Raw genomic sequence first — 144,179 nt, 5'->3', positions numbered from 1 at the left:
GGGGTGCGTCTCACGGGCACTCTTGTGGCGTAGCACAGCAGCTTCCAATCTTATAAACTATTCGCAATAACTGTTTCAAAGAACAAACGGACGAGTTTGTTGTTGAGCTGGTATCACGAATGGAGGATTTATTCCAATGTCCCACAGCTGTGATGTTCTTAGACATTATGTTGCGACTTGTCACAAACAACAGCCCTAACTATACAAGCTACAGGCCTGATTTCAGTCCCAGAAAGTTTGGTGTGTATCATGGGTTTAATATGGATTCAGGTTACCAGGAGAATAAATTGGGCTAGTTTAGAATTTGTTAGAATTAGTCAAATTAAGCAGATTATTATCTAGCAAGTATAATACAGGTATCTTTGGACATGGGGCACCTGTTATTTCAGAGATAAGAGTAATTATACAAATCGTATTAAATACATCTCATGTGCCGGGGCCTGAGACATCGCTACGCTCCTCTGCCCTGCATGAAGCCAGTGGCGGGGGGACGGAGGAGCGGAATAGCATCACTCCTGCTGCTGCTGGCTTCATGCAGGGCAGAGGAGCGCAGCATTGTCTCAGGCCCCGGCACCTGTACCGGCGTCTATCCCTTGCCGGCATCCGCCTCTCTAGTACAGTGGATGCCGGGTGGCCACATTCAGACTATAAGACGCACCCTTCTTTTCCCCAAAAATTTTTTGGGAAAAAAGTGCGTCTTATAGTCTGGAAAATACGGTAGTTACCTGTGTTTGACCAACTTATAAAACTGATCTTATTTGTGTACTATTAGCTGCATCGGAAGCATGCACGCAAGGTCAGCAGCATAGAAGCGCCGTCATCTCGCCGTTGGCTTTGCATATGAAACCCCGCCCACCAATTCACGCAAGAAAACCAGAAAGAAAGAAGAGTTTACAGCAGCAAAGGCTGGTGAGTAAGGGACATGGGAATACCCCTTTAAGGGCCTCGCGTTTCTAACCCATACCTCCCAACTTTTGAAGATTAGAAAGAGGGACAAAATGTGTGGTGTGCGCAGCGAAGGCAAATTTGGCTCTGCCCACTTATGTTGACTCCACCCATTCTCATTCATTTTTCATGTGTGCCCACACAGTACAGTCACCCATAAATTATATGTCCCCCCTCCATCTCTCCCCCAGTTTCATATACACCCTTCATCTGCCCCTAGTTTCATGTCCCCCCCTCCATCTCTGTCCCGTTTCATGTCCCCGTCTCTGCCCCAGTGTCATGCCGTTCTCCCTCCTTCATCTGCCCCAGTGTCATGCCGTTCTCCCCCCATTCATCTGCCCCAGTGTAATGCCATTCTCTCCCGCCTTCATCTGACCCAGTGTCATGCCGTTCTCCCCCCCTTCATCTGACCCAATGTCATGCCGTTCTCCCCCCCTTCATCTTCCCCAGTGTCATGCCGTTCTCCCCCCTCTTCATTTGCCCACAGTTTCATGGGCCCCCTTCATTATGTTCCACCTTAATGTTTAACACAAAACAAACACTTACACTCACCTTCCAACGCTCCCCCGCCGCTCCTTCTCCACTCACATAGTTGTAGGCCCGATATGACATCATCACATCGCACCTACAAATGTAGAAGCTGGACTGCAGTGTTAAAGCAGGAGCTGATCTATGACAGCTCCTGCTTTAATCGCCTATGTATTCAGGCTCTGTGGGCCCCGGCACTTGCCCGACTATGCCGTGCGCTGACGCCGGCACTGAGTTGGATAATACTGGGACTTGCACGTGTTAGATGCCCCCAGGCATGCTTCCCCTGCTGTCCCAGTTGCATTCCAGAGGTGTTGGCATCATTTCCTGGGGTGTCATATTGGACTTAATGACTCTCCTTAGTCGAATTGTGATTTCCCCTGAAACGAGCATTTTTTCCCCATAAACTATAACGGGATTTAATATTCGGTCGAATAGTGAGGGGCTGCTCAAAACGAATATCGAATATTTCACTACTCGCTCATCTCTAATAATTTGTTATGGTTTATCCTCAGGATAGGCCAGAGATACCTGATCTATATAGGGCCCAGCCCTTGGACTGATCAGCTGTACAGAGCCACTTCTTGCAATAGTCCTGTACACAAGACGGGGTCAGAAGCAGAAATCTCTGTCCAATGTACAGTATATCAGCCAACACTTTCACTGCATCTCGACACTTATTGAAGTCAGTGGGAGCTGAGCTGCAGTGAAGGTGCCAGGTGACTAAACAACGGATGGAGCTTTGTGCTTTCAGGTCTGCATTGTGTACAGAACAGTGGCCAAAAGTGGCTCCATAGAGCTACATGTATCAGCCCTCTACTGATCAGGCATTTATGGCCTATCCTGAGCATAGGCCGTGTAAAAGATTAATCCTGAACAACCCCTTTAATTTGCATCGCACAGTTTAATGCCCCACACACACACAGAATGTCAGCACCCACCACTGCTCCCACACAATATAATGGCCCCATCACTGTTCCCCTTACAAGTATGGAGGACCAGTGGAAAGGTCACTGTATGGGAGACCAGTGAAGTGGTCATAAAAAATTTGGCCCAGACATTCCCTTAAAAGAGGTTGTCCATAAACTGGAGTGATAACTGTGGCAGCCACTATGGTGGTGTTACAAAAAAAAAAAGTATACTCTCCTGTCCCCAGCACCCGTTGTCCTCCGCCTGTGTCTGTTCGGTCTCATGGTGGCACCTCATTTCTGGAAATCCTATACCTAATTGGTCTTTGCAGTCACATGAGGTGCAGGACTCCTAGCAAGAAGGCGCTGGCATAAGACTGAAAGGACACTGGCAGCGGGCAACAGTGTGCCGGGGACAGATGAGTATGCTTTTTTTATTTTTTTTTTATTTTACATCTCATGCCCACCACATGGGTTGTTCCTCTGCAGATCAGCTTTTCCAGGACAGAGCAGCTACAGGTAATGGGTAACAATACTAGTAGCCACGCTGTCACTTACCATCCAGGGTGTAGCAGTAGGTTTAGGTAGTGCGTTGGTGCACTACCAAATGAATGGGTGAGAAAGAGTCCTGCAGGTTTCTGTCTCCTGCCTCTGTTTTGTGCAGAAAAAGGAAACCTGCAGAACGGAGACCGGGCGCAGATGTGAACGAGCCCTTAGATTTCGCTTCTAGTGAGGAAGTGCTGTCCTGGGTTCAAATCCTGCCAACATCTACAAGGAGTTTGTATGTTCTCTCCGAGTACGTCAGTTTCCTCCCACACTCCAAAAAGACATACTGATAGGGAATGTACAGTGGGGCAAAAAAGTATTTAGTCAGTCACCAATAGTGCAAGTTCCACCACTTAAAAAGATGAGACATGTCTGTAATTTACATCATAGGTAGACCTCAACTATGAAAGACAAAATGAGAAAACAAATCCAGAAAATCACATTGTCTGATTTTGTAAGAATTTATTTGCAAATTATGGTGGAAAATAAGTATTTGGTCACCTACAAACAATCAAGATTTCTGGCGCTCTCAGACCTGTAACTTCTTCTTTAAGAGTCTCCTCTTTCCTCCACTCATTACCTGTAGTAATGGCACCTGTTTAAACTTGTTATCAGTATAAAAAAGACACCTGTGCACACCCTCAAACAGTCAGACTCCAAACTCCACTATGGTGAAGACCAAAGAGCTGTCAAAGGACCTCCAATGACCTCCTACTCCGCTCTGCTCTCATCAGCTCCTCACACAACCGTCTCCAAGATTTCTCTCGTGCATCCCCCATACTCTGGAACTCCTTACCAAGACACATAAGACTGACCCCCACAATCACAGGCTTCAAGAAGGCCCTGAAGACTCACCTATTCAGGAAGGCCTACAACCTCCAATAACACTATCACCGCACCACCATCTGTACAGTCTCCCCCTCTGCTTCTGTCTCTACCCCCCTTCCCTCATAGATTGTAAGCCCTCGCCGGCAGGGCCCTCTACCCCACTGTGCCAGTCGGTCATTGTTAGCATTATATCTACCTGTATATTCTGTGTATTGTATGTAACCCCCAAATGTAAAGCACCATGGAATTAATGGTGCTATATAAATAAATAATAATAATGATAAAGGACACCAGAAACAAAATTGTAGCCCTGCACCAGGCTGGGAAGACTGAATCTGCAATAGGCAACTAGCTTGGATTGAAGAAATCAACTGTAGGAGCAATAATTAGAAAATGGAAGACATACAAGACCACTGATAATCTCCCTCGATCTGATCACAAGAACGGTGAGCAAAAATCCCAGAACCACGCGGGGGGACCTAGTGAACTGCAGAGAGCTGGGACCAATGTAACAAAGCCTACCATCAGTAACACACTACGCCGCCAGGGACTCAGATCCTGCAGTGCCAGACGTGTCCCTCTGCTTAAGCCAGTACATGTCCGGGCCCGTCTGAAGTTTGCTAGAGAGCATTTGGATGATCCAGAAGAGTATTGGGAGAATGTCCTATGGTCTGATGAAACCAAACTGGAACTGTTTGGTAGAAACACAACTTTTCGTGTTTGGAGGAAAAAGAATACTAAGTTGCATCCATCAAACACTATACTTACTGTAAAGCATGGGGGTGGAAACATCATGCTTTGGGGCTGTTTCTCTGCAAAGGGGCCAGGACGACTGATCCGGGTACATGAAAGAATGAATGGGGCCCATGTATCGTGAGATTTTGAGTGCAAACCTCCTTCCATCAGCAAGGGCATTGAAGATGAAACGTGGCTGGGTCTTTCAACATGACAATGATCCAAAGCACACCGCCAGGGCAACGAAGGAGTGGCTTTGTAAGAAGCATTTCAAGGTCCTGGAGTGGCCTAACCAGTCTCCAGATCTCAACCCTATAGAAAACCTTTGGAGGAAGTTGAAAGTCCGTGTTGCCAAGCGACAGCCCCAAAACATCACTGCTCTAGAGGAGATCTGCATGGAGGAATGGGCCAACATACCAACAACAGTGTGTGCCAACCTTGTGAAGACTTACAGAAAACGTTTGACCTCTGTCATTGCCAACAAAGGATATATAACAAAGTATTGAGATGAAATTTTGTTACTGACCAAATACTTATTTTCCACCATAATTTGCAAATAAATTCTTACAAAATCAGACAATGTGATTTTCTGGATTTGTTTTCTCATTTTGTCTCTCATAGTTGAGGTCTACCTATGATGTAAATTACAGACGCCTCTCATCTTTTTAGGTGGTGGAACTTGCACTATTGGTGACTGACTAAATACTTTTTTGCCCCACTGTAGATGCTGAGCCTTATATGGGACAGTGACTGTCAATGTCTGTAAAGCGCTGTGGCATATGATGGAGCTATACAAGTAAGCATAAAATAAATATCTATGCCAGGGTTCAAAGTAAAATTTAAGTTCCTGTACCAAATCAACTTATGGTAGGACAGCTGCTGCAGCTTGCAGCAGACAGCACAGAATGTCTGTAATTGTAAGGTAGGGAGGGCATAGTTATTGACAATGCACAACAATTGTTTCTGTACAGTCCAACAATTATGACAAGACGACCCTCAGGATCTGTAATAAGTGTGGACAAGGTAAACGCATTCCTAAGTAGGATCACCCCCATATGGAATGCAAGATAGGCCCTAGAATACTGAGCATGAAAATAAGCTGGGTGCGAGTACTGCAAGAAAAGAGTCTCTTGAAGACAAATAACATCAGGGTTATGTTTCATATATTCAATAAAGACACGTCAGCGCTTACAGGGAGAATTAAACCCCCTCACATTGTGGGATAAGACACTAGCCATAGTTAAAGGTTATAGACAACTGTAGCAGTTCTCCAGAGCATTGCAAAATAGCATGTAAATGGCTATCGGTACAGGAAAAAAAATAGTAGTGTGTCATGGAATTTCGCTTGGAGGAGTAGCAGTGAGCAAAGGGGAACATAAAACAGAAAAATAAATCTGAAAGAAAACCAAAGCTTTAAGCCCAAGGAATACATAGATAGGGAAGGCAGTCATATTAAACACAAAAACACTCAGAGGGCAAACTAAATCCTCGGTTATTGTACTATAGTTAACGAAAAGTAAGACGCAGATGAACCACCTGTAAAACCAGCAAACCATAAATCAACTTGGTCCAAAGTTCACAAAGACTCCTGGTACAAAGATAGGAAAAAGTTTGCAAGTCCACTGTACCAGTGAAAATCCTCTTGACACACTGGACAGGTTGAAGAGGTTCTGCAGCATCTCACTATCTGCCATTCTCTGGACGGTCAAATAGGATGTTGAGGTAAGGCCAGGTCACTGTACGGGATTTCAGCCCTTCTGAGTGCTTTCTTGTCTTCTTTAACTGACTTCACTAAGAAGGATGAATTGTTATGGCCAGCACCGCACCTCTAATGAGGCGAGGTGAGGCAATAGCCTCAGGCGGCGTTATGCCGGGGGGCGGCATTTTGAGTAACCTAAGCGAGTCCAGGACAGGCCGCTCTAAAAAAAAAAAACAAGATGCATGCGGCTTGTCCTGGGATGGCTTAGTGTTTTCAGCGGGGGAGGAGAGAGATGGCTTGGGGCAGCCGTGTGGAGACAGCCAGGGCCGGGAAGGGGGGGGGGGGGTGCAGCTGCTTAACCCTCCGGACACTATACAGCAGCACTTACACCTACCAGTTTATTAGCTCCTGTCCGTGCAGCCCAGATTTCTCCCTCCCTCTCCCCACTCACAGCAGTGTCTGATCATAGCAATCATAGCATGTGGAGACAGGCAGAAGTCTGCAGCGATGGGACAGCTTCACTCCAGACAAATGAGTGTGGATTTGTTTGCAAAATATAATATTTAATATGTATATATGTATACACTTGCTTATAGTTTGTGTCTTGTATACTGTGTGAATTCTATATGTTTATTATGTGTGAGTATATGTGCTGTAATAATGTATATGTGCTAGGATAATGTATATGTGTGAGTATATATAGTATGTGGATGACTGTGTAGGTATATATGCTATAATCCTATTAATATTATAAAAGGTGAAAGTTTGTGAGTTTGTGTGTTTGGATGTTTGTTCCTTAATCACAGCCAAACAGCTGAATGGATTTTGGGGAAATTTCACACACACACACACACACACACACACACAAACACTTGCCAGGAAAAGGTAGTAGGCTACTTAAAATGTGGGTCACTCAGCCCAATTCGCCACTGTGACCCTCCAAAGACACCTCCGGGCTCGGCTGTAGAACCTGGCATTCTGCCAGCGCTGGTCTGTCCACGCACCTCCTATTGGTGCATGGCAGGCTGTGGGCGGGCTATAGAGCCAGGGCTGCGGTACCATAGGTTGGGGGCTAAATGTGGGCATGTCGATTGAGCAGGGACACAGTGAAAAAGATGGCGGCAGCCCACATCGTCCCGGAGCCGCAGCTATACTATGCCACCTGCACACATCGCAGACAGAGGAGACTGCTGCACCCGACACTCCACATACAAGTCAGTGGAGCAGGGGGGAGAGGGTGTCCCGGGGGTAGGGGGGTGTCCCCAGGGATCAACCACATTCCCCAGCTTCATGTCCCCCTCCTACATCGGACCCAGTGTAGTAGCACTCACCTTGGCCACGCTCCCCCACCGCTCTCTCCGCCCGCTCAGTGCACATAGCTCGCGCGCTGCTGCCTGTGTTTGTGTCCTATATGCAGCAGAGCGTGGCCCGACGTCATAACAACCTGATGCCGGGGCCTCGCTAGGACACACACAGGCAGCAGCCCGCGAACTATATTGCACTGTGCGAGTGGAGAAAGCAGCGGCAAGGGAGTGTGGGCAAGGTAAGTGCTAATACACTGGGGCCGATGTAGGAGGGGGACATGAAGCTGGGGGCAGAGATGGAGGGGACATGAAGCTGGGGGCAGAGATGGGGGGGACAAGAAACCAGGGCCAGAGATGGGGGGGACAAGAAACCAGGGCCAGAGATGGGGGGGACAAGAAACTGGCGGCAGAGATGGGGGGACACAAAACTAGGGGGAAGAGATGGGGGGACAAGAAACTGGGGACAGAGATGGGGGGGACAAGAAACTGGGGGCAGAGATGGGGGGTACAAGGAACTGGCGGCAGAGATGGGGGGACAACACATAAGCGGTTCAATGCCACCGCCAACACGCAGACGAAGTCGCGGGTAACTGCTAGTAATGTATATGTGTGAGTATATACAGTGTTGGCCAAAAGTATTGGCACCCCTGCAATTCTGTCAGATAATACTAATTTTCTTCCAGAAAATGATTGCAAGCACAAAATTCTTTGGTATTAATATCTTTATTTATTTTGCTTGCAATGAAAAAAACACATTTTACACAAAACTCCAAAAATGGGCCGGACAAAAGTATTGGCACCCTCAGCCTAATACTTGGTAGCACAACCTTTAGACAAAATAACTGCGAATAACCGCTTCCGGTAACCATCAATGAGTTTCTTACAATGCTCTGCTGGAATTTTAGACCATTCTTCTTTGACAGACTGCTCCAGGTCCCTGAGATTTGAAGGGTGCCTTCTCCAAACTGCCATTTTGAGATCTCTCCACAGGTGTTCTATGGGATTCAGGTCTGGACTCATTGCTGGCCACTTTAGAAGTCTCCAGTGCTTTCTCTCAAACCATTTTCTAGTGCTTTTTGAAGTGTGTTTTGGGTCATTGTCCTGCTGGAAAACCCATGGCCTCTGGAGGGAGACCCAGCTTTCTCACACTGGGCCCTACATTATGCTGCAAAATTTGTCCCTTGACAAACCCCTGGTCGGGCGAAACGCATGTCGGGTTGGGGTACGGTCCTGTATGGTGGTATAGGTAATGCTTTTATGGGTCTCTGTGAGTTATTCACATGCTGTTCCTTACATGGGGGGCCTCCATTGGAGTCTGTAGGTTGTCTGCATTACTTATATGCTTGTTATCCTGACATAACCCCTGCATGTATATGATATATATGTGTTATACAGCACATGTGACCCTATTAACATGTAATACATATTGATATACATATACCACCTCTTCACCGTATCTCTGGGGTTTATCTGTTCCCCTATATATACTGTTTGTCATTTTGTTAATCTATATATGTAATTTTATATTAATAAAAATTCATATTTTGTTATATTTTCCTGGTGTTTTTTGTCTGTTTATATCTTACTAGCTGGTACCCGCGACTTCGTCTGCGGTGATTGTAGAAGTGGGTAAATACAGGCGCGGGTAAGGTTTTAGTAGTGTGTAAAAGGTATGGGATATGAAATGTAACTTTGTATCTTGTTTTTGCTGTACTCTAAGAATACGTGAGACTTTTGTGTTGAGGTTAATTTGTATTTGAGCTGCTATACGGTGTTCTGAGAAACTGTACATAGTGTGTTTGGGACAGAGGTATTTGAAGTTAATATACCTCGATATACGACATTGTATGATTTGTTATTTTCTGCCAGTAGTGTGTTGACTTTTTTTTTTGTTTTTAAAAGTTGCCATATTCTGACAGCAGTCACTTTTTTATTTGTCTGTGTCGGAGGATGTCTTTTTGCAGGGCCGGGTGTAGTTTTTAGTTGTAGCATTTTCGGGAAATGCCATTGGTTTGATCACTTTTGATTGATATTTGTATGATAATGAAAATAGTGAAAAAACGGCAGTTTTGGACTTTTCAGTATCTTTGCTGCTACGGCGTTAAGCGTCCAGGCAAAATATTTTTATAGCTTTGTAGAGCGGGCGATTTCGGATACAGGGATACCTAACATGTATGTGTTTCACAGTATTTAGCTACTTTTATATGTGTTCTAGGGAAAGGGGGGGTGATTTGAATTTGTAATACTTTTTATTATTTTATTTTTTTCTTTTTTTTTTTTGTTTTGGTTTTTGCATTTATTAGACCGCCTAGGGGTATTGACATGGGTGGGCGATGTTGCAGATTGTCAGAGCAGTGGAGCTGGGCAAACATGGCTGCTCCGGAGCGTTAAAGAGAGCCTCCTGAAGTATCGCTAAGGTGAGGGGCAAAGTGGTAAAGTATATGTATATGTGATTGTGTGGGGTTAGGGGCTAAGCTGTAGAGGGCAATATGAATTTTGTGGCTTGCTATGGTCCAAAGTGTGTGAGATTGCAGAGATGGTGGTGTGAGTTTGGGTTTTGTGGGGGTCCTGGCACAAACTTATGTGTGCTATTGTGACGAAAAGTAGCCTATTGCGCAATCGGGTGTATTAACTATGTTTGTGGAAACTTTCTGCCAAATTGGTCGAGCGGGTTTTGCGTGATTGAGGAACAAACATCCAAACATCCAAACACACAAACCCACAATACACTGGGATATAATTTATTGTTTTGGTTGTTTATTCTTAGTTGCGTACATCTGTTTAGCATCCCCAGACAGACAGGTTAGTAGAACGGTTTAACAAAACCTTAAAAAATATGCTGAAAAAGGTGGTGAGCAAGGATGGAAAAGATTGGGATGTTTTGTTACCGTATTTGATGTTTGCCATCCGTGAGTAAGGCTTCCACTGGGTTTTCCCTTTCAAGTTGGTTTACGGCAGACATCCTAGGGGTCTCTTGGACATCGCCAAAGAGACATGGGAGCAAGAACCTACCCCCCACAAAAGTGTTATTGAAGATATTTCTGGTATGTAGGACAGGATAGCGGTAGTCATGCCCATGGTTAGAGAGCATCTGCAGGAGGCCCAAAAGGCTTAGAGCTGTGTTTATAATAGGTCGGCGAGGGTAAGGACCTTTAAACCCGGTGACAGAGTACTTGTACTCATTCCCACAGTGGAGAGTAAGTTTCTTTCCAAATGGCAAGGGCCCTATGAGGTAATGGAAAAGATAGGGGAAGTGAACTACAAGGTTCGTCAGCCAGGTAGGAGAAAACCTGAACAGGTTTATCATGTAAACCTGCTAAAGGTGTAGAAAGACAGAGAAAGTCTGCTTACAGAAAGGTCTCCAGCTAAACTGTCTCCCGAGAAATCCCCACAGTCTGTAGTTGGTTCTACAGAAGTAGCAGCAGGGGTAGGAATATCAGAGACCCTCACAAAAAGCCAGCAACAAGAATGCAAAGAGTCTGAAGCTAGGAATACAGATGTGTTCTCTGAGCAACCCGGGCGTACATCTCTAATCAAACATGATATTGTTACTGAGCCCCATGTGAAAGTATGGATGAGGCCGTACCGGGTCCTCGAGGCTCGCCGACAAGCCATTTCAGGGGAGGTGCAGAAAATGCTGAAATTGAGAGTCATTGAGGAGTCCAAAATTGAATGGGTCAGGCCCATTGTTCTAGTTCCCTAACCAGATAGGACACTGCGTTTCTGCAATGACTACAGGAAGCTGAACGAGGTTTCTAAGTTTGACGTCAATAAAGCATATTCCACAGCCTATACGAGTAATCGGTGGATACAGTGTGAAGAAAAGGCTTTATATCTCAGGTGCACGAAAAGACATAAACCTCCCGGTATAGGTCATTGTTAGCTTGAAACCAAATTATATTTTTATATTTGTTGTTCATAAAATATATAATCATTTTATTTATTTACGGAGGTTTGTAAGAGTCACTATATACATTACATAGTCCATCACATAGAGGTCTGCAAAGTTTTTTCACTATATGTATAACTATTTTCTTCTAATATACAATCAGCCTTTGCAGCGAGGAGCGATCACGTGTATATGCACACAGCACATGACACGAATCAGGTGACTTTCCATAGCAACATCATATCACACATTCCCGTACTACATGCAGGGTTTATTTATCATGCAGTATTTAAAAGCCATTTTTTGTTTTGTGGATCCAGCATCAACATAGTAAGTGTTCTTTCATTTCTCCCGTATCTTTATTGAAGAGTTTGTGTTCCATCATCTTTAGTTGTAGTTTGTCGTGGTTTAAACATTAGCATCATTATATATCCTTTCCTCAGACCATGGTATGTTAAAATGCAAGAAATATGTAATGCTTGTAACATTTATTGTATAAAAGTATGCACTACAACATACGAAATATGTGTGGGTGTTGTTGTCACTATGTCGGTCTTGTTAAAGTTTTTTGTATGCACACGAGTATTAACGGGTGATGCAGATTAAGACTAATTACAAACAGGCTAGGGGAATGCATTTATACCCTATGCTTCAGTTGAGTTTTACTTCGCCATGAGTAAGGGGCTTAGACCATGAAACGCATAGGCGGCTTTTTGTCTGTCCATCGTCCATCGTTTTTTGTCGCATCATGTTGCGTTTTATTTTTTTGTTATTTTTTCACTGGTTTCTTGTTGTCATAATGGTTTTTAATCATTTTTCATTAAAAGACATGTTTTAACAATCAATTACTATTTTGTGTGCTGAAAAATTCAATTCAACTTTTTTTGGTTTCATTCCAAGTTTGACGCCTACCCCATGCCTCGGGTAGACAAACTTATTGAGAGCCTGGGAGGGGCCCGGTACTTCTCTACGCTTGATCTCACCAAGGGATATTGGCAGGTACCCCTGACAGATAAAGCAGTCATTTCTTTGGCACTATCACCCATGAGGGACTTTCTCACTATGTCGTGTTAACGTTCGGGCTCCATGGGGCCCCAGCTACTTTCCAATGGTTAATGGACATAGTGTTGAAACCTCATAGAAAATACGCCTCAGCATACCTGGATGAAATCATTATTGACTGGGAGAGTCATTTGGCCAAGGTACAAGTGGTAGTGGATTCTTTGAGAGCAGCCGGCCTGACTGCCAACCCCAAAAAGTGTGCTTTGGGGATGGAGGAGATACGCTATTTGGGGTATGTGATCAGCCGTGGTATAATCAAACCCCAGGTCAACAAGGTCGACGCTATCCGCGAATGGCCTCGACCTGTGAGCACCAAACAAGTTAGGTCATTCCTGGGCATAGTTGGGTATTACAGGCGGTTTACACCCAACTTTGCCACGGTATCTGCTCCCCTGATGGACCTTTTAAAGGGTAAAAAGTCTGTTACTTTTCAGGCGCTAAAGGTGGCCTTGTGTGGATCTCCTGTTCTAATTAAGCCCAACTTTAGGAGGGAGTTTGTGGTCCAGACGGACGCATCAGATGTAGGGCTTGAAGCTGTCCTGTCTCAGGAGGTGAATGGAGAAGAACATCCTACCTGAGCAGGAAACTCACGCCAGCAGAAATGAACTACAGCGTAGTCGAGAAAGAGTGCCTGGCCATAAAATTGGGCATTAGAGGCCCTAAGGTACTACTTGTTGGGGAGGCAGTTCCGCCTGGCGATCGACCACTCACCCCTTACTTGGATGAGCAGGACCAAGGACAAGAATGCCAGGGTGACTAGGTGGTTCTTGTCACTTCAGAACTTTAAGTTCACAGTGGAGCACAGAGCCGGGAAACTGCAAGGCAATGTGGAAGCCTTGTCCCGGGCTTGTTGTTTGGTGTCTGGAGTTCGCCCTGAGGGGTCAGAACTGAGGAGGGGGGGGAGGTATGTGAGAGAGTGAAAGGTGTAGTCTGGGAAGACAGGTATGTCCCAGCCAGGCACCTAAAGGGTGTATGGTGAGACCCACACCAGGGAGGTCAGCTGACTAATCTGGCCCTAATAACTGTCTGTGTGAAGACTAGCAGTGTGACGCCACACTGACAGAGTTGAAGTGTCCAGACCGGCTCTCCATAGCAGGTACTGTGCCACCCGTTGTTATTGCCAAGGTGGGAGACTGGTAGCTAGTCTCCTGTATAGTCAGGGAAAAGTTTCCTTACATTTAAGTTAGTTTCTCAGCCGAGAAGGTGTTTGTTTTGTTTATCCTGTGGCTTTGCAAAAGAAGTATGCGTTACATGTGAATAAAGCCTGAACCTGTGTGCAATCCAGTGTCTGTGTCCCTGTTTCCTGCACTGCTACAAGCATCTACCTGAGCGATTCCCCACAACCTGCAGATTTCCTCCACTTCAAATTTATGCTTAAAACATAGTTCTGCCCTTAACCTTGCCAAACAAGCCTATTATTGCCATGAGTAAGGGACGGATGTCCTGAAACGCGTAGGCTTGTCTGTCTTTAACCATACATGCATACTTGGAATTGACCATGTGAGTTTTTTCTACATCTTTTTTGATTCCTATGTCTGGTACCCATCTTTTATATTTTCTCAATAAAAGCTAAGTTTTATTATAGACCTCTCGTGCTGAAGAAATATTTTCTACTGAGTTCTTGCATTGTTCCACCCCAGTCGGGGGTGTATTTTTTCATGCACTCTTGGTCTAGCGGATTCTCTTTGATATCGATGGTGAGCTGTGGACTGTTTTCTCTTGTGCAAACAAGCCTATTACGCTACTCTCTTCTCTCTCCAGCAACCCTAAAAGGCTTTTTGAAACTTTTCACTCCTTACTCACACCCAAGGTACAGACCCCATTCACAGACCTTAGTGCTGATGACCTGGCCACTTATTTCCATGATATAATTGATAATATCTGTCAGGAAATAACTGCCCAAGCCCCAGGTATTGACTCCCACACCTACCATAGTACGTACCCCCTCACCAACTGCACTTCAGACTGACCAGTCTCATCTTTTGAACCTGTTACAGAAGAGGAAGTCTCCCAGCTACTTTCATCATCTCCTCCTACAACCTGCAGTAGTGACCATTTCCCCCTCACACCTTCTCCAATCTCTGTCGCCTGCTGTCACGACTTACCTTACTAAAATATTTAGCCTCTCTCTCTTCAGGAATCTTCCCATCCTCCTTCAAGCATGCTGTTATAACCCCGCTATTGAAAAAAACCTCCATGGACCCATTCTGTGCTGCTAACTATCAACCCGTCTCTAAACTTAATGAACGTCTGGTCTATTCTCATTTAATCCGCTATCTCTCTGCTTGACCCCTTACAATCTGGTTTCCGTGCTCTGCACTCTACTGAAACGGCCCTCACAAAAGTCTCCAATTATCTCCTAATGGCTAAATCCAATGGTGACTTCTCTCTTATTCTTCTGGACCTCTCTGCAGCTTTTGACACTGTTGACCATCAACTTCTCCTCACTATGCTCCGCTTTGTCGGCCTCAACGACACTGCGCTCTCCTGGTTCTCCTCTTATCTCTCAGACCGCGCTTTCAGTGTATCATTTGCGGGCTCTGTTTCTTCCCCTCTTTACCTTGCTGTTGGGGTTCCTCAGGCCTAGGCCCCCTGCTCTTTTCTCTCTACACAGCCCCCATTGGACAAACCATCGCCAGATTTGGCTTCCGGTACCATCTTTATGCTGATGACACCCAGTAATACACATCTTTCCGTGACATCACCCCTGCACTAAAACAGAACACGAGTGACTGTCTTTCTACTGTCTCTAATATCATGCCCTCGCTCTATCTGAAACTAAATCTCTCTAAGACTGGACGACTACTGTTTCCACAATCTAATAGATCTGTCCCTGATATATCCAGCATGCCCACTACCTCGGGGTTATGTTTGACTCAGACCTTTCCTTCACCCCTCATATTGAATCACTCGCACGCTCATGTCACCTCCACCTCAAAAACATCTCCAGAATATGACCTTTCCTTACCAGAGATATATTAAAGACACTTATTGTCTCTCTGATTCATTCTCGCCTTGACTACTGTAACTCCTTACTAATCGGTCTTCCCCTTACTAAACTCTCCCCTCTACTATCTATTCTGAAAGCAGCGGCCAGGCTCATCTATCAGTCTAGACGCTACAGCGATGCCTCTGGTCTGTGCCTGTTGCTACACTGGCTGCCTATTCATTATAGAATAAAATATAAAGTTATCACCCTCATCCACAAGGCTTTCCATAATGCTGCACCTCCCTACATTTCCTCCCTCATCTCTGTCTACCGCCCAACCCGTGCTCTCCGCTCACTCAATGACCTAACACTTACATCCTCTATTATCAGAACCTCCCACACTTGTATACAAGACTTCTCCCAAGTTGCACCACTTCTCTGGAATGCTCTACTCTGGACAATCAGATTAACTCCCAATTTCTACAGTTTGAAACACAAACTAAAGACACATCTTTTCAGACAGGCCTATCACAATTTCTAATGTAAACCCTTCCATACTATAATTAGAATCCCCAAAATTTAACTCTCCTCTGTCCCTGCTCCCACATTACCCCACATGATATGATGCCATTTCAGACTAACTTTATATGTCCAAGCTCCATCCACATGTTAAAGGACACGACTAGTGAAGTTTTATGTTTGTGTAATGACAGTAACCTCTATTACAACATTGTCTGACCTCTGTATAAGCAATGCCGCCCCTGCTACCTCTTGTGTCACCCCCTCTACCTCATAGCTTGTAAGGTCTTGCGTGCAGGGCCCTCAGTCCCAGTGTGTGAAATGACTTTCTTTGTAATGTATCTTTCTGTCTGTATTTGAACCCTACAAATTGTATAGTGCTGAGGAACAGGGGCGTAACTACCGTGGTAGCAGTGGTGGCGGCTGCCACAGGGCCTGGGACATTAGGGGGCCTGGCGACAGCCGCTACCGCTGGGTTTTTTTCTTTTTTCTTAATAGGCCGTTACCGGCTGGAGTTACTCCAGCCGGTAATGGGCCCTATTTACTTACCGATCCTGGCTGGGCCGGGATCGGTAAGTGACACCGCGGGCCCCACAAAGACTATCATTATACTCGGGGGTCTTTGCAGATCCCCGAGTATAATGATCGGAGGCCGGAGATTTAAGAAACATAAAAAAACACTGTTACTTACCTCTCCACGATCCAGGCAGGCTTCAGACCTAGTTGTCCGACGTCTCTGATGTCACATGAACCCGGCCTGCATCCCGGGTCATGTGACGTCTGATGTCATTGAAGAAGGACGACAGCGGAGGACTGCAGCGGAGACAGGAGACAGGTAAATAACAGTGGTTTTTTTTAATGTTTTTATTCCCCCTGGATCTTTGATTATTATACTCTGGGGTCTGAAAAGACACCAGAGTATAATGATTGTTTATGGGTGTCCACAGTGGAGGATAATACTGAGTGCAGGGGCCACTAAGGGACATAATACTGTGTGCAGGGGCCACTAGGGGCATAATAGAGCGTGCAGAATTACAGAGGAGGGGGTCGGTTGAGGTCGCTCGGGGGGGCCCCACGTCAAAAGTTTGCCACGGGGACCCCCATTCCTAGTTACGCCACTGCTGCAGAATATGTTGGCGCTATATAAATAAAAATTTATAATTATTATTAATTTTTTGTTGTATTTTCTCCTTTTTCACAGAGCACTAATTTATATTTATTACAGAATGGTATTAGTGAATATTGTAGGATACATACACAATACATAAATCCTTCAGGTTGTTACCTATTATATAACATTACCTATATATAAGACCTTTCTGATATCAATTTTATTTTTTCCTACCTATGACAGGTTATATGTTTTAAATGTTTTTACTTTTTTCTGTGCCTAATAAAGATTTTTTTTACATATTTTTGTGATAATAAGAGTTGAACATCCTTATTGGCCTGCACCTTTTTCTGCTATGGTATTTTTCTAGATGTTTAGTATGGCCATGATGCACTCCATTTAAACTCATATTTGGAGGTGCCCACTATATTAAATTTATAGTGCAACTGTCAGTTTGTTGGAATAATAAAAACATCTGTTCCAAAAAGAAATCATTTTTGGAGTTTTTTTAAGCCATTTCTTCCTTTTTCAACTGGGCACACAAATTTTAAAAATACATTCCTTCATATATAATACCAGCAAGATGTTAGTATTGCATTCAACTCCCATAAAGGGATAATTTCATGGGATAAAATCACTGACAGGTACACTGCCACAAATTATCTTAAAAGAAAAAAAAAAAAAAAAACACCTGTTGTGTCCACTGGCTACGATCCTTTTTCCCCATAGACGTACATGTTAAAAAAGCCAGCATTTTGACAGCAGTGGAAACACCACTGTAAAAAAAAATGCATTTTACATTACCTGCAAAGTGGATGGGATTTTGGCTAATCCCGTTTACACATTGCAAACAAAAAAAAAAAAAAAAAACTGCAGAAAAACACAGTATGTCAATTATGGAAATGCTGAGGTATCACATATAAGTATAATGGGGGAAGAGATCCAGGAAAACTGAGGGCTTTTTTGTTTAAAACACTGCAGAAAAAAAACGCAATGCTATCTTAGTGGTCCACCTCTCCCCCGACAAACTAGATCAACAGAGAGTCAGGACTAGTGTGAATCTAGCGTACGCAGGAGCATATTGGCTATTGGCACTGCTTTGGCTGCATCCCAAGGCAAAACTTAAGGTAGTGCAGAGGACGCGGTCACACCGGGGCCCAGGAGCCGTAAGGGCCCATAAGCATTGGCATCAGTATTGAAATTGCAGCTTCCATCTGGCCCATAAACCAAGGGGCCCACACATTACCCTAACCACACTAAGGTTGATGAAACACCTTAGAATCTGTAACCATCACTATCAAGAATTCGCTGTAGGTTAATACCTAGGCTTTGGCTCAAGAAACTGCAACAAAATCTGCCAAAAAAAAAAAAAAAGCTGTATTTTCTTAATGTGGGTCCTTAACCTTAAAGGGGTTGTCCACTTTCAGACCAATATTGAGAGACAATTGTTATGGTTTGTATAATAAAAAGTTAAACAATTTTCCAATATACTTTCTGTATCTTTTTCTCAGTGTTTTCTAAATCTCTGCTTGCTGTCATTCATTCTGTTTCCTCTAGTGGATAAAACTCTGACCATGGTCATGTGATTAACGGTCCATGTCATGTGATGAGTACTCAGGTGCTGCTCATTGTAGTCACAGCACAGTAATCAGCCATCTGCCTGGTAATCAGCTGTTCACCTGTGTGCTCATCACATGACCATGGACCGTAAATCACATGACCATGGTCAGACTTTTATCCACTAGAAATGACAGAATAAATGACAAAAAGCAGTGATCTAGAAAACAGTGAGGATTTGATACAAAGTATAGTGCAAAATGGTGCATGCTTTTATTGTACAAACAATAACATTTGGGTACTATTCCGTTATCGGGCCAGCAGCAGCGCATTTCAGCACCAGCTTTCGGGACAGCAGTTCAGTTCAGCAGCGGGAATTACAATGACATCCGAGGACTGCTGGCCCGATGCTTGTGCCCAGTAGCCAGTACATCAATGACCCCCCCTCCATCTCCTCCTCCTTCCAGTGCTGCCCCCCAGCTCTCCTTACATCTACCCCGTACCCTCTCCCCGCCACATGACTAAGCCGATGCTGGCCCGATGATAGAGGCCGTGCTTGTGTGTAGTAGGCAGTACATCGATCGATGCCCTCATCCTCCTCTTCCTTCCAGTGCTGCCCCCCAGCTCTTCTTACATCTGCCCCGTACCCTCTCCCTGTAATAGGCCTCACCGTAAATCTTGAGCAATGAATGCTACTAGATAGCCGCCGGACGCTGCAGAAAGTTTGTCCCTCCGGCTCGCTGTAGCTCACCGTTCCTATAGTCGGCGTGTTTCTTGTCAGGGCCTGGATTGAGCCCCGGTGTCTTTCCTTTCGGTCTCGGTACTAGCGCTGAGGTGAGGCCTAGTCGTGTGGCGGGGAGAGGGTACGGGGAAGATGTAAGGAGAGCTGGGGGGCAGCACTGGCAGGAGGAGAAGGATGGGGGAGGGGGGTCATCGATGTACTGGTTACTGGGCACAAGCATCGGGCCAGCAGTCCTCGGATGTCATTGTAATTCCCGCTGCTGAACTGCTGTCCCGAAAGCTGCTGCTGAACTGCGCTGCTGCTGGCCCGATAACGGAATAGTACCAACATTTGTTTCTCAGTATTGGTCTGAAAGTGGCCAACCCCTTTAAGGCTTAGGTCCCTCTTTGCGGAAATGCAGTGGTTTTTGTTGCAGATTTTGCTGCATTTTTTGAGTCAGAGACAGGAATGGCTGGAAAAGGATTGGAAAATACAAGACAGTTTTTCAAACTATATGATCCCCTGGAAATTTGTATATAAATTAGGTCTTATTCTCTGACAAAATAAAAGATTACTGCCAAGGTAATTTACATATAACATTCCAGGGGTCATATCTTTTGAACGGGTGCACTTTGAATTGGTACTGAGCTGCAATACCCATGACAGCCATTATGTAAAAGTACTGCACTTCATTTGATATACAGTACAATGAATACAGTGGGGTGGATTATTTTCAGGCGTACAAAGCATAAGATTCTGACTTTTTAATTTCTGCACCAGGGGCGTAACTTGGGGTGTGCAGACGGCAATGCAGTCGCATTAGGGCCAAGAAGCCTTAGGAGGGTCCATAAACACGGGCATTGAGATTTGCAGCTTCTATCTGGTCTATAAACCAAGGAAATCCACAGGTTACCCTAACCATGCTAAACTTAATTAAACTTCTTAAAACCCATAACCATCACTATCAAGAAATCGCTGTAGGGATGAGGTAGGGGGCCCCGGACAAAAGATTGCACTGGGGCTCACAAAGGTTTAGTTATGCCACTGTTCTGCACCCTTCTCGCAGGGGCAGAACATGGGCATGTGGGAAGAGGGGTTGTGCAGAATTTTGTCATAAATGATGGAGGAATTTGTTTTTTGTTTTTTTCACACAGCTGAGCAAGTTATCATTTGATTATTTAATATCTCTGTATATTACAATGGCAGAAATTCCCTGACACCCTACACATCCGTGTACGTGTACTATATATACACACAGATACATGAAGAAGAGTTTTTATCTGGTTGCCAGATGTGAACCTGGTCAGGACTGGTAACTGTTACTCACTCTGATCACAGACTGTAGTGCGAGCTATCAATATGCAGAAAGGAATGCGCGCTGTCAGTGATGAGTCTGCAGCGCCGCCCCTCTTGTCTTTCTTCCATATAAGGTTATAGTGTAAAGCAGGAAGACTTTGTGTCATTACTTGCCTTCCCTGCGGGCTGTCGTCTCTCACATTCTTACTGAAAAGGAAACAGATTTCTAGGTTAACCCCTCTGTGCGCAGTTATTTCGCCCCCCACTCGCAGCTGATTTCCAGGTTCTTTGTTATTATCCTTTTGCAGTGCTCATGAGGCGCTGCACAGCCGGATCCTTCACTAGCTTGCGCCTTTTGTTACATTGTCATACTACTGTAGTGATGCATAGAATACATTCTTTGGCATTTCTCCACATTCGGCATGGACTTTAAGTTTAGGTTTGTTTGTAGTCTCTAACCCCTGTCCCTCCCTGTGCCGGCACAACTGATACAATAGAAGATGGAATCCATTCACATCCAGTAGTCTATATTTCTACTGTATATTTGACAGTAATGTTGCAGCTGGCTGCTCAGTATTGTTCTTCAGTGATGTCTCCTAAAGCTGTAACATTTCCATCCTCACTTTCAGTAATACATAGTGAATTCCATATTGCCATTGCTGGTTGTCCCTTGTAGGACTCACAATTTTGGCTGCCTTCACACGATGTAAACGCGAGCTGATTTTGTCAAAATGCACGTGTAAAAAAATACACGTGTAAAAATCAGCCTCCCATTGACTTCAATACCATTTTTTACACGTAAAAAACTTGCAGAATTTTTTTGCACGTGTAAAAAATGGCATTGAAGTCAATGGGAGGCAGATTTTTACATGTGTATTTTTTTACACATGTATTTTGACAAAATCAGCTCACGTTTACATTGTGAAGGCGAACGAGTTTTACGTTCAGAATGAGCGAGCGTAAACTCCGTGTGAAGGATCCCTTAGGCTCCATTGCCACAGAGAAACGGGCCACGCATTCAGACACGTATAAACGTGTCAAGAGTGAGCGCTCAAAACAGATCCCATTCACTTAAATGTGTTCCGGTTTACATGCGCTACACATTGAAATCAATGGGTTAAAAAGCCTCTTATTGATTTCAATGTGCAGCGCCCATAAGCCGACACACATTGAAGTGAATGGGATCTGTTTTGTGCGCTCACACTCTGACACGTGTATACTTGCCTGAATGCGCGGCGCGTTACTTCGTGGGAATGGAGCCTTAGGCCGGGGCTTCATATGGTGTATGCGCTGCAGTTTGCTGGCAGTGACAACTTTCCGTGGCATTTTACATTCCCAGTACAGTGGATGAGATTCTACTGAATCTCATCCCCACTTTGCGGAAAAATACACAGAGTGGATATGCTGCAATTTCCAAAACCGTTGCAGTTTTGGAAATTGCAGCATGTCAATTATACTTAGTGAAACGTGAGCAGTTTCCTTATGGGTATAATGGAAGCAGAAAGTCCACCGAGAAAACCTCTGTGGGCTTTCTGTGCAGCAGGGAAAACTGAGATGTGTTGCCACTGTGGATTTTCCTGCAGCACTTATTTTTTGCTGCACGCCACTATATGGGTCCTTAGCCTAAATTCTCTTTTTATTCAACCTACATTGCCTATAAGCTAGATGGGTAACTACGCTCATTCCCTACAAAGAGCAAAATGTAAGCCTACATGGAACGAAAGAATCCCAAAATCAACACCAAATCTCAATTGCCAAAAAAAATACAAAAAAATCTTTATTAATAAATAATTCACAAGACAAGGACACACAAATTAAAAAGTTAAAAAAACAAACAAAAAGGCAGGGTCACAGTGCTCCAGTTAGAAAAATGTCAAAAACGGACAAAATTCTATTTCAGATGTAATTAAAAAAAAATACCTCTATTGTACTACTTGGAACAGACAAGAAAATAAGTCTAAAAATAGCACAGTATAACTACTATATAAGCATATGTCTGAATACAGTGGTCCCTTGACGTTCGCGGGTCTGACCTTCGCGGAAGGTCTATACCACGGGTATTAATATTAATGGAAGGATACTCCGTTGTTTTGGGGTTTTTTTTAACACCACGGGTTTTCCTGCGGCCGCTCAGCAATATCATCAGAAAAGTGTATCTTCTTCAATGGTGAGTACCCATATCATTTCATATACTGTACGTAGACTATTTTGGATATGAACAGTATTGCAGGACATCCCCTAACATGAGATTAAACACCGCATCTCTACTTCGCGGAAATTTGACTTTCGTGGGCGGCCTTGGAACGTATCCCCCGTGACAGTCAAGGGACCACTGTATACAGTATATTACACATAGATTTATGAAAATTCATGAAACAGATTCCAATACACTAACATAAGTGAGACTAAAAGCATCACTATTATACAATCACATCTAGACATATATAAATATATACGTATACTTTAGCAACTAACCATGCATTAAAAGTGCAGGACCACAAAGTACAGCATGCATATGGCAAAAACATTTAAGCAATGATGTATTAGATCATACACCACTACCAACATGCCCAGTGGCGTAACTACTAGGGTAGCTGCAGTAGCATCTGCCACAGGGCCCGGGAAGTTAAAGGGGTTGTCCCATCACAAGGATCCTATCTATACTGCTTGTTAATGTGAATTTAAGACTTTTCCTAAATACATTGCTTCAGCAAAACTGCTGTGTTTGTCCACTATCTTACTTTATTAATTTCTTTGTTGACACATCACTTGACTTTTGACCAGATAAGTCAAGGGATGTATCTGCCTGCTGCCAGGGGGAGGGAGGAGGGGCTACGTGCATGGAAAGAGCCAGGGGGGGGGGGGGGTAGTTTACACTTTGAGGGAAGGGGCCGCCAATACAGACCCAGCATCTGCTGTAATAGAGAGGCGGATGCCGGGGAGGGTAAGACGCCAGCACAGGTGTCTGCGACATCGCTACGTTCCTGCCCTGCATGCAGCCAGCAGCAGCAGTAGCGATGCTGCTATTCCGCAGGGGGGTGGGGGCGGAGGAGCCGAATAGCAGCAGGGCAGGAGTGTAGCGATGTTGCAGGCACCTGTGCTGGCGTCTAACCCTCCCCGGCATCCGCCTTTCTATTACAGCGGATGCTGGGTCTGTATTGGCATTGTGAAAGCTGGAGAACTGACTGGTCTCACCATCTATGAGCTCGCACGTAGGGCCAGCGGCATAGAAGCGACGTCATCTCGCCGCTGGCTTTGCATATGTAACCCCGCCCACCAATGACGCAACAAAGCAGGAAGAAAGAAGATTTTAAAGCAGCGCAACGTGGGAATACCCCTTTAAGGGCCTGATGACAACCACTACCACTGCGGGGGGGGGGGGGGTTTGTTTGTTTTTTTTTGTTATAGGCACTCTTTTCCTTCAAACATCATCAACTCATCTAGGTACACATACACACAGTTTTTGAAGGACCTTGGCAAGGATAATATTGCAAACACATTGAACCATAGATCTTATGTAGATGTAGACTTGTTCAAATCCTTCCCGTTTCTACATATAATCAGGGCTCTTTGGCAGCCACACCTCTTCCAAGACCCTCCTCCTTCATAGGATGATCAAATATTGATTTTAGATTTTTTTCTTTTATTTCCTTGACTTGGGTAATTGACAAAAATCAACTAATATAATTCTATTTTATTTTTTGCAGTGGGTGGTCCACAAATGCCAGTTTCAACCATGACATGGTTCCTGAAACTGATCACAGCCAGATCTGCCCTCTAAAAGCTCCTTAGCGCGCCTTCCCTTCTGCGTCTCACTGCGAGTCCATATATTAGTTTACACCCACAAGTGGTGTACTATGGTAGTCTGGAGAACTTGCATAACAAATTGTGGGATGCGTTTTCTCCTTTAGCCCTAGAATTTGCACATTCACAAGGGGTTAAACGAAAATATTAGTAAAATAAAATTTGAAAATTTCACCTCCATTTTGTCTTAATGCCTGTTAAGCACTCATAGGGTTGAAATACTTGGTATATGTTGTTTTGGCTTATTTAAGGGGTGCAGTTTTGAAAATGGGGTGATTTATGGGGGGGGGTTTTAATACAAGGGTCTTTCAAAACCCCTTCATAACTGGATTAGTCCCTTAAAAAATGGGTTTTAGAAATTTCTTGAACATTTTGAATATTGTTGTTTCACTTGTAAATCTTATAATGTCCGTAAAAAATAAAAGGGTGACTAAAGTTTGATGCCGACATAGAGCAGAGATCTGGGACATGAGATTTATGATATAATTTTGGCGGTCTGACTATCTGTATGCAATGCACATCATTTCAAACTTTATAAAATGCATATATTCCAAAATCTCCACCAAACTGCTTTGTTTGTCCACTATCTTACTTTATTCAATTCATTGTTGACACAGCCCTTGACTTATCTGCTCAAAAGTCAAGTGATGTATCTGCCTGCTCTCAGGGGGGAGGGAGGAGGGGCTAAGTGCAGGGCAGTGAGCCTGTGTTTCTAGCTATTCCTGTGTCTACACCACGTAACCTAGCTTCCTGCTCTCAGATAGGGGAGAGGAGCTGCTTTCATTTCTGAACTCGTCTTCTGTTCTCCCAGTTATCAGGCTAGCTAATTAAATTGTGTTCATTATGGCAGAGACAGGCAGTCTCTATATGTAACATTGAAGTACTGGCAGGAGCAACTCCATTCTTAGCCCAATATTGTGCATATAGTGTTTGAGGACCTTTGATGACATCACAGGCCCTTCAGCCACCCCATAGGATCCCGCTATGCGGTGGGCGGAGCTACACGCTAATTTGGGGGTGGAGCTAAATAGCAGGTTGTATGTGAAACCCTGCCCACCAAATAACACAAGAAACCAGGAAGAAAAGATTTTACAGCAGTGAAGACTGGTGAGTATGTGATGTGGGAATACCTCTTTAAATGTGCTCTCTTTTTAAGAAAATGCTATAAAGTCTATTCTTAGCAATGCTCTAACTGATTAATTGTAGATAAGGAGACTCCATACTCAGTGTATATCATGTCCTACACACAATAAGTACAGGTTACAGTTACATGCAGAGGCAAAGTCTTTTTTCTGCCATTACAGCTTTGTATAGTGACTTAGGCCTGGTTCACATCTGCATTTGGTATTATATAATATGCCCCTTCCTAACAACCCATTATCAGTTGGCATAACTAGCAAAGACTGGGCCCCCCAGGAAACTTTTGACTCGGGGGCCCCCTCACAGCATAGCACCCCCTTTCCAGGCCCTCACAAACTGTAAACACAAAATGCCTCATTTACACACACTATAATGTTCCACAGCATCCCCTGCAAACAGTATTATGCCCCACAGTAGCCCCTGCATACTATATTATGCCCTACAGTGGCCCCTGTACACTATTATACCCCACAGTGGCCCACCCTTTTCAGACCCTAGAGTATAACGATCGGAGATTCAGGGAGGTGACAAACATAAAAACCACTGTTAACTTATCTATCCCGGGCTCCAGCACACACCCTGATGCTTTTGCCGATCTTCAATGTCGGCCCTGACGTCATATGGGCCAGACCAGCATCACGACGCATAACAACGTCGGCCTGGCCTAAGTGATGTCTCGGATGTTACCATAAAGGCCTGAAGCCTGTTGGGAGTAACACCAGATTTAGGAAAGGTGACTAACACTGTTCCCCTCCCGAGTCTCCTATTATTATACTCCGGGGTCTGAAAAGACCTCAGAGTATAGTAAGCTAATAAGAGTGGTATTATAGTAGTGGTTACACTGGTAGGCCCAAAGCCTGCCCAGAGCCAGTAGAGGCAAGTAAATGGGGCCTGTTACCGTCTGGAGTTACTCCAGCTGGTAACAGCCTATAAAAAAAAGAAAAAAAAAAAAAAAAAACACACACACAAAGAGGTAGTGGCTGTCACTGGGCCCACTAATGTCCCGGGCCTTGTGGCACCCGCTATGGCTGCTACCCTGGTAGTTATGCCACGGCTGATGGCTTATCCACGAGATAGGACATCAGTATGTAATCTGTCGGGGGCTGACTGTTCTAGCGGCCTCCATGTGCTGAAAATTGTTGGTGGACAGGATCCAGCACCGCTACTATTCAACCAATAGGAGAAGCACGGCAGCCCCATCTAATGTATAGTGGTGGTACTTGCATCGCCACTACTATAACTTGAATAGGAGCGGTGCGGCATCCTGTCCACAAGCAAGATCTGGCACCCGGAATATTCTAGAACCCTGACAGATCACATACTGACATACTAATTGGCCAGAGAAACCCCTTTACTTGATCTCATGCTTTTTAGGATAGAAGTATGTGTAGTGGAGGTAGGCACCGTGTCGAGGTAGTGTGCTAGCTATGCCTATTATAGAGGTATTATTGGTCTTTATATGATGTGTTTTGTAATGGTCTGTATAGTGGTAATAGTTTTCTCCAGTATAGCGGTACACCACATCATGGTTGCACTAATTATATATACACACACCGGGGTGTATATATATATATATATATATATATATATATATATATATATATATATATATATATATATATATATTTAATTTTTTTTACAAATGTTTTATTTTTCCCAATAAGACTATATCAATGCCGCTGGAAGTACATCACTAAATACTGTAATGACTAAATATAGCGGCATAACATTGAAACCAATAGGTAAAAAAGCAGCCCATTCATTTCAATAGGGTGCGCACATATGCCGGCTCCCATTGAAATGAATGGGATCTGCTTTGTACGCGCTGATTCTGAATGTGTTTTAACTTTCAGAATCAGTCAGCGTATACTCAGTGTGAATGCACCATTAAAATCGGGTCCGTTCACACAGTTTTGGGGTCCGTTCACACAGTTTTTTGGCGAGGAAAAATCTGCTTCAGGAATTAGGAAATTTGCCAATTCCATGTGGATTTTTGCCAATTCCACGTGGATTTTCTGCCTCCCATTGACTGCATTGGTTTTTGCAGGCAGAATCCGCCTGAAGGAAGCTTTTTTTCTGCTAGCAGGAAAAATCCGCTAGCAGAAAAAAAAAGCAAACAAAACCCATAGAACTCTATGGGGAGGCTCTTTTTCACGTGGATTCTGACACTGATCAGCGCCAAAATCCTGACCAAAAAACTTTGTGTGAATGGATCCTAAAGCAACTACCAAAATCTCTCCCTGCTACCAGTGTACCCACCATAGTTACCACTCAGCAATACTGGGGGAAGAGAACACCCCATCAGAGACAGTCTTGAAGTGTACGAAATTCAAACTTTCAATTGAAGATTTAGCAAATGAAATTCAGCAGTAACAAAAAAAACGAAAAACAAACAAAACACAAAGGAGACGTTCACACTTGCGCCACTGTCCACCTGCAGTGATTCCACCGAATTTGCAGGAAAAACAGCTTGGGGACGGCTTGCTGGCAGTCAATTTAAAAAACAAGTCATTTCAATAGGTCAATGCAAACTGCTGGTGTCCATATACAGCCTCTCCGCTGTGAAACAGTTTTGTTTTTTTGTTTTTTTTTGCATGGACACAAAGTCCTCCATATCTGACTGTGTGTGAGAAAACCAGTTTCACGGTTGGAGAGGCTGCATACGGACACCGGCGGTTTGCTTTATTTTTATTTTATTTTTTTTATTTATTTTTTTTTATGGTAGAGTTGGAAGGGACCTCAAGGGCCATCGGGTCCAACCCCCTGCGAGTGCAGGTTTTCCTAAATCATCCCAGCTATATGTTTATCCAGATTCCGCTTGAAGATTTCCATTGATGGAGCACCCACTACCTCCCGTGGCAGCCTATTCCACTCTCTCACTACCCTCACTGTCAGAAAGTTTTTCCTAATGTCTAATCTGTATCTCTTTCCCTTTAGTTTCATCCCATTGCTTCTTGTACTTCCTTGTGCTAATGAGAATAGGGTAGATCCCTCTGCACTGTGACTACCTTTCAGATATTTGTAGACTGCTATTAAATCTCCCCTCAGCCTTCTCTTCTGCAAACTAAACTATCCCAGTTCTTTTAGCCGCTCCTCATAGGACATGGTTTGCAGACCTTCCACCATTTTGGTTGCTCTTCTCTGGACTTGCTCCAATATATCGATGTCTTTCTTGAATTGAGGCGCCCAGAACTGTACACAGTATTCCAGGTGTGGTCTGACCAGGGAAGAGTACAGCGGAATAATGACCTCTCTTGATCTAGATTCAATGCTTGTCTTAATACATCCCAGAATTTTATTAGCCTTTTTTACAGCAGCACCGCACTGTTGGCTCATGTTGAATTTGTGATCTACTATTATGCCCAAGTCCTTTTCCCCTATGCTATCACTTAGTTCTATTCCTCCCATACTATATATGTTTTTTACATTTCTCTTACCCAGATGTAGAACTTTGCATTTGTCCCTGTTAAATACCATTTTGTTCGCCTCAGCCCATTGTTCCAGTGTGTCTAAGTCCTTTTGAATACACTCTCTCTCCTCTCTAGTGTTGGCTATTCCTCCTATCTTCGTATCATCTGCAAATTTTATGAGATCCCCAATAATTCCATCGTCCAGATCATTTATAAAGATATTAAAAAGTACTGGGCCCAGAACAGAGCCCTGTGGCACCCCGCTTTTGACTTTCTTCCAGTTCGATGTGTAGCCATTTAGTATTACTCGTTGTGCCCGATCATTAAGCCAGTTGTGAATCCACCTAACTGATTTTTTGTCAAAGCCATACTTAATCATTTTTTTCAATAAGAAGGTTATGTGATACTTTATCAAATGCCTTACTGAAGTCAAGATATACTATGTCCACGGCATTCCCTTGGTCCAACCATTCAGTGATTTTGTTGTAGAAGGAAATCAGGTTAGTCTGACAAGATTTATTGGTCATAAAGCCGTGCTGGCTCTGGTTAATTAATGCCCATCGAAATAAATGCTAGCCGTTTTTCCTGCAATTTCGGTGGAATCACAGCAGGCAGACAGTGGCACAACTGTGAACGACCTCTAAGCGATAAGGTAAAGAATTATTTGTTTTATTAATAGATACAGTGCGTATATTAAAAATATAACCTTTTGTTATTAGAACTACAAATATCACAAAGTGATGCATTTTTCTAGAAGTGACACCAACTCATGCTCTTTTTTTTTCCCCTCTTTTTAAGAATTTTGAAACACAGTGTAAAAGGTTGGGCATCACTGATCTAAGATATGTTATATTATTATGTGATATTATAGGAGGATTGTCATGCATCTTTTGATGCTTGGCTTGTTAGTAAAATTTTCTAGAATATGCCCTGGCTCAGACCTAGGTTTACATCTTACCAGCATGCTCTAGTCTTGTTGCCATCCTTCAATTACCTATTCACACCTGTAAAATGGTGGTTACAGTGTGGAAACCCCAAAACTCTGCACCCAGTCTAGCCAGTGCAAAACTATTTGCAGCAACAACGATCTACTATCCACATTACAAGTTCTGTAACACAAGGGAGATGCCAAAGATCTCAGAAACAAACTCTGCAGTGGTCAAGACAAGTTTTGATGGTAATCTGAGCTGGATGGAGAAAACATCTCATGTGAGTCACTGGATTTATAGAAGACATGTAATCTCTCCTTGTCAATACTTGTATTTTGCAAAAATTACACAAGGCAGATGCCAGTTGCCCCATGTCAGGCTTGCTCGGGTTACTCTGTGTCTTTGTGTTCTCAGTCAGACTCAATGGAGAACATTTATTAAGCTACTTGAGTTTTTTAATTTGGGCTTTTTTTGTGGTATGTGTAACGGGATTAGCTCAGGGATCATAGTCTCCTCAGTAAGGGCTAGTTCACATGGGCACAGAGGGGGCGGATTATGGCGCGGAATCCACATCATAATTCGCCCCCTCACAATGGTGGTCTATGGAGACCATTAGCAGAAAAAAAAGCAGCGAGCTGCCCTTTCTTCAGACTGATTCCATGGCTCGTTGAGCCACGGCGTCTGCCTCGTGACAGTAACCTCTGGAGTTGGCCCATTCATTTGAGCCTACTCCAGAGGGGGGAAGCCACGACAGTCGTATTTTGGCCCAAGAGTGACATGTCTCCCCGCATCACTCTCGGTGCTAAAATCCGCCCTTCTACTGCCTGTGTGAAAGGGTGCCTTAGGCTGGTCTTACACTACCGTAATGATTTTACAGTCCGCAAGTTGCTGATGAGCAACACTAGTTGACACCACAGATGCCCGTAAACTGCCGTACTCGCCCATAGAGTTCTATGGGCGAGTCCGTGCAGTGCCGTAATTCACGGCCATGTTCTATACATTGCGGACCACAGTTTCAGCCCAGCCCAGCATGGATAAAATATCCAGTGGTGTAAGAGGCCACATTGATTATAAAACCCTCAATTGTGGACTTACATTACGGTAGTGTAAGACCAGCCTTAGACTAGCACTTTTGGTACAGCAAAGAAAGTCCAGTTAAGTGTGGTGCAACTGGGCCAGTTTTATTAGCACTCTTGCAGTCAAACAAAACAAATACAACACAAAATAAAATCCTAGCTATCCAGCTACTATACAACCAACAAGAACCTAACTAAAGAGAGCTGAGCCTACTGCACAGCTCCCTAGACACACTATACAGACATTCAACTCACAAAGCTTTTCCCAGGAGCAGAGAGAGCCATATAGCCGTCTGCTGTCTGCCCTTTTATACACACATTTCAGGATACAAGAATTTAACCCCACACATCTCAAAACCTGGAGTGGCTGAATTGAGTAGAGACACACCCAATTCCCCATACTCCAGTGGTTAAGACCTTTTTACAGGGTTTTGGGAAAACCCTCCAGCAAGGAACACAGCTTTTCTCAGCTGCATCTCGATTGTTTATGCATACCTCCCAACCGTCCCAATTTCCGCGAGACATTCACGAATTCGGTGTCCTGTCCCGCGGTCCCGGTCGGTATGACCCGATTTCAACTTATCAGCGTCACTGATGAGTTGAACACATATACGAGTAAAGCAGGAGCTGTTTCAGCTCAGCTCCTGCCTTACTGCTGTGCTCCGGCTTCCGGCATGTGTAGGCGTGATGTGATGACGTCACATCGGGCCTACAACTATGTGAGTGGAGTGAGAGAGCGGTGGAGGAGCGTTGGAAGGTGAATATAAGTATTTGTGTTAAACATTGAGGGGAACATAATGTAGGGGGCCTATGAAACTGGGGGCATATAGGGGGGAGAACGGCATCTCATTGGGGCAGATGAAGGGGGGGACGGCATGACACTGGGGCAGATGAAGGGGGGAGAACGGCATGACACTGGGTCAGATGAAGGCGGGAGAGAACGGCATTACACTGGGGCAGATGAAGGGGGGGACATGAATCTGGGGGCAGAGATGGAGGGGGGACAAGAAACTGGGGGCAGATAAAGGGGTTATATGAAACTGTGGGAGAGATGGAGGGGGAATACAATTTACAGGTGACTATAGGAGGATTACAATGTGTGGGGGCACACAAAAAATGAATGGGAATGGGTGGAGTCAACATAAAAGTGGGTGGAGCTAAGTTTGCCACGGCACGCATGCGCGCCACATATTTTGTCCCTCTTTTGGCTCTTCAAAAGTTGGGAGGTATGTTTATGACAGGAACCTGGAAGAAATGTACACTCCTACCACTTTAACCCTGGTCCTGTCACATATGCTTCATTTATGAAGAATTTGCATATATATATATATATATATATATATATATATATATATATATATTTATTTTTTTATTTTTTTATTTTTTTCACACTGTAATGCTGCTCTCGCCACTTTTGCTTTTTGTTGAGGAAAGGTGGTGTGGCCTAAATGAATATCCTTTACACTCCAGACCATGGGTAACATAAAAAAGTCCATCAGGTTGGAATATATTAGAAAAAGGCAATTGTGACCTTTTTGACCAAAAAAGGGGAAAGTGCACATTGCCAAAAAAGGCTCATCTAAACTAACATCTGCACAGCATTTAATAAAGAGGTGCGGCTACATTATCAATAAGCACCACAGTAAAACTAGTGTTAAAAAAAAAAAAAAAAAAACGCACCAAAAAGCATGGCCAAAAGGGGCAGATAAATAACCCCCAATGATGTTGAGATCAGGGCAATGTGGAAGCCATATCATCATTTCCAGGAATCCTCTTCCAAAGACATTCTTTTTACTGGAAAATGAACTATTAGTTTCAGTTCAGTTTTGGTTTGCCAATTTTGCTAATTACTTCAATGAAAAAAAAAATGTGCTCGTACAAGCAAGCACTTCCCATTCACTTCAATGGGAGTGCTCGTAGTGAAAAAAGCAGCCCATTCATTTCTATGGGGAGCGCTCGTATGCCGGCTCCCATAGAAATGAATGGGAACTGCTTTATACGCTGCTGATTCTGAACGTGTTTTACGTTCAGAATAAGCTGGCGTATACTCAGTGTGAACTCACCCTAAGGGTCCATTTACACAAAGGAAAAAGGTGCTGTATTTTTGTCAAAACCACGTCAAAAGACGCGTCCAAAACCGCGACTCAGTTTTCACGCCTCCCATTGAGTCCTGTTGGTTTCTTCAGGCGGATTCCGCCTGAAGAAAGGTCATGTCGCTTCTTTTTTACACTAGCGGAACAAAAAAACGCTAGCTGTCTACATAGGACTCTATTGTTTTGAGGCGGATTTTGATGCAGATTCCGCAGCAAAATCTGCCACATTTCGCTACTGTGTGAACTAGCCCTTAGGTTGATTAACTCTTTAGCACTGGTAACCATCACTATTGAGATTTCGCTGTAGGGATGAGTTAGGAAGCCCTGGACAAAATATAGCACCCGGGGCCCACTGGGTGTAAAAAAAAAAAAAAAATCAAAAGAGCAAACAAAGTAAGACATTCTCCAAAATGTTATGTACAAAAAAGTACATTTGGCCCTGAGGAGAAAAAATTCCTTATGCTTTCCTGAACATGGAAATATAGAAAAGTTATAAATGGGCCTAGTCCGGAGGAGGAAGTGTCTTCAGGCTGATACACAAGGCGAATCAGCCTGAAGAAAAAGAGCATGCTCCTATTGATTTCAATTGGAGCTGTCTTTTTGGTCTGGATTTTGAGGCGAATCCGGCCTCAAAATCCTGACCAAAAAACTCTGTGAACTCAGCCTAAGGTTGATTGAACTCCTTAACATCCTCAACCATCACTATTGAGATTTTGCTGTAGGGGGGCCCTGGACAAAATATTGCACCAGGCCCCACGAGACTTTAGTTATGCCACTGCATAAAACTCTGTTAAAATGAAAAGTTTGACTAGGGTATTCAAAATTTAGATGATAACACATCAACATGTAAACTTTTGTAACCAGTTATTATATGATCACTTTAATGCAGCAGTAAATTTTGGTTGGCTATTTTCATCAATATTGGTAGTATGAACTGAGCAGTAGAACTAAACACATAGAAAATTAAACTGGAAAAAAATTGCACATCAAAAACAAGTACATAGACTAAATGCAACAGTTTTAAAAGCATCTTGTATGCCACATAGGAATACGTTAGGGACAAAAGAAAAGTTTTGTAGATAAACAAAACTGTGAAGGATGCAATAAATTATATATATTAAAAAAAAAAAAAAAAAAAAAAAAAAATGTTTAAACTAGTGATGGCGAACCTTTTTGAGACAGAGTGCCCAAACTGCAACCCAAACCCAATAAACTATCGTGGAGTGGCAACACGGAAATTTAACCTTACAGCTCTCTGGATCCACAGTTGCAAACCCACAAATTACAGTCGTGTGAATGGGGCTTTACAGAGTTTCCGTGCTGGCTTTACTGAAAGGTAAAGGTCTGTGCATTGGGTACTTTTGAACAATTAATGTGCAATATTTACATCACACGGAATCTGTTTCATAGTGACCAGGAATGTTATTACAGCCTGTACTAATATCAGGTCTACTATAAAACAGATACTGTGTGATATAAATAGTGAAGGGCGTCCACACAGTACAATCTTCCCTGGAGTTGTCTGCTAAGAACAAACATTCCTTCTGGAGTTTTCTCATCTCACCCACCTGAGTAGTCTGAGTGAGATGTACACATCCTCCATTACCTGACCAGCCATCGGCTTACACAGGTAAGTACTGTATGATGTGATGGGGTGGGCTGAGTTAGTTAGGTAGCTAGGTAGGGCTAGTAGTCCGTGGGCTTGCTATGGAAACGGAGGGGGTGTGAGAGAGGAAGGGGGAGGAAGACTAAACAGGAAGCTAGCTACTCAAGTAAACAAATGCTGAAGATGTCAGGAGCTCCCAGGGAAACTCAGAAATCACTCAAAACACTGCTAAAGGTATTTTGGTGCACTTATTAACCCATTAATAGCACCAAAGTGCTTTTTTACCCAGAGAACCAGTCAAAAGCCATCTTAGGAAATGTAGTAAAAATAAATAATAAAAATAAAAATGCAGTTTTCAAACTTTGAAATTACATTCCTTTTAAATAGATAGTCATATTACCCAAATTACTTTATAAATATAATTTAACGTACCTCTGCTTTATGTTGACATCAAATTTTAATCACCCTTTCTTTTTTTTCATGGAAACATAAAAACAGCACCGAGCTGTACATGATGAAGTACCGTATGGTAAGGGTAATTAAATTAAGGCAAAAAGCCTGTCACCTTTGGTGGATGTAAAGAGTTCACAACTACCACACTAGCATCAGAACCATTTAACAGGGGGTTCTTCCCTGGGTGATATACAGCTGCAGGATCTGTGTCACCGTCAGTGTCAATTGAAGTTCCAGTAGGACCAAGGATATTCTGAGATCACCGCGCTTCACCCAATAGATGTGTAAACCAAATCTTCTTTATTGTTGTCCAAAAAACATACACAATGCGTTTCGGAGTTCTAAACCACAAATTGGTACTACCTACCACAGACCTTACACACATATAGGTGTAATCAATTCAAACAGACAACAATGCAAAAGGGGAGAACAGAGCACCTCAAATATAGCAAGAAAGGCCGCGCAGGGCCACAAAACAGGCGAGCAACCAAAGGAGGCATGGAGCTCGAGTGGGGTGTGGCAAGAACTGAGACAGAAAAATTAAGGAGGAACACGGGGGCACAGCCCCCAACAGAGGGAGACAGACAAGATAATACACACCAGAGAGACAAGAGGAAGGAAAGAGAGAAATGACGTAAGCCGAGAACAGGACAGGGGAAGGGAGACAGGGAAGTTGCCAGAGGAGGCAAGAGGGGCCCAGACCGACAGAGAGAGGGAGATCAGCAGAGAAGGGTGGAAAACTCAGACGAGTCCTGGAACATTACCCACGGCCGCCAGAGGGTCTCGAATTTGGAGGAGTCAGGAGTGTCCCCGGCAACCAGGAACTCCATTCTGTGAATGAGAAGAAACTCCTGCAGCCATTCCAGAAGGGAGGGGTGGGACTATGCTAGTGGCAAGGGATGACCGTCCTGGCAGCCGTGAGGAAGTGGCACAAAAGGTCGCCCTTAACAGAGGAAAGTGTACCAGGTATAAGGGAAAGGAGGGCTACTTGCGGGGTTGGAGTAAGAGAGCAGCCAGTAACCTTACTACAGAAGGAGAACACAGCTTGCCAGAAAGGTTGAAGCTCCCTGCAATCCCACCATACATGTAGAAAATTACCTTCCGCGGAACCACAGCACCAACACAGGTCGGAGACCGAGGGATAAAACTTATGGAGGAGAGTGGGGCATCGGTACCATCGGGAGAGTATCTTAAAGTTATTCTCCTGCCCACTACACGGTAAGGGCAGCTTACGCGAGAGGAGGAAGCAGCGGTCCCAATCAGCAGCAGAGAGGTGAGTTCCCAGGTCAGTCTCCCAGGATCTGATGAGGGGGGGGGCCCTGGGTAACCACCTGCAATAAAACGTAGTAGAGGAAGGGGAGGGCACAAGGAGGGGCTTCAGACCGGCCCAGCGCGACCTCCAACATTGTGGGGGCAGGGGAAAGCAGAGACTGCATGGAAAACTTACGCCAAAAGGCAGACAATTGATGATATTCCAACCAGGATAGGGAGGAATATGGAAAGGCAGCCTGCAACTCATTGAAGGAATGGAGGGAAGAAGAGGGGCCGGGGATGGAGCCCAGTCGGACATCGTCAACAGCGAACCAACTCAGGAAGCGATGCGCGGAAACCCCAGAAGGGAACATGGAATTTCCAAACAGGGGGCTGGGGACCCTAGCTAGAGCAGCCAACCTGCAAAGACTGTCCCAAACCAATAAGAAGTGGGAAGCCAACTAGGAACAGCGGACCGAAGCAGGGCGGTGGTGCAAGGGCAACCAAGGGAGAGAGGGGAGGTGAGTATCAGTGAGCTAGGACTCCAACAGAACCCACTGTTTGTCGCAGCGTTGATAACACCAATCCAGAAGACAGAGGAGGACCGAAGCACGATAATAAAGGAGGCGGTCCGGAAGACCGACTCCCCCCTATCCCTACGCCTGTTGAGGGTGCGGAAGCGGATCCTACTACAGGAAGATCCCCAAACAAAAGCACCCAAAGAGTAATTTGAGGGAGGAGAAAAAACGCCCAGGGACAGGAATCGGGAGTGCTTAGAAAAGGTAGAGAAATCTGGGCAGGATGTTCATCTTTAGGACGTTAATGCATCCAAACCATGAGAGTCCAAGGGACCCGTAGGAGCCCAGGTCAGCAATCGTCCTCTCCATAAGGGCAAAATAATTCAAATCCACAAGGCCCTTAGGGTTAGTGGAAACTTGGATCCCCAGATATTTAATAGACTGGGGTTGCCAACGGAAGGGGAAGCGAGCGGACAGGGTGGCGACTTCCGAGGGAGATAGGGAAACGTTAAGTGCCTCACTCTTGGTCAGATTAACTTTGGACCTTACACACATATAGATAAAAGATGGGTTAACAAGGTACTACCACTCCTGAGTAAATGGGAGTGTTCAACACACCCCAAACAACAAAGTAATCATCATAATAATCCAATAGAACCGCCTTGCCAATATATTATATGCATAGGTTTTAGTAAAAAAAAAAAAAAAAAAAAAAGAAACTCATAAAATGACACAAGGAGAGAGGATTACCTTGGATGCTAATTTCCAGGGAATCCCCTCATAGCTTACGTTGTTTAGAACGCCAAAAGGCATTGTGTATGTTTTTTGGACAGCAATAAAGAAGACTTGGTTTACAAATCTATTGGGTGAAGCAACGTGATCTCAGAATAACCTTGGTCCTCCTGGTCTTTCTTTTTTTCAGATATTTTAAGGCCTACAAATCAAACAGCAATTTTCCAAATTTTCAAAATAATTTCCAAAAGTCATTGTTTAAGGAACCAGTTCCATTCTAAAGGGATTTTAAAAGGCCTCTGTAATAGAAACCCCAATAAATCAACCAATTCTCAAAACTGCACTCCTGAAATAATTCAAAATGATAAAGCATTTATAAAATTTCTTAACGCCTTCAGTGTTTCGTAGGAATTAAAAGAAAATGGAGATGAAATTTACACATTTCAATTTCTTTCACTAATATATTCATTTATTCATAATGTTGAATCCTTCACTGAGTCCCTGGGAGCTGGAGCCTGATGACTCACATCGTTAACGGAAAGGGGCCCGGCGTCATGTTCCTCAGGGCCCTTTTCCAGTAGAAGCCTGTCCAGGGTAGGTCTGTGAAAATAAACATATTTACTCATCTCTCCTGGGCATCTGGCGTCATCTTCAGAAAATTTATGGCCTGTAGTTGACACCTTGTATTCCGGACATCACCGCTTAAGTCCAGTGTTAGGACAGGCCGGGGTCTCCACTGTACCGCACAGAGGCTGCCAGCCCGCTCCATCTCCAGTGCCAAAATGGTGATCCGATCCCTTGTGGAGTGAGGCCAGAACCTCTGCTTGAGTGTGCAGAGGATCCGGTCTCCCTCTAGTGCCGGGACCGGCAGTTCTGGGGTCAGGGGGGTTAGCAGCTGGCCAGAGGCTATTAAGGCCTCATTCTGACTCCCACCCGCTGCTGGTTATTTGGTTAATACTGGTATCAGCTTCTCCTGCAGTTTTCCTGCCTCCTTTCCTGATCCCTATACCTCATGTCTGCCTCCTGTTCTGTGTTGACCTTGACTTGCTTTCCAGACGACCTCTTCTTGACCTCCTGATATAGCTACCTCCTGACCACTTGTGTATGGCCTCGGTTTTTCTTGACTACTCCTGCTTGACTACTCTGTGACCTCCTGTGCATGACCCAGCGCTCCTGACTACGCAGCTGCTTCTCCCTCCTTTTACCACGTGACCTCTTGTATACCGACTTGGCTTGAATGACTAAGTTTTTGGTTATTCCTTTGAACCTGCATCGACCACTGGTGTACTGACTTGGCCTATACGACTTCCCTACGGTGTTTCTGCTACCACCTGGCAAACCTCAGGCTTCAACTCTCCATGCTGACCAGCTGTCCTGATTTTCATCCGCTGAGGTTAGTGTTTCTGGGTTTTCTGGGTCCTCTATTACTTGGGGTTCACTGAGTGTGTGGCGCTCTCTGGGCGGTCACGGTTCTGGAATTTACCAAGTCCAACTCCACCATCAGGAGCTCTGACGAAGAACTCCAGGGCCTGGTTCTGCTCCGGTTAGGAGGGCGTTGTACACTCAGGGCTGTTTTTACCTCGGTGTTTGGAGATTCTGGTTGTCCAGGGCTTACTGTCTATTATTGTTGCATCAGGTTCCTAACATCCGAAACATGTGACATCAGACACAGACCTGAAGAAGAAGTTGGCGGGACCAGGAGCAATGCGATGATGCTCAGGAGAGGAAAGGCAAGGTGATTATAAATCAGTTGAACAACTCATCGCCAGCATAGAAATCTATGGCAGATCTGGTGTCAACACCCAGCATACCCAAACTCCTCGGTTGTCGGGTGCTGGTTGCAACTGTTTTTTTTTTTTTTTTTTTTTTTTTTTTTAAATAGTTACCTGTTACTTACAGATCCTCACTTCAGCCATGGCCGGCCGCTTCCTATTCAGTCCTGTGCATCACATATCACTTTGCTGACAGTGACATGATTTGCAGTGTAAAGGGCCCCCTGCAGGTTCTGAAGTAGAAGAGGAGACAGCAGGGATGAGCAGGAGTGGGGATCAATAAATAAGATTTGGAACACCTGGCAGTTTGATTCGGACCAAATACTTCCAAAACGAAACTGTTATTATTATACTCGGAGGGTATAATCAGTAAAATGATAGGAGACCCAGGGAAAATGACAAATATAAGAACTAATGTTACTCACTTCTCCAGGATTCCAAAGAAACTCCCTGCTGTCTTTAGCCCTCTTAAATGATGTCTTATGAGTAATTGTTTGTGGGTCATGAACCCACAATATTTCAGGGCAAACCTGAAATATTGGGACATCATACTGTGTGCAGAGACCGCTATGGGACATCATACTATGTGCAGGGGCCACTATGGGACATCATACTGTGTGCAGGGGCTGCTATGTGACATTATACTGTGTGCGCATGGCCCTTGTGGGACATTATACTGTTTGCACTGGGGCCACTATTTTATATATATATATATATACACACATATAAAATGTACCTGTGGGGGCCCACTCAGTTTCCACATTGAGTACTCCCATTAGTAAAGATAAAAGCGTTCATTACATACATTCCCAGTCTATTTGACAGTATATGCATTGCTTCACGTTCATGTTTTTTATGTTTTCAACTCTTCTGTTGTATTGTATTTTACAAAAATCCTTTCAATAAAAATAACAGTTAAAAAAAAAAAAAAAAAAAAAAAAAAAAAAGCGGTCATTACACTGTGAACAGTATCTGTCTATTCACACAATAGAATGTCACGCTGATTTTGTGGCTGATCTTGCCCCTAAACAACGGCAGATTCTTCCCTCTTTTTGCATCCCATTGAAAACAATTGGAGCTGGATGTTGGAAAAAATAGTGTCCTGCTCAATCTTGCCGCAGATTCTGCATGTGATTTGGTGGCTGCTGCTTGAAATTCCCCACTATTAGACTCATTCATTTGGGCCTAATCAGTAGTGGAAAGCTGCAATGAAATGCTGATGCTCTGCATCCACCATTGTGGATGGGTGGCAAAACAAAGAGGAATCCAAGGCAGATGTCCGTTGTCAAATTCCTCTTTACTTTCCAATAAGTTCTATCTATTTGTATGGAATGATGGACTGTATTACAGTCCACTCCAGGAGAATTGCCTCAGCAAAACACCCAATCTTGGTTGCTTTTTTTACTGCGGTGTGCATGAGTTGCTCCTAAAGGGGCCCACTGATGCTCGGTTGCCCAAGGGCCTACACAAACCTGCAGCTGGCCCTCATCTACGATAGTTAGAAATTTGCATTAATTTCCATTATAACTCATGCTAAAAAAAACTAGTGTGAGTTGTGAGTTATTATGAATATATAGAAAAAGAGAAAAAGAAAAGTTGACACTACTGAGACCTAATATAGGAAAAAAACTGCTGTTATTATGAATATGTTAAGCCAACCCCGGCACATTATCATCTCTCTTTACCTGAAAACTGAGGGATTGATAAATCTGGATCCAAGGATTACCAATAACTAAATGTAGTCACAAAAAGGGTATCCCGAACCAAATCAACAAATATTAAAATCTAACTTTTATTCTGAACCATTTAAAATGTATACAAAAGAAGCTGTTTGAGCCCCTCTGTGTTCAAAGTATAAACTAATACCCAACCAACTGAGTTATTAAATAACTGGGTTTATAGCAGGTGTACCTAATCCGTGATCGGGTGTCCCCTGAACAATTAGTAGACCACCCATAGATCTAGGCACCCATTGATGTATTTGTTCAATGCCTCTGAACTCCTTCCAAATGTCTAGGGACCAGTTACAATTGTAGCAGCTTCGGCTTCTGCTAGCGGCTGATGATGGATATAACTCATACAGTTCAGATAATAGCTGGTGCGTCCGCTCTACACTTGTATGGTTATCCTATAAGGCAGCATATATATTATGTCAGATAGAAGCTAACCTCATTGTACCACCTCTATCTCCGGGACAATTATTCATCTGCAAATATATAGCCACTAGGTTTAGTTCCTGACGGGATCATATGAGTTGTGGGCAATAAAAATTCTAATTACGCTGAACAACCTGATGCTCTGTTCACACTAATAAAATTAGTCTCAACGCGTTTCTTTTCTCATTTATCAGGAGACTATTAGAGTATCCTACATGCACTCCTGATGTTCAGTGCATATTGACTAGCCTATTTCATGTAGCAAGAAAATAAATAAAGTTGTGCGGTGAAAACCGCAGTTGGCTGGGACCCTGATGGTGGATCCCGGGAATTCAGAGAGGCCAACCATAAATCTGCCCTATTGTCTCCACTGTACCCTCTGAATTAATGCATGTCTAATGCTGTGTCCCTGATTAAAGTAACTCCATAATTTGCCCCCTTGATTACAAAAAGAATGCCCACACTGTACCTTGAATTTAAAAAAAATTCTTACCACCTCTGTATAAATGACTCCCCTCCTGATCTGCCATCCATCCATGTGGTTTCCAAAATGGAGTCACATGCCTGGAAATTCCACTTTACTTGCATTTCATGGGCTCTATAAAAGTGGCATGGCAGCCAAAAAACCAAACTGTCTAAATCCATGCTTGAAAAACCAAATACAGCTTCTTTACTTCTGTACCTACCTGTGTGCCCAATAAGCAGTTTATATCTACTTACAGTGGCGTAACTAGGAATGGTGGGGGCCCATGGCGAACTTTTGACATGGGGCCCCCCCCCCCCTGACATGAAGATCTCGACTGAGCCCCTCCTACACATTACTGCTCGCTGTATTATGCCCCATAGTGGCCCCTGCACACAGTATTCCTGGAGCTTCTTCTGCTCTCTCGTGTGTAGGACGGCAGGAGCTCGGGAGGGATCCATTTTCTGTATAGGGATAAGCCCCACCTCCTGGGCTCTCCTCGGCCCTCTCATTGGTGGGCAGAGGACAGCCAGAGAAGGGGAGGGGGGGGGGGGGAAGAAAGTGTCCTGAGAGCGCTGAGTGGAGCCAGACCTGCAGGTCCTGCATCGGCTCCTGTGTGTCAGCCGTTGCAGCAGCTTCGGACATATGCTTTCCCTATATTAATAGGGAAAGTATTCCACCAACAGGAGGCCCCTGCAAGTGCTGGGGTCTTGGGCAATAGCCAAGTTTGCCCCACCCCGTAACGCCGGCCCTGCTTACCTCTCCCGGGCCGCCGATCATTATACTCAAGGGTCCGAAAAGACACCCCCCCCCCCACCCCCAAGTATAATTATAACAGCGGTAGCGGCTGTCACCGGGCCCCTAATGTCCCAGGCCCTGTGGAAGCTGCTACCACTGCTACCACGGTATTTACGCCACTGTCTACTTAGTACATTGTTAAGTATGTTATCCTAGGTAAAAAACAGTGTGGGCATTATGCTATTTGATTACACAGTAGTTCGCAGATGTGAATGAGTGCGATTAATCAGACAAAGTGAGAATTCCACGAGAGGTGAGGCAAGGTGAGTATAAGTATTTTTTATTTCTAATCACTTCTCTTGAGCATCTATTTATTATAATCTGAGGTCTGAAGAGACCTCAGAGTATAATAATAGCACTCAAGCGGAGGGCCAATCCTCACAAATGTTTGTTGATTATTATGGAGTTCACCTGAAGCAGCTCTAAAGGGCTCTTGGGCAGGGTTGGCATTAGGGGATGTAAACTGGGCAATTGCCCTGGGTCCCCTTACCCATAGGGGCCCCATACTTTGCTTACTATTAGGACTAATACTCTCGAGTAGATAAAAGCATCGGCAGATTCAAGGTGTGCTGATTGATACTTCTACAGTTTGTAGTCATTTAGCAGCAGCCCTGACTCCCCCCCTCCCCCTCACAAGCAGTGAGTCATGCAGCACATCTTAGGGTAAGTTGACACTGAGATTTTTGGTAAGGGTTTTGGCATTATCAAAACTGGACCAGAAAACACGTGAGGAGTTTCCTGAGGTGTTTTTTGCCATTTGAAGCTTTTCCTGAAGCGTTTTTCGAGGAGTTTCCTGATCCGTTTCGTCTTGGGATGTGGTCATGAATTATATTTTTAAAAAACTGCCTGAGGTTCCGCTTCAGGTTTCTGACCAAAAAACATGAGCAGGAAAAACCGGCTGACATTGACTTGCATTGAAGTCGTGAGCTGGAAAACGCTCAGGCTTCAAAAAAGAATGAACATCTCACTTTTTTTTTTGCCGCTAGCGGAAAAAAACACTAGCAGAAAAGACTCAGTAGCCTTTTGTATACTTTGAATGGTGAGGCGTTTTTTTTGGTCCAGGGTTTGGAGGTGGATTTCTGCCAAAACTCTGACTAAAAAACTGTGTGAACGTAGTCTTAATGTGAAGAAGGAAGTCTGCCCAATGTAAGAGCTTTCAGTATTGCCAGACAGAGCTTGGCATGAGCTTCATCCCTGTCCAATGCACCCAGTAATTCAGCCAAATGTGAGTGTATTTTTGAGGTAAAATATGTATATTTCATATGTATATGTACCCATAACTATTAATATCAAGAATTTGCTGTAGGGAGGGGATTGGGGACCCCAGAAAAGAGTTTGCACTAGATCCCACTAGACTTTAGTTATGCCAATGGCCATATGTATGGAACCTGCTGCTGCAAGTGAATGTGTCTCCATGTTGCCTTGTAACTGGATGAACCTTCCCAAGTGAACTGTTCGATGAGCATCATCTGTTACAACTTTCAGATTGTCTCCTGTATTGCACCTAACATCAAGGGCACCCCAAAAACACCACAACACAGGATAAATGTAGCAGAGATTGCCTCAGGGGATTCTTCACCATCACATCAGTAAACCTGAGAGTCTTCAGTAGTTGATACCTTTTTTAACGGATAACTAATAATGATAGTAGATTACAACGTTTCGAAGCTCTCGGTTTCTTCTTCAGGTATATCTAAAAACAATTTCTGAAGGCTGCATATTTATGTACCAGAGGGACACATAGGAATATAATTCTAGGAGGGAGGGTACAAGAAGGTTATTGGTTATACAACTAAACAATTCATCAGTTTGTAATGTTCTTATCAGTTCACAGAGTGTCTTTATGGCTGGCTGCCTCAGTTCAGTGATTTCTGTAGGATGCCATGAACCCATGTGAGAGAGTCATCCCTTTCTCATAAATTTGTACTCATAAATCCGTCTCTTTCCTGGATTTAAAATTCCCTCTTAAATCCAAAATTTTCATGTCATTGGTGATATTATGATCTTCATTGCAGAAATGTTTTGACACGGGAAGATCCAGTGTCAGGTTGATGGTGGGATGGAACTGGGTCTGAAGAACAGCTGAAAACCTTCCTTGAACAATTCAACCAGTTCCATCCCACCATCAACCTTATGCTCAATTCTTCCTTCACTGAAATAAACTATAACTATAACCAATAACCTTCTTCTACCCTCCCTCCTAGAATTCTATTCCTACAGTGTTGGCCAAAAGTATTGGCACCTCTGCAATTCTGTCAGATAATACTCATTTTCTTCCAGAAAATGATTGCAAGCACAAACTCTTTGGTATTAATATCTTCATTTATTTTGCTTGCAATGAAAAAACACAAAAGAGAATGAAAAAAAAAAAAAAAAAGTCAAATCATTGAAAATTTTACACAAAACTCCAAAAATGGGCCGGACAAAAGCATTGGCACCCTCAGCCTAATACTTGGTAGCACAACCTTTAGACAAAATAACTGCAAACAACCGCTTCCGGTAACCATCAATGAGTTTCTTACAATGCTCTGCTAGAATTTTAGACCATTCTTCTTTGGCAAGCACTCTTTGGATCAAGGGTTACCTATTATATACTGTAAACAACGAAAAGGGGCACCCCCACTAGAAAATATTAAAACTTAACCTTTATTGGTGGTTCATTAAAAATAGGTGCACAAACACAGAATACGGCCCCCATGTATAAAGCAGCGGGTATGTGTGTAAAATTGCCCAGTCCCTAGTAGTGTTAGGTATTTACTTACTCCCCTCCCTATTCCACAACAAGGAGATTACTATAGGTAGTAAACAGAGTGATTTTAGCCAAGATGTTTAAGTTAATTACCGAAGTATCCCTAGTACTGATACATGTATCACATAGGTGTTAGTGATTGGTACATTTCAGCAGGTTCTAGTATCTGCCATGTAGCTACTACCTTCAGGCTAAGCGGTTACTTTCTGCCAAAATCTCAAAGGGAGCTACACAAACAATTGCATTAAAAATAAAACTGTTTGAAACTTGTTTCTGTCTCACTTGTCTCTGTCTCTACGCGTTTTGTTTATTTAAACTCATCAGGAGACATAAAATATCCTGCCTATGATTCCAGGCTAAGATTACAATACACCCTAATCAATCTAGTGGTGTGCGGTCAAAACCACAGTTCTCAGGACCCAGATGGTGGGTCCCAATTAGAGATGAGCAAACACTGTTCAGAACAGCCGATCCAAACAGCACGGTCACAGCACGCTCCCATAGAAATGAATAGAAGTGGCCGGCACGCGGGGGGTTAAGCGGCCGGTCGCCGGCAAAGTCTGCCAGGTGCTTCCATTCATTTCTATGGGAGCGTGCTGTTCGGATCGGCTTATCCGAACAGTGTTCGCTCATCTCTAGTCCCGATACTTTCATAGAGGCTGGCCTGAATAGTAGGTGTTAGGTTCATAACTGAGTCTAATGTGACACCCTCCTTTATTCTCTGATAAATCCAAGTTGGCACGGTTGTCACTAACACCTATGTAATACATGTATCAGTGCTAGGGATACTTAGGTAATTAACTTAAACATCTTGGCTAAAAACACTCTGTTTACTACCTATAGTAATCTCCTTGTTGTGGAATAGGGAGGGAAGCAAGTAAATACCTAGCACTACTAGGGACTGGGCAATTTTACACACATATATACCCGCTGCTTTATACATGGGGGCGTATTGTGTTTGTGCACCTATTTTTAATGAACCACCAATAAAGGTTAAGTTTTAATATTTTCTAGTGGGGGTGCCCCTTTTCATTGTTTACATTCTTCTTTGGCAAACTGCTCCAGGTTCCTGAGATTTGAAGGGTGCCTTCTCCAAACTGCCATTTTGAGATCTCTCCATTGGTGTTCTATGGGATTCAGGTCTGGACTCCTTGCTGGCCACTTTAGAAGTACCCAGTGCTTTCTCTCAAACCATTTTCTAGTGCTTTTTGAAGTGTGTTTTGGGTCATTGTCCTGCTGGTAGACTTTCTCACACTGGGCCCTACATTATGCTGCAAAATTTGTTGGTAGTCTTGAGACAGTTCTTTGGTCTTCTTTCTTTTCTCCATGTTCAATGTGGTACACACAAGGACACAGGACAGAGGTTGAGTCAACTTTAATCCATTTCAACTGGCTGCAAGTGTGATTTAGTTATTGCCACCACCTATTAGGTGCCTCAGGTAAGTAAAGCTTCACATGACTTTTCAAACAGTGCCAATACTTTTGTCCACCCCCTTTTTATGTTTGCTGTGGAATTATATGCAATTTGGCTTTTTGACAAATTAAATGAAGATAATAATCCCAAAGAATTTGTGATTGCAATCATTTTCTGGAAGAAAATAAGTATTATCTGACAGAATTGCAGGGGTGCCAATACTTTTGGCCAACACTGTATGTGTCCCTCTTGTACATAAATATGCAGCCTTCAGAAATTGCTTTTAGATATACCATTATATATGCCACCTCAGGGCCTGTAAGAAGATTTGGCGCCAATAACCACCATGACCAAAATAACTGTCATCTCGGGCCTTTGTCAATAACATCATTTCCACACTGCTGAGTCCTGGGATGTTGCACGTATCATGGACCACGATTTTTTAGTAATCACAAAAAAAGATCGTGCTCCAGTAGGTGTGGCTAGTGGATTTTTTTCCGCTAACAGAAAAAAAGCTTCAGACACAAAAAAGAATAAAACAACAGTGGCACTATTGCATAGGGCATTCAATTCCTTATTATCAGAGAAGATCTTATGGATGTGACCAGGGGTGAATATGATGGTGAATGCTGCTCTATTCAGAGTAAGGTGGTGCTCTCTGCAAAACAGCTCAAGTCACAGGACAAAAACAAAACAAAAATAGTAGAGCACTCACCACAGCGTTGTAAAATCCACAAAAGACTTTATTACATCTCCTTTTAAAAATCAGCATACATGAAGGAGGTGCAAAGACATTCAGAGCAGAGCGACGATCGCTTTGTGTCAAAAACACTTCATCAAGCTTGCTTCCTATCGCTGTTAAAAAAACCAACGCAGTCAATGGGAGGTGTAAAATCCACGTTGGCAAAAAACGCATGGAAAAAACGCTAGTGGTTTTTTCAAGGTCCGTACATAGTGCTGGAGGAAAAATCCATCTCCTAATTCCTGAAGTGGATTTTTTCCTCTCCAATATCCTCGCCAAAAACTCTGTGTGTATTGACCCTAAAGCTCAACATTGCATAAAAGCTGGGGGGGGGGGGGGGGCGTTGTGCCACATTTTACTTGTGGAAAAGTATAAATTCTTCCTTTGTATTTCACAGTGCTTTTCATGCCAGTATTGACTTTGGCTCATAAAACTACTGCATAATCTGCAACACATTGTGGAAATGCAGTGGGGAAAAAACCAAACACTGTGTTTTATATTTACCAGCCAAGTGAATGAAATTTTGGTTAACCTCATCCACACATATATAAGAGCTGGGACTAAGATGCAAAGAAAAATGCTGTGGAAATAAAACAATACTAGGATATATAAAATATCTTAGAGAGGATTATTGCTTTGAGTTGGTTAACCATAACTGCCTCTGAAAGTGACAACATTTGGCACGTGTTGACTATATCTCTTAAGTAAGATAACAGAGGACACACTTTTAATAACAGGACTCAAAGCCATTTCTGACAATAGTAAAGCCAGGATTTCTGAAAATGATGAACTATGGAACTGATCCACAGTTGTTTTTATTAAAGGGGTTGTCAAGTTTCAGACAAATATTGAGACACCAATGTTATTGTTTGTATAATGATAAGTTGTACAATTTTCCAATATACTTTCTGTATCAATTGCTCATGGTTTTCTAGATCTCCGCTTACTGTCATTCATTCTGCTTAAGAAGCCCCCAAAGCAGTCAATGAAGATTATTTCCCAGTGTTGCTATATGATTAACCTTAAATGAGTAAATATCATATAATTACATTTATTTACTGGGTAACTCATGCAAGGCCAAGGCCAGTCCTGTTTTTTTTAGTTTATTTTTTATATAAACTTTTAGATCAAGGCCTCACGCTGCAAAACACAGCATTTTGGCCACAGTGGAACCCGCATAGTGGATGGGTTTCTGACTAATCCACAGCAGAAAAGTTTTTGGAAATCGCACCATCTCAATTATACCTACTGAAATGCTGATGTTTTCTGTATAGGTATAATAGAAACAGAAAATCCACTGAGGAAAACTGCGTTTCCATGTTTTTTCCCACAGCTCTTTTGCGTCTGTGGCTTACTATGTGGGGCCTTAGCCTTATTGAGTGTTCAGAATGAAACTAAGACATTACAACAACATATATGGTGTAAGGGGTTCAGCTCACACGGTTGGGAACGGCAATGACACCATGCAGACAGGTAGTAGAATAAACAAGTCCAGTGTTTTATTTGGGCATTCGGCATAAAACACTGTGCCAGCAAAGAAACAAAACAACAAACAAAACCTAAGCCTTGTCCGGCTCTAGCTATACAGTAGGTTACCTCTCTGACCTACAGCAGGTTGAGTCACCATATTAGCAGGTCCAAGTCCACAAGGTACCTGTTTTTCCTCAGGAGTGTTTTCCTCACACACTCCTTGTGTGTATCAGGCTCCTAACTGAGCTTCCTTCCCCAGTAAATAGTCCTAAGGAAGCCTCACCTGTGAATGCCCCGACTCAGGGCAAAACCCGTGGTGGAGTAAGGGTGTGGACTGGAAGGCTCCCACTACCAACCAGTCCAGAAAAGCCAGCCCATGTAAGGAACAAGAGCTCCAGCAGACTATGCTCTGCTAGAACATGATTGCTCTGTCTTTCCTTTATCTCGCCTGGCTGAGGAAACAAGGAGAGATACACTCCATCCACCACCTTCCCGTACACTTTACCACAATGGCTATTCAGACTCACAAATATACCTAAGGGCTCGTTCACACGGTGGCAAAGGGGCGGATTTTGCTTCAAAATCCGCCCCTTTACAACGGTGGTCTATGCAGACCGCCGGGCTTCTTTTTTCTGCTAGCGGTGGGCTGCTGCTAGCGGAGAAAAGAAGCGACACGTCCTATCTTCTGGCGGAAGCCGCGGCGCGCTGGGCCGCGGCTTCCACCTAGTGGCAGCACCCTCCTGTGTCGGCTCATTCATTTGAGCTGACATAGGAGGGGAAAGCCGCGACCGCGATGGTCGTGGTAGGCGGATTTTGACTAGAGTGAGACGCGTCTCGCCGTGTCAAAACCCGCGCAGTCGGTTCACGTGTGAACTGACCCTAACAACAACCTAAATGGTTATCTTGTAACAAAGATGATCCAGAAAAGATAATACATCTGAATACAGCTGTTATTTATTTACCAGTAACCACAAACAAACTTTTACAGTGGATTTAATCAACAATTTTTATTTGTAGTATGCAGATAAGAGTTAATGGGGTTGTCCAGGCAAAAATAGACAACCCTTTTAACGTTTAAATAAGCTTGGGGCAGCGAAAATAAAAGTAAAAAAAGTGCAGACTTATGTGCCATATGTGCATAATCACACAAATAGGGTGAACTTGGGGATGGCTAGGGTGCCAATTACAGTGGATAAAAAAAAATGGGCACTCTGGCAATAATCATAGGCAGCAGTCAATAAGAAAATATTTATCTTGAAGACTACAGATAGGGAGAAAGGGGAGGACCTGATATGTGTGTGGCTCCACCAGGTCTACCAGCTGGAAGAGGCCAGCTCAAGACCACAGTTGAGCCATTCCCACTTTCAAAATAAGGAGTAAAAAGAGAAATCAGAGTCATAGAGAAGTGTAAGGTAGCTAATTGAAATTTCAGCCAACATCTAAGCCTGGTGAAGGCCATTGACCTCAGTAAACATTGAGACGTAGCGTCCAGATTTGGCACCCATAAAAGTGTGCTCAGGTGATATGGTGCTAACCAGAGTTTCTACACCTCTGTCCAATGGCTTTAAGCATGCAAGGTTGACCAAGGGATCACATGGTGTAGGTGATAGGCATAGTAATATAAGTTAAAGTAAGGAAAGGACATTCCTCCTACTAGACCACAGACTAGGATCAAAGGAGGAATGTGGTGATTTTTAGATCTCCAGACACAGTTTGGAAGGGAACTGTAATGGAATTGCCTGTTGAGCAATTCCCATGCGCTGCTGCTGAAACTAGGAAGGGAGAGAATGATAGCGACAGTGAGTTCTAAACCTGACCGAGCCCCTGTCCCTGACTATTTTCCTTAACTACCCTAGGCAGTAGCAGGGCACAATAGCCAGCAAACCTGTGTTTGATGATGACCTGTTTATAGGAAGTCCAGAACTTACCCCAGACTTAATTGGCAGAAAGGCTGTCAATCACATAGGTAAGACTAAGCCCTCGTTCACATCAGCGTTTGGATTCCGTCCGGGGGAGTTCACATGGGGACTCCCCCGAACTGAATACCAAACGCAAGTGCAAAGTGGTGTGTTATAAAAGTGCATGGACCCCATAGACTAAAATGGGGTCTGTATGCTTACCGCCAGATCTCCGCAGGGATTGTGAGGACAGGAAAGTAGTTCACAATCTACTTTCCTGTCCGCATGATTTGAGCGGGCAGCGTGCGGCAAGCACACGGGCCCCATTATAGTCTATGGAGTCCGTGTGCTTTTACAGCACAGCACAGCGCTTGCAATTGCAAATGTGGATTCTCCCCGGACGGAATACAAAAGCAGATGTGAACAGGGCATAAGTTTAACTATTAGGCTGAGTTAACACAGGGTATTTTGGTCAGGATTTTGAGGTGGAATCCCTTTGAAACGGCTCCCTTTGAAATCAATATCAGTTCTTTTTTCCGGGAGCAGTTTGTTCCGGCTCCTAGAAAACAGAAGTGACATGCTCATTCTTCAGGCTGATACCGCGGCCGGTTGAACCGCAGACGTCCCATTTATTTGGGCCTAATCCGAATCAGAGTGCCACGACTGGATGCCGATGCACTGCACCAGCATCCAGTCGCGGCTACCCGCCTTTTGGACCGGAATCTGAGACGGCCTCCACGTCAAATTCTGGTCCAAAATACCCCGTGTGAACCCGGCCATAGGGAGCCTGCACACAGAGTTATGCTCTGCTCAGAGTTATGCTCTGAACATAAAACTCGTTCAGAATGAGCACGTAAAAACCAGATCCCATTGATTTCTATGGGTGTCGGCATACGTGTGCTACCCATTCAAATCAATGGGAGGCTTTTTTCCCTATTGCTTTCAATGTGATATGCGAGTATCACATTGAAAGCAACAGGGAAAAAGCCTCCCATTGATTTCAATGGGTAGCGCACGTATGCGGACACCCATAGGAATCAATGGGTTCTGGTGTTTATGTGCTCATTCTGAACGAGTTTTACGTTCAGAATGAGCGGAGTGTAACTCCGTGTGCAGGCTCCCCTAGAGGAGTAGAGGGAAACCAAAGTGAATGAGATGGGTGTGGTGGAAAATCAATTAGAGAGATGGGAGAATAGAGCAGTGTTTAAATAGAGCAACAAGAGGCTCAAGCAAGGAATCATAACTGAACACGCCTCCTTTGCCGCAGCATGTGAGTGGAGGGTGGCGCAGAAACCCAAACAGGCAAAGACGTTACAGGAACTCTGTAGAGACCAGAGGGTTATAAAAAGCAAAAGGGAGAATTTCAAATAAATAAAGAAACATGGGCAAGGTGGACATTTTGACAGTGGCAATGTGACCCAGGAAAGACATATACATAAGTTTCCATTTAGTTAAGAAGAACTGAACTTCACAGATCAGTGGAGGAAAATATTCTTTATGCAGAGACACATAGGGGGTCAGCTGAATGCCAGAATACTTTATTGTTGCCTCTATCCAGGTATAAAAAGACATATTAATACTAATAACGTTAACCCAACAGGCAACAATATTTCGTTATAGTGTCATTAAGATTCGGGAAAGAGACCAGGGAATGTTTCAGTGAAAGAATAACGTCATCCACAAACAATGCTATTTAAAGTCATTTATAATGTACTTCATGCTGGATATATCTGGGTTCAAAAGGATTTGTGCTGCCATAGGTTCAATATTGAGTGCAGAGAGCTAGTGGAGGATGCATTTGGATGCAGGTAGTACATGTATAGGAGGCAAACAGTGGAGATCAGGAGGGATAGAGATCCCCTACAGCTTGCAAAAAAATGCCCAGTATATCCGAAAAATGCTGGACCATGCCATGAATGGCCAAACCAGGCAGTCAAAGCACTTTTCAGTACCCATACTAAAAAGAAAGTCTTCCACACCTGTCCGATTAACCACATCAATGAGATGTATTATTCACCTAGAACTGTCACCTGCCTGATGAAACCGAATGAAACCCACGAGGTTTAAGGAGGTCAATGCATTCCTATGGCGAGATGAAGCAGAGCTAGCCGTGCGGCTAGTTCGGCTACTCCGGACACCGGAGATGAAACAGAGCTCAGCTCTGCTACACCCACCCATCCCTCCAACTACTCCTCCTGTCACACACAGCTCTGCACTACTGCCAACCATCCCTCCAGCTACTCCTCCTGTCACACACATCTCTGGTGTAACAGAGCTCAGCACACACTCAGCTCTGCTACATCTCTACACTCTGTTGTAGAGATGTAGTAGAGCTGAGTGTGCGCTGAGCTCTGCTACACACGAGATGTGTGTGACAGGAGGAGTAGTATCCGATACTGCACACTCAGCTCAACTACTCTGAAGTTGAGCTGAGCACACGGCCCGATGTAGGAGAGCTGGTAGTGAATAGGATCGTTTTTAAAATCTAATCTCCGAATGATCGGAAATTGGATTTTAAAAACGATCCTGAAATGTCAAGATCGGCTCAAACCTAAGTGCTGGTGAATGTAGCAGTGTCCAGTGTAGCATCGGTAGAGCTGAGTGTGTAGCAGGTTCAGCTCCGCTTCATCTCGGCATAGGAATGCATTGACCAGCGTTGATTGGTCGAATGCCGTACTTCTGTATGGCATTCGGCCAATTAATGCTGGTCAATGCATTCCTATGGGAAAAAGTCAGCTCACGCATATCGCAAGCTGACAGGGATCCTGACGAGATGGAGCCCCAAAGAGCTGGGTGAGTAACATTCCTCCCTAAATAAAGGTAATCCCTAGCTAACTCTGCCTGTAGATCTTTACCTGTCTCACAGTCACATAGTTGAGAGTCCCAAATTAGTCGAATGTTAAATCCACCATTCGTCTAAATTGGAGGTCACCTGATTCCGGTCGCCAATTCCTTTTTCCGATTTTTTTTTCACTGCCTCAGTTGTCGTAGTTCCTGTCCCACCTCCCCTGCGCCGTTATTGGTGCAAAAAACGCGCCAGGGAAGGTGGGAGGTGATACGAATTTTTACTGCGTTTACGGCCTTGTATTCGATTGGAATCGAATATCCCGAACGGCCTGATATTCGATCGAACGGTGTTCGCTCATCTCTATTTATTAACCAATGGAGGCCTGGATTTGGAGTCACCTCCAAAATTAAAGTGGAAAAACACACTACATGCTGATCCAGCTTTGATGTAATGTCCTTAAAATGAGGCTCAGTAGTGTGTGGCCTCCAAGTGCCTGTATGACCTCCCTACAATGCCTGGGCATGCTCCTGATGAGGTTTTAGATGGTCTCCTGAGGGATCTCTTCCCAGACCTGAACTAAAGCATCTGCCAACTCCTGGACAGTCTGTGGTGTATGGAGCGAGACATGATGTCCCAGATGTGCTCAATTGGATTCAGGTCTGGGGAACGGGCGGGCCAGTCCATAGCTTCAATACCTTCATCTTGCAGGAACTGCTGACACACTCCAGCCACATGAGGTCTGGCATTGTCCTGCATTAGGAGGAACCCAGGGCAAACCGCAACAGCATATGGTCTCACAAGGGGTCTGAGGCTCTCATCTTGGTACCTAAAGGCAGTCAGGCTACCTCTGGCAAGCACATGGAGGGCTGTGTGGCCCTCCAAAGAAATGTCACCCCTGTAAGGGAAGTTACAGACAGCAGTTCCCCAGTGCTGTAGATGAACCCTGGAGCAAAGGGCACAAGAGACAGTGAGCCCTGGTCTGAAACCCCCCACTGTCCCTTCCTGCTTGCCGGTCCTATCCTAGGTAATTGGTGACAACTGGACAACAAAACCCTTCCTAAATACGTGACACACTAGACGTGGAAAAGACAAACAACAACAAGGGAGGTCAGTAGCCAGGGGTCAGTAACAGTCGAGCAATGCAGTGTCAAAATCAATATCCAAAAGACTAGTCTATAGGGAAAGCCAGAGGTCAAGAATCAGAATACAAGAATAAACAGCAAGAGAAAAGCCAGCACACACACAAGGCAATAGCAAGCACCAATGTGAATGTAAGCCAAGAATAAATAGGGAGGAAGAACCCGCCCTGAAGTTGATAGGTGGATAGGCTGTCCATCACAGGGCAAGGCTAAACTTAACTATTAGAGGAGCAGAGAGAAATGAAAGTGAAGGCAGACAGGTGTGGTGGAAAAATCAATTCAAAGATAGCACAGTGTGAACACTGCTCAACGAAAAACACTAAGTAAAGAATCAAACTGGATACGCCTCCTGTGCCGCAGCATGAGAGCAGAGGGTGGCCAGAACAGGCAGAGACGTTACAACCCCACACCATTACTGACCCACTGCCAAACCAGTCATGCTGTTGCAGGCAGCAGATCACTCTCCACAGCAAATCCAGACTCTGTCACATGTGCTCAATGTGAACCTGCCTTCATTTGTGAAGAGCACAGGGCACCACTAGCGAAGTTGCCAATCCTGTTGTTCTGTGGCAAATGCCAAGCATCCTGCACAGTGTTGGGCTGTGAGCACAACGCCCATCTGTGGCCCTTATACCATCCTCATGGAGTCGGTTTCTAACAGTTTGTGCAGACACATGCACATTTGTGGCCTGCTGGAGGTAATTTTGAAGGGCACTGGCAGTGCTCCTCCTGTTCCTCCTTGCACAAAGGCGGAGGTGGCAGTCCTGCTGCTGGGTTGTTGCCCTCCTATGGCCCCCTCCATGTCTCCTGGCCTATCTCCTGGTAGCACCTCCAGCCTCTGGATGATACGCTGACAGACACAGCACAGCTTCTTGCCACAGCTTGCATTGATGTGCCATCCTGGATGAGCTGCACTACCTGAGTCACTTGTGTGGGTTGTAGAGTCCATCTCATGCTACCAGGAGTGTGAAAACACAACCAACGTTCAAAAGTGACCAAAACATCAGCCAGAAAGCATTGGTACTGAGATATGGTCTGTGGTCCCCACCTGCAGAACCACTCCTTTATTGAGTATGTCTTGATAATTGCTAATAATTTCCTTCTGTTGTCTATTTCATTTACACAACAGCATGTGAAATTGATTGTCAATCAATGTTGCTTGGAGTTACATTCTGTTGCTTAAGTGTTCCCTTTATTTTTTGAGCAGTATATACAGTATTAATATCAAACCCAAAGCAATCTCAATACTAGATAAAAAAACAAAGATACCCGCAAAAACTCAAAGCACCAACTAAGTATCAATGTATAAACACAAAAAATTCTTTTGATTTTAAGTCTAAATTTATTGTTACAAAAATGTTTTTAATTGTAAAAAATATTGGTATCAGGAAAACACAAACACATAAAAAAAAAGAGTGGAGGTCGCACTGGACTGAGCAGCTCCAGCAGGTGTATAATCTGCTAGTGGTGTAGGGGATGAGAACAGCCACAATAAATGTGTGTATAGAGAGGCCCAGTATTTTGTATATATAATTGTAAATAGGCTCCTATTGCCCACAATATCACAAGATCAGGGCACTTAATTGAAAAAATATATCTGTAGCATTGCAAAGATCTTACCCACATCACCACTATATAGTAAGAGCATATAAGGTAACAGAACCAATGTAAAGTTACACACACATGCCAGTATTACTTAAACCAACCTACATAGGACAAAATGTAAAGCATTTACATAAACCACTGCTCACCAGCTGCGACCTCCACTCTGAGCCCTGACGGACCGTTTCGCCCCTGCTTCTTCTTAGCCCCCTGAAAAAACTAGTGAAAAGCTCCCGAGGAACAGAAATGAACAGCTGAAAAGGAGAAAACTACTAAAAACTAAGTAGTTAACCCTCAGAATATTTTTAGGACAAAATGGGAGGAGAAAAGAGCCTCCATCCACCTGTCGCACCACACAAGTCAAAAAAAAAAAAAAAAAAAAAAAAATCAAGGGGGAGGTCTCTTTTGTCCTTTTATAAGGGTGTTATCCTGCAATTATGCTAATTAAAAATTCAGCCTGTCCTAGCAGTACACAGAGACAGAAATGCCCCTTATTGTGCTGCTGGTAGGATGTGGAGGAAGTTACATTTTAAAACAATTGTTTTATTCTTTACTGCTTTAAGAATAAATCATTTTAAAAAATTCAAAACAATTTGATTTGTAATCACCCCTTTCTGAAAATAGGGTACTGTTTTGGGGCTTTTTTTTTTTTATAAATTCTTTATTTATAGAAAAACAAAAACGAAAAACAAAGGGGGTAGCTAGGCGGGACCACGAAATACGGCCCGGCCCAAAAATTGAGCCAATAACATTCAAAATGGTTGTATGGAAAGACAGGAAAGGGGAGGGGGGAGTGAAGAAAGAGGGGGACAAGGAGAAAATATAGAAAGAAATAAAAAAAAAAAAAAAAAAAAAAAAAAAACACAGAGCTCCATCACCCATACTAGACCCCTTGACCGGATGCAGGCCTCAGCCAAACAGGTTACAGTGTGTCTGGGCAACCTGAGAGAGAAGCCAGGGCACGATGTCTGCAGAGGCTGCGGAAGCGATTCTAAGAAAATGAGAGGCAACGAGATCCCCTAATCCCTCCACGCAACTGAACTGTCGACTAAAGGAGGGGGAAATTAGTAGAACACCCCAGAGCAGGAATACAGGCCCTGGCCGCAAAAAGCACATGCCGCAAAGAGGAAATATGGTAGGTCCGACGAGGGAAGTCTAGATGGGACTTCAAGCAACAACTATGGTATGTGTTAGGGGACCCCAAAGTAGACAGATCAAGAGGAGCACCATCCAGAAGCGTAGGGGCTGGAAACTTAGGCAAAGAAAAAGATGCGGGAGTCCAAGGCGGGCGGCCGGCCGGAACCCAGAGGGGGAAGGAAAAGATGTAGGGAATACAAAAAGAGGGGTTGGAGGAAGAGAAAGAAGCACCCAAAATCAAAGAAAGCAAGCAATCTTAATTATCCCGAACCAGGCTAGCCCCAGAATGGGTAACCCATTAGAACCGGGCCCAGCTAGTCCGGGCACGGGAAACACCAAACAGTGGGAAAGCCCACTAATGCAGGTCTCAGAGGCATACTGCAGTATACACTCGGAGAGCTGGCAAATCTATCTAACCAATTGGGGGCGAGGTAGTCAAGAAAAGCCAGAGCTACCAGGTCCCAGAGCAGCAAACACCCAAAAAAGGACAAAAAAAAAAAAAAAAAATAGAAAGTGAGGGATTGAGGCCCAAAACAAGTACCAAGGCCAGAGAGACTTTCGAAACCATAGACTCTCACACCCGGGACAGATCAGGGCACACCGCAGCCAACTAAAACCGAAGCAGACCACTTGTCTGCGTACCCAACCGAGGCACCACAAAATAAAAGGGCACGACAGCGGGAGGCAGAGAGGGGCGAACCACGGGGGCGCCAACCCGCCCCGGAGGAGAGGGGCGAAACTCACCTCTGGCGAGCGGCACGAGCCAAAGCCACTCCGGTCACCCGAGGGGCACAAAGTTTAGCTGAAACAAAGAAAAGGGGAGAAAACAGAGCATTAAGAGCGAAAAACAAGGCATCACAAAGTCATCAAAAAAACAAGAGTCCCAACAATGTTCAGTCAGCTGATAAGGATACAGGTCCTCTGGAGGAAGGCAAGGTAGAGTCCACCGTGCGACATGCTGACGCGGCAGAGGAGGGGAGGAAGACCGATCAGCAGGCGGGGCAGTAGGAAGCGGGTATTCCAACCAGTCTGGGACATCCAGGAATTGAGACAAAGCAGCAGCCTGATCCGGGGAGTGGAGGGTGAAAACCGCTCCATTGCGGAGGATTTGGAGGTGGAAGGGATGACCCCACCTGTACGTGGCCCCCGAGTCTAGGATCAAACGAAGAGTGGGCTTGAGGAGACGCCGCATTTCCAGGGTGTGACGCGAGACATTCGGGAGGAGGGAGAGCGAGCCATCCAGGAAGGGGACTGGACCGTGACGTCAAGCAGCTTGTAAAATGTCCTCCTTTTCCTTATAAAAGTGGACCCGGCAAAGGACATCTCTCAGGTCGCTGGAGGACACCTTCCTGGGCCCCAGCACTCAGTGAATCCTATCAATATGTATCTCCATGTCCATTGGCCTGGAGAGAACGGTATTAAAAACAGATATGGCAACAGAGCGAAGCTCCCCAGTCGGAACATCTGGGATTCCACGGAGTTTGATATTATTCCGCTGGCCTCGATTTTCCTGGTCGTCAACTTGCAGCAGCAAATGGCGGTTAAACAAGAGTTGAGTAGAGAGAGTTTGCTCCAGGGACCCAAGACGCTGGTCAATAGAGTCCATGTGTTGTTGCTGGGCTGATACCTTGGTTTCCAGGGAGTGGAAGTCAGACTTGAAGCCAGCCAAAATCTTATCCTGCCTCTCCTCCACCCTACGAACCAGAGTCTCTAGGTTCGACTTAGTAGGCATGGAACGGAGCAAGTCCCAGATGTCCGACAACTTTGGGCGTTTGGGACAGTGGGAGGAAGGAGAGGCCAGTGAAGAATCAGAGGAGTCCGAAGCGGGTGGGGCACGGAGGGCCGCGAGGGACCCAGAAAAGTCAGAATGCAGCTCCGCATGACAGGCAGCCAAGAGGGGGGTCACAGCGCTGAGGTGGGGGTGACAGTAACCCAGAGGTGCGGGCTGGCACCAGCTCCCCAGGGGAGGGCCCCTAAGGGAAGGCAGGGAGAGTCCACGGGAGGAAGCTCTGCATGCTGGGGTAAGGAGCACTCTGGCAAGGGGCCTGTAGCCTGCTGGAGGGGAAGCAGGGATGCAACAGGAGGGCTGGCAACAGCAGGGAAGTGTGGGCAACTGTGGAGCACCGCTCACCTTGCCAGGAAGCTGAATGTCCGTCACGGCAGTCCTAGGAGCAGAGTCCATCATGGAGGAATGGGGGAGCCGCCATGGGGCTGGCACCGCCATAATCCTTATGCCCTGGAGGGGTCTGCACCATCCTGTCAGCAGCCGGCCATGGAGTCCCCACGCCGGAGGAGAGAGAAGCCGGGGGTCGGAGGAGCAGCTGCAGCCAGCGGAGGGGTAAGCAGCGCTGCCGGAGTTGTCTGCTGCTGCGTAGGGTCCTGCTTGTTGACCAGGGAAGCGTCTGCCGGCGCCATTTTGGAGCCGCCGGCCAGCTATGCAGGAGAGGCCGTGGTGAGAAGAAATCGCGCCAGCTGTGTTTCTACCCGGGCCGAAGAGGCAGATTTGCGGCCTAGGCGACGGACCATGTCGGGGCCGAAGAGACTTTGACCGGCCAAAGTCGAGTTAAACACCGCAAGGGACCAGGAGCTCTGAATCGGTGAGTCTGTACAGCTCCAGTACTTAGGCCACAACCCCTGGGGCACTTTTTTTTTTTATAATTACATTTGATTAGTTTTTATTATGTTGTTCTGTTATTTATTGTGCAAGTTCTAAACTTTTTTTTTATGCAATTGCTTATACAATTCTGTGAAATACTTTAGTGTTACAATGTGGTGTTTTTTTGTTAAAGCGGTTGGACCTCAGGATAGGTGATAATAATTAATAACACTAACTTCATTTGTATAGCGCCAACATATTCCACAGCTCTTAACATGAATAGACAGTAACATTATAACAAATAATTAACATATCAAACAATAGGAGGGAGGGTCTGCTCACAGGAGCTTACATTCTATGAACTTGCAGAGTAGTGGGTTCTGCACTGTTCCTGGGAACAGTTTCATTTTCCTTGCATGAACCCTTATGTGACTCAGACATTTTTCATTTTTGTGTTTTCGATTTTACTCCCTGCATTCCAAAAGCCATAACTTAAAAATTTGTTAATAAAAATTATCTGATTAAAAAAAAAAAAAAAACTTTCTAATGTCTTAATCTACATAGTCATATGGGGCTCGATATTTGCATGGCAAGTTCTTCAAAATGGTACCATTTATTATTCTGTACAATGTACTGGGTAGCAGGAAAAAAAAAAAAAAAAAAAATCAGACTGAGGTAGAATTGAGAAAAAAATTAAGTACTTCCTTTTTCTTGTGGATTTTGTTTTTATGGCTTCCAATCTGCTCTGCTCTAAAAATGTTGTTTCAGAGCAGCCACCATATTTACTCACGTGCACCAGGACATACATTTCCACAACATGGGGCCTCAGCCTTGTACCACCTTTTAGTTGGCTTACTTTGCTACAGAATTATTTGACAATATTTTGATGCATTTTTGGTGCATTGTGGCACATTTAGGCCACACCCCCTTTTCTAACAATTCACACCCACATATTGAAAAATTTAAGCCCAAACTATATGCACCAAGATGCGCCATATGTCTAAACATATCCACAATAGTATATCTAGGCCTATATGATTAAGAACATAACTCCCACCCATTAAGAAAATTATGACTTTAATTTTTATCAAGCCAATGGCTACCTACCAATATAAAAGACTCTTCACTAACGCTAAGTTCACGCAAAAGGACCAGAAAGACATAGATCCCGGAAACCTGCAGACCCCATAAACTATAAGGGTAAATTCACATGGGGATTTTGACAGCGGATTTTGACGCGGAATCCGCCTCAAAATCTGCTGCCAAAACCGGCTCCCATTGACCTAGTAGCGGAAAAAAGAAGCGACATGACCTTTCTTGATGTGGATTCCGTGGTTGAATCCACTGTGGCGTCTGCGGTGCGGCACTCCCCTCCCGACTAGGCCCATTCATTTGGGCCTAATCTGGAGCAGAATGCCGCGACAGAGTGTGCACATGCGGAATCCCCATGTGAACTAGCCCAACGCTATTGTGAATCCAGTCTTAGATGGTATAATGTACGGGGGATTCAGAAGCTCTGGATTCTTGTCCAAAAGCAGTCTTTATTGCAGCAGACAAGCTCACAGGTACAGGTAGTGCTGCTCAGCAGCCCAGCATGTCAAAACAAACAAATGAAAATAAAGACCTATGCCTGTCCGGCAGCTCACTAACCAGGGGGTCAGCCTACTGCTGACCTCCTAACAAAACAGGGTTTACAAGTAAACAAGGGGTACACATACCACTTTAACAGCATCCTTTTTGGCAGAGCTTTTCTCAGGCTGGTTGACTGTGTCAGTCTTTCAGTTTCTCTCCTCTCTCTCACTAACCAGCACACCTGTGCTACTTACAGAGCTCTGCTGGTCTGTTTCCAAGCCTGGAATGGATTGCCCTGCAGGACTGGCCCGAACTTCACTCCAGTCCGGGACCTACAAGCTAAATGCCTGTGCATACTGCAACAGTCTTGGGGAAAAATAGCGGTTCTCCCACACTATACCCCTCTCCACTTCACAATGGTTACAGGAAATCTTTGAAACACTGCAAGATTTTTCACTATTTTTTCACTATCACTATTCACATAAATGTATAAACCCCTTAAGGGAGTCTGCACACGGAATTACGCTCCGTTCATTATGAATGTAAAACTTGTTCAGAATGAGCACGTAAAAACCATCTCCCATTGATTTATATGGGTGCCGGCACACATGCCCTACCCATACAATGTGATACGTGCGTATCACATTGAAAGCAATAGGAAAAAAAGCCTCCCATTGATTTCAATGGATAGCGCACGTATGCCGGCACCCATAGTAATCAATGAGAGCTGGTTTTTACGCGCTCATTCTGAACTAATTTTACGTTCAGAATGAGCGGAAAGTAACTCAGTGTGCAGGGTCCCTAAGGCTGCGGCCCCACGTTGCTAAAATGCTGTGTTTGGGCCATGGCAAAAAACTCTGACTTTTACAGTACCTGAAAAGTGCATGGGAATCTGGCTAATCCCATCCACGCAGAGCAAAAAAAAGTTTGCAGTGGAAATGATGCGATTATACCTGGTGTTTTCCATATAGGTGTAATAGGGCCAGAAAGTCCACAGAGAATAACTCTGCGAACTTTCTGTGAAAAGCGCTGCGGAAAAATCGTGATGCATTTCCGCCACGGTTTATTTTGCAAGGCTTTTTGGCTGTGACTTGCTATGTGGGCTCCTAGCCTAAGTTTGTCCTGAAAATGTTGGGATACAGTTGTCTCAACTGTATTAAAAAAAACACAGTTGACTTCACTTATCAAACTATAAGCCAGAAAGTATGGCGTTAATGACACATACATGTTAGGGAGCGTTCACACTACCGTCAGCGTCCGACAGGTAGTGTCCGCTCCTAGTGTCCGTTCAAAATCTGGCACGGACATTAGGAGCGGACACTAGCTGTGCCCGTGACACCTGTCATTCATTTAAATGGCGACCGGGTGCGTTCTTTTGCACTCCGTGCCCTTCCTTCACTGTCCGCATGTAAAGATGTCCGACTTTTCAAGCGGACAGAAAAACCCGACATGTAGGTTTTTTCTCTCCGCTTGAAAAGTCGGACATCTTTACATGCGGACAGTGAAGGAAGGGCACGCAGTGCAAAAGAACGCACCCGGTCGCCATTTAAATGAATGACAGGTGTCACGGACAGCTAGTGTCCGCTCCTAATGTCCGTGCGAGATTTTGAGCAGACACTAGGAGCGGACACTACCTGTCGGACACTGACAGTAGTGTGAACGCCCCCTAAGTTCTTACATATGGCGTGTACTGCGAACAACCTAAGGCTGGGTTCACATCACATTGGCTCTCTGTGCGAAATCAGTTTTTGAAACCATTTCAAAATCCTCAAAAACTCATTTCAAATGTTTCGTTTTAAGCCCATTGATTTATTTTGAGCATTTCCGATTGATATTCGCTTTTTTGGCGGAGAAAAAAGCTTATAGGACTTTTTCTCCATCTACAAATAAGGATACCAGTCGAACAGCAACAAATCTGTTTTTTTTTTTTGTTTTTTTTTAACATTGAGGGTGCCCTCACACGGAGTATACACTCACTGATTCTGAACGTGTAAACTCGTTCCGAATCAAAACAGTAGAATCACATGACATATATGAGAGACAATTACATAACACAATTCTGTTACTATAAGCAAGTGGGGGTAGACAAAACTACATAGTACCAACTAGCCAGTAATAGGTAGAAAACAGATGGCCAATAACAGTTACATGAAGTAGGAATGGTCCTGGATAAGAACAACAATATATAATAATATATGGTGCAAGATGCACCTAACCATTAACAGCAGTGTGACAAAGCCAGGAACCCAGTATCTCTCCTAGGTGGTATAACAATACAGTGTTGCCATCTTACCTACCAACAAGAAAGGAAACGCCCCCTGACGAAGCCTGCCTGTGTGCAGGTGAAACGCGCGTTGGGGCTTAGGGCTGTGTTCACACAGAGTTTTTTGGTCAGGAAACTGACTCAAATTCCTCCTCCTAAAAACGCCTCACCATAGGACTGTATGGTGAGGCGTTTTTTGGAGGAGGAATTTGAGTCAGTTTCCTGACCAAAAAACTCTGTGTGAACATGCCAAGGTTCCCCCGACCTGTCTGCAGTGATTTTCTTTTGCAGGCTGCTCTATGCAACCTGCAAAAGAAATGACGATTTTTTGCAATGTATTGCAATGCATTAGCATTGTAATGCACTGCATTAGTGATCAGACTCCCTGGAGTTCAAGACCCCTAGGGGGTCTAATAAATGCAAAAAAAAAAAAAAAAAAAAGTAAAATTTTTTTAAAAGTATTAAATATTCAAGTCACCCCCTTTCCCTAGAACACATATATAAGTAGTTAAATACTGTGAAACACATACACATTAAGTATCCCTGTGCCCGAAAACGCCCGCTCTACAAATCTATAAAATATTTTTCCTGTACAGTAAACGCAGTAGTGGGGAAAAAAAGTCAAAAGTGCCAAACTGCTATTTTTCACTGTTTTGAATATTTGAATAAAAAATTATCAAAGCAATAGCAATTCCCCAAAATGTTTCCGCCATGGGCAAATCACTGTGTTTCCGTCCCGTGGAGCCCCGGCCTTAAAGGGGTATTCCCACGTCGCATACTCAGCACTCTTCGCTGCTGGAAAATCTTCTTTTTTCCTGCTTTGTTGCGTCATTGGTGGGCGGGGTTACATATGCAAAGCCAGCGGCTTTTTATGCCGCTGGCTCTGCGTGCGCGCTCCCGATGCAGCATTGTGAAGACCAGTCAGTTCCCCAGCCTTCACAATGCCAATACAGACCCGGCATCTGCTGTAATAGAAAGGTGGATGCCGAGGGGTTAGACGCCGGCACATCGTTACGCTCCTGCCCTGCATGAAGCCAGCAGCGGCAGGAGCGATGCTGCTATTCCGCTCCTCCGGCGTCTGTGCCGGCGTCTAACCCTCCCCATCATCCGCCTTTCTATTACAGCGGATGCCGGGTCTGTATTGGCGGCCCCTTCCCCCCAAGGTGTATAATACCCCACCCCCACCCCAGGGCCAGTCCCCACCAACCCCATACCATAAATAATAATTGAATAAAGTAAGATAGTGGACAAACAAAGCAGTTTTGCTGAAGCAGTGCATTTAGAAAAAGTCTTAGGGGGCGTTCACACTACCGTCGGTGGGTGCAGGGTTTTTCTGTCCGCTTGAGAAGTCGGACATCTTCACTTGCGGACAGGGAAGGACGGGCACGGAGTGCAAAAGAACGCACCTGATGCCCATTGAAATGAATGACAAGTGTCACGGACACAGCTAGTGTCCGCTCCTAATGTCCGTGACAGATTTTGAGCGGACACTAGGAGCAGATACTACCTGTCGGGCACAGACGGTAGTGTGAACGCCCCCTTACATTCACATTATTAAGCAGTATAGATAGGATCCTTGTGATGGGACAACCCCTTTAAAGACAGATTTAGGTATCCACTGTGTAACCGTTTGGAATACTTTTCGGGCCAGTGCATTTTTTTTTTTTAAACGGTTTGTCAGATTCAAGTGTGAACCTAGAGTAGGATGAAAGGAAAAAAATCTCTCAAGTAAATTTATTACAGTTTTGCTAACACTTCAGATTTTTAAGCTGCTGATTAGAACGTTTTCTTGCAGTCAGAGATTTCCTCATTGTAGTCCATACTTTTCTACCTTCGCTCCACTTATCACAGCCTTCACTAAATAAATCATCTCACTGCAAGTCAGAAACGCGCAAAAGTATCTTATCTCTGACGAGCGATTGGACGGCTAAGGTGAACTGACCACGCCCTTTCCCGCCTGCTCATGAGCCACACCCATGTGGTAGGCGTGATCTACCGGCCACCTCCCTGGTTCAAACCTCCGCTGCCGGTGGGTGTTAGTTGGTCCCCGGCTCCTCTAGAGGTGGCCGTAAGATACGGAACGCGTTGGAAAGTTCAGCGTTAACTATTCTGAATTCCATTGTTCGTTCGTTTTTTCTCTGTTGCCGGACGACTTGCCCTCAGGTACGGTAAGCAGCTGTCTGCACACTGTTGTGTGAGTGATGAGCGCCTTTCCTGCCGCATTTATAAGTTGGGGTACAGTTTGCGGAGACCTCTTTGGACTTTCGTGTGCTGTGGTTGTCATACTTGTGTCGCTGTGACCCGTTACAGGCTCTACCTTGCTGTTGTGTGTGCAAGGTCCCGTTGTAAGTAAAGCACGCTGCAGTCTGTTGGCGATGACGAGTGGAAGTGACCACTCCTAGATGGGGCTGTCTGCGTGTCCTTTGCTGACAGCCGGAGCGCTGCAGAGCTGTGTGCAAGATACAAAGGAACCTGGTTCCTGATTCAGTCAGCTCACTTGATATCAGGGTAGAACTTTATTTCCGGGTTGCAGGCGGGTGCACAGTGGAGTCTTTCTGCTTCTGGAAGTCTCTGCTGAGTTCGGCAACTACATATTACCTGCGCGTAGTAATAAAGCGCGATCTGTGCACTGCTCTTATTACACTGCAGTTAGACGCTCGATGTCGCCAGACCCCTGTTCACATCCGCCCTTGGCTTTTACCCTAGTAAGGTCATATAATAGTATTGTCTCCCGCATAAAAACATAAACTTCATCCTGTGACGCACGTTCGTGTGCAAAAGCCACTTCCTTTAGGGTCAGTTCACACGTGAAAACCGCCTAGCTTATTTGTGCGAGGTAAAAAACCTCGAGGAGTTTTTTTGACGCTGTTTTTTGCATTCCGCGCGGTTTTTGACGAGGTTTTTGACGCGGTTTTCGCTAGCGGTTTTCGCTAGGGTTTTTTTTCCTATATGTGCTATAGAAACTGCAGGCGAAAACCGCGCGGTTTTTTGCAAAAAACCGCGCGGTTTTTGTGTGCAAAAAACCGCGCGGTTTTTTACCGCGCGGTTTTCGCCTCCCATTCACTTCTATGCAATTCTTCAGGCGTTTTCCGCCTGAAGAAAGGTCATGTCGCTTCTTCAGGCGGAAAACGCTAGGAGGAAAAAAAAAGCTAGTGGTCTACATAGACCACCATGTTAAAGGAGAGGTTTTTGAAGCGAATTCCGCTGTCAAAAACCTCCCCTTTGCCCACGTGTGAACTAGCCCTTATTGTTGAGCTTTCAAGATCGGATCTCCTCGGGACTTGTTCTGTTTTCTCACACACCTTAGGTAACTCAGAAGTGGGACGAATCCTCAAGTATCCCACACCCCCTTAGTTAGGAGAAAGGGCGTTGGTGTTAGTGCGAATGATCCGTCTTCCCAGTCACCTTTAGTGAGTGATCTTACGGAGGGCGCGTTAGAAGGCTCAGGTTTGTGGGACTGTTATCTAATAGGCTTGTACTTTCTGTGACTTCCCAAGGCAAGAAGTGATTCTGCTGAAATGTATTCTTACCTGTCTGCCCACTAATCTGTTTGAGCAGTACTGGCGTTATACAATGTTGTCTTGGTCGTTTAGTGACTGTATAATGTTACTTTATAGCCATTCTGTTTCTGGTCATAGTTGTTTCTTAGGACTATTCTTGCTCCGTTTAGTGACTTCCTCTGAGTAACTTTCATACAGAGTAAGTTGCCACACCCAACTTAGAAGTGCAGATGCCTCCAGTTACATGTATGTCTTCTCAGGCTGCATTTGTTTTTGTTACCACAAAGTAATTCTATATAATAGTTTTAATTTTGGAATCAAGTAATATATAATATTTCAGATATCTTTAGCTTTACATTTATTCAAGGAAACCAGATTTTTATTTATTGATTTTCAGGGGGGAGGGGTGGTCTTAGATATTTGTATCTAAAGTCCTTCATGCATAGTTTCCAGTCCTGTATGAGTCTTACTCTTATACACCCTGTACACATTTTACTGTCTGTAGGGTGAATCTACATAGAAAGTTTTTGTACTCTTGAATTGCAGCCTGTATACAACTCTAAAACTGCATTCCCAGTTTTGTGGGCAACTGATCTTAAACGTGATTGTGTTGATTAGTAAAAGCACTAGTATCCCCATTTGCAGTGTTCTGATGCAATCAGTGTTGGTAATGCATCAGTTCATGGGAAAGTCCCTTTAATTGCAACTTTCTTGCTTCGTTAGTGTGACTGGTCTGTTTTTCTGTCTGTAAAATAGATTTTTATATATAATTTTTTTTTGTAAGGCGTTTTATGCCTCTAACTTTTTATTTTCTGATTAACACTCCCTTGTTTTTTTTCCCAAAGTTTGTACTTTTATACTAAATTGTAATAAAAACTTGGTTGACAAACTCTCCTGTCCCCTGGTGCTCCAGTGTCTCCCATTCCTGCTGCTCCAGGGTTTTGTTTTGGTGGAAGTGACTGCTGTGGCCAAAAGGAAAGGACACAGGACCTCACAAGTGACGCCCCCCCTTAGTCTGAGTTTCCACAGAGATTTTTTGGTTAGGATTTTGAGGCGGAATCCGCCTGAAAATCCTCATCCAAAAAAACCCCCCTCACCATACAGTCCTATGGAATCCGCTTCTAATTTATTTCCGCTAACGGAAGAAAGAGACATGTCCATTCTTCAGGTGTTTTCCGCCTGAAAAAAAATCAATGCAAGTCCATGGGAGGTGGAAAATCAGCCTTGCGGACATCTGCCTGAAGACACTCCCTCCCGACTAGGCCCATTCATTTGGGCCTAATCTGGAGCGGAGTGCCGTGACTGGATGCCAGTGCACGGCATTGGCATCCAGTCGTGGCTGGTTTTTTTTGGACTGGAATCTGAGGTGGCCCCCATGTCAATTTCTGGTCCAAAATACCCCGTCAACCCGGCCTTAGACTGCTGATTGAGCTCTAGTCACGTGTGTAATTCCAGACTCTGTATTCAAAAATTGATGATTGGCTATTAAAGCATAACTTTTAATAAAATGTTAAAATTCATAAACGTTGGTAGGATGTCCATACATCCACGTGACAAAAAGGTGAGTGACACATTTCTAAAGGCAAAATAATAACCCCCAATTAAATGAGGTCTATATCTCCTAGAGAGAGTAAATAGGTGTCTTCCTCTCCTCTAGGTGTATCATTGCACTATAGTTCACATAACATCCACTATATTGACCATCACTCCCTCCATCTGAAAAGAGGGGCGAGTAAGCTATGAGCATTACATATATCAATGAAGGTTTCACATAAATAAGGCGATATAAATACATCTGGTCTCACTGCCCCAATATGGATAAATTACTGCTGACTGTAGCCAAGGCTCAATATGCTGTTGATATTCTATACCACAGATATAGATAAAACTATCCTAGATAATTTGTATGATTGTGCTGATGAAAAGGAACCAGATACCAGCACAGATGTATTGCCCTGCCACGGTATTATTATGGGTCAGCTAATGACCCTAGGTTCTGATAAACCTCAGATAATTTAAAATGCCTCACATGCAATATAATCAATGAGATAGCTAGGTAGGTATTCTGAACAAAACAATGTATTTGATGAAAAAAAATAAAGTTCAACGCGTTTCCCCTGAATAATCAGCTTCGTCAGGAGTCCTATTCTGCCTACCACAGTATATGGATAGTGGTATATGGATAGTCAAAACAAAAAAGTGCAGTAATAACTGCAGCTCCCAGTCTGGCTATGATGGTGAGCTGCTGGTACTCGTTGATGTAAAACGCCGCAACTGAACGAGTCCGATCTAATTTAGACCCAGAACTCTGATGCATGGCGCTACTGTGAGGAAGGGTGTTCCTGACTGGCTGTCAGAAATTCTCTTCTGACGGTGAAAAGCTACGGGACCGGCACAGATATCTCTTCACCCGGGGCACAGAACATGAAAGCCGAAGTGCGCTGTACTCTGCTTTCTAGCGGTATATAAAACCGCATGTGGTGAAAGGTCCTCTTTAATGGCCTGTAGCATACTTGTGTACAGTATAGTAACTTGCTATTCATTGATGCATTTAACATTACAATTTATTTTTCTTTAATGCATAGCACAAGTTACTATGTAGCTAAAGCTGTACATAATGGTTGTTAAAGATGACATTTCACTACTTCCATCAACTCTTAAGGTCTCATTCACATGACCAAGTTTCAGTTTTGAAACTTGCCAGTGTTTTGGCTGGATTTACAGGCCTCCTGGTGGGAGAGGAACTCCTAGCTTAATGGTTTTCTGCTGCTAGGAGTAAATGCCTCCTAGTGACTTACTGTTTCATAGTGATTATAGTCGATAACTATTATACTAGGAGTTCCAGTTCTAGCATAAGGGGCAGGCCATTAAATTCAGCCAATATATGGAATGAGTTTCATGGCTGAAACTGTTGTGTGAATAACTCTTTGCCTGCTTCAGTAGGCACAGCCGGGTAAGTGCAATTAAGTCCTTATTGGTGAAAGGGAAACTTGCTCCTAGCACCACCTTTGGAAGGTAACTCCCAGTGCCTGGGTTTCAGGAAAGCCCGAAGGGTATAATTTGGGAATAGCCAAGCCAGTACAACCCCTCAATAAGTAATAGGTTCCCGTTCACAGACAGCTATTCTGAGGCTTTTTCTCCTCATCAGTGCAGAGCAGGGTGCTGGCTGTGAGAGGTTTCTGCATGCATCAGAAGAGGTAATGTCCCTGTACACTCTCTCCCTAATGAGGCCTTCTGGCACTCCCCCCTCTGTAGCCCTTACCATTCCAAATCAATCATTCATGTTCCTTTAGGCTCTAAACTGTTTGTTCAGGACTACCTACATGACGGTACAGAGCCTAATGAAAATGACTACTGACTAAGGGAAAGTTCACATGGCGGAAACCTTTTCCGCTGTGTGGCTTTTTGGCGCGGCTACCCGTAACAGGATGCCCTGCATTGGCATCCCACTCCTGATTAGACCTAGGATGCCATGGCTGACTCAGCCATGGAATCTGCATGAAAAAAGGCATACTGCTTTTTTCTGAAAAAAAAAAAAAAAAATCGTGTGCAAAAAAAAAAAAAAAAGCAGCGAATGACTCCCATTGAAATGAACATACCCTAACAGCATCATTTGCTCGGGGAGGGAGGGGGAAACCCCATGAACTACGTCAGTGTGGCACTTATTTACTAATACAAAAAGGAGTTGGTGGAGGTAGTGAAAGGATCACTTTAAAGGGATTCTACCCTTAAAAAACTTTTTTTTTTTTTTTTTTTTCTAAGTAACATGTCGGAATAGCATTTAGAAAGGCTATTTGGAAGTGATTTCCGCCGCGCCGTTCGTTTGGACCGGTATGCTAATTAGTTCTCTCGCAGCGATGGGGGCATCCCCCAGCACAGGAGATGCAATGGGGGCGTCCCCATTTCTGCTCAAAAACCAACTCCAGCGCTGCCTGTCTTCTTCTGCATCCTCCCTTCCTTCTTCAGCTGGACGTCTGACACCTGCGCAGTAGGGCTTTGTTCGGCGAACTTCGCCGGCGTCCGATGTCAAGCCAAAGAAGGAAGGGGAGGATGCAGAAGAAGACAGGCGGCGCTGGAGTCGGTTTTCGAGCAGCAATGGGAACGCCCCCATCGCATCTACTGTGCTGGGGGATGCCCCCATCGCTGCGAGAGAACTAATTAGCATACCGGTACAAACCGGTATTTCAAACGAACGGCGCAGCGGAGATCACTTCCAAAGGTAGGAGACGAATAGCCTTTCTAAAGGCTATTCTGATGTCTTACCTAGGAAAAAAGTTTTTTTTTTTTTTTTTTTTTTTTTTTTTTTTTTTTTTTAATGGTAGAATCCCTTTAAATTGAAAACCTCTGATTTGGGGTGACCTATCTTATGCTGCTGCTATCGATCCTTGGGCTGCTGTTGCTTTCACTTATTAGTAAAATGAAACCCAAATGTGTGACTTCTGGCTGCATGGTTTTGCTGTTACCACATGGTCAGTAATGATACAGCTGAAATGCATCTTTCATGGATCCTGGATTGTGTGTTTTTTTGTTTTTGTTTTTTTTTTTGTTTTCTCACCCCCCCCCCCCCCTTCCTTCTCATGGTATCCTTAGTTGGATACATGTCCAATCTGTTTGAAAAGTGACTAGAGGTTTTAAACTTAAAAGGGTTTTCTGGGTGAAAAATATTGAAGGATGGGCCATTAGTATCAGGTGTGAGGGAGTTTGACTTCTGGCACCTCCATCAATTAGCTGTTTTCAGCATCTGATATACAAAGAATGGAGCAGGTACCTGCTCTTTTCTGTGTAGTGGTGAAACTGATGGATTTATGTACAGAAAGCACAAGAACGATGCACTACAATGTTCAAACTCATTAACTGGCAGGGTTCTTTTCTCACCTTTGTTCCTATTAATGCAGATGTGAAATTCATGACAAACTTCATGTTTCTTTACTCTTGAAAGAGAAGAGTCCTGGATGTTGAGCATTTTTCTTACTGTCAGAAAAGTTCAAAAAAATGGAAAAAATGCTTACTATGACTGAGAGCAATGGACATTAATGATTCTCTGAACCTGCCTTTAAAAGAGGCTGACTGGTCTGCTGGGATAGAGGGCTCTGCCTGCCAAGGCTTAAAATCTAGCATGTATGGAGTGACCCCTTTAGGCTGAAGCCCCACATTGCGCAAATGCAGCTTTTTTTTTTTTTTGCAGATTGTGTTTTTTGAACCAAAGCCATTAGTGGATTGAGCAGAAGGGTTAAGTATAAGAACTTCCTGTATATCTCCCACTCCTTTTGTAGCCACTCCTGACTTTGGCTCAAAAAAACCACAACAAAATCTGCAACAAAAAAAGCTGTGTTTCTGCAATGTGGGGCCTTGGGGTAAGTTCAGGGATAGGGAACCTTGGCACTTGAGCTGCTGTGAAACTACAACTCCCAACAAGCTCTATTCACTTCCATGGGAAGTCCAAGAACAGCAGAGCAAATATGCATGCTGGGAATTGTAGTTTTGCAACAGCTGGAGAGCCAAGGTTCCCTACCCCTGATCTAGATTCTTCCTCCCATTGTTTGCAATAGGAGTCAGAGATCGCAGCAGGAAGCTGAAAAATAAGCATCCTGCTCGTTCTTTCTGCATATTCCCCGGCTCGAGACTTCCTTCTGATAGACCCATTCTTCTGCCCTGCATTGGCATCATGTGACAGGTGGCCAGGAAATTAAGTCATTTATTATCAGTTGAACTTGCCCATACTCTCTGGAGCCTTGAGGTCAACAGTGTCCCCCAGCAGCAGTTCTGGGAAATGGTCAATCAACTTACCGTATATACTCGAATATAAGCCGAGACCCCTAATTTTTCTACAAAATGTGAAAACTTATTGACTCTAGTATAAGCCTAGGGGGGTGAAATGCAGAAGATACTGGAAAATTTAAAAAAATAAAATGGTCTGAGTTTTTGGGTGCAGTAGTGGCTGGGTGCTGGGGAAGGGGTGTTTTTGTTTTTCTGTCTGTCCCTTCCCTGAGCTTGAGGACTGAGTTTTGTGGGTTTTTTTTTTTTGTTTTTTTTTCTCCCCCCCCCCCCCCCCCCCACTTGGAATTCAGCCTGGCTGAATATAGGGTATCTGCAGCGCTCCTGTTAACCCCTGCAGACATCCTATATTCAGTAGACCGGGCACTTTCAGACACAGGGATACCTAATGTGTATTTTTTTCACAGTAATTTTCTAATTCTATATGTATTCCAGGGAAAGGAGTGACTTAGAACATTTTGTTTTTTAAAGCTTTTTTTTTTTTTTTTTTTTTTCACTATTTTATGGGAGATTCTATACATTACTATTGCGGCTGGTCATAACCCCCCCCCCCTCCCCCCATAAAAAAAAATAAAAAAAATTTAGGCTTATACTTGAGTGTATATATGTTAGTAAAACTAGAAGTTAGCAAATACACCATTTAAAGGGGTATTCCCATGTACATAATCATATCTATATTTGTAGATAATTAAGTTAAACATTTTTGCAAGTATAAGTAATTAAAAATTCTGCAGAGTTTTAAAGATTTTCTCTAACTTTCTTAGTGGTGACAGTCTGTTATCTTGATCGTTGCCATGGATACGACCACTAATGCAGAAACTTTCTATGGTCGGGGACTTGTCAGGAACCCAGTTATGATTTTTCTTATTGTACCTGGGATATCAGGCAGAGACACTACATGTATAAGAAGATATCCCGGCCACAATGAAGAAATCATGACTGACCTTAGAAAGTTTCTGCATTGGTGGTAGTATCCATGGCAACCGATCAAGATAAAGATTTTCTCTAACTCTCTTAGTGGTGACAGTCTCGCCACTAAGAAAGTTAGAGAAAATCTTTAAAACTCTGCAGAATTTTTAATTACTTACATTTGCAAAAATGTTTAACTTTTAATCTACAAATTAAAAAATTATGTAGATCGGAATACCCCTTTAAGCCAGATCCTTGAAACCAGTTAAAAGGAACCCACAGTAAATTCTAAATCTCTTATAGTGTGTTTTATTAGTGCTCATGTCTGTTGTTCTGATGATTAACCCCTTCCCACCGCAGGCATTTTTTGACTTTCGTTTTTGACTCTTCTCCCCTTCCAAACCCCATAACCTATTTATAATTACGTTCTGAGTTATATGAGGCCTTAATGTTTGCAGGACAATTTTTTTTTTTTTTTTTTTTTTCTTCATGATGCTACCATTAAATTCTGTACAATGTATTAGGAAACTGGAAAAAAAAAAAATCTGGAAGGGGTGGATCTGAAGAGAGTGCATTTGTGCAACTTTCTTATGGGTTTCGTTTTTATGGCATTCACTGTGCAGCCAAAATGACGTTATCTGTTTTCTATGTTTTGGTATTATTCTGGGGAAACCAAATTTTTTTTTTTTTTTTTTTTTTTTTTTTTTTTTTTTTTTTAATGTAGATGGTGAGCCTCATATAGGGCTCACCATGTACATTTTTCCCGATCAGTATGTCTTTGAAAGGGATACCAAATTTATATACCATATATACTTAAGTATAAGCTGAGTCCACTAGTTTTACCACAAAATATTGGGAAAACTTATTGACTCGAGTATAAGCCTGGGGGGGAGGGGGGAATCCACCATTGCAGATAGTCTGGTCATTTGCATTACAGCTTAGTAACTCCATGTGCCTCATAGTAATAGCAGTTAACCCCATCATCTCCCTCACATTAAGCCCCTGTGTGCCTCACATAAGTTACTAATATGTGGGACATATGGAGGTAATAATTAGGCATCTTCATAATTGAGGTCCTTTATTAGTACCCCCATGTGTCTCGCATATTAGTAACACTTATATGGGGCACACAGGGGTTAATATGAGGGACATGATGGGGTTAACTGCTATTAATGTGAGGCACATGGAGTTACTGAAACTAAATTAATAACCCTAAATGCCTGACATTACTAGGAATAGTAACCCTAACAGGTAACGGTTTGTTTTACTTTCACTTTACTGTAGCTTTCTCTCCTCGATACAACAGACAACTTCTAGAAGACAAAATTAATCCTTCACATAATAGCCATTGACATCAGTCACGTGACCTACATGACAAGTCAATCACAGAGCAGTAGCACTAAAGGACCTTCCCCTTCCTTTAATTTATTCAGGTCCTTGCAGGTCTCTATGCTCTGTGGACCCTGACTTGAGTATAAGCCGAGGAGGGCTTTTTCAGCTTAAAAACTGTGCTGAAAAGCTTATACTCAAGTATATACGGTAGTTTTAATCAATTATACCTATAGAAATGCTGGTGCTTTCTGAATTTGGTATAAAAGGGGCAGAAAGTCTGTAGAGGAAAACCCTGCATATTTTCTGTGAAAAACTATGCAGGAAAAAATGCCATGCATTATGGTGTAGTCTAGCAATTTGCTTCGTGTAACCTGATGCTAGGTTCACACCTGCGTTCGGCACTCTGTTCTGTGGTTTCTGTCTTCTGCATACAAGACGACCGAAACCACAGGCCGTGAGCGGCGGTCCGCTGCAAAACCGTTTTTTAAATCCAGACACAGAGTACTGCATGTCCGACTGTGTCCGGATTTTAAAAAAAAAACCGGTTTTGCGGCGGAGAGCATAAAACGCTCACCGCTGCTCACAGCCGAACAGCTTTCTCACCCATTCTCACTCCTGCCTCTGTTTTGTGCAGGAAACCTGCAGAACGGAGACCGGGCGCAGATGTGAACGAGCCCTGATCCTAAGGGTTCCTTCAGTAACTTTTTTTTCCTTTTTGCAAGTTTTTTTTTTTCTCTCTCCATTTTGTATTGGGGCCTTATTTTGTGTATTTACCAAAGTGAAGAAAATGCCACATCATGTTGTAGAAAAGTTAAATTTTATGTTACAGCTTTTGCAGTGGACTTTTTGAGCCAAATTCAAATTGCATTAAGTAGAAACATAAGTGCTTTATTTTTTCCCATTCATTTTGAATCAATTCTTGGCTTTGGCTCAAAAAAGCTTACAGCAAAATCTGCACTGGCAAATGCAGCTATTCTGCAGCTTGCAGTCTGCATTCAGTGTGTCTTATGTTTGCCTATTGGTTTATGAAAAAATGTATAGATAACTGCAGGGAAGTAAGGCCTGGGGTTGCCATTAATATTCCATAATTGCTCATTTTAATTACATATCAGTTACACAATGCAAACAAAATTACTGTTACTGATCAGCTTTCTATGGGTAATACATGTGATTGCAAAATCTAAACCTGAGGGAAGTAATCAGTTTGCTTTTGGAGGGATTTGCTTCATTTGTCATGACATAGGAATGTCAAGAATGCAGTAGTAAGGGTATAACCAGAGTCTTTTTCTTGACTAAATCTTGATATAGCTAATCTCTAGGGCATGCTGCCGTGAAGCTTTTCTAGATGTGTAATTCTAGGTGACCTCTAGCCCTTATTGCATTGGCGAGATTATACTTAGGATAAGGATAGGTGAATTTTCATGTAAAGTTGAAATAACATTATATATATATATATATATATATATATATATATATATATATATATGCAATCATACCAGTTTGTCTGCTGGTAATAATCATACAGTGGCTGCAGCACGTTTTACTTTTGTCTTCCAGTGGACTTGTTCAATAAGCAGCAGTCTGTGTAATTCTGCAAGGAATAACTGTATAATAGCAGTCTAATAGTTGAGAACAGCCTGTTACCATCACATAGGAGATCCAGAAATACTGAAATGCAATCATAGGGCAAATACATGTGCAGGCACAATCCAGGTAAACAGATCCCTGACACAGGAAAAGGGGCAATCCTGAGCAGTCTGGAAAGTTGTGTGCTGCCTGTAAATACTGTAATATCCCATTTGTAGAGATTCAGAAATTGCAGCCAGATACAAATGCATAGAAGACTTCTTGCTTTATAAGGCCTGGTCCCCAAGCAGACTCCATGAATGGAATACTGAACGCAGATGGTACCGGGCCTTAGCTGTGAGATGCTGAATGTTCATTTCTGTGTGAGAAGCAACAAAGAGTTTGCAGATGTGTGAGGAGAATCAGCCCCACATCTACATTCAGAAAAGAGCCTTGCCTCTACTCACTGTGAAGCAGTCTTGCAGCTATGGATGGGACTTCCCTAGTAAAGGATGGAACTGAAACTCCTAGTTGCAGGATCTCTAGAGACTTTACTCAGGCAGAAAGAAGGAATTTTTTTGAAGTGCATTACATTTTGGTCCAGAATCTTGTGATCTATAATTAAGACTAAGTTGTCTGAAGACTGGTAGCATTTAAACTTTGTACACGCAAATTTTGTTTAAACTGACTTGGATTAAATACTTTCTCCAACGGATTCGCGCTACCTTTTTTTTTTTTTTTTTTTTTTTTTTTTTGTATACTTTACACAGATGTGAATAGAGCCAAACACTGATAAAATAAAAAACAAACAAACCACAAGTAAATAACGCAGGTCTGTAATAGCACCTACAGGTATATTGTGTTCTTTTAGTTTATCAAGATTTAAATGCACCCTCCCTGGGCACTGTCACTCAGCACTTAGCCACTATTCATTGTAAGGCTGAGGCTCCATTTTGCAGAAATGCAGCTTTTTGTGTTGCAGACTTTGCTGTGTTTTTTTGAGCCAAAGCCAAGAATGGTTACAAGAGGAATGGGAAATGTATATGACGCTCTTACACTTCTCTCTTCTACTCAATCCACTTCTGGCTTTGGATCAAAAACCGCAGCAAAATCTGCAATGAAAAAAAACTGCGATGTGGGCCTCAGCCTAAAGGGCTATCGGCTTCCATCTCATGTACTGTATGGATTGGACGCAGCCCTAAGCCATTTGATCCATGTTGGTTAAGGGGGAGGGGGGCTGGCTGCTGGTTCCACCAATCTGATTTTGTGTTTATATATATATATATATATATATATATATATATATATATATATATATATATATATATATATAAATTTATTTTTTTTTTAATTCTAATCTTTCTCTAGAGCATATATATTAAAAATAAATTGAAACACATGGACTTTAGGTATCACTGTGTCCAATAATACCGAGTTTACAAACTTAGACATAATGTTTCCCAAATGGTAAAAACATTTTAGTGTGTGTATGTGTGTATATATATATATATATATATATATATATATATATATATATAATATTTGAAGTCTAGGTCTTATAACAGACAGTAACTGATAGCCATCGGTTACTGTCCGTTATTGTGTCTGTCTTCTGCCCATGATCGAGAATCCCAATAAAAAGGTCACTATAGAGTGTCTTCCCCCCCCCCCCCCAATCATTCAATAATTGCCTATGGTGGAAAGGGGGTTAAGATTTAACAGCGATGTGATAATATATTGTTAGGCTTATTAACCCCTGTTTTATCACAGTGTGGGCTCACACTACAATTGTTTGATGTCAATGTCTGACCCTCAATGAGAGCACTAGCCATGTTCTTTACATTGGGAACTGATGCAGATTGGGGGTCTCTGAATCTACTACCATTAAAGGGGCTCTATCAGCAACATTTTGCTGTATGAGCCCCACATATGTGTGAATAGCCTTTAAAAAGGCTGTTCAGGCACTGCTAATGTTATTTTAACCCCCTGTCCCGTTTTAAAATAAAGCTACAAAAACATATATGTAAATCATACCTGAACATGAGCGGTGATTCACGATCCGACATCCTCTTCTGGCACGCCTACCTCTTCTTTCTTATTGCAGCGACGCCCTCTGGTCCTGGCTCTTCCACGTCTTCAGCGCCCTCCTCTTCCGGCGTGATGGCTTCAAATCCTGCGCCTGCATAGTGGTGGTTCCTTCCAGAGCGCTACTGCGCAGGCTTCGGCGCCATTTTTTAGCAATGGCAGTTTGCGAGCGTACTGCGCATGCTAATCGGGACACAATGATTTTGCGTTGTTTTCCATGACTTATAACAAGGTCAGGTGGGTGTTCACTCAAACTAGTGCATGATGGGATTGGTGCCATCAGTGAGTGCGATATGATTGTGACTATAGCTCCTCCTCACTGCCACATCTAAGGGGTGTGATGGTTTCTGCCCCACCATTAGCACTCCTGCAATGTGATTGATTCCAAATGGTTATAACAGGGTGCTTAATATAAGCCCCCAACCCACCAGCTGAGTCAGATAATTTAAATATCACAGCAACTGCTGCTAATGTGTTACAGCTGATTTCAGTAAGCAAAATAATTATGTACTTATTTTTGCACTATATTTTGGTGTCCATATGACTTCTGAGGGGTTTTTTTTGTCCCTATATTCAAAGACAAAAGAATAAAGGTATCTTATGGTGAATAATTAAAGGGGTTGTCCATGTTCTTGCAAATACTGAGACATATATATGTATAATAGAGTTGCACAATTATCCTATATTCTCTGTATCAATTCCTTATGGTGGCTTACATCTCTGCTTGCTGTCATTTTTTTTTTTTTTTTTTCCATTTTCTTCAGTGGATAAAAATCAGTCTGTGTGAGATGTACACATAGGTGCACAGCTTGTTATATTCTCAACACAGTAATCCGACATCTGCCTGGTAGTGAGCTGTGCACCTGTGGTCATCACGTGACCATGGATTCATTGTCTCCTGGAAGTAAGCAAAATAAATGTCAGCTGAGAGCTAGAAACCTGTGAGAAATTGATATAGGAAAATTGTATAACTTTTTAAAAAAATTTTTTTTATATATTATACAAACTAACAATTTGCCTTTAAGGGCCTGTGCACACGTAGTAAACGCGCGCTCATTTTTGCATAATACACGTGTAAAAATCAGACTCCCATTGACTTCAATTACATTTTTTACATGTGTTTAAAAAAAAAAAAAAAAAAGCGCCAAGCACTTTTTGTGCGTTTTTTACTAGTGTAAAAAATGTCATTGAAGTCAATGGGAGTCTGATTTTACACATGTATTCTTTACACGTGTATTATGCAAAAATGAGCGCGCGTTTACTCTGTGTGCACGGGCCCTAACATTGGTCTGGAACTGTGCAACCTCTTTAATAACAGTCGGAAAATTGCAGTTTTGCAGGGTTTTTAAACTCGCCCAGGAAAGGTTAATTAATCTGTAAGGTATGATTCCTAAAATGGTGACCTTAGATTTATAATTGGGAGGAGCAGCATGTTATGTTAAAGCTTTTGTATAGTTGAAAAACTGTTGTCGAATGCCAAGCCCTGAGGCTGGATTTACTCAGTGCTTTTTTTTTTTTTTCTCAAGGCATGCAGTTATTGTAATGCCTAGCACATCTTATGAAGTGTCTCACCTGCATGGCAGTGACCAGTATACTAGAGGTTTTCAAGATGTTGACACAATCTTGAAACACAGTAGTTCATCCAAATAATGCATACAATAAACTGTTCTGTTTTCAAACAAAAGACAAGAGGAGAAGGAAGTTATAACAAGTTGCAGGTGAAGTATACTAAGGGCTCGTTCACGCGGGGAGCCGCGTCACTCTCGGGTCAAAACCCGCCTTCCACGATCGTCGCGGCTTCCCCCTCTGGAGTCGGCTCAAATGAATGAGCAGACTCCGGAGAATGCTGCTGCCAGGTGGAATCCGCCTGAAGAAAGGACAGCTTGCTTCTTTATTCTGCTAGCGGCAACATGCCGCTAGTGGTCTCCATAGACCACCATTGTATGGAAGCAGAATTCCCCTGAAAATCTGCCATCAAAATCCGCCTCCTTGCCCCTGTGTGAGCTAGCCCTAAAGGTTTTCAATTCGCACAACTGTATGCCAAAAGCCAGTATGTAAAACCAGACTCACATGAGCTGTTCCTTACTGCAGCTCTTTATGTATTTTTGTAGGTTTTTTTTTTTTTTGCTCTGTTCACACAACCCGCTGCAAAAAGATGCGCAAATGTTTAATAGCAGTTATTCTAATAGTACTATGCATCTCACTTGTATGGTAACGATCTCTAAACTCTGACGTAATCCCCTTCCTGCCACGGCCATTTTTGTTTTGACTCCCTGCCCAACCCCCTGCTCAGAGCGCTATGTGCATTTTATTTTTGCAGAACCAATTGTAATGGTACCACTTAATATTCCATATGATGCACTGCAAATTTTTTTTAAAAAAATCAGAATGTGGTGTACAATCCCTCCCCCCCCCTGCGTAGCACTCCTTCACAGCGGCTAGCTTTGTGGGACCTTAGTCTGAAGGTGTTGCTCTGTATAGTCAGTAGATTGCTCAAAAATAAATTGAGATGAACTTAATATACTGGGTAATAGAATCCAGACACCTGAAAAAGTTTTGGAGTTCTCTTCTAGGGTGTCTGTTAGTAACTCATAAGCTACCAATCAAGAAAAGTACAGGGTCGAGACACAACATGCTTATCTGCGGGTTGTCCCTGTTTTAGGCCGTCAAATAAAAATTTGATCAGTGGAGGGCCAACAACCAGCCCAGACAGTGCACCAAGCTGTAGGTGGCTGTTTCCAATACCTGAACTGTATACAAAACATGGAGCCTGAAGCAGTTGGTCATCTTCCTTCTCTATGCTGTGTGTATAGTACAGGTTTCAGAAGTGGCCTTCTACAATTTAACTCAAATACAAATTATAGGGTGTCTTGTTTTAATAAGCTTGTGATTCATTCAAGTTGAAATCAGAGCTGGGTGACTCATTTTTATTTTATTTTTTTTTTAAAGGAGCCCTATCATTGGGAAAAGTCATTTTTAACTAATCACATCCTTGCATAGCCTTTAGAAAGGCTATTTCACACCTACCTTTAGTATGTAGATTGCCTCAGTGGTTTCTGAATAAGTCTGTTTTTATTCATATGCTAATTAGACTGTATCATGTATAGATGTATCATGCACCCCCTTTGCTATTGCTTCCTATGGGAGGCTTCTGCTGCTGATGATTGATTACTCAGCTTCCTGTTTGCAGAGACACATAGGAGATAATAGCAGAGACGAGTGCTACTGGGAACTTCCTGTGCTGGCTGGAAACTCATTAGCATATGAATAAAAACAGACTAGTCAGAAACCACTGAGGAAATCTACATACTAAAGATACCCTGTTTCCCCGAAAATAAGTCATCCTCTAAAAGTAAGACATAGCAGAGGTTTTGGTGAATTGCCTAATATAAGGCACCCCCCGAAAGTAAGACATCTCCCCCCCAATAATCTTTCTGCACAAAGATTGTATGAAGAAAAACATTGCAGCCGGCTGAACACTGTGTGCGATGTTCCGTGGCTGCTGACACCGCTGCGAAATGTTGTATCCACTGTTCCTGCTGCTGTAGGATGAGATGGGAGATGCCCGCTGTGCATACAGTAAGCATCGTATGCAGCAGAGGTCCACTCTCCCAGATCATTCCTCAACAGCAGAAACTGTGGATACAACGTGCAGTATCACAGAAGCAGCCGGCTTTCCTGTGCACACAGAGCACCGCACACAGCGTTCGGCCGGCTGCAATGTTTTTCTTCATACAGTCTTTGCGCAGCAAGCACATCTCAGCGTAGCGCAGTGGTGGCAGCAGGACACAAAAATAAAATAAGACATCCCCTGAAAATAAGACATAGCATATCTTTAGGACCAAAATTTAATATAAGACACTGTCTTATTTTTGGGGAAACACGGTAGGTGTGAATTAGCCTTTCTAAAGGCTATGCAAGGATGTGATTAGATAAAAAGTGACTGATGGAGCCCTTTAAAAACTTATGAGCAACTTTTGAGATTCCTTCCTTCCTTTCCTTCTTTCCTTTCCATTCCATGGATAATATCACTGTATTATTATCCAGGGGATGGGTTTCACATAAACTAAGCATATAGTTCAGTGAACTGACCTGGAGCCTGATTTTATTCCTTGCAGACTTTCTCCTTCCATGCAAGCCACAGTTAATTTATTCACTGTAGTTAATGCTTTGATGGTATCATAAGGATGACTACTTTAGATATCAACTACTCCTCTGTGCCTTCTATGAACTCTATTTATTTTTTTGCGAGTAAGCCTAAGGGCTAGAGGCAAGAGGGGGTGGATTTTGGTGTGGATCCACCTCTAAATCCGGTCCCTCGCAATAGAGGTCTGTGTAGACCGCTAGCCTTTTTTTCGCTAGTGGTTTGTTCCCGCTAGCGGGAAAAAAAGAAGCGAACTACCCTTTCTTCAGGCGGATTCCATGGCTGATTCAGCTGTGGCGTCCATCTCGCGACAGCACTCTCTGGACTAGGCCCATTCATTTGGGCCTAATCTGGAGCGGAAAGACACGACGGAATCTGCACGTGTGGAATCAGTGTGAACTAGCCCTTATATTTTTTTTTTCATAAGTCAGGTGAAGGGAACAAACCATGAAATATAGAAAAAAAAAAACAAACCCTGAACTCCTTCAGGTTAGTCAAGAGTAATAGACAAAAGACAGTCTGTACATAAGCGGTGTCAGTTTACAGTAAAGTCAACATTGCATGGTGGGGGGAAGGGAGACATAGGTATGACACTATAGTAATAAACCAGTTATTTCTTCTGGATAACAATCCCTGATAAAAGATAAAATGTCTAAATATGTAAGTCAGGTGCAAAAGAGGTGCTGCACTGGAGGTGGACCCTCAGACCTGAGAGCACTTCTCATGATTTTTTTTTATCTATACTATTATTATATTGTAGGGCAGCATTGTAGCAAGTTGCATGTGGCTGTCATAGAGATTGAGGAGAAGGGATTGAGGAACAAAATAGCTGCCCTTTGAGTGGTTTCAGCAGAGTTGGACCTTACCTATCCCTGCCTGGACTGACAGCACTTTCTAGGCTATAATGGCTGGTAGCTGGTGGTTACATAAATGTTTGTCTAATAAATTGTTCATTTTTGTTGTATTAAAAAAGTAAATTGCACTATTATAAATTACATTTGTTTTGAAGAAAGCTGTGATGGTTAGAAAACAGTGTTCATCTGCATGTTTAGTTTCTTGTTTGAAAGGCATGCATGACCTGTTCTTGTTATGACCAAAAAAGGCAATTCGAGCCATGTTTCGCATAGAATTAGATGCCGGAAATGCTGTAACATTGTGCATGTTTGCCAAGTAATGAAATGTTTGCCAAAGACTTTGTTCAGTTTCACTTCCTTCCTTTTTTTTTTTTTTTTTTTTTTTTTTTTTTAATGAAGCACTATATCTGTGAAAGTACACCCGGGCATATTTATGAAAACTAAGGGGATGTTCACACCAATTTTTATATATGCTGCGGTTATCTGTCATAAATAACATCACAGATGATTTATGCAGACAGACCCCCCCCCCCCCCTTGACATTCTTTCCCGTTTGTCAAGGCCCCGGTCACACATGGAGCAAACATTTCGTATTGGCTGAGGCGGAAAAAATTCAGTTTTACAGTCACTGTGTATTGGGTGGGATTCTAGTGAAAATTCCGCTAGTGGATAAAAAAAGCTAGCGGTACCATTGAAATCAATGGGAGGCTTTTTTTGTGCTGAAATTCCTCACCATTTTCCTCCGTGAATGCACCCTTATAAGATTATGACAGTGGCCAACACCTTTAACCTTTTTTTTTTTTTTCAATTTCAAAATGAAACCAATGACAAAAGAACGCTTCTGTGTCATACTCGCGCTACATTAAAAGAAAGGGAATAAAAAAAATCATGGGCAACAGTAAATTTATTTATTTATTTTTTGGTCAGGTTTCATTCTGCTCCAGAGTGTAACAAGAGTTAGAGCGCTTGTCCGAGATAAATGGAAAACAAATCCCTACTTTCTAAATAACTTAATGAATCAAAAATGTATATTAACACATATCCCTGGGACATTTGCTGGTTGTCCGCATTTCTGGAAATGGAATGTCACTACTACTCCCTCCCTAAACCCTCCTCCCCATTCACTCCATCATGCATACCTTCCAGGCTTCTTCCTGCGGGAGGGCTCCAACTCTTCTGTTTGGCGGCGCATGTACCAGCGCTGGTCTGCATTCTGCAGCCGATAATCCACCTCTGCTGCACAGCAGAAATGGTTTGTTGCGCAGCGCTGGGACAAGAGCGCATGTCGGCAGTCAAAAAAGGAGCAGGAAGAAACCTGGAAAGAAGAAAGAGAGAAGTATATAATGGGGTCGGTGGTTGGGAAGAGCTAGTAGGGGTGAGATAGCTTAGAGAGACAGGATGGGGTTGTATGAGAGGGAAGGGGGAAGTAAGGTGAGAGGGGTTAATGTGGAAGTTAAATGGCAAGAAGCTGAACATACAGCATAAACAAATGCAGAAGATACCAGGAGCTCGCAGACACACCAAGAAACAACTCAAAACACAGCTAAGGGTATATGGGTGCATTTATTATCTCATTAATAGTACTAACAGTCTTTTTTTTTTTTTTGTCTGGAAAACTCCTTTATTTACCGTACTCTTGTATGGCTGACTGTTCTTCAAAATGTGCAAAATTGAGATATTCTTGACAACTGTTTACACCTATTGGAACAAACTATTGTGTACTTGAGTAATAACTGTTTCTAACCTTTGTTATTCATATCATGTATTTACAACTGACAGGGTTGTGTGACAGTCAAGGATAACAAATGCTGATGATCTGTACACACCCAGAAAGAGATATGACTGCTGATTCTATCTGTATGAACAAAGTAGGGCTGCAGACTGGGGTTAGAGGGTTTAACACCCAACAATCAAATACTGATACCCTATCCTGTGGATAGGTCATAAGCCTTAGTTACCCTTGGTTCTTGGAAACCTTTTTTAGCCTTTGCATGTACTGTACTCTGAACTTGATGAAGCAGAAGTAGCATGAAATCTGTAGAGGCCCCTATCTGTACTAGTTTGCTGTTACGAGCGATAGTAAATCTGATAAGAGTAAGGTTTTGAATAATTGGTGCTGGGTTTAAAACAAAGTGGCTTGAGGTATGCCTTGACAATTACAATTTTTTTTTTTTCTCTCCCCTATTTTAAGGAACAATTCTCTTTTCCATCCAAAATGTGACCTCAATACCTGGAGTCTGGCTTATTCCTTATAGGCTTCCTCGGCAGGCTACGACTAAGTTTATTCCCTTTAGTCAATAGTTGGGTTGTTGGATGAAGAAATCTATAACAGATGAGTCCTTCTCACTGAGCCAGATCACTGTACTGTTAATTTAAGCAAAGATGAAAAAATGTGGTCACTAAATTCCTTAGTAGAATTGAATTTCATTCTTAGCCAAAATATCAAGTTTTAGTTTATGCACTGTATTCAAACTGCGTGTTTTAATCCACTAGGCTTTATTTTGAACATTGGACGTTTTGACTTGGCATAACCGTGTGAAACGCTTTTGCCAAGTTCACACCTTCGTTGGGGTTTCCTTTCTTAGGGTCCGCTTGGGGACCCGATAAACGGAAAACCCAATCTGCTTAAAATGCAGTAACCTGCAGACCACATAGACTATAATGGGGTCCTACAGGCTTCTGTCTGAATAATGGGGTATGTAATCCCTGACTGGTGATGAAACTCAGAAGTGAACCCAGCTTTACTGTTGTATTTGTGGCTATCCCTCTGTACACTTATTTACCTACAGAGCCCCAGATTAATTAATTTTCACTAGAAAGATAGTGCTCCATGAAGATGATGGAGTCGCTCTAATTTATACTCTAAATTCATGGGTTTTAGTTACTCTAAAGTACTTTGATTGCTGGAGTTCCAATGGTTCCCTCCCGATCATGGGAACCGGGACTTCCTCTAAGTGTTCCGTGTAAATGGAGCTGTGGGAGCTTTGCAACGGCTGGGGACGGAGATCTTGGAAAGCCCTTAGAAGTGAGTGCAGTGGTCTCCACACTTGAGCTCCACTGGCTCCTTCACCTGTAGCACATGGGATAAGTTGCAATACCCCAGGCATTAGACATGTTCCCTGTACTCATAGGTGATAAGTGTATACAGGGGTAAAACTTGGCTTTAGCATGATGCCCAAATAGCAGGCATGATTGCTGAGATGATCTGACCTCTTGGTTTTTGCTATGGCACCATAATTAAAATTTGTTCCTGATGTTTACCTGGCTTTAGGGGTTATTGGTACACCAGGGGTACAGCTCACTTATTCAATACACTGCAAGGCTAATGCAAAATGCTAATAGAAGCATACTACTGCTTCTATTACAGGCTGCCTAGCACAGAATGTAATAGAAGTAAATGAATGAAAATCCTGGAAGCCTTCAATAGGCTACTCACTGTCATAATAATGGATTACCAGAAGCAGAAATTTTTCCTGTAGGAAATTCCATTTCCATAACTGCCTGGTAGAATTTTTCGCCTTTTATTTGCTTCGATCAAAGCTGTAACCACTTGCATATGACTTAGACATGAACCTAGTCTAAGGAACTGACAAAACTCTGTAAGGGGCTATTCACACCTCAATGTTCCATCTGTGAAACCGTCCAAATGGCAGCTATATTTCTGAGTGTGACATGTCTGGATTCCAATCAAAACTTGGAGCTGATTTTGAGGTACAGTTCAACCTCAAAAAATCAGTTAAGTTTTTCCCTGGGAATATCACCTTACTGAGTATTCTGGTTTCTGCAAGTATTTTTGCTTTATATGGTTATAGACTTTTTCAATGTACGATCTTATAATGTGTAACTTTATTTATTTTTTATTCAGGGCTGCTGTACTAAAAGATCATGGCACAAAAAGATGCAGACAAATATCTTTATGTGGATCGCAATTTAATCAACAATCCTTTAGCTCAGGCAGACTGGGCTGCAAAAAAGCAAGTATGGGTACCCTCAGAAAAACATGGTTTTGAAGCAGCAAGTCTAAAAGAAGAGGTGGGAGATGAGGTGATTGTTGAGTTAGCAGAAAATGGCAAAAAAGTAAAGGTCAATAAAGATGATGTTCAAAAGATGAACCCACCTAAGTTCTCCAAAGTTGAAGATATGGCTGAGTTGACATGCCTGAATGAAGCATCTGTCCTGCATAATCTGAAAGAGCGATATTACTCTGGCTTAATATATGTAAGTAAATTTTATTATAGTTTTAAAACTATTGCATACAGTTGCAATTTTTAAAATGAAATGAAACTGAGTTTTTCTAACTTTATTCTCAGTTTTGCCTTATCCACATCTTACTTGACTATTGATTTACTATTATGGTATTTGAAATAACTTTTCAAAGGAGATCAATGAAGACTTGGTAACCAAACCAGATGCTTGGTAGAAAAGACTGATTATAAAATTTTATTTTATTTTTTTTTTTAAAGTGCATATTTATAGATTTTGTATACACTAGGCATTCTCTTCAGAAAGGCTTAACATTGGTTTCTTGCATGTTTTATAGTAAAATATCTGGTTTGGTCACGGTGTGCAGTCACCTACCTTTTGGAATTTGGTGAGGTGGACTAAGCCCCCAGTTGACTAGCATTAAATGAACATTAAAGTGACGCTTTGACTTCACATGCAGTTGTTCATGATTTTGATTTATTTTATTTATTTTTAACTATGCAGACTTACTCTGGTTTGTTTTGTGTGGTAATAAATCCATACAAGAATTTGCCAATTTACTCCGAAGAGATTGTTGATATGTACAAAGGAAAGAAGAGACATGAAATGCCTCCACATATATATGCCATCACGGACACTGCCTACCGCAGCATGATGCAAGGTATCAAATATTAAAGAACTTTCCTGGTCTAGTTGTACTGTATCTGCTGTCTAGGTATGCTAATAAGAATAGCTCCTGGTATATACAGCAATGTAGGTGTTACCCGTTCATTTGAATGGGCACTGTGTATTAGTATTAAACTGGTTTCCTCCTTCACTCCTTATAGATGTAGTCACCTTATAGATGTATTCACTTGTCACCTTGTTCCCATAGAGAAGCGTGCTGTGCTAATACACATTCTGACTTGAATTTATGTATAGCTATGGTCATTTTGTAAAACTTTTCACTACTTCCAATGCACTAGTAGCCTGTGATGCACTCATGATGTACAGGCTTCCCTCATTACAGTGCTTTAAAAAGGAGAAAGCTGCCAATAAATGACTGGAGGATGGTGATGCTTGTATATCATTATTGCATCAGATCCCCTGCTTCTATGTTGCTAACACACTGCGAGGCAGTGACATGATCATACAGTCTGTGGAATATGAGGGAATAATTGTAATGCAGAAATTATGTATATTAACGTGATTAAAATCTTATGCTAATTCCGTGTGCTAATCGTGATTGAACAGCCATGTGGTGATGCCATCTGTGTGCGGCCTCTGTGGCCCAATTCATAGAAATGGGTCATTTGCAATTTGAGAAAACTGAAAGCACACTGACCTAGCCCACTGTTTTCTGCAAGAAGCCTTACGGTGTAGACATTCTGCCTGTATCTATTCTTATTCTATCTATTGTCTCCTTAGATAGAGAAGACCAATCCATCCTTTGCACGTAAGTAAGAAAGTGAAAATTTTAAAAACACACAAATACTTTCCTGTTCAGTGTCTCCCACTGCAGTGTCTCCCACTGCAGTTTGTTTCTGCTGCTCTTGGTATAATCAGCCTAAGGAAAGGTTACAAGATGCTACATGTGGCATACAGTGTCCTTTCCTTGGGCTGCAGATTGGCCTCAGAGGTCACATGTGGCAGAGACTTCCATCAAAACCAGATTGCTGCAGTAGGACTGGACCATGGTGGGGGATATCTGGGATGGGTGAATTTTTTTTTTTACTTTTTTTTTTTGTGCCTTTTCCTTCCTTCCCTGGGCTCCTTGAAAGAAATGCTTATCCTGGACAACACCTTCTTAACTTTCTATATTATGTTCAGCGAAAAAAAATAGCTATTCCAGGGCTTGAAAATATTGACAATCAGTATTAGCTTACCACATGATTCAGAGCGTGAGACTTAGGAGTCCAATTCAGAGTCCTGAAGGAAAGAAAGCGTTCAGTGGATTCCATGTTGTACATCAGATCAGACCATTAGACACCCCTTTAGAGGGGCTTTGACCTGTCACAATGTGTGCATTAGGCATAAGTTTGGTTTAATTAGAACAGGTTTATTAAACTCTTTAAAATACTGTTCATGCAACCAATCTCTATGCAGCTTACATTGTTCATGGGTAGAATACAATGAAAACCACACTGATGAGTAAGGGTAACTAATACAATTTTACTTTTAGATAGATCTTAAGTGGAGCCACTGCCTTTCATTTTTCTAAAACGTTGTTTTGGTTTGTTTTTTTTTCCCCCCATTAGAGGAGAATCTGGTGCTGGCAAAACAGAAAATACAAAGAAAGTAATCCAATACTTGGCCTATGTTGCAACTTCTCATAAATCCAAGAAAGATCAGGTTAGTGGATTTCCTCCTTTTTATTGGGAACTGTTGGTGTAAGTTTTGTCTAAAATTTAGAAAAATACAGCATGAAACTGGGCAATTCTACTGCTACCACAAAATCTCAAAAATATAAGGCTATTGTAACGGTAAAAAAAAGCTATACAGTATAGCTATGCAATACAAAAGTGTTTTCTCCCCCGCCAAGACTTCTGAATGCTCCTGAATACTTGATTAAGACTGGCAAAAATGCTTGTATTACTAAATTCCTAGGAATGTGCTGTATCTTTATCAATCATTTTTAGTTTTTCAGTTTGGGAAAGTAACGTAGCAAAGTCCATAATGTGGAGATAAAGAAAAACTGATTCTGCCATGTTGTGGGGTGCACTAAGATGGCAGCCCCTTGCTACAGTCAGAACATTCCAACTCCCTATGATTGTCGGGGAGGCTGTGCATATGCAGTTAATTGGTCTGTTTTCTGCTGCAGTGGGCAACATAAGTTTTTCATAGTAAGTGGGCATTAATGCAAATGTAACTTTTCTTCGTTCCTAGGGTGAGCTGGAGAGACAGTTGTTGCAAGCTAATCCAATCCTTGAAGCCTTTGGAAATGCCAAAACTGTCAAAAATGACAATTCATCAAGATTTGTAAGTAATGGGTAACAAATTCAGACTTAGCTGCATAAAGGGAAATCAATCCTATCCATAAAAAAAAATTATATATATATATATATATATATATATATATCTGACTTAAGGTTTATGGGGTTATGTAGGATAATACTTATTTTAGGGCTTGTTGCCAATGTTATACTAGGTGTGTGTGTGTGGGGGGGAGGGCTGGAGATATCTGAAATCGCATGAACAGGAGAATTTAAAAAAGTTCTCTCCCTGTACATTGTCAGTTGCATGTGTACTCCAGTACACTGGTTAAATTGAGGCTTCAAATATATGCTGCACTGCTTTAACCAGTGATATCTCAAGATTCAGGTTTACTACAGATATGACCTTGGACTTCATATTCTTGGCTTTAAAGAGACTGTTCTAATGCTTCTAGTCTTGTCTAGTTCTTGAGTTGGACCTACAGAACTGTGGGTAGAAAGTGGGTACATTTCGTTGTACTTTTTGAATGCTGTGTACACTTCTGCAAATCTATTTTGTTTTACTCTAGGGCAAATTTATCCGGATTAACTTTGATGTTAATGGCTATATTGTCGGCGCAAATATAGAAACCTGTATCCTTTTATAGTAAGAGGAAAGTGGTGGTGGTGGTGGCTCTGCAGAGTTGCCACATCTGTTACAGATTGTTCATCGATAATTGACTTGTGGGAATGCAATATCTAAATGTAATTACCAGACCAAACTACTCTACATTACAATCCAGAATCTACTATTTTTGAGGTTGCATATATCCTTTAAAAGGACCAAAATGTCTTCCTATCACACTTATTCTGTTCTAGAGGCTGCAAGTTGCATAGTCAAACGCATTTTTTTTTTTTTAATTTTTGGTCTTTACTGCAATTTTACTGCTTGGAATATAAATTTAAAGAAAACAATGTCCTCAGGCGCATGCGGTTTTATGTACCGCTAGAAAGCCAACAGTGTGCCAGATTCATTGCACTGATGGCTTTCTAGTGGTATATAAAACTGTGTGTGCCTAACGATATGAAAGGTCCTCTTTAAGGCTCCATGCTGATCACATTTTTACATCAGTTTAAAAGATGCAAAGTGATCAGTTTGCATAGACCATTAGTGTTATTTTAAAAAATTAAAAAATTACTATGCAGTAACTGCATAAGTGGTTAGAAGCCCCTTTACCATTAAGCATAAGCGTATATTTATCCACGTTGAACCTCATTTACTATGTCTTCCCAAACACCGGTTACAATCAAATTTGGACAGACTATGTACGTCCTCTATAGACTGCACTGTACCACATAGCTTGGTGTCATTTGCGTAAATTGACAGTGCTATTAATTTCATTTTCTTTTTCTAAGTCATAAGTTAAAAGGAGGAACAAGCACTGAGCACTGCCAGAACACTACTTATAACAGGGGACCAGTCTGAGCTGCAGTGGCAAACTACAAACTATACTTGATGGTGCATAGGATTCTGAAATGAATACCTAAGTCTGCCCTTAGTTGAACAAGACTTGTGTGTCATGGTGCCTAACTTGCACAACGCCAACTATAGAAAATGTTACATGAAATTATATAGAAGTTCAAGCTGATGATGGGTAACATAAAATGTACCTTGACTACATACCAGACTTGCTGGAGAAATCCCGTGCCATTCGACAGGCTAAGGATGAGAGAACGTTTCATATCTTTTACTATCTATTATCCGGAGCTGGAGAACACTTGAAAAGTAAGTACTATTATGAATGTACTCAGAAGGATTACTTTAACAATTTTACACTTGGGACGTATTTTCTGTGTGCAATCAATTTGTGGAACCCAGTTTTTGCATAAGGATTGCTTGTGTTCTTGTTAATGCCTTATAGTGATGTAAAATAAAATGGTACTCAATCATGCTGGAAAATCAATTGCTCTTCAACAAAGTTCTCCTGAATCTTTGGGAATGGTTGCCCTTGGAGGATGTTTGGATACCATTCTCTATTAATGGCTGTGTTCTTAAGCAGACTTTTGAACAACCCCACACAAGAGTGGTTTTGGGATGGGATACTGCACTGTGGTGTGTTTGTACCCCCCCCTTTTCTTCTTCTCTGGAACATCATTCTTGACCTCTCACCAAGAAAAGCATAAAGATCAGGCTGATATTCTGCAGGGATTGGGATTTCTTCTGAAACCCATGTGAGACTGTTTGGACACTTGAACTAATGATGTTCCGGGCAGCAAAAAGGGAAGGGCTCTACCATGAGTCGGCATGATGGAGTGCCATGTCTCATAGCAAAAGTGATGAGTAAGGCTAGGTTCACACTACTACTGTATTTGCATCTTTTGGGTCTGCATGTCCCGTGCATAAAGAGCACTGACCTATCTTCATCAACGAAACAGTAAAAAATTACAGAATATGATGACCCTAGCAAAATTTGGTAATTTTCAAAAAGTGGTGGTTTATTTGTAAAATGCAGTACAAAGATGATAAAACCAATACAAGTATGGTATGTCATTTTTAATGCCGAGAATGCCATAAACACAATGCAAAAAATTATGATTTGAATTGTGGGTTTTTTCACATAGACCCCCAAAAGTTAACAAAACCTAATCAAAATGATGCCAAATGAAACTACAACCTGTCACTCAAAGAAAAAACCCTCACTTAGGGATGTAAACCATTAACGTACAAATTACCCTCTTCCTTAAAAGGGTTAATGGCACATCAGGCATCAAAACTAACTGCGATTGTCACTCGGTAACGGTGAGGGCTAGAAAGAAGACTCAAAGTGCAGTGGAGTCTGTGCAGCAGTGCATATTCTCCAATAAGAGCTTGAGTTGTTGGAGGTAGTGAAAGGCCTTCTTTAAGGGTGAATTGAGATGCTCAGGTTTTCAAATGTAATTTTAAAAAAAATTAAAAATCCGGTAGTTTTAATGTTTAAAGTTTTTTAATGTTCAGATGCAGTCTTTAGAGCCAAACTTAGGAATGGGTTGTAAAAAGTTAGCAAACGTTACTCCATACGCTCTACTTTTGCTGCTTGTCTGGTCCACACCTGAGTTTTAGCTTCAAAAACATATAAAAACTGGAGTATAAATCCAACCAAAAGAGAACCTTGTCAAGTGGTTGACTATTGCACATGTTTAAGCCAGTTCTAAAGATATTACTGGTTTGAGTCATGAGTCAACAAAGTTGTCACTGTTATGATTACCTTCAAGTATTCTATTCAAGGAGTCCCTGATTTAACAGCTGTAGTGGTGCTCTGCATTCCATAGAACGTAAATCATTCTTGAAGTAGAAAAGATCCAAAGCAACACTCTGTTTGGAAAAAAAACAAAACAACGTAGAGAGCATAGTATTTATAGGCTTAGTCCTGGACTGACTTGGTGTCTTATGCTTTCTACTAGATTGTGATTGTTTGAATAAAATATTTATTGAACCACTTTCTAAGTAGACTTGAGGGTGGGTCAAAGGGGTATCCTACAAGCAGTTATAGAAGTAATGTAGTGTCTTAGTAGATCAGTTAGATACGGATATGTTCACTGCGCTGAATTTGACTGATTCTGCTTAGGATTCCAGGATTTTTTTTTTTTTTTTTTTTTTTTTTTTTTTTTAATATAGCTACCGGTAGGACCTGTTTCAGTCTTAGAACTTTGGCCAAGAAACAGGCTTTGTATGTAACTCGGGTGGATGGGCACTGATGGGCAATGGTAGTCTAAATCTAGTATTAGCAAAATATAGTGACAGGATTTCCCAAATTTTGCTTCAAATTCAATGTCAAGTAGACTAGTAGAAGGGGCAACAATGGGTGGGATCTCAAGAGCATCCCATTTTGTGTTCATGTCTTCAGGCTTTTTGTTAGTAGGTCGATGAGACCATTTTGGTAATTGCCAATCCAAAGGGAAGTAGACAACAGGAGAGTACCTTGTGGTAACACAGACAATTCAATAATGTTTGTAAGACTGTTTTCACCTTAGAGGCAGCAATGTTCTGAAAGATTTTAATGAAGTTCCTCTCATTATAGTAGATCTCTGAAGACAACCAGTTAATGTTGCTGTGTCCACATAAGGCAAAAAGCCACACCACAACTCGGGTTCATTGGGACAAACTTGGGTCATAGAGCTCTGGATTTTCTTGATTCTTAATCTTTGGCTTGATCTGTCTCTAGTATCAGTGTAAAAAAAAAAAACGCATGTAGTGGGGCGGCACAGTAGCTCAGTGGTTAGCACTTTAGCCTTGCCGTGCTGGAGTCCTGGGTTTGAATCCCGCCAGGAGCAACATCTGCCAAATGACAACAAAAAAAAGTAGACTAGTAGAAAAACATTCTTTAAATTCTAAACCAATAACTTTCTGCTTGACAAATTTTTCAGGTTCCTAAATGTTAACCCCCCCCCCCCCCTCCCTTAGCTGCATTGTCCCCACAGCAGTTAGAATACATCAGCCCATTTAATGTTGTGTTGAGTTGTCATGGGATTGAGAAGAAATTGAGCTGAGAAGAAACTGGTCTACAGGCATAACTCACATAAGTCTCCTGGAGAGTGGCAATTGGGTGATTGCTGCACCTATGGAAAGTTATTTGGCTTGAATGCTTCTTTTATGTTCCCTTTCAAGCAGAGTTTTTGATAGAAATATTTGTCAGCAAGACATTTCCCTCCACAATGGCAATTTGCTCTTGCTTCCAATCTCTGCCCCAATTGACCAGATAAGTGGAATTTTTTGTCATGTGATGAGGATACAGGTGTTTGAATACTCTAATGTCCTCATATTGCCATATTGTAGTGCTTAGTGGCTTGGTAAAAAGGGAGTCAAAGTCTATGGCCTTAATATCACTTGCCACAAAAAGTCCTTCAAGTTATAAAATTCAAAGTTCGTGCACCTCTGAAGGGCTTGGCTGTTTGAGGGAAGTGTGGGACTGTCAATGGGTGCTGCACAACAATTTATATCTTCACTACAGTTTTACACAACTCCTATCTTTAAATACCGCATTGTGAGCACAGTTGACTCATGGAGCATAATTGATATGCTCCAATTAATATTGACCGATACACTTGCCAGGGATGACCCCCAATCAATCCTTAATGGCTGCCCTCCTCGTGTGCCACCCCTAATGGTACGAGGTGAAGCACGTGGAGGGTGGCAGAAGAGCAGTTCCCTTATGCTCCACAAATAAAAAAAACAGCATAAATTTATAAAAAGATAAAAATAAAACTTTGACTTGTAGTGGTTGGGGACAGCTCCTCTGCTATATATATATATATATATATATATATATATCAATCAGACACCACCAAAACGTGCTTCACCTGTCGTTTGGGGTTGCACATGTGGGGGGGGGGGGGACACAGCCATTAGGGATTGATTGCCCCCCTCCCCAAGTGTGCTACCCCTAAAAGGCTACACGGAGTTCCGCCACCACGTGTCCCAGCTTCTAAATGAGGTAGTGAAAGGGCAGCACTCGTGGTGTGGGAGGAGAAGATCGGAATGAGTTGGCGCTGGAGACATTCGAGAGCAGGGACACAAGTGGTAGTACATGCTTTTCTGTCTGTTTGAAATAGCTGACAGAGGCATACAGAGACCATAACTGATTTTTTTTTTTTTTTTTCCATATTTGAGGCAATGGGTCTGGTGACACGTTTTTATAGCCATTTACCTTATAAAAAAAAGTATGTCAGGCGGACATGTATAATGTGATAGTACCCTTCTGAATTAACAGAAAAAGTAAATATTTGAACTGTTCTCTTGCAGCTGACCTTCTGTTGGAACCCTACAACAAGTATCGTTTCCTTTCCAATGGACATGTTACCATTCCAGGTCAGCAGGACAAAGACTTGTTTCAAGAAACCCTGGAAGCAATGAGAATAATGAGCATTCCTGATGATGAACAAATTGGTATGTTTTAATTTAGCTTTGCCGTGGTTATTTAATGGCTACTTAACAGTTTCCTCAGGCTAATGTATTTTCTAAATAAAGCTTCCCCATGATCTGTTGTCAAAAAATGGGTGCATCTTATTTGCCAAATCCGCTTGTGGCATAAGACTCATCCCCTTTTCTTTGCAACATTTGTGGTGCTTGGATATTTTGTAGAGAAAAATGCAGGTTTGATTTTTTTTTTTTTTTTTTTTTTTTTTTTTTTCCCCTCTCTGTACCAGCAAAGCTGGTGAATTTAATATTCTCTATATACTGTGGGGGGAAAAAAATCTCAGCATGTTAACTCTACCTGTTTAAAAAAACAAACAAAAAACTGCTTTTTTTCCCCATAGCCTTATATGGAAGAGTTACAAATCTGAATCAAAACTAAATAGTAGGGCAGACTTGGGTTAAGGCCCCACTGGGCAAAAAACGCAAAGAAAACGCTGTGCATGCGGTTTTCATTGCGTTTCCTCAGTTTTGTGGTGTGGACTGTCAGCTTTCCAGCAGTGTATAGAACTGCCTGTGCCCCAAACCATGAAAGGTCCACTTTGAGTACAATCTGTTTTAGACAGTGCAAACTTAAAGGAGTTTGTCCAGTAATTAATATATGGATCTTATGGCCTAGCCTGAAGATCAGCCATAATTATCTAATTGGTGAGACAAAGGCTCTTTAGTTGATTAGGGATGTAGTTAGCGAGCGATCATATGAAAAATGCGTGTGTTCCTTTTTAACAATTTAATTACTTTCCTCTTACTGTAACTTTTTGTTTTTCCTAGGATTGCTGAAAGTTGTCTCTGGTGTATTGCAGCTGGGCAATATAATGTTTAAGAAGGAGCGTAATACAGACCAGGCTTCCATGCCTGATAACACTGGTAAAATTCCTGCTTTGTTATAATTTGACGGTTGAATCTGAACACTTGCGACCTATGTTTACACGTCTGTTGGCTGTCTTTGTTGCCATTCATTTCAATGGACACAGCGTCTTGTCCTAGTAGCTGACTGGTTTTTATAAAGTTAGGCCTCCCTCCATATCTAGTGACTCTGTCCATGTTCTCCTTACTTGTGTTCAGATATTTTCTGCACAACTTTTGTATGTGATATTCATGGACCACACATGGAGGACTTCCTAGGGCGGTCTGTTTTTCAGATAGTTACTCACACTCGCGCAGTCAAGTGTCGTGTGTGTGTGTGGGGTTTTTTTTTGTAAGTAATCGTGGCAAGTTAACAATGATGAACTTGCTGTCAAATTCAGCAGTGTTCAGTGTCTACCACCAACCTCTGAGTGATGATGCCTTAAAGATTTGGCACTGTTGCTTTGCATATAGCCCCCAATATGCTGCTCATCAGCTGGAGCCTGGGTATATATGATGAGCTGCATATTGGGGGCTATATCTTTTAGTTCAGAGCTGGATTTGATTCAGTTTGCATTACATACAGAGGTAACGGTCTCTCTAGCTCAGCGCTTATCAGCCAAATTCAATTAAACCGACTGATAAGCGGAAGAGCAGGAGATAAAACTGCTCAGAAATAATGTAGCACTCGCCTCCCGCCTCCCCTGTCTGAGAGCAGGCAGCTCCGTTACTTGTCTGTGGCAGAGACCTACACCGCTCGGAGCTGCTGCCGAGCACTCACCTTCCCCCTCCCCTATCTGAGCAGGGAGCTATGTCACTTGTCAATGGTGGAGATAAGCTCAGTACCAGGTCTGTGGTTATGGAAATGCAGTGAAAACAATGAAGTGAATAGTCTGAGGCCAAACAAAGCAGTTTTGATAAAGCAATGTATTTAGGAAAAGTCTTCAATCCACATAAACTAGCAGTATAGATAGGATCCGTGTGATGGGACAACCCCTTTAAGGACCTTTCCACTATATTTTTTGTCCTAATTAGCTTTGAGGTTTAATCCTAGTTTTGGTTATATAGATATAGCATTTATAAAAAATGAATTTTTCCCTACTTCAGTTCAGACTACAGGTGGTCTGACTGGGTACTAGAACCTGCTTTCCATTCATATTTCTCCAATTAAATTTATCCTTGTTCTTTAAGATACACATATCAAAATTACATGCGCCGTTTTACTTAATCTACTTCTCCTTGGTGCAGTAGATGAATGGAGAGACAATTACCTGCCAGCAACCTTGCTGACACTGTAGTCTTTGAAATTATTGGCATTATAGAAACTGTGTGTCAGATCAGCACTGTTTCTATAAGATGTATAAAAAAAGAATTGGGAATTTTGAAAACTGTGGAACAGTGAGCAAAGCTGTTTCTGGATTTTCCATTTACATCTATGGGTATCATGGAAACTGACGGTGATAAGGTCAGGCTTTATACACCGTATATATCTAAGCTACACAAGGTTGCAATCAGGTAAGAACTGTGGAACATATGGGTATAAGACAGTGTATATGCTATAATAGTACCCCCCCCCCCCCCCCCCAGTGTCTCCAGAACAGTCCCTATTGAACTATAAGCTTAGGGGGCGTTCACACTACCGTCGGTGTCCGACATGTAGTGTCCGCTCAAAATCTGTCACGGACACTAGCTGTGTCCGTGACACCTGTCATTCACTTGAATGGGCATCGGGTGCGTTCTTTTGCACTCCGTGCCAGTCCTTCCCTGTCCGCAAGAGAAGATGTCCGACTTCTCAAGCGGACAGAAGAACCCTGCATGCAGGGTTCTTCTGTCCGCTTGAGAAGTCGGACATCTTCTCTTGCGGACAGGGAAAGACTGGCACGGAGTGCAAAAGAACGCACCCGATGCCCATTCAAGTGAATGACAGGTGTCACGGACACAGCTAGTGTCCGTGACAGATTTTGAGCGGACACTACATGTCGGACACCGACGGTAGTGTGAACGCTCCCTTAGTCAGATAGCGTGCATTCACATTAATATGAAATGTATGTTTGTTTTCTTTTCCCCTCTCTCCTTATTTCAGTAAATCTTGCTGCTATGAGAGCAATTGTGATGCACTCTTCAACCAAAGCAGTGAGGTAGCTCTATGGTGCAACAAGACTGGACTTTGCAGATGTCAGTAATAGTAGGGATGGAAGGACTGTGCCCTGGAAAGCTTAGCTTGTAGATATCTAGGGCACTATACAGCTTATTGGCATATGGGGAATGGGAGTGGTTGGGACAAAAAGCTAATCTCCAAGGCAGGCATTGAGTGGGAAGCAGAAGAGTTACCACCTGCAAGTGGTAACACTCCTTTTTAATTTTTTTTTTGTATTGAAAATGTTTCTGATATTTATTTATTTATTTTTCAGCTGCTCAGAAGGTGTGTCATCTTTTGGGAATTAATGTTAATGACTTTACTAGAGGTATCCTCACACCACGCATAAAAGTTGGTCGAGACTATGTACAGAAAGCACAAACAAAAGAACAGGTAACTTATACAGCATTTTGAAGGGGTGCCCAGTTATGGAAACTTATTCCTTATCCATAGGACAAAGGATAGATTACCTCAAGGCATCCTTATGAGAGATGTTCCATTCACTTCCATAATGCTGCCAGGACTGTAATGTGCCTGAAGCCCCATAAACTGAAATGGAGTGTTGGCCATGCAAGCAGATTGGCGCTTTATTCATCAGGAGGACTTTTGGTCCCTTTTCCTCCTGATCACTGGGGGAACCCAGTGTGCGGACACTTGTTTTCTATCCACAGGACAGGGAATAAGTTTACATATTGCAAATATTCCTTTCTTAAAGGGATTGTGCTACTAACACACTTATATTCAACTTGTCTTATCTCTTTAGGCAGACTTTGCTATAGAGGCACTTGCTAAAGCAACATATGAGCGCATGTTCCGCTGGCTCGTGATGCGTATTAACAAAGCCTTAGACAAAACAAAGCGGCAAGGAGCTTCATTCATTGGAATTCTGGATATTGCTGGATTTGAAATTTTTGAGGTAACCTTTCATTTTTTTCCAAACCAATTCTAATAATCAAACAAAAAAAACATGTTCTGGCACTAAAACTAATGTCTTTAGAAAATGAGTTGTGCCATGAAGAATTTTGTTCTCTAGCCATAGGTGAATGCATTCACGTTAGTGGGAGTGCCATAGATGCTTGAAGTACAGCTGCTATCTGCAGCGCTCCCATTGACATGAATTGAAGAGGGAGTGCAGCTGCCTTCACAAAGTAAAACTCCTCCCATCTCCGTATCTGTGGGGTCCACAGTATTTCAGGCCCCACTAATCAACAGTTTATATCTTTCATTATATAGCTCCTATAATTTACCAGCTATAGTTTCTCCATAAAATATACATCATATAAAGGAATGGGGGAAGGGGAACAATACAGCCCACATACAGATTGGCAGAATGCTCCTATTTGTCAAACACAGTATGTATGCATGTATGTGTCCAAGAGAGAAAAAAAACTCACGATTCTGTAGGAAAATGCTGGGTGCATGGACGAACTTGGTTCTGTTGGCCCAGAGCGGTCCACATGGAAAACAATCGAAGGTCCAGTAGCCACAATAAATGTCAAGTCTTTATTTTAATACAGTATAAAAAAATATACAAAAAAAGGGCAAAAGGTATTCCCTGCCTAGGATGTAAATCAGATTGCTTGACGCCAAGCAATCTGATATACATCCTAGGCGGGGAATACCTTTTGCCCTTTTTTTTTTATATATATATATATATATATATATATATATATATATATATATATATATATATATAATATTTTTTTTATTTTTATACTGGTTTAAAATAGACTTGAAATTTTATTGTGGCTGCTGGACCTTCGATTGTGTTCCATAAAATATACATAACATGAGTAATAAAAGCAACTTGTATGTTGAGCATGATGCAATAAAATTTTAAATAATCCTTCACCAGGACTGTACAGTGTAAATCTGACTAACCAAACGAATACTTGTCATCTTTGGGATAGTTTGACATTTGTTTGTTTCACTTACTAACATGATCCTTAGAAGTTAAATTTTATGCACTTTTAGCAAGTCTTCAGTGCTGGATATCCACCTTTTTCCATATAAAGGCTGACACAGACCAGTCACAGATCTGTTCTAGCAGCCTCTGGGTGAATGCTGCAGCGCTCCTAGTTAAGTTTGAACAACATGTGCCTCCTGTCTGCGATTAGCTTATGGCACCAAGAGGCTATAGCTGCATCCAGGTTCTGGGCCAATGGTACTTTCACTTATCTAAGGGACGATTAACACATGCTGATGTGTTCCGTCCGGAAGGAGTTTGCATGAGGAACCCCCGGACAGAACACAAGTGAAACTGCAAGCGCTGTGCAGTTCAAGTGCATGGACCCTATAGACTATAATGGGGTCTGTGTGCTTGCCGTGCACTGCCTGCACAAATGTTTAATCACTGAAGCACCCATTAACATCAGCTGTATGTCATTACTGGCCATGTAGGTTTTCCTGGGATCCAGCTATAGGCAGTGTTTCACTTCTGCTCACCCTCTAATGATATGCAGGTGAAACTAATCTTTCACTTGCCAAACAAAACTCTAGATTCAGATACATCTCAGTTAGTTTGTCACCCACCCTTATAGCATGGCCAGTAATGATATCCAGCTGCCATTAACCCTTTCACTGCCAAGGGTCTCTGGAAATGCTGCACCTCCAGTAGCCAGAGCAATTTTCACAGTTTTGAGGTTGACAAATCAAATCTAAATTGTAAAATTAAAAAAAGCGTCCAAACCCCCCCCCCCCATACCTATATATTTTCTTAAAGTAGACACCTGCAGCATTGTCAGAATGCCACTTGTTACTGTATACAACCAGGCACCTTCATGCAATTTTGATTTAAAGTGAATGTTTTATGAAAAAAATGCAAATAAATGTTTTAGTTGCTAAAAGCGGAAACCAAACAAAAAAAAATTAAATGCACCGAACCTCCTAAAAATAAGAGTTCAACATGTGTAGAGTTCATTCATATCACTATGGCCTACACCCGCATGCAGGTGTCTTCAGAAAATCACCAGAACTGGAAGGAACAAAAATCTGCTTTGAAGCTGGAAATGTTAAAAAAGTATCATCCTATAAAATGTAGGGATTATAATTTTTTTTACACTGTATGTACTGCACTCATCAACTACAACAAGAGCTCAGACTCCCAAAAACCCTAATACAGAAGACAAGCAGGATTTTGCTGTTATTCACTGTTAAAAATTAGAGATGAGCGAGTACTGTTCGGATCAGCCGATCCGAACAGCACGCTCCATAGAAATGAATGGATGCACCGGGTACTTCCGCTTTGACGGCGGCCGGCCACATAACCCCCCCGCGTGCCGGCTACGTCCATTCATTTCTATGCGAGCGTGCTGTTCGGATCGGCTGATCCGAACAGTACTTGCTCATCTCTATTGAAAATCTATACTGCACTTACCTGACTGTGATACCAAAATCTAACTTTTTTCAGATTACACAGCATACCGTATATATAAACACAATTTAATAATTTATATACAACCACCTTTAAGCAACATTGTGGAAAACAGAATGAAAAATAGAAAAAAAAAAACTTGGCACTCACCCTGTGCGTTAAGTCCAAACTTTATTGTAGATGTTCAGGTAAAAACATACATGGGAGGAGGCACGCTCAGAGGAAGAGCAACAGCTGTTTCGTGCTGTTCAGCACTTTATTATGCTCTGTATGACTCCTCGAGGCGTGCTACCTTCTACTTATAGTGAGTTGTACAGCAGTAAATGAAAACACACTGATTATTAACTCTTACATTGCTATATACCTCTTGGTAAAGAAGAAACTCCTCCGTAAAAACAATTCTTTAGTGACCATAAAAAGTTAGCTGTTAAACATTCCTTTTTGCCTATTTATATTATATGTAAAAGGTTAAGTATTACTTTTTATTTATTAACGGACTCCTTTATATAATTAAACAAGTCTATAATTCAAAAAAGGATCATAGAATCTTTTAATTCTTGAATTTTTTTGTTGTTCAAGGAACTATTAGACCAATCAGTATAAAGCCGGCATTAGGCTCCTCCCACAATGGGGGTGTACAAAATAGCGGACCAGAATGAAAACTGCTAAACAGAACATTCAAAGACAGAATATATTTCGTGAATGATGTAGTGCTAGCCAATCTGTTAACTGCCGCCGTATAGAAGGGAGTATATCAACCAATAACAGGGGAGCCTACGCATGGCTCCTCCTGTTCTATGTCATAGAACGGACCTCAGTGGGAACCATATGTAGTGTACAAAACTAGCCAATCAGAAAAGCACCTACTGAGACCATTATACTAGATGAAAGTGTTTTTCTTTGACATAATAGACCAATCGGCTTGAAGTCGGCATTGGGCGCCTCCTATAATAGGAGTATACAAAGTAGTGGACTCACAGGGTGAGTGCCAAGTTTTTTTGTTTTTTTTTTCTATTTTTCATATTGCTTGGACTTTTTTTTCACTTAGAGCACCACCCTTACATAGTGTGTTTTCATCACCCCCATCCAGGCTATTGCTCTAAGTAGTGCCACCTTGCTCCATATATGCTTGTGGCAAACAGATTGCAAGCAAAAAATTGCACAAAAATTCAAATTTGCCACTAAAGTGCGGCTCAAGCAATCCCTTTCTGCCAACAAAATGTACTTTCCAAAAAACTGCAAGATATGAGGAGTTCATACATACCACACATGTATATATTTACAGGGGCGGGTGTTAAAGAATCACCAAAATCGCAGAAATGCACCATCCCATTTTGTGCATGCATTGGGTGAAATGTAAACTTTATTCATGACTTTTTGTGTATTAAACTTCCTGGTTATGTTTAGAGGGTACTATATAAGACCAAGCGCTCTTATATATGCAAGCGCTGGACAGTTAAGCACACGGACCCCATTGCATATAATGTGCTTTCCGCGCACTGCCTGCATGAATGATTCAGTAAAACTTTTCATATGGCTTTGCAACAAACTGGTGCACTTTATTTTTGTTTGCTGGCTAGGAGATTTTATTTAGGTAATTTTTTTTTTTTTTTTTTTCTTTTGTAGTTAAACTCCTTTGAACAGCTATGTATTAATTACACAAATGAAAAACTGCAACAACTCTTCAATCACACAATGTTCATACTAGAACAAGAGGAATACCAACGAGAAGGAATTGAGTGGAATTTCATTGACTTTGGACTTGACCTTCAACCTTGCATTGATTTGATAGAACGGCCTGTGAGTTTTGTTGTTTTTGTTTGGTTTTTTTGTTGTCACAACTCCTAACTTTAGTAGTGTTTTGGTGTTTGTTTGTTTTTTTTCATTAACATTTTTCTTTTTTTTTTTTTTTTTTTTTTTTTTTCCAAATAAAGGCCGGCCCTCCTGGTATACTGGCTCTCTTGGATGAGGAATGTTGGTTTCCAAAAGCTACAGATAAAAGTTTTGTCGAGAAAGTGGTTCAAGAACAGGGCTCTCATTCAAAGTTCCAAAAGCCCAAACAGCTCAAAGATAAAGCAGATTTTTGCATTATACATTATGCTGGGAAGGTAATGTAAAATCTTATCTGGTGCTTTATAGTACTGTAAATATAGATGCAGGCATGAACTGCTGTGGGAGATATCTAATAGAGATGGAGCAGAAGACCCAACTATACATTATTCATGGCCTTTTAGGGAACGCTGAGCTCAGTGACATTTAGTGATAGTTCATATTCACTTAATAGTTTTTAACAGCGATTATCACTTCCCCACCAGATGTCAAAACATATATTTAAAATTCCACTTATATTTAAATTTTTTTTTTTTGTTAAACACTGATGTAAATGAGGGCAGAAATGTAGTCTAATTTGGATTGCATTATAATTGAGATTGAAGAGAATAGGTTTAAGCGTTTCCTCTGTTCTATAGGTTGATTACAAAGCTGATGAGTGGCTGATGAAGAATATGGACCCACTTAATGATAATATTGCCACACTTCTGAATCAATCATCTGATAAATTTGTGTCTGAACTTTGGAAAGATGGTAAGAGTTTTTATTTTTTTGTCCTCTCCCCTCCCCCCTTGAAGGTACAGCGTAGAATTTGCCTTGTGTTCTATACATTTTGCTAGTAGTAAATTTTCTGTGTAGACTTTAATTCTTTTTTCCCAGTGTCTAGGTTCTGAAGTCTGATATTGCTAATAACTTTTTGTAGTTGGGCAATTTTTTTTTTTTCTTCTATACAGTCTCATCAGGTACCTTGTTGACACCCCTTGTTCCCTCTGATCTGTATGCTGCTGCTTTCTTCAAACCCCTTCATTTTTCCTTTCCATTAGATTTACAGAAATTGCACCTGTCTCTTGAGGTGATTAAAAGTAGCAGGTACTGTTGTGCATGGTGTGGCTATTCACATGCCTGTCTAAGTTTGATGTCCCTCACAGATCATTAGACACCAGTCCTTAAAAAGTAGCCTAGCTCTAAGCACAATTTTGAAATGGTAAAAATGAAATTGACTATGCTAAAAAAAAAAAAAAAAAAAAAAAAAAAAAAAAAAATTGTGGCGCTTAGTTAAAATTTTGAATTGTATTTGATATTGGCCGTAAAGCTTTGTTTCAGGCAGATGTTGATTTGTAGACAAGTCACTTGTAGACACTTCAGTCTTTAATGTTTGTATTTTATATTTGATGTTTTGTCTTTTATATCACTGTTGCGTTCTTCCCTATTTAATTTTTTTTTTTCTGAAGGAAATCTGTTATATAATCCAACAATCTGACTTGTAAAAACAAAATTCTTCTGTTTAAAAAAATAGCTTTTACTCTGCCATAGTTTGAGGCTTTCTATGTATCAGTCTGTACAAGTTAAAGCATGAGCACCTGTTATATAATGAGATGTATATTGTCACCAAAATCCACCTTGCATGGATTTATTTGCTTGTGTTTTTATATGAAACTTGTTTCTGTATAACCTTTTTCCAGCTGCTAAAACCACAAGTTTTTTGTATAGCTTTTCCTATACTGGGATACCTTCCTGCTCTGTCTCCCCCACCCCACCCCTTTCCCAAGAACACTTGATAAATCTGTATTTATTGGATATGTCATTTTACTGTAGCGCAGCATGGGTAAGTCTTGTCACTTGTCAGCTAGTGTGTGTATATAATATAAAATACTTTAGATTAATCTGTGACCAACCTATTTTATTCATTTTAGAGAACGTTAAACCATTTTCTATCATTGTAGTTGATCGTATTGTTGGCTTGGATCAAGTGGCAGGCATGGGTGAATCAGCTTTGCCTGGTGTTTTCAAGACCAGAAAAGGAATGTTTCGTACTGTAGGTCAGTTATACAAAGAACAACTGTCTAAGCTCATGGCCACTTTAAGAAACACAAATCCAAACTTTGTACGCTGCATTATCCCAAACCATGAGAAAAAAGTAAGTTATGACTTAATGTACTGTCAATGCATAAAATAAAACAATGATGTAATGATCAGAAATGTAAAGGTTGTTTTTTTGTTTTTTTTCTCCTCCCGGTTAACCTTCTAGGCTGGTAAATTGGATGCCCACTTGGTACTGGATCAACTGCGTTGCAATGGTGTTTTGGAGGGAATCAGAATCTGTAGACAGGGCTTTCCCAACAGGGTTGTTTTCCAAGAGTTTCGTCAAAGGTAGAGAATATAAATTCTTATCTAATGTTGTAGAATAATAGAACTTGAAATCCTGCGTTTAATCTGTTAGAATGGTGTTCTTATTCTCATGTTAGTCTAGAGCAGGGGTCAGCAATATTTTGGTCCTCCATATGCTTAGAAACTACAACTCTCAATGCTCCATTCACTTCCATGAGAGTTCCAGGGCAGAAGTTTACCTACCCCTGGTCTAGAGAAAACTTTCTAATTATAGCCCGTGCATAATTGTCTTACACTTCACCACTTATGTGCACTCTTATCCCTGCAGTTGACAATACTTTCTTCAGAAAGAAATAAGTTAAGGAAATACTATGTCAGGCTACAGTCACACCTATGTTTGGTGACAGTTTGGTGTTCCATCTGCCATTTCGCATGAAAAATGCAGAGAGACGTCCTGCAAGCAGAACTATTATAGTCTAAAGCAGGGGTGGGCAATTTTCCCATGGGGCCACATGCGAAATTGTAACGGTTTTAGAGGGCCATGCGCATCGTAGCAAATTTGGCTCCACCCACTTCTCTGATTCCGACCCATTCTCAATCATTTTTCCATGTGCCCCACAAAGTAAAATGCTCCTGATCTTCTGTTTAGGTCTAGATTCTGTGTATGTGTATATATATATGTATATGTGTATATATATATATATATATATATATATATATATATATATATATATATATATATATATTTATTTTTTGTCAGAGGTTATTCAGGGAAAAAATTTTAATTAGGCTGGAGAGCGGAAAAACATTCATGTCCCTGGTGCTCCGGATTCCTTCCAGCATGTTCCAGTCCTTCTGCTGGGCTGTCTTCTCAAAGTGAAAATTGTTGGCTCTGAAGTCCCAATTCCTTCTGTTGATGACCACAGAGGCCAATCGGCTGTCTCGGGAAGAGACCCCGTGACAGGTAGTGCTGTAATGTGCCCTTTGCTTAGACTGCTGATTGGCCTCAGTGGTCACGTTTTGGAGACTTGTGCTGATAACTATGGACCAGAAGGACCAGTCCACACTGGGAGGCACTGGAGAAGTGGAGACAGGCGTTAAATTCAGATTACTTGAGGATGCTGTGTTTATACAGTGACTGGCATTTTTTTTTTCTATAAATGTAAATTCATTTTTATTTGTACATATCAAGTGTGTAGATTGTCCTGGCTGATAGTATTAAAACTTTTAGAGCCCCTTGCAGTATATTGGTCAATGTGCTCGCGCTTATTTTTAGTTTAAAGGGGCTCTCATTGGCTCTCAAGTAATTTTTAACTAATCATATCCTTGCATAGCCTTTAGAAAGGCTATTCCACACGTACCTTTTTGTATGTAAATTGCTTCAGTAATGTTTGAATAAGCCATTTATTTATTTTTTACATATGCTATTCTAAAGGCTATGCAAAGATGTGATTAGTTAAAAATTAGAGATGAGCGAACACTAAAATGTTCGAGGTTCGAAATTCGATTCGAACAGCCGCTCACTGTTCGAGTGTTCGAATGGGTTTCGAACCCCATTATAGTCTATGGGGAACATAAACTCGTTAAGGGGGAAACCCAAATTCGTGTCTGGAGGGTCACCAAGTCCACTATGACACCCCAGGAAATGATACCAACACCCTGGAATGACACTGGGACAGCAGGGGAAGCATGTCTGGGGGCATAAGTCACTTTATTTCATGGAAATCCCTGTCAGTTTGCGATTTTCGCAAGCTAACTTTTCCCCATAGAAATGCATTGGCCAGTGCTGATTGGCCAGAGTACGGAACTCGACCAATCAGCGCTGGCTCTGCTGGAGGAGGCGGAGTCTAAGATTGCTCCACACCAGTCTCCATTCAGGTCCGACCTTAGACTCCGCCTCCTCCCGCAGAGCCAGCGCTGATTGGCCGAAGGCTGGCATATGCATTCCTATGCGAATGCAGAGACTTAGCAGTGCTGAGTCAGTTTTGCTCAACTACACATCTGATGCACACTCGGCACTGCTACATCAGATGTAGCAATCTGATGTAGCAATCTGATGTAGCAGAGCCGAGGGTGCACTAGAACCCCTGTGCAATCTCAGTTCACGCTAATAGAATGCATTGGCCAGCGCTGATTGGCCAATGCATTCTATTAGCCCAATGAAGTAGAGCTGAATGTGTGTGCTAAGCACACACATTCAGCACTGCTTCATCACGCCAATACAATGCATTAGCCAGTGCTGATTGGCCAGAGTACGGAATTCGGCCAATCAGCGCTGGCTCTGCTGGAGGAGGCGGAGTCTAAGGTCGGACCTGAATGGAGACTGGTGTGGAGCGATCTTAGACTCCGCCTCCTCCAGCAGAGCCAGCGCTGATTGGCCGAATTCCGTACTCTGGCCAATCAGCGCTGGCCAATGCAATCTATTAGCCCGATGAAGTAGAGCTGAATGTGTGTGCTTAGCACACACATTCAGCTCTACTTCATCAGGCTAATAGAATGCATTGGCCAATCAGCGCTGGCCAATGCATTCTATTAGCTTGATGAAGCAGAGTGTGCACAAGGGTTCAAGCGCACCCTCGGCTCTGATGTAGCAGAGCCGAGGGTGCACAAGGGTTCAAGTGCACCCTCGGCTCTCCTACATCAGAGCCGAGGGTGCGCTTGAACCCTTGTGCAGCCTCGGCTCTGCTACATCAGAGCCGAGGGTGCGCTTGAACCCTTGTGCACACTCTGCTTCATCAAGCTAATAGAGTGCATTGGCCAGCGCTGATTGGCCAGAGTACGGAATTCGGCCAATCAGCGCTGGCCAATGCATCCCTATGGGAAAAAGTTTATCTCACAAAAATCATAATTACACACCCGATAGAGCCCCAAAAAGTTATTTTTAATAACATTCCCCCCTAAATAAAGGTTATCCCTAGCTATCCCTGCCTGTACAGCTATCCCTGTCTCATAGTCACAAAGTTCACATTCTCATATGACCCGGATTTGAAATCCACTATTCGTCTAAAATGGAGGTCACCTGATTTCGGCAGCCAATGACTTTTTCCAATTTTTTTCAATGCCCCCGGTGTCGTAGTTCCTGTCCCACCTCCCCTGCGCTGTTATTGGTGCAAAAAAGGCGCCAGGGAAGGTGGGAGGGGAATCGAATTTTGGCGCACTTTACCACGCGGTATTCGATTCGAACATGGCGAACACCCTGATATCCGATCGAACATGTGTTCGATAGAACACTGTTCGCTCATCTCTATTAAAAATGACTTTTTCCAATGATAGAGCCCCTTTAATGAAATGGGTGTGTTTAAAACAAATTTTAAAAAACGAGTGCAGGGATTATAAATTCACAAAGTTCACTTTAGAGTTCCATGACTGCATGTTATGAATCCTAAGAAAATAATTAGCAAATTTAAGAGGTCCTTTTTTATAGTGGTGTTGCTATTTCTACAATCGATGGCCTATCCTTGGGATAGTCAATCAATATTAGATCTGTGGGGATGTGACACAAGATACTCCAAAAGTATGTCATCGCACTGCTCACTTGGCATATAAATATTGAAGTCTATGGAACTGTGCATCAGTACTTATACATACCACTACAGTTTGCATGACGAGTGAGCAGTAAATCTTATATTGATGGCTTATCCTTAGGAAATGCAATCACTTGTAGAAAGTGGAAAGCTTGTTATAAATGCCTATGCAGAGATTCTTTAAGTGATGTTAAAGATTCTACTGCCGGTGATTACTATAGTAGTAATGGTATACTTTCAGGATAGAGGTACTTGTCTTTCACTTCTTAACTAAACAATCTTTCTTTCCAAGATATGAAATTCTGACTCCAAATTCCATTCCCAAAGGCTTCATGGATGGAAAACAAGCTTGTGTTATAATGGTTAGTAAAAATAAAATGTACCCCAGTTATAAACCCAGTTATAATCAACTTATAAATGAATAGTTCAAGTGAATGTAAAATGTTGCAATGTATTTTAAGGATATGTTTCCTTCAGCATTTTAGCTGTTCTCCTGCTCCTTATCTTTAATGTCTGCCTATCTCCAGCTTTACACAGAGCTCTATGGATCAGGGAGGGTTTGAAGAGTATTCTCCTGCCAATTGGCTAATTGATTTGCCTTATTTTGTGCACTATAAGCCTCCTATCTACAACTTTGCTATGTTACATTTGGCTATTCCTTGAATTTCTAACAGCAGTATAAATTTCTAACAAATGTACGTTTAGCTGGCTGTTTTCTGTGACTAACTGGTTTAAGCCCTAATTAAGAACCTCTAGCCCTGCACACCTTTGAAGCTGCTGAAAAGCAATGGTTGCTGGTTCCATCTGCCCTTTAATGTTCAGTGTCCATGCTGCGCTTTTTACCTTCCTCTGCATATTGTAGTTCCAGCATTTGGATGAGCTGTGTAGAAATCTCAATTGCTATGCCTCCTCTGTACATCAATTAGCCGGTGACTTCTATCTGTATTCACGTGTCTATCTTCACTCAAAATGTTTTTTTTGTTTTTCATTGACTGTCTGCAAATTGATAGGCATCTATTACTATTCACCTTCTTCCTTTATCAACTAAATGCTAAAAACATGGAAGGGTATTTGACTGGCTATTCTTAATTTCTTCTCAGACAACTTTAGTTATTTGGCCTTTTAGTAATTCTAATGCATGGTTGCAGATCTCCACCGGTTGGGGACTGGCCTAGATTTCTGGTATAATTATCACCTAGTTTTCTGTCATGAGTTACAGTAACTGTTGGCTCAGGGCATCCCGGGTCCACTTAGAGCAACACTTGCTGTCTGGGGAAAAAAAAAAAAAAAAAGTGCACTGTGGTGCACCTCTGAGCCTCACTTGCTACTAAGTTGTAACACATCTTTGGTCACGTTCCAGGCACATCAGCATTAGTAAATGTGGACCACAATGTGAATGAGTACCTATGTTCTAAAAGTCTAATTTTGATTGTTTTACAGATCAAAGCACTGGAGTTGGACTCCAACCTTTACCGTATTGGACAGAGCAAAGTGTTTTTTAGAGCTGGTGTCCTTGCTCATCTAGAAGAAGAACGTGACCTTAAAATTACAGATGTGATTATTGGTTTCCAAGCCTGGTGCAGAGGCTACATAGCAAGAAAGTAAGTGCACTCATTTAGGAAAAAGGTCAAGTTGGTCCTTTTCACACACACAAAAAAAGTTATTGTGCTGCAGTTAATGATTACCTAAAATGTTAATTTGTATAGTGTTTATACTGTACTTTAGAGTAGGTGTGTAATATACACACTCAAAGCATCTTCGTGCTTGGATTCATACAATCCATTTTAATGTTTTTTCTAAGTGGGTTTTAACAGTATTTTGCATTTATTGGTATTTTATGCCCATCTTTAATTCTGCACAATAATTTGTTCATTATCTTTCAATAAAATACATATTGTAGTTGATCAAACTTTCAGCTAACTAATTTGAAAACTTCCTTATTTCAGGGCATTTTCCAAACGGCAACAGCAGCTTACTGCTATGAAAGTGATTCAAAGGAATTGTGCAGCTTACCTAAAACTAAGGAACTGGCAGTGGTGGCGTTTGTTTACAAAGGTGAGTTTTACTAATAGCTTAAATGGGATATCCACAATTTTTTTTATTTTCCTCAAACTAGTCTGAAGGGATGTGAAAAAAAAAAAAAAAGTTTTTGGGCGATGGTGCCTCACAGTGCAAGTCCAGCAGTCCTTCTGTTCAAATGTTTTCTTGGAGCAAGTACTTGCTGGCTGTGAATTTAAGATCCCTTTCCTTAGGCTGCTGATTGGCCGAAGTGGTCATATGTGGTTCATCAGGATCAGACCATGCTGGGAGGTAATTACCTCCCAGCATGGTCTGATCCTGGGACAGGGGATTGTTTTATTTAAATTAAATAAATTAAATAAATAAATCCTTACCAACCCCTTTAACAATAAGGTGGTTGTCTTATGTCTTTGTAGAATTTGGTCCTACAGTCTACTTAAGATTTTTGGGGGGTTTTGGGTCACAAAACGAGCTGTAAAAAAAAGAAATAAACTAGCATTAGACTGTCCATTTTTGCACAAAAGTATTTACTCAGTATTCTGCATTAGTATTTGCATGCCAAAACCAGGAATGTGGATCCTACCAAGAGAGACTATAATGGGATGAGCTGCACCTCTTCTATGTTCTTGAACCTCCACTGGTTTTGGCTAGCAGATATTGATAGCAAGGAAACTGGCTGATCTCATGGATTTAATTGAGGTACGGAGAATCTTGGTTTTCCGGTTAAATTTGAATTTGAAACCTGAGGCAATAACTGTTGCATTTTGAAGGTCAAAATAGTATATGCCATGCTGCACTATTCTAGTCAGTAAATAAGGGATGGGAGGAGCGAGCCGTGACAGAAATATAAAAAAAAGCTTGTTTCTTCTAAATCCAGGTGTATGTAGATATTTTTTATTTTTTTTATTTTTTGTATATTTAGGTTAAGCCACTGTTACAAGCGAACAGGTTTGATGAAGAATTACATGTAAAAGAAGTGGAACTTCAAAAGGCAAAAGAGCTTCAAACACAATCTGAACAAAAACTTACGGAAATGGAGCGCTTCCAGATACAGGTGACTTTTAAATTACTCTAAAATTACTCTTTTAGGAGAAAATTTGTCACCTCTACATCTCTAATTAAATGTTCATATTGTTGCCACTGTTGCATTGCAAATATCTTTATACTGTACAGTTAATCTAACTAGATAAATCTGCTAACTGATTCACTTGTTTTTAAGAGTTTTAAGTTGCTGCAGTTCATCATAGAAAGTTGAACATTTTTATAGATGTTCTTCAAATGCAGATTTTTGCCTGCAGCTTAAAATAGGGGAGACTGTTAATGTAATCCCTTGTTTATCGTGTGCTTCAAATTATTGGTCATGGACTTGTACTGGAGGAGGAGGATATTCCTCACCGCTCCAAGTCATTGCTGGGTGGTAAGGAACACCCCATCTGACAGGCTAGAACTACGGACAGTACTCTCAGGAGGGGCATTTCCAGCTAGACTGTCAGGAACGCCTTTCTGACAGTGAAGAGCTATTGGTAATGGCACTGATGGCTCTTGTCCCTGGGCATATAATGGGAAAGCCGACTGCGTTGAATTCCACACACTGTTGGTTTTCTAGTGGTATATAGAACCGCATGTGCCTGAGGACATTAGGTCCTCTTTAAGAGTAAACTCCTTTCACCACATCATTTTTTGTGAATGATGGGGTAGTTGATCCGTGAGGTGGACTGTTAGGGAGGAGGCAAGGTATTAGTCAACTGAAGTTGTCATCTGGTCCTGTGTCTCATAGTGTTGTGACCTGTAGTCCCATCAAATGGCTTGGTAGTTGCCAAACAAGCTTTGTGCAGAAGCAGAAGAAATGCGAGCACGTCTAGCAGCAAAAAAACAGGAACTGGAGGAAATCTTGCATGACTTGGAGTCTCGAGTAGAAGAGGAGGAAGAGCGATGCCAAATTATTTTGAGTTATTGATTCATCGGCAGCAATGTCAATTACAATATTACTTTCCTCTCCCTAGTTCTTTCTAGTGGCGGCACGTCTGGTCTTCAGTTTATAGATCACTTGTCTGGAGTCAGCTACACGACTCTGAGAACTCTTTATAAACTGCACATCACAGTAGTCACTATATGAAGAGGTCACTGCTAAAGCCTTTTACTGTCTTGTAAAATCAGGACAGCACTGTTGATGGGTCACTCAGCATCAGCACTGTTTAATATTTTTTATTTTTTTTTTTTTTAAACCCCCGCCCCCCCCCCCCCTCTTCATTTTTTTTTTTTTTTGTTTTGTTTTGTTAAATGGTGCGGTCTTTCATCATTGCTTGGTCTAGGCAAATGTTGTTTTGACACCTGAATGTTTTAACACTTAATCTTTTTAATGAATTGTGAACATTTTAAGTTTTAAAGAATACACTCTATAGACTCATCAGTTTGTGAACAGGATGAAATTTGGGTATTATAAGGCAGTTATATGCATGCTGTAGGTGCTTGCAATATCAAAGCATGGCATTATTTTCAGTCCCAAAGATTACTCCACTCAAATGGGTTATATTGGACTCCTGTTCCCATGATCATTTGGGGTTCTAGTGCTGGGATAGGTGACAAGCTGTGTAGGGCAACCCCTTTAATCTGACATTCTTTGAATATTTTTTGGCTGACTTGTTCAAATGAGCCTTAATATTAAAACAACGATTTAATGAAGCCATTTTCATGTCTTATAACTTGCATACTAAATAAAATTGTAGTCGATATTATAAACTAAATCCAACTTGCATTTGGCGGTCTTTCTAACCTTTAAGTTGCATCTTTTCTGGCTATAGCTTCAACAAGAGAAAATGCAACTGCAGGACCAGTTACAAGCCGAAACTGAGCTTTGTGCAGAAGCAGAAGAAATGCGAGCACGTCTAGCAGCAAAAAAACAGGAACTGGAGGAAATCTTGCATGACTTGGAGTCTCGAGTAGAAGAGGAGGAAGAGCGATGCCAAATTCTACAGTCAGAAAAGAAGAAAATGCAGCAGAATATTGGGGCAAGTTCAACTTACACTAACCTATGTCTTTTCGTGCCGTTTTTAATAGGTGTTATATAGATACAGATATATAGAGATATAGATAGACCCAGTGAGTATGGTGTTTGCTCAACTTCTAAGTTGACACCATACTGGTATTGTAGTTTTAAACAGCATAGCACAACAAAATATGAGCAGACTTATGGCATGTGCCTCATCTTGTGTCCAGCCTTTGTTACAGTGTAGTTTGTTTTTTGTTGAACTTATTTAGGAGCTAGAGGAACAGTTGGAAGAGGAAGAGGCGGCAAGACAGAAGATTCAGTTGGAAAAAGTCACTATTGAGGCAAAACTCAAGAAGATGGAGGAGGACGTAATTGTCTTAGAAGATCAGTCCAGTAAACTGAGTAAGGTGAGAAAATAAACGCTTATCTGGAGAAACTTAAGGGCTAGTTCACACGTGAGTATAAGGGGAGGTTTTTGACAGCGGATTTCGCGTCCAAAACCTCCCCTTATAATGGTGGTCTATGGAGACCGCCGGGCTTCTGTTCTCCGCTAGCGGCGAGCTGCTGCTAGCGGAGAAAAGAAAGGACATGTCCTTTCTTCAGGCGGAAGCCGCGCAGGCTCAGCCGCGCGGCTTCAGCCCCCGGCAGCTCCCTCCTATGTCGGCTCATTCATTTGAGCCGACAGCAGAGGGTTAAGCCGCGACAGCGATGGTCGCGGCGGGCGGGTTTTGACAAGAGAGAGACGCGGCTCGCCGCGTCTCTCTCTGTGTCAAAACCCGCGCGGGCAGTTCACGTGTGAACTAGCCCTCAGGATTGCCACATTCAGATTGCTGTAAATCCTGGGCCAAGCTGCTTTTAAACCACTTACATGCTACTTGTAGAGGCAGTGGTCATGGTGAACACATTTGAAAGTGCAGTTCTTGCTGTTGAGAAAATCACCCTGCATACACTGAATGGTTTCCATCTGGGGCATGGTCACATTTGCTGGAGTTTTTCACTTGTGGAGCAGGAGGAGCGATCAGGGTTTGTCAACTTGTCACGCCCTGCGTGCACTGAACAAATTTAGTTCGGGTGAGCTTATGACACCACATAGTGGGCCACAGCAAAAAAGTGTTACGTGAGAAACCGTGGTGACAATGCTGTGGGAGACCTGCAAAGTTCAGATTTCCTCTGTGGACTATCTTCTTCCATTATACTTATAGGGAAACTTATAAAGCGATGACTGAAAATCGCTGCAGTGGGGTTTTTTTGTTTTTGTTTTTTTGATTTTTCCCTGCGACAGCATTTATGCTATGTTGTGTCCCAGCCTAAAAGTTGATTCTGTTCAACTGCAAAATTGCACTTTGATAAAAGATGTGACTTAAAAGCATGTAAGTGACTTATAAACTAGTTTGATGTTAAACTGTCTTTAATCTATTGATCTGTTTAAACATTACATTAAAAATCTTACACCTCTAGAAATATATAAATTGCATTTTCTTAGGAAAAGAAACTTCTTGAGGATCGTATTGCCGAATTTTCTACAAATCTAGCTGAGGAAGAAGAAAAGTCAAAGAGCCTGGCAAAATTAAAACATAAACATGAAACTATGATCTCCGATTTGGAAGGTAAATCTCTTAGAAGTCTCATAAGGTCCACAAAGAAAACTTAATTTTTATCAAAACAGCAATAAATCACACTCCTTTATTTAAAGCCAGCTACTGTATGCTGGCTTTGACCACAGCCACAACGATCCTGTGTGTCCTAGACATGCTGGGCACGTTCACTGTCCTTTAAATAGGACCATTCATCTCTTGGGGCACATGCGGTTTGATATACCGCTAGAAAGCACACAGTTCGCTGAAATCCGCGCACCGTCTGCTTTCACGATCTGTGCCCCAGGTGAAGTCAGTCAGGAACGCCCTTCCTCACAGCAGCGCCTATAGCGCTGTACTGAGAGCGTTAAGGAGAGGGAGGAGGTGTTCCTCACTGGAAGATAGATTTCCTGGTGGTAATTTCTTCCGCTTGCAGGGGCCCAGAGCTGGCTGCACTTTCTTTGTTGTGAAAGCTTTTTTTTTTTTTTTTATTTTTTTTTTCTCCGCAGGGTAAGTTGTACATACCTGAAAAATGGTTCCAAATAAAATCTACAACTTCTTGGTCACTTTTTTTAATATTGCTTTTGTGCATTTCAGCATTTTCATGTACACTAGAATCTGTATAAGGGTTTAAAATGTAACTTATTAAATACTAGCTGAGAGATGCATTCACTAAGCCCCTGAGATGTGGTTTTTTTTTTTTTGTTTTTTTTTTGGGTCAATGCGTATGGGTCATGCTTTAAGGGCTTTGAGGCTGGTGCTGGGTCACAGCAGTGTTAACACAGCTGGAACCTCGAAGTGAATTAGCAGACACAGCGCATGTGCTTGCTACAGCTCTATGATGTACTAGGCTACTAAGTATTTAACTAAATGCTCTGTGCCATACCCTATGAGTTTTTGTTCAATCCCTTTTTTAATGGTTACCTTGCTCATACTGTACTAACAAATGGTTTGATTTAATCTGCTTACAGAACGCCTACGTCGTGAGGAGAAGCAGCGCCAAGAACTTGAAAAGACCCGTCGCAAATTAGAGGGAGATTCTACAGACTTGCATGATCAAATTGCAGAGCTGCAAGCACAAATCGCAGAATTAAAAATGCAGCTAGCTAAAAAGGAGGAGGAATTGCACGCGGCCCTTGCACGGTTAGCAGTACATACTATATTATGATAGACTGTCGTGGGTTTTTTTTGTTTGTTTTTTATAACTGAAGCCAGTAATTGACTTATAGTGGCTTGCAAAAAGTATTCATACCCCTTGAACCTTCACCTTTTGCCACCTTTCAACCAGAAAATGTATTTTGAGGTTGTAAATGATAGACTATTACAAAGTAGCACATAATTGTGAAGTGGAATGAAAGCGATACATGGTTTTCAACATTTTAATCAAATATATGAAATGTGATGTGCAAAAGTATTCATCCACCCCTATAAAATATAGTTTGTGGGTTGTAAGGTCTACATGCCCTAAAGTAGTCTTTACTGCAGTTCAATGGCTAGGTTCACACTTGCGCCTGGTTATTTTTTTTTTTTTTAAACAAATAATTTGTGGGGTGTTCTTTGCACTTTATTCTGAGCATGCAAAAAGAAGAATGAAGCAGGAAATATAATTGCAAAATGGACTGATTACTATCTGTTGGTAATCTGTTTCCACCTTCAATCAACCTCAATGTTTATAAATGCAGATACTAGACAGAAATGCTCAACGCATACCCAATAATTTCAATGGGTTCTTTAACGACCTGTTCCAAATCAGTTTTTGGGATCTTTGGACGGATCACAGAAATTGATTCCATATGGTGACACAAGTGTAAGCTCAGTGATTTGGTGATGGATGCACACTTGACCCTGGTGTTTTCACTTGTTACTGGCCACAAGTTCATGACTTTTTAATATAGTTTAGCGTTTATTTACTTATAATGGCATTAAGAGTCCTGTTGACATCTTCAGTTAGTCTTTTACAAAATAATGGGTTTAGTAAATGGCGACCCTTAAAAATGTCACTCTTGCTTACTGTTAAACTTCGAAAGTGCTGACTGAAAGGTTAACAAACCTAATAGTGTGAACAAAACTTGCATAGGTTCATATACTGTTCAGATGATGAACTGATATCATATTAACAATTTGAAAATTTATGGCACATAAGCCATAATTCTATGTAAAATGGATGTTCAGGTTGTCAGTATAAACATGGAATAGAGTTGTTGCAGAATTTTGTGACCTGAAAAGCTGGTTAATTCATATAAATTAAATGCTTTGTCTAGAACAATGGTGGACAAAAGGGGGTAAAATGGATAAAATGTGTGGTCACAGGTGCTGTTAAAATAAACGTTTTGAGGCAGGCACTTCTGGAAGTGTGTGTTGCCACACACACTTAGTTGCCACACAGACTTAGAGGATCTTTCATATACTCCTGCACATGCAGTTTTATATAGCACCAGACAGCAGACAGTGTGCTGGGTAAAGGGGGCGTTCCTCACAGCTCAGTGTCATCGCTGGTTGGTAAGGAACATCCTGCCTGACAGTACAAGACCATAGATGACCACTTTTTCTGATTATCCGGTGATGCATGTGCAGTAGAGATGAGTCGTCACTAAAGAGAGCAGCACTGGGAGAAGAGTTTGCACCAACACGAAGAAAAGGAGGAGCCGTCCCGCAGGAAGAAGCTTGGATGGAAGAGAGAAACATTTAATTGGGTTGGGGGTAGGGCTGAGTAGGTACGGAAGGGTTAGTAGTGGGGGTGATAGCTAAGTGAGGTGAGAGGGTTTAGTGTGGAAGTTACATAGCAGGAAGATGACCCACATAAACAAATGTAGGAGATACCAGGAGCTCACAGAAATCACTCAAAACATGGCTAAAGGTATATGTGTGCACTTAACCCATTAATAGCACTAACAGACATTTAAAAAAAATAACTTTTATGGCACTGACCGACCAACTTTTATATTGAATATTCAATATCAAAGGAACCTTGTTGTAGTACTAAACTGTTGTGCTGCTTCAAATTTCTAGAGTAGAGGAAGAGTCTGCACAGAAGAATATGGCTCTGAAGAAAATTCGCGAGCTTGAATCACAGATAAGTGAATTACAGGAAGACCTGGAAACTGAGAGAGCTGCTCGCAGCAAGGCAGAGAAGCAAAAGAGGGATTTGGGTGAAGAACTTGAGGCTCTTAAAACAGAACTAGAAGATACTCTGGATTCAACAGCAGCCCAACAAGAACTCCGGTATAACTGAGTTATTGTACATTTGAAGAGTTTTTGCAGAGTCTTTACAAACTCACTAACATTTTTAATATATTACAATATTTCTTAGCACCAAACGAGAGCAAGAGGTTACCCAATTGAAGAAAAGCTTAGATGAGGAAGCTCGAGTACACGAAGCACAAATCCAGGAGCTTAGGCAGAAACATGCCCAAGCTGTAGAGGAACTCTCTGAGCAACTGGAGCAAACCAAACGGGTGAGATGAACTTTGCTTAGTGTGTGAGAAACTGTATTGTTCTGTAATAGTGTGGTTTTTTTTGTTTTTTTGTTTTGTTTTTTTTTGAGCCAAAGCTAAGAATGGTTACGACTGGAACATGTATAGGAAGTAATTCTACTTCTAACTTAACTCCCAGCCTTGGCTCAACAAAGTGCAGCCAAATCTGTAACAAAAAAGCTGTGTTTTTTGCCTCAGCTAGTGACTTTTTGTGAGTTTGTCTTCATTTTGGTGGGTTTTTTATTTTTAAGGTACTTAACCATGGATTAGGCAATTTCTAACACTTTTCTCTAATTTGGAGATTAGACCTGTTTATTTAGAACCTAGATTCACAATTTGGAACAAAAGCTTTAAGGCCAGGGCCCTGCAAAGTGGATGGGAATTTAGCGAATCCTATTCACACACTGCAGAAAAATACTGCCATTTTCCAAATCGGTCAATGTTTTTGAATCATGCCAACGGAAAAGCTGGCGGTTTCCCTATAGGTATTATTGACGCAGAAAGCCCAGAGGAGAACTAAAGTGCTGCAGCTTATGTGGGGCCTTATCCTAAAAATGGTTTCAATAAACTTAATCTTGCCCCACAAAAGGCTAATTGCTGATCTCTGAATATGGAAATGAGACCTGTAAGAAAATGCCACAGTTGCATTTTATTTCCGTTTCACCGCCGTTCCAGATTTTTCAACTTCCCAGTACATTATAAGGAATATGTGCCATTTTTAAGTAAAGTCCAGCAAAAGTTAAGCACTCATGCAACTTCTAATGGAAAATATTTTTTTTTCCTCCCTTCCAAAAACCATAATGCAAATTGAAAATTGTACAATATCAAAGGGGTTGCAGAAACTTTTTTTTCTATGGTTCATTAGTTTCAGTTTGCAGGAATGTCATGCTCCTGGTGTAACATTTAGCTAATTTGTGTAAAGAATAAAAAAAAAAAAAAAAAAAAATTCCCCTGTAAATCCTCACTAAGAACTGACAAACCCTGGGTCTAAGATTCCAGGAGGGTTTTTTTTTTTTTTTTTTTTATTTCCCTGGCCCACAATGGAACTTGAACCTGGGATCACTTGATCCCACATATAATATGCTATAATGCTTTTATATTGCAGTACATGGCACACAGATTCCATATGTGTGATAGAGAAAGGTATGGTAACCCAAATTGTATGGGAATAAAAGGATTGAAAGCGGGCGCCATCCTAACCAACCAGGTGCAGTGATAATTAGTTTCAGGTTAGGTTATAGTCCAAAAAATAACAAAGCTCTTGTTCCTGCTACAGCTTTGTTGCCTACTAGAGCATTGAGCTTCAACTATATAATAGCAAATTGAAATGGTACAGCACAAGCGTTAAGGGTTTAGTACCTACAAAAAAAAATGTTTGCTGGAGTCCTAAATTGATGAATCCTTGGCACCTTGATTGGTCAAGACTGACTTGATGGCTTTGCCAAATCGCTGCTGCAGCAGCACAGGCATTAATGGAGGCCTACAAGCTTTGAAATCGAAGTAACAGAGTTGGCAGGAGCAGGGGACTTGTTAAAAAAATAAAAAAAAAATAAAAATAAAATAAAAAATACAGATGTGAGTAGAGATGAGCGAGTACTATTCGAAACTCCCATTTCAAATAGCACGCACCCATAGGAATGAATGGACGCAGCGGCCGCTTAACCCCCTCCATGCCGGCCGCTTCTATTCATTCTTATGGGTGTGTGCTATTCAAAACGGCCGTTTCGAATAGTACTCGCTCATCTCTAGTTGTGAGCAGTTAAAAACCAAAAACCTCTTGGTCAAAAATTTAGCTATAACTAAATGATATGAAAGAGATTAAAATGGTAAAGAACTTGGCTCATCAGTGGTACACTGCTAGACCATCTATCGTTGGAGTAGTTCATCAATGGCAGCTGCAGTGTTCCAAACTAGCTCAGCTTCATACAATATGTTGGCTATGGTAGTTTCTGCTTGACCTCTTAATCAGTGAAACTGTGCTGTTTCCAGTACACTGACCTCTGTAAAGTTCTGTATGATGTAGTGATCTGGGAAGGCAAATATAAGATTGGCAGAGCTGCTGAGAGAGATCCCCCTTCAATCAGCTACTGATTACCAAAAATTATACTAAAAGGGGGTTGCCAGCAGTTTCCTCCTTATCGTTGGTGAACTATAATGTTGTGGTATTTGTCTTCATGTCTTAGGTGAAAGGAAATCTGGAAAAGACCAAACAGGCTCTGGAAAGTGAGCGTAATGAGTTGGCCAATGAGGTAAAGGCACTAATGCACGGCAAGGGTGATTCTGAGCAAAAGAGAAAAAAAGTAGAGACTCAACTTCAAGAGCTGCAAGTAAAAGTCACAGAAGGGGACAGATTTCGAGCAGAGCTGCTGGACAAGGCAAACAGACTGCAGGTAAGTTAGATTAAGTTTTACTCAATACTTCCATTCACATTAGTGACCGTCAATACACTTTCTAAATTATTCATTAATGGTCTTCCTTAATGGACTTCCTACATCAGTTGTGATGGAATAGTACTGGTGCATCTGCACTGTCTGAAGCTGGTGCCCGCCAGTGTAGTCACAGCTGGACTGCTGCTCCTAATTAACATTGCTGAAGCATTTTCACCAAAGGGGAATGACAGGATCTCCTGATTTTATACCACCTAAGTTTTCAGTTTTCATATGCTGCCACGACTGAAGTACTAGCTGTAAAAGAACTAAAGCAACAGCTCTGAGTGTTGCTAAGGAAAATGTTATAGCCTATTTTATAATAAAAAGGAAATTGACGAAAAATTTTTGTAATATGCTTTTTAACCCAAACGCCTCCCAACAAAAAGAGGAGGAAAGTGTTTAATTTTCATCCTACAATGTTAGTAAACAAAAAAGAAATTTGCCATTTAAATTGCAAAATTAGTGTTTCTCGCCTATTTCACTGGCAGTTGGCTCTGGGTTTTTTGTTTTTTTTTTCCCTCTTTTGGGCTTTTTCCTACTGCTGCAGTTAAAACTAGCTTAGTCCACAGTCTATACCCATAATGAGGCGGAGTCTACAGCTTTTCATTCTCCTAGTAGACGAATCTATACCCATGTTGCTGTGTCCCCCAGTGAATACAATGAGAAAAGGATTTTACATTGAGTAAAAAATGCAATTTTTTTTCTATTCCTTCTGAGAAAGTTAAACAATATTATGCTTAACCCAAACAGTACCATTAAACGTTAAAGGGGTATTCACATGACACTTGTTCACTAACCTGCAGGCTGTTGTGCTCTCCACTTCCTGCTATTCTTGGCACATAGGTGTGCGGGGTTTCACTTGCACGGAATTGGTTGTAAATGAATTACCACAGTGTGACGCTGATGTAGCAGAGCTGGATTTGAGTGAGTTTGCATTACATACAGAGGTAACAGACTCCCTATCTCAGGCCTTATCAGCCAAATTCAACTAAACCGACTGATAAAAGCTCAGAACTCCCAGAGCACCGCTCCCCCCCCCCCCCGGGACCAGGCAGCTACATCACTTGACAAATGAGCAGATAATCCCAAGCGCCATAGAAACGGAGTGTAGACCATTACGTGAATAAATTAAGATAGCGGCCAATCAAAGCAGTTTTGATAAAGCAATGCATTTAGGAAAAGTACATAAACTAGCAGTATAGATGGGATCCTTGTGATGGGACAGCCCCTTTAAAATTTGTCCCACAAAAAAAACACGCCCTCTTGGCATATAAGGGGAAAAAATGCAAAACCTTGTTCTATTAAGGCCCAAAACAGGAAGGTTATTATATTATATACACACATATATAATTTATTTTTTTAAATAAATTATTTTAACATTTTCAGGTGGAATTGGATAACGTCACAGGGCTTCTTTCTCAAGCAGACAGCAAGTCTATCAAACTTTCCAAAGATTTTTCTACACTAGAATCTCAGCTTCAAGATACTCAGGTATTTAAACTTTTTTTTTTTTTCTTTTCTTGTTTTCAAGTCACAATGAATTAAAAATGCTTAGAATAACATGAACATTTATAGTATGTATAGTACATTGCCATAAATGTATTTCCAGAAGGATCTTCCCCCTACTGAGCTTTTCTCCTCTCAGTAGGTGTTCATTATTTTCCTGTTTTAGGTGTATTGCATGCATGTATCATTGAAAGGTGCAGCCAAATTTAATCTTGGAGAATGCATAAAACAAAGAACGAGTGAATTCTGTCCAATTATGTGTCTTTTATCTGGTTTTCCTAGGAGCTTCTGCAAGAAGAAACTCGTCAGAAACTTAGCCTTAGTACAAAACTAAAACAAATGGAAGATGAGAAAAATGGTTTCCTTGAGCAACTAGAGGAAGAGGAAGAAGCAAAAAGAAACTTGACAAAGCAGATTTCAACATTGCAGGCTCAGGTGAGTGGGTGCAGCTTTTCCACAGATCTAACATTTAGGAGTATAAATGTTTAAGGAATAGTGCCATTAAGGACTCTTGGGCTCCAAGAGAACTGGAGACTGTAAAGCCTGAGTCATGAGTAGCAATCCATTCACTGTTTGAGGTTGTTGGGACTGCAAGCTTAAGCAACACCTGCCGTCCCATAGTGAATGGAACATTATGTGGCCATGTAAATTTATTTTGTCTTTAAATCTTTATTCAGCCCTTTACTGCAGGTGGTTTTTGTGATGTTAACACTTGGGTCTTAGCACACTGACTAGTCATATGAACGTCTGTGAGAGAGCTATCCTGGTTTCCCCATGAAGGTGTGGGCTGAGTCTGAGTTGCAAAATATGTAACTACTATTCCTGTCTGATTTTGCAGCCCTGTTTTCGCAGCTTCTACTTGCCCATCTGTGCCAGTCATTCACTGCAGCTGGTTAACATACGGTCATGTGCAACCAGCTTTATCAATAACTTAGAGTTTAAAGAGGTTGTCCCAGATGACTTTATTTAAGAGGGAAAAAAATTGGGGAAGTTAGACTCACCTGTTCCTGGTGCCTTCCCAAAGACATATGTGTGTGTAATATTTAGCCTCGACATCCCATTTAACTTGGAGCGCATGGAATACTTTTGTGAGAATCTTGTTTGCTTTAAGTGCTGTAAGACTATGCAATTGTCTTTCCAGTAGGATGCAACATTTGGAATACATTTTCCCATTAGACTGTGTATACAGTATGTTGACTGTTACCACCACTGGAGTAAAGTTGCTGCAATGTTTGTATCTTAGGTGACTGATATGAAAAAGAAAATGGAGGATAGTATTGGGTCCTTGGACTCTGTTGAAGAACTAAAGAAAAAATTGCAAAAGGAGCTTGAAGCTACAAATCAACGGTTTGAAGAGAAGGCTGCTGCGTATGACAAACTTGAGAAGACGAAAACTAGACTTCAGCAGGAACTAGAAGATATAAGTGTAGATCTTGATCATCAACGTCAGATTGTGTCAAACTTGGAGAAGAAGCAGAAAAAGTTTGATCAGGTAATCCAATTAGAAGCAGCATGCTTTAAAATTGCTTTGAGTACTTACATATGGGCCCATTTTCCATTGGTTGACTAGCGGGGCAGTGATCGGGAATGCGTGCCATCTGACCATTGTTACTCTTAGTAACAGTGTACCATATGCAGTTGTAACTGCAGTCAGTTCTGGGACCACAATATGCTGGCAGGAGAGGGACTCCTGCCAGCATGGATATCGATCTATACTGCTAGGAGACTATAATCTGTATGGGGCAGGATGTCCTTGGGAGGCAGAGACTCCTAACAGCATAGTAGACTATACTTCTAGGAGTCCCTCTCCTAGCATACTGTTCAGGACGGTAAATCTGGCCAACAAACGGACTGTCATGGTTGAAGCTCTTGTGTGAATGTAGTATTACTGAAGAACTGTATGCAGTTTTTAATTGCAGTAATGAGTAACATTACATTTTACCTATATGCTAGAATTTATTAGATAGGAAAACTGATTTACTGGCGTGGTAGAAATGTGCTACTCGTTACTGCAATTAAAAACCACAAACTGCTCTTTGGGTTTACACAGCTTTTACACTCTCTTTTGCTAGTCATGAGAAATTGCCTGTGAATATCCTTCTCATTAAACTATTAGTGATGGAACCTCTGGGACCCAAAACTGAGTACAGTTATAACTGCACTTTGTACACTGGGTGTCTGCACTCTTACATGGGTAAAAACAGTAGTTCATGATGATTTGCCTAATCAGCCATATACATTGGAGTTGGGTTCACACGGATGTACTTAACCTGGGAAGCACAGTGTGTATCTGCCATGGTTGTAATTCAGTTAATCTGAGCCGTGGTTAGACTGATGCACGCACAGTATCTCTGAACCTATCCTTGTTTAATGTGGCCCTATTTGTGTTGCAGATCATTTTTTTAAAAAAAAAAAAAAAACCAAACAAAAAAAAACAACCTGTGATTGCAAAACTTAAAGATCAGTTAAATAAGAACTCTTACAATTAGGTAGTGACAAAGCTAAGCCTTGTGTGTATTTTTGTAATAGGCATAAAATCCTACAATCTGCCCCAATCTACTTTTCCAGAATAGAGGGTTGTCATATCTTTGGAGCAAGCGAGGGTGTTACCCCCAAAGATGTGTATATATATTCTGCCCCCTTTCTCATTCATACTGTGCTAAAATTTCCAGAAATCAAAGTGGTATATAAAACTTTAATATAAATGTCTAAAATGTGGATCAGTACAAATGAGCATGTTAAAATTGTTGAATTTAACAGGTCACATGTGTAGGGTCCCTTACTTCAATCAATCATGTATTTCAATATACCATAAACCTAGAAAAAAAGTACTAGAAACTAGTACTAAACTAGTACTAAAAAAAGAACTAGAGTGTTTGCTGTCACCAAAGTGCAACAGGACATACAGGATACTACAATTCACACAGGAAAATATAGTAGAACGGCGACACAGATGCCATTGCAATAGTATCAGATGCTTCCTAGGTTGGTAAGATCTATTACGATCACTGTGGCCAAGCAAATCTGTATGGCAGAGCAGTTTATACTATAGGATCATTAGTTTGTGTGTAAAAATAGGTCAAAACTGCCCCACTCCCACCCTAAAAAGGCAGTTAATTTAGCAGGACATTATAGGGAGTTGGGAATAAATCTCGCTGTTGGTGTGCACCCCTCAAAAGCAAGAAGATAATATTGAGTTCCCTGTTGCCAAAGGCTTAATTCAGTCTTGATGTGTATCCTCTGGATTTATCAGGGTTTATCACATTTTGACCACAGGTGAGTACAGTGTGTGGAAATGTTTGTTATCTTGTCTGTCCAGGCTATAGTTTGCTGCCCCAAATATCAAACTTGTAATGCAATTGAAGTGCACTCACTCGTGGTTGTTTTTTTTTTGTTTTGTTTTTTTTCTCTCTTGATTCCTTTTAGCTGCTTGGTGAAGAGAAGACCATTTCTGCTAAATATGCAGAAGAACGTGACCGTGCTGAAGCAGAGGCTCGTGAAAAAGAGACTAAAGCTCTTGCTTTGGCCCGCTCCCTAGAAGAGGCCCTTGAATTGAAGGCAGAGTTAGAGAGGCTCAACAAGCAGTTGCGCACTGAAATGGAGGATTTGGTTAGCTCCAAGGATGATGTTGGGAAGAGTGTAAGTTTCTCCAGAAATGTGTTGCAAGTGGTTGATTTGTGTGTGTTCTTTCTGCTGCAGATTTTTAATTTTTTTTGCGCTGTAGCACTCCTGCCTTTTAAGGTGTTTTGGGCTAGTTAAAAGAAAAACAAAGAAGAAAACTACTTAGGTTAATTTAAATGTTAATGATTATACTTTTTTAATTTGTAGCTATTTGTGTGGGAACGTGAAATACAATCAATATAACTTCAAATGCACATGGCTGCATGTTTTAACTTGTATAAAATGCATTCTTGTCATAAATGCATGCAAGGCATTGCAGCAATCTCTACCTTCATAACTCCATTTTAGAAGGAAAGATTTGGTTTGTGTTCATTTTGAGTTTACCATGCAATCTTCGTTTACAGGTTCATGAATTGGAAAAGTCTAAGAGGGCATTGGAACAGCAAGTGGAAGAAATGAAGACTCAGCTAGAGGAGCTTGAAGATGAATTACAAGCCACAGAGGATGCCAAGTTGCGCTTAGAAGTTAACCTGCAAGCTATGAAAGCACAGTTTGAGAGGGATATGCAAGGACGTGATGAGCAAAGTGAAGACAAAAAGAAACAACTTGTCAGACAAGTGAGTCATTTTAGTTATTCATTTATATAGCACCATTAATTCCATGGTGCTCTACATTTGGGGGGTTTACATACAGTACACAAAATATACAAACAGATATAGTACTAACATTGACTGACTGGCACAGTGTGATAGAGCCCTACCTGCGAGGGCTTAGAATCTGAGGGAAGAAAAGAGAGACAGAAGGTGAGAGGAGACTGTTCAGATGGTGGTGTGGTGACAGTAGTGTTATTAAAGGTTGTATGCCTTTCTGAATAGGTGAGTCGTCAGGGCCTTGAAGCCTGTAATGGTGGGGTCAGTCTTATGTGTCTTGGTAAGCAGTTCCAGAGTATGGGGGTTACATGAGCTAAATTTTGGAGACTGTTGTGCGAGGAGTGGTTGAGAGCGGAGTAGGTCTTTGGAGGATCTGAGGTTACGTGTGGGCAGGTAGCGGGAGATTAGGTCAGAGATATATGGAGGGGACAGGTTGTAGATGGCTTTGTATGTTAACGTTAGTAGCTTGAACTCAATTCCCTGGGCAATGGGTAGCCAGTGAAGGGATTGGCAGAGGAGAGCAGCCGATGAATGGAGGGGGAGGGGGGGGTGAGGTAAATTAACAAAGCAGCACAGTTTAATGTGGACTGGTGGAGGGTGTTTTCTGGAAGTCCATGGAGAAGGGTAAGTAAACAGTAGTCTAAGCCAGAGATTGAGGGCATGGACTAGCGTTTTAGTAGTTTTTGAGGCGAGGAAGGAGTGGATTCGATGGATGTTCTTGAGTTGGAGGCGGCAGGAAGTGTTGAGGGTTTGAACGTGTGACTTGAAGGATAGGTCAGGGTCCAGGGTTATCCCAAGACACTGGACCCATGGGACAGGGGTAAGTGGTTCTTTTTAATTTTGATGGGTCAGGTAGAGAAGCTGTATGGGGTGGGGTGAAGATGATGAACTGGGTTTTCTCCATATTGAGTTTGAAAAAGTGGGAGGAGAGAAAGGATGCTACGGCCGCTAAACAATCTGAATAAATTAAGATAGTGGACAAACAAAGCCGAAGCAATGTATTTAGGAAAACTCTTAAATCCACATAAACAAGCAGTATAGATAGGATCCTTGTTATGGGACAACCCCTTTAAATGCAGTATTATGAAATGCTGTTTAGAACTGGAGGTATGCTTTAAGGGCTGGTTAACACGGGGTGCGGAATGGCGGATTTTGGTCCTCATTGTGACACGGGAAGCTGCGTCCGAATAGGACCAAAATGTGAATGTCACAGCTTCTGACAGTCGTGGCTTCCTGCTCCGGAGTAGGCCCAAATGAATGGGCCTAGTCCGGAGGGTGCTGCCACGAGGTGGAATTCAGCCTTGGAATCCACCTGAAGAAAGGGCAGCTCGCTGCTTTTTTCCGTGAGTGGGAACATACTGCTCACAGAAAAAAGTAAGCTAGCGGTCTACATAGACCTCTATTGAGAGGAGGCAGATTCTTATGTGGATTCAGCGACAAAATCCGCCCCCTCTTGCCCGTGTGAACGAGCCCTAAGAATTGTTCTACTTTTGCAATTCCAAACTTTAACATTAGCTTGGTTTTGTGCCATTAATAAATTTTGTAATGGATTTGAGTTTTGGATTTCATAGCAAGACATGAATAACTCACTGAATAACTGTATAGAGTACAGGATTGAAGTATAGGGCTGTTTTTTAAAATGTAGAAAAAAATGAGGATAGTAATTTCAAGCCATTATTTCTTGGGTGTTAAAAACCTAAAGCAAACTTTTGGTGTCCAACGAAAGAGTAGATTCTTTCCTCATATGATACGAAGGTGTCCTCTATTTCCAGCGATGATCTTTTTTTTTTTTTTTTTTTTTTTTTTTTTTTTTTTTAAGCCAGTTAAATCTCCTGGAAATATAGATGGCAATGCAATCTTAGTATAGCAGAAAACTTCTGAACTCTCCGAATACTTAAAAATGCTGAATATAAAAATTGATCTAAAAAAAATAGGTTATTTTCTGATAACACATTCCTTGTTCTGGCTTACACTTTCAATAAATTACATTGTTCTCCTAATTACATCCTGGAGAATAGATTTGCATATTTTTTACCCTAAATTAGATTCAGTGACATGTAAAAATAGTTTGTACCTACAACAGTTTGTGCTAAACTTTAAAATTTCAGGTAAAAGAAATGGAAGCAGAGCTTGAGGACGAAAGAAAGCAACGTTCATTGGCTGTAGCAGCCAGAAAGAAGCTTGAGATGGATCTAAAAGACTTAGAGGGACAAATTGATTCTGCAAACAAAAATAGAGAAGAAGCCATCAAACAACTACGTAAATTGCAGGTAACTAGTCATACTCCTTCAAGGTGGTGGTGGACATTTTGCAGGTATAGAATGTGTAAATTTTGATTGGTGCATGTATTAGCCACTGCACTTTATCTGTCCTTTGAGCAGTACACTTGATTATTCATTTGTACAGTCAGATTTATCTCTACAGTACTCCATGTGGAGTTGCGCCTATTGTGATTTTTATTTTATTTATTTGGCTTTTTCAAAATATAGGCACAAATGAAAGATTACCAAAGGGAGCTGGAAGACACTAGAGCATCCAGGGATGATATTTTAAGCCAGTCTAAAGAAAATGAAAAGAAACTGAAAAGTCTAGAAGCAGAGATGATCCATATGCAAGAGGTAAAATATCATGTGTGTCTATTTTTCTGGTCTGTCAGAGAACCAGTATGTAATGTTCTCTCATTTTCATTGACTTGGTGTTCATAATGTTGTCAATAAACAATAAGTGTTTTGTTGGTTATGATAATATTGCAGTATCGCTATATCAGTAACATGGTAAAATTTAACTTTGCTTGAGGGCTCCATACACATGGATGTATTATGACTCTGTCCAGCATCTTAGTTACTCTAATCCAGTGATGAACCTTTTAGTGCCCAAACTGCAACCCAAAACCCACTAAATTTTCGTGGAGTGTCAACACTGCAATTTAAACTTAATACTGTGCGGATTCACAATTGCGGACAGTTACAGACCACAAATTAGAGCTTTACAGAGCTTTCAATAATACAAAGTGTACTGAAATGTAAAGGTATCTGCATTTTGTACTTTGAACAATTAATTTTCACTATTTACATTGCACAGGATCCGTTTTATAGTGACCGTGTAATATTCTTAAATCCTGTACTAATATCACGCCTGCTATAAAACAGATGATGTGTGATATAATTCTGTCTGGGGTCCCCTCACTATTTATATGCTCTGCAGTGGTCCCCCTACAGTATTATATGCTGCACAGTAGGCCCGCCTCACAGTATTATATTCTCCACAGTACCAAAGTAGGCCCCCCCACAGTATTATACGCTCCATAGTAGCCCCCCCCCCCACAGGATTATATGCTCCACAGTGGCACCCACACACAGTATTATTTGCTTATAAATACACCTCCCCCAGTATTATATGCTCCTCCAGTACACTCCCTCCCACACAGTATTATATGCTCCTCAATACAAATCCTCCCTGTCTTATATGCTCCTCAGTATGTATCTCCTCAGTATTATATACTATTTAATATGCCCCCAGCATTATAAACTCTTTATAACGGATTCCCCGCTGGTGGGCGATTGCACGCGGGCTGGCATGGAGGGCTCTGCGTGCCCTCTCTGGCATGTGTGCCATAGGTTCGCCATCACTGCTCGATGCCATAATACAGCACCTACACACTGCAGCATTAACAAAGTAGTGTCAGGCAGGCTTCAATCGTTATTACTATAACCTTCAGAATACTCCAGGATGTCAAGGCAAAGATCACATTGTAGAAGACTTGAACCATTGTATAGTTCATATTGTGAAGGGGTTAAAGAATTTGGTGCAGCTATATTAAAAAGTCCCTTAAAGCCACAACACCATTCTTCCCACCCTCTGAAATTTTCTTTTAAATCAAAATTGCTTAAATCGGGCGTTTAAATGATTTGCAAACAATCTCCAAGCATTAAGGGGCAGCCACTGCAGTTTGTACAGCAACTAGTATTGTCCCAGAGTAGTATTATCCCAGAGCAGTTGATCTGTCGGAGTAGGCCATCGATATTAGAAAATGGATAACTCCTAAGGCTCCTCCTTAAAGGGGTTGGCCACTTTCAGACCAAGATTGACAAACGTACAATAAAAAGATATACAATTTTCCAATATACTTTATGTATCAATTCCTCATGGGTTTTCTAGTTTTCGACTTGCTGTCATTCATTCTGTTACTTCTAGAGGATGAAACTCTGACCATGGTCATGTGATTTACGGTCCATGGTCATGTGATTAGCACACAGGTGCTGCTCATAGTCACAGCACAGTAATCAGACATCTGTCTGGTAATCAGCTGTGCACCTGTGTACTCATCACATGACCATGAACTGTAAATCACATGACCATGGTCAGAGTTTTATCCTCTAGAAGTAACTGAATGACGGCACGCTGAAATCTAGAAAACCGTGAGGAATTGATACAGAAAGTATATTGGAAAATTGTATGTCTTTTTATTGTACAATTGTTTGTCAATATTGGTCTGAAAGTGGCCAACCCCTTTAAGGCTAACCTCCAGTTAAGTGTCTCTCTCCATATAGCTGTGTGTTTTTGCTGCTCTACTCCAAAACCTCCGGAGATTAAATATAAATACAATAGAGTAACCATTTTTCCCAGTCTTGGAGAAAGGTAGAACGTATATATCTGTAATTGCAGTGGACATTGAGCAAAACCCTTCCCCATCTGACACTTGTATATTAAAAAAAATAAAACCAATTTTGTTCATGTTCAATGACCTCTAAGTGGGTAACCCTAAGATAACAGCATTGCTATATATATTCATATACGTTGAAAAGTGGCATTACTTTTGCTTTTTCGTATAATAAAACTGTCTTTAGGGTTTTTCCTTGACTTTGCATGGGGGGTGGATATGGGTCAAAATTGACAAACCAGTACTTCCACAGAGTGGAAATGTTTTTCATAGTCCTTCCAAATCTCAAGTTTCATGCTGCAAGTTTTCTTAGTGGCTATCACTTTGAACACTAGATGTTCTACAGCAGAATATTTTGCATTGCAAAGAGTTGTGTATCCTTTGAAGTACTCCAGTACCACCTACTATGCTTTCTTAATTGCAGGAGCTTGCTGCTGCAGAGCGTGGCAAAAGGCAAGCACAACAGGAAAGAGATGAGCTGGCAGATGAAATTGCAAATAGCAGTGGAAAAGGGTAAGACTATTCACATTTTAATATCCCTAGCCTAGCCATACTAGCCTAAAAACTGGATTTAAACTAGGTCTAAAAGCCTTAACAGTATTAACTTGGATTAATATGGGCAGTGATGTGTAATGTTTGGTTTTAATTTTTAGTGCGCTGGCTTTGGAAGAAAAACGACGCTTGGAGTCTCGCATTGCACAACTTGAGGAAGAATTGGAGGAGGAACAAGGCAATACTGAACTGGCTAATGACAGACTGAGAAAGGCTACACTCCAGGTGCTTGTCATGGGTTTTAGTTTTTAATTTGGTTTTCTGAAGCCTTATGGGTTATTGACACTATTTTGTCCACATGCAGATCTTATTTTCAGAACTGACAATAGTTGTGTGAATGGAACTTGATGAGAAAACTAAAGAGCCTGAACTGACTATTTGTATGAGGCTTCATGCCACATGGTTGCATAGTAGATGAGGTTGGCTGAAGACCTCAGTCCATAAAGTCCAATCTATAACCTTAGTTCCCTACAGTGTTGATCCAGAGGAAGGCAAAAAAACTCCATGAGGCTTATACCAATTGCCCCATTTCAGGGGGAAAAAAAAATCTTTCCCGACTCCAATCTGGCAGTCAGTATAAAAACCCTGGATCAACGTGTCCTTAAAACCTAGAATCGATAACCCGTAATATATATATTTTTTTTATATTTTTTTTATGTAGATTGTGAGCCCCACATAGAGCTCACAATGTAAAACCGGAGATGCAGCCATTTTAAGTGACCATGCCTTTGAGTACAGCTCTCTACCTTTATATGGCAGCCAGGACAACACATGTCTAATCTTATGGCCTAATAGAATGTCTGTTAGACAGTAACAGATGGTATAATACATTGCACTACTTGGGAAGACGGCAAGTTAAGTGCCCTATGGGGACAAAAATAGTATTGAAAGAAAAATTGAAAGAAAGCATTAGGTAACATAGTTTTCCCCATCCCAAAATGAAGAAAAGAAAAATCACACTAGGTGTAAAGCAATAAAGCTAAAAATTATGAAATGTGGCTCAAAAGCGTTCCTCAAAATATCAATAGTGTCAGTTGTTCTTGCAGCAAAGTAAGCCCTCATACAATCCCCTTAACAAAAATGGGACTTGAAGTTATTGCAAAAATCAGAGATATATATATATATATATATATATATATATATATATATATATATATATATATATATATATATATATATCTCTGAAATCTCTTGTTTATTTCACTGTGGGACACAACACCATGGGTATAGACCCGGCCACTAGGAGGCTGACAGTAGGAGAAAGAAAAAATGTACTAAGCCAGTTTGAACCTAGTGTCTTAGGGCTAGTTCACACGTGAGTATAAGGGGAGGTTTTTGACAGCGGATTTCGCGTCCAAAACCTCCCCTTATAATGGTGGTCTATGGAGACCGCCGGGCTTCTGTTCTCCGCTAGCGGCGAGCTGCTGCTAGCGGAGAAAAGAAAGGACATGTCCTTTCTTCAGGCGGAAGCCGCACAGTCTCAGCCGCGCGGCTTCCGCCCCCGGCAGCTCCCTCCATGTCGGCTCATTCATTTGAGCCGACAGCAGTGGGTTAAGCCGCGACAGCGATGGTCGCGGCGGGCGGGTTTTGACAAGAGAGAGACGCGGCTCGCCGCGTCTCTGTGTCAAAACCCGCGCGGACCTGACTTGGGTCTGTTCTGCATCATTTTTCTTTTTTTTCCAAGTGCAGTGGGATCTTCAGCATGTATCCTACACTAGTTGTACTCACATCCAGGCACAGCCCTCTGCAAAGAGCACCTCGCTGGTCACCATCCTCTGCTGCATCAGAGGCTGGATATTCCGGTGACCCCACTACTGTGTGTGAGGTTCCACCTAGGGGGTGACCCTGCAGCACCTGAAGACACCAGACAGGGTGAGTATAAGAAGATTTCTACATGGCTGAGTAGGCCTGTTCCCTCTCTGCATACATCCAAATACCTGAGCGATGTCTCCCTTGAAGCAGCTCGCCGTACTGCCAATGCTGTGGCTTTCATACGGTCTGAATTTGTTCCTGGAACGCTGAGGCTGCCTCAAAGAAGGCAGTTGTTGCCATTCTTTTTTTCCTGTTATGAACAGGAATGGCTTTTTGGCAAAGGCTTAGAGAAGCTTATCTCTGAGGCCACAGGGGGTAAAAGTTCTCCTCTTTTCCAAAGGCATTCCAAGCGCCAGCCATCATTTTCTGGCAGTTCCCAGTGCTTTTTGGTGCTCCACCTCTTGCTCCAGTGGTCAGTCTCCTCGGGACTCCCGCTCCAAACTTTCTGGGCCTTTTGCTACCAAACCCTATTCAGTATGAAGGGCTTCCCCCACTCTGGGTCCTTTGGGTGGAGGAACTTCTGCTTTCCTTTCAGGAGTTCTGGCTTGCCAGCATTGACGACGCCTGGGTCCACAAGGGGGGGGTTGATCGGCTACTCAATAGTGTTCTCCTCCCTCCCAGATGGAAGATTTTATTTTATTTTTTTTGTCCTTTACCCTGCTCTGTTCTAGTGGCATCCTTTCTCCAGGTAGTCTCCAACCTCCAGCAGCAGGGAATCGTCGTCCCTGTGCCTGTTTAAGAATGTTTGTGGGGCTACTACTCCAACCTGTTCAGTCTCCAAGAAGGACTGCTCTCTTTGCCTTATCCTGGATCTGAAGGCGCGCAATAGGTTTATCTGTGTTCGCAGGTTCCACATGGAGTCTCTGCAGTCGGTGGTGGCATCCTTGGACACAGGAGAATTTCTTTTGTCAATTGACATCCGTGACGCTTAACTCCACATTCCCATTTCTCTGGATCATGAGCGTTTTCTTCATTTCGCAGTGGGTTTGTGGCGTTTCCAGCTTGTCGCCTCGGCCCCCTGAGTCAATACCAAGGTGATGGCGTCCCTCATGGCCATCCTCTGCTCTAGGGGAGTTGCTGTGATTCCATACCTGGATAACCTTCTGGTCAAACCTTCCTCCACTGAGGACAATTTCTCCAACTTGCGGATCACCTTGTACCACCTCTATTGGTTTGACTGGCTCATCAATGCGGAAAAGTCCTGTCTCGTGCCATCTCAACGTTCCTGGTCATGATTCTCGACACCCACCAGAGCAAAATTCTCCTGCCGGAGTCAGATTCTGGCCCTTCGGTCTGGTGTGACTCTCCTTTGGAGGAAATCTCCTTGTTGTTTGGTTTCTCATGTGGGTCCTGGGTACAATGGTCTCAACCTTGGGGGCCATCCTTTTTGCCCAGTTCCACTCACAGCCTCTTCGGCTGGCGATTCTGGCACGCTGGGACAGGTTTGTGTCTGTCCTCGACAGCCTGATTCTTCTGCCTCTTCGGATCTGCTAAGACCTTCTCTGGTGGGTCTTCTCCCTGGGAATTTCCCTAGTTAAGTCTTTTCTACCCATTCATTGGCAGGTGATCTCCACCAACACCAGCCTCTTTTGGCTGGGGAGTGGACTTTGGTGTTCTTACCATCCAGGGCCTGTGGTCCACAGTGGAATCCTCCCTCCAGATCAACCTGCTGGAACGGAGGGCCATCTTTCTGGCCCTGTCTGATTGGACCTCTATTCTCTAAGGGTGTCCAGACCGACAACTCTACTGCGACTTCCTACCTGAACCACCAGGGCGGCACCAGGCGTCTTGCAGCTTTTCTGGAGGCCTCCCGCGCTCTCATGTGGACTGATCTTCATGTTCCAGCTCTTTTGGCAGTCCACATTCCAGACGTGGACAACTGGGTGGAAGACTACCTAAGCTGAGAGAGACTCTACTCAGGTGGTCTGCCAGATGTCCACCTCCTCGTCTCCTGCATGAAAACATTGTCCCCCTGTATATGGCCAGGTCCCGAGACTCTCGATACTCTTGTGATCCCCTGGTTGGACATCCGCCTCCTGCACCCCCCCACCCCCTTTTTTTTTTTTTTTTGTTTTTTACATTTACCTCCATTTCCAGGGTCTCTGGGCTTGTTTCCCTGTCTCATCAGTCCCCTTTTTTGGTTCTCCACAGGAACAAGGTTGCCCTTCGTCTGCCACAGTCCTTTCTGCCTAAGTTGGTTTCCTCCTTTCCCATTAATGAGGACAGTGTCTTGCCATCCTTTTGTCCAGATCCTAAGAATCCTCATGAGTGTTCTCTTCACTGCCTGGATGTTGTCCAGGCGATTCGGGTCTACTTGTCTCACTGACCCTTTCCGGTGCACTGACGCTTTTTGTGCTCACCAAGGGCCCTTGCAAAGGCCTCCCTGTTTCCAAGGCTTCCCATCTCCAGATGGATCCGGTCTGTGATCATGAGGCCTATCGGCTTAAGGGTAAGAACCTACCTTCCTGTGTGATGGCTCACTCCACCAGGGCTGTCGGTGACTCCTGGGCCATTCGGTATCAAGTTTCTGCTGCCCAGGTCTGCAAGGCCGCCACCCGGGCTTCCATTTGCTTTCGCTAAGTTTACCAGATCCATTCTGTGGCTTCTGCTGAAACCAGCTTTGGTCATAAGGTTCTGCAAGCAGCCATGCGCTAGATTGTTCGCATTGCTGTATGTTTCCCACTATCTGGGACTGCTTTAGGACCTCCCATGGTGCTGTGTCCCCCAGTGAAATAAGCAAGAAAATGTTTGACATGGAGCCGAGAGCTTTTCTTTCTCCTTGTGGCCAGGTCTATACCCATGGTGCTGTCCCCAATGAATACAATGAGAAAAAGATTTTACGGTGAGTTCAAAAATTCCCATTTTATTCACGGGGTTACAGCTAAATTCATACCAATTTTTTTTTCAAGTTAAAGATGCATGGTGAATGGCACACGATTGAAAAAGAAATACTATTAAAAGGCATTTGCAAAATTGCTTCCTAGAAAGGGTTAATAAAAATGAATCGGTGAGGAATATCTAATACAAAATAAGTGCCATTAAATAAAACCACTTGTTACACAAAAAAATTACCTCATAGTTTCACTGACTGAAAAATACGGCTATAGGGCTTTGGATGTGCCTATTAAAAAAACTCAATAAAAGGGATAATGGTCTCTATCAGTTCCATAGACTTTGAAGTGGCCTGGCACCTTTTAACACCTTTAAAAAAAAAAAAAAAAAAAAAAAAAACTTGCTGTAACTACACATCAAGGGCAAATGTGCACTTGAGACTTCTGTACTTGTGGTTAGTGGGGCTATCGGTGATCAGAATTTTCTTACCTTTGCTGTGACTAGTTGATTTACTGTTGTGTTTTTTTTTCACATTATTTATTATTATCATTATTAATTTATATTTTTTTCCCCCCACCCTGCATTGAAACAAAGGTTGACCAGATGAATGCTGATCTAAATGCAGAACGTAGTAACGCTCAGAAGAATGAAAATGCCCGTCAGCAGTTAGATCGCCAAAACAAGGAGTTAAAAACAAAGTTGCAAGAATTGGAAGGCTCTATTAAATCCAAATTCAAGGCATCAATCACTGCCTTGGAAGCAAAGATTGCACAACTGGAGGAACAGCTTGATACTGAAACAAAGTATGTGACCTATATTAAACAGGACCTTTCACCACTTTGAACAAGTCCAGCTCTTTACTTCCAATGAATAGCTGTTGCTCCACAGATTCTGGAAAAAGCTGGATTTTTTTTTTTCTATAGTCCCTACAGTTCCTGCACAATCATTAAAGGGGTTGTCCCATCTCAAGGATCCTATCTATACCGGTAGCTTATGTAAATTGAAGCCTTTTCCTGAATTTATTGTTTTAGAAATTTTAGTTCCCCTTTTTGTCTACACAGCGTTGCTATAACCATGGACCTGTAGGACAAGTCGACAGTAGTTCACTAATTGCAATTTGTTGATAAAGCAGTCAGTTATCTCTCTGTGTAAACAGATAACACCGAGTTCATTCTGTACAAGCATCTGCAAATTATCTGATCTGTATAAGTATTGTGTCCCGTTAAGCAAGAGGGAGCAGGGCGAGAGAAATACAGGAAGTGAGAAGAGACTGCAGGCAAAGCTGCTGAAACACGGAAATGGGGAAAACCCCTTTAATGTTAGTTCTGGTACCTGATATGCTACGTGTCCGAGAGGAGCAGGCAAGAGTTGTGATTCTGAGCTCTGACTCAGTCTGCCTCTGAAGTTTTAAATCTCACCCACCTAACATTAAATGTTTAGCCTGAACAAACCTTTAAGCTCTTTAAGGTGTAAATCTGCTGGGGACAATGGGGAAATAAATGTTCTCCTGTCCAAGTTGTTCCATTGTTATCCCATGCCTCCTGGTTTGTTTGCTCTTCCCTTGACTGTTGAGGACAATCAGTGGCCTCAGGAAGAAGACCCAGGTAGTCACATTCAGGTGACTGCTAAGGCCAATCAGCGGCTTCAGCATAACGCAAGGAGATGGGAGGTGCAGGAGGACATCAGAGTAAGGGGACAGGTGAATGTACGTTTTTATTTTTTTCACTGCCCCCAGCTTATTTAAACTGTAAGGCTAAGGCCGTATCCGCAGCACTAAAGCTGCATGAACTCATTGCGGTTCTTTCTGCAGTGCTTTTAAGAGAAAGTTCACGGCGTTTTCCTCTGCGGACTTTCTCAACATTATATCTACGGGAAAGCCGCCGGCATTTCTGTAGATATAATTGACATGCTGCGATCTTTTCCGCAAAGTGGGGATGGGATTCGCATGAATCCTATCCACTTTGCCTGCACTGTACAACGCCGTGATTATTTCCCGCAGCGTCTCCGCTGCGAGCAAATCGCGGCGTTTCCGGTCCGTGGAGCCCCGGCCTAAGAGGGTTTTCCATTTTCACCTGGACAACCCCTCCAAATAGCACATCCAGTACCTAAGCTAACCCCCGCCATTTCCTTGCAGGATAGAGAAAATTCCAATTATGCTGGAATCAGTGGAGTGGTGCTTATTAACAGATGCTAAGAACTTGAATTGGTGGAGGTGGTGAAAAGTAAATTAAATTTGGAGCAGATTTTAATGTATATATGCACAACTAAATCAATTTGATGCAATAATATTTCCCATTGTGTGTATATGTAACTTTTTTTTATTTTTATTCTGGAACAGAGAGAGACAGGCTGCAAGCAAACAAGTCCGTCGAACAGAGAAAAAGCTGAAGGATGTGTTAACACAAGTGGAAGATGAAAGACGCAATGCTGAGCAGTATAAAGACCAGGTTTGGTGGTTTTTTTTGAAAATTTTTACTTAATCTTTGTCATTTTTAAGCTGCTTTGTATTAAAGTATGTTTTGCAAATAGGCTGAGAAAAATAATGTTCGAATGAAACAGTTGAAGCGCCAGTTGGAAGAAGCAGAAGAAGAAGCACAACGAGCCAATGCATTGCGGCGTAAAATGCAGCGTGAACTTGAGGATGCTACAGAGACTGCAGATGCAATGAACCGTGAAGTTAATACTCTTAAAAGCAAACTTCGGTAGGTTGTCCATTTACTGAATGCTTAATTCTATTAGGACTTAAGCAACTACATATTAACCATTTCTGCAATATTTCTGTAACTATTCCATGTGTATGAGGTTTGGAGAGTACTACTAAATCGCAACAAAAATTTGACTGATAAATGAAACTCGAAAAAATATGTACTTAAAAAAAAAAAAAAAAATTATGTACTATAAGATAGAGGCTTGAGTTCCTAACCAATGAAGAAATGATGACATTGTCCTAACTTACAGGGGCTATCAAAGTGTGGAAGAATATTGATGATAAAAATAACACTTTGTATATCAGTAATAGTCTTTGCTTGTAAGATGCTTTAGAAACCATTTCCACTAACATAATCGGTTTTTAAAGAGATGCTTGTTTAGCGGAACAGTTTATAGCCATTTGCTAGAGGAAAAAAATGCAGCTGTTGTTCAAAGATGGGTGTGATGTACTAGGTAGACACATTTGGAAACTGTTTAGTAATATAAATCTCTCACCAAAACACTACCTAGATTTGTAAAAATATAAATTTTCCTTTTTAATGCATATTTTCTTATTGCCTTTTATACAGTCGTGGTGATGTACAATTTGTTACAAGACGCATTGGAAGAAAGGGAGTTGATGAAGCTTCGGATGAAGACTTGGATAGCAAAGCTGATTCTGGAGACTTAAAATCTACTGATTAGAGGTTTTACCACCATATAAAGCTGATATACATGATATACCTTGTTGGAAAAGAGCAATGACAGTTTTTCAGTCTTGTTTTATTAAAGCCATTTACTTGATCAGATGCAATCATTTTCCATTGAACTTGTTATGCTAAATGTTTGGGCACCTTCTGTAACATGACATAAAATTTGTCAACTGATAAAAGAGAAAAAAAAAAATTATTGCCTTAATTCTAAAAATGTCTCGAAGGGGGTGTGGCTGCTAACAGATTTGGTGTACCTTTCCTCGTGCAAGTGTTCATTTGTCTAGAAAAATAGTCTTCATCGCTGCCGTTTCTGTCTGAATGCTGTTCTGCCAAAATGCGCTGTCTTTGGAAAGTCAATTAAGGACCAAATATTTAAAGTATAAATCATGTTTTTATATTGCAGGTATAGTTTTTTGTATACATGAAAGTATATAAGGGATAAATTGGTATAAACGTATAACTGGAGAAGTAACTGTCCTGTATCACATATATAAACTGATATACTGTGCACTCATTTTAATGTTTTTGCACCACTGTCATTCTGCAACAGTTGTAAATGTTAAAACTATTTACTGTAAAACCAAATATCTTTACAAGAGTTTGCAAAAGCTTTAGCGAAGTATTGTTAAAACCAACCAGATTATTCCATGTAGTGGAAAAGTGCCTTTATACTGCATCCTGTTTGCATCCAGAGTTGAGGAATCATAAATTGGATCCCTTTTGCTATTGCTTATAATAAATATGAACAATACTGCAAAATGTGTGTTGTCTTTTTGCACCCTCCTGCCAAAAACAAATTATTGTAGCAAATTTATTTATTCTCCCAACTCCCTTTAATCTGTAACTAAAAAAAAAAAAAAAAAAAAAAAGTTGGCCTTCAACAGGATTCAGGTCTGCTATTGGTCATTCCACCAGCCAAACTACAGTTTTTCCTCTGTTCTTCTAAAAGTACTTCAACTTCCATCTGTCCACGCATATAAAGTAAATGTACAATGGAATACATGTATGTGGAAAAGAGAGATGCAAGTAAGTTCTCCTTTACAGAAAAAGGAAAACCTGCTCTAGTGCCATCTTTTGGAAGGTAGCCCACTATAGATTAGTGCCTGGTTTTAAGAAGCCTAGTGATGTTGAACGTGAACCAGAACATCTCTTCTGGTATATCCTTAATGCCAGTAAATGTCACTAGGCTGCTTAGAAAACCAGGCACTGATCAATGGGGAGCTACCTTCCAAAAATATGGCGCTAGAACAAGTTTTGCTTATTTGC

General features: G+C 42.1%; 1 protein-coding gene across 2 annotated transcripts; it reads left to right on the top strand.

Annotated features, from left to right (window-relative positions):
- The first annotated feature begins 66,128 nt into the window (after window positions 1-66,128).
- Window positions 66,129-143,672, top strand: MYH9 (myosin heavy chain 9). Of its 2 annotated transcripts, XM_075286439.1 has the most exons (42): window positions 66,129-66,311; window positions 88,179-88,531; window positions 89,021-89,177; window positions 89,924-89,951; window positions 90,754-90,847; window positions 91,382-91,474; window positions 91,998-92,061; window positions 93,095-93,193; window positions 97,187-97,330; window positions 98,129-98,224; window positions 100,615-100,733; window positions 101,104-101,256; window positions 105,340-105,513; window positions 105,648-105,821; window positions 106,182-106,296; window positions 107,487-107,680; window positions 107,792-107,913; window positions 111,688-111,757; window positions 112,836-112,996; window positions 113,342-113,450; window positions 114,337-114,468; window positions 116,216-116,422; window positions 116,673-116,810; window positions 117,887-118,010; window positions 118,949-119,120; window positions 120,987-121,199; window positions 121,288-121,432; window positions 123,634-123,840; window positions 125,266-125,370; window positions 125,668-125,820; window positions 126,629-126,877; window positions 128,812-128,877; window positions 128,929-129,024; window positions 129,411-129,623; window positions 131,765-131,926; window positions 132,146-132,274; window positions 134,741-134,829; window positions 134,970-135,093; window positions 140,107-140,315; window positions 141,851-141,959; window positions 142,042-142,214; window positions 142,791-143,672. In XM_075286439.1, exons 2-42 carry the CDS (start codon window positions 88,199-88,201, stop codon window positions 142,903-142,905), a joined length of 5,829 nt encoding a protein of 1,942 aa, XP_075142540.1. In that variant the 5' UTR covers window positions 66,129-66,311; window positions 88,179-88,198; the 3' UTR covers window positions 142,906-143,672. The 2 variants fall into 2 exon arrangements, with proteins under 2 accessions (XP_075142540.1, XP_075142538.1); XM_075286437.1 differs by having other exon boundaries at window positions 66,130-66,311; window positions 128,812-129,024.
- The last annotated feature ends 507 nt before the right edge of the window (window positions 143,673-144,179 follow it).

This window comes from Leptodactylus fuscus, chromosome 9 (genome assembly GCF_031893055.1).
Source record: "Leptodactylus fuscus isolate aLepFus1 chromosome 9, aLepFus1.hap2, whole genome shotgun sequence".
NCBI lineage: Eukaryota > Metazoa > Chordata > Amphibia > Anura > Leptodactylidae > Leptodactylus > Leptodactylus fuscus.
The sequence above is the reverse complement of the archived record's forward strand: the minus strand, read 5'-3'. Positions and strand labels throughout refer to the sequence as shown.

What these genes read in the sequence shown, in the direction of transcription:
- MYH9 (XM_075286437.1), top strand. Translation starts at nt 88,199, where the DNA reads ATGGCACAAAAAGATGCAGACAAATATCTTTATGTGGATCGCAATTTA. An exon ending in AGCTGGAGAACACTTGAAAA is followed by an intron (nt 93,194 to 97,186) that starts GTAAGTACTATT and finishes GTTCTCTTGCAG; the next exon opens with CTGACCTTCTGTTGGAACCC. An exon ending in ACAAGGCAAACAGACTGCAG is followed by an intron (nt 123,841 to 125,265) that starts GTAAGTTAGATT and finishes TAACATTTTCAG; the next exon opens with GTGGAATTGGATAACGTCAC.